The sequence below is a fragment of the Entelurus aequoreus genome, linkage group LG04 (assembly GCF_033978785.1).
Source record: "Entelurus aequoreus isolate RoL-2023_Sb linkage group LG04, RoL_Eaeq_v1.1, whole genome shotgun sequence".
NCBI classification, from domain to species: Eukaryota; Metazoa; Chordata; class Actinopteri; order Syngnathiformes; family Syngnathidae; genus Entelurus; species Entelurus aequoreus.
Genome location: NC_084734.1, coordinates 36,975,828 through 37,120,006, shown reverse-complemented (window position 1 = coordinate 37,120,006; position 144,179 = coordinate 36,975,828). Strand labels below are relative to the sequence as shown.

The 144,179-nt window shown below is 41.1% G+C and overlaps 5 protein-coding genes across 5 annotated transcripts in view; 3 read left to right on the top strand and 2 right to left on the bottom strand.

Annotated features, from left to right (window-relative positions):
* Positions 1-33,578: 33,578 nt before the first annotated feature.
* Positions 33,579-45,829, bottom strand: naga (N-acetylgalactosaminidase, alpha). The gene is made up of 9 exons (XM_062043534.1): positions 45,649-45,829; positions 44,772-44,932; positions 44,561-44,697; positions 37,855-38,066; positions 37,700-37,794; positions 37,476-37,637; positions 36,830-37,027; positions 36,612-36,752; positions 33,579-34,569 (listed from the first exon to the last, which is right to left on the bottom strand). The coding sequence occupies exons 2-9, from the start codon at positions 44,928-44,930 to the stop codon at positions 34,366-34,368; spliced, it is 1,308 nt and encodes a 435-aa protein (XP_061899518.1). The 5' UTR covers positions 44,931-44,932; positions 45,649-45,829; the 3' UTR covers positions 33,579-34,365.
* A 17,226-nt stretch (positions 45,830-63,055) lies between these two features.
* On the top strand, positions 63,056-89,789 carry LOC133649191 (adenylate cyclase type 3-like). Its single transcript, XM_062046026.1, has 20 exons — positions 63,056-63,153; positions 63,315-63,464; positions 67,327-67,472; positions 67,563-67,674; positions 67,740-67,867; positions 68,081-68,239; positions 68,306-68,465; positions 68,629-68,727; positions 69,801-69,877; positions 69,942-70,100; positions 70,186-70,273; positions 70,337-70,453; positions 76,782-77,047; positions 80,790-80,871; positions 80,945-81,103; positions 81,205-81,351; positions 86,210-86,299; positions 86,407-86,533; positions 89,413-89,537; positions 89,607-89,789. Exons 1-20 carry the CDS (start codon positions 63,139-63,141, stop codon positions 89,787-89,789), a joined length of 2,589 nt encoding a protein of 862 aa, XP_061902010.1. The 5' UTR covers positions 63,056-63,138.
* Positions 89,790-91,096: 1,307 nt separating this feature from the next.
* Positions 91,097-120,453, top strand: LOC133648548 (WD repeat-containing protein 26). The gene is made up of 14 exons (XM_062044749.1): positions 91,097-91,854; positions 94,869-94,968; positions 103,068-103,124; positions 110,489-110,625; positions 110,709-110,806; positions 110,929-111,085; positions 113,992-114,130; positions 114,252-114,392; positions 115,550-115,669; positions 115,856-116,001; positions 116,635-116,713; positions 116,791-116,920; positions 118,597-118,791; positions 118,902-120,453. Exons 1-14 carry the CDS (start codon positions 91,535-91,537, stop codon positions 118,925-118,927), a joined length of 1,845 nt encoding a protein of 614 aa, XP_061900733.1. The 5' UTR covers positions 91,097-91,534; the 3' UTR covers positions 118,928-120,453.
* Positions 107,718-111,097, bottom strand: LOC133648549 (uncharacterized). The gene is made up of 2 exons (XM_062044750.1): positions 110,891-111,097; positions 107,718-109,088 (listed from the first exon to the last, which is right to left on the bottom strand). The coding sequence occupies exon 2, from the start codon at positions 108,978-108,980 to the stop codon at positions 107,805-107,807; it is 1,176 nt and encodes a 391-aa protein (XP_061900734.1). The 5' UTR covers positions 108,981-109,088; positions 110,891-111,097; the 3' UTR covers positions 107,718-107,804.
* Positions 120,454-130,359: 9,906 nt separating the features above from the next.
* Positions 130,360-144,179, top strand: part of LOC133649190 (fasciculation and elongation protein zeta-2-like) — a 22,257-nt gene continuing 8,437 nt past the window's right edge. The window contains exons 1-4 of the mRNA XM_062046025.1: positions 130,360-130,860; positions 141,401-141,509; positions 143,526-143,642; positions 143,738-143,879. Coding sequence (XP_061902009.1) covers positions 130,544-130,860; positions 141,401-141,509; positions 143,526-143,642; positions 143,738-143,879 — 685 coding nt within the window. The 5' untranslated portion in view covers positions 130,360-130,543. The remainder of the gene's footprint in view (positions 130,861-141,400; positions 141,510-143,525; positions 143,643-143,737; positions 143,880-144,179) is intronic.

The following is a 144,179-nucleotide window of genomic DNA, read 5'->3' as shown; positions in this document are numbered from 1 at the left end:
AATACATAGGATTTCAGCAGGATCTACCCCAGACTGCTGACATGCAAGCAGAGTAGTAGATTTTTGTAAAAAGCTTTTATAATTGTAAAGGACAATGTTTTATTAACTGATTGCAATAATGTAAATTAGTTTTAACTATTAAATGAACCAAAAATATGACTTATTTTATCTTTGTGAAAATATTGGACAGAGTGTGTTGTCAAGCTTATGAGATGCGATGCAAGTGTAAGCCACTGTGACACTATTGTTCTTTTTTTTTATTTTTTATAAATGTCTAATGATAATGTCAATGAGGGATTTTTAATCACTGCTATGTTGAAATTGTTACTAATATTGATACTGTTGTTGATAATATTCATTTTTGTTTCACTACTTTTGGTTTGTTCTGTGTCGTGTTTGTGTCTCCTCTCAATTGCTCTGTTTATTGCAGTTCTTAGTGTTGCTGGGTCGGGTTTGGTTTTGGAATTGGATTGCATTGTCATGATATTGCTGTGTATCGTTTTGTTGGACTGGTTAATTAAAAAAAAGGAAATTAAAAAAAAGGAAAATAATTTTTTTTTTTTAAAAAGCGATTTTTTTAAAAATGAGAATCGATTCTGAATCGCACAACGTGAGAATCGCAATTCGAATTTCAATTGACTTTTCCCCCCACCCCTAATTCATATGTTCTTAATATTCAGTGTCTTATCGTTCATAAATCCCACGTTATATATTTTCATGTACATTATTCTATTCAGCCAAAAGGCTGTAAAATTCCATTACGTTTTTTGAGGTGATGTGTAATATTTTTAGCATTCTGTCAGTCATATTGTGAGTGTTGTATTGTTTAGCTTTCACTAATGCTGATCAACCTGCACACGTTTAAAGTGTTCCTTAAAATGGGAAACCAAGCACACATACAGCAGGATGCTACACACTTTTTACAACTAAAATATTGTGTCAAAAAACATTACACACAGACAAACTCACAGTGTCAATTTAAAACTCAGAAAAAAAAAATAAGACAGGTGAATATTGCCACACAATCATCAGTCTGTCACTCCTCCATTACACAGAAATATCCTGCTGTTACCATGTCATATATATATATACATTATGTTGCTACTCGTCCAACGTTTCTTAAAAATTATGTTAAAAAAAACATTTAAAGCCTTGTCCAGCTGTTAACTGACGTATACTGTTCATGTTTAAATAACTACAAATGAATATCAGCTCCAAATATCAGTTATCTGCCTCCTCCACTGAAAATAATCGGCAGTGGCCCTGAAAAAAACATATTGGTTGCTATCCAGTGTATATGTGTGTGTATATATATATATATATATATATATATATATATATATATATATATATATATATATATATATATATATATATAATAGCACACGCACACACATGCGTTTTTACGAACCAATGTGGCTCACGAGTCAAAATCATTGCCCATGCCTATGTGACAACCAATTTCAAAGACAATTTGACAACCAACCCCAAATTGATTTTTAGTACTAGAATCCGTAAATGTTCATGCCAATAAGTCAGCTTTCTTTGGCAACGATATAACGAGCGTGACAACCAACCTGTGTGAAAACTAACAGCCCCCCCCCCCCCCCCCCCCCCCCTCCACACACACACACACACTTTAGGGCAGTCTATGTACAGCCTGCATGGCAGTGAGGCTTTGTTATCAACACACGTTGGCCATTATTGTCCAAATAGCTGGCAACATAACCCCAAAAGGGACAAGCGGTAGAAAAATCGATGGATGGAGAACACAAGTGTTGCTTGCACTGGAGAGCTGGGGTTCGAATCCAACATGCACTATGGATGAAGGAAGGAAGAGCGCTAGGTCTCTAAGATTCACCATCTCCACCGAGGTGTGCTCACTTGTGTTACCAGCTATTTAGACAATAATGACTGTGTGTTGATTATAAATGTATATTGCTGTAGAAGCTGTACACGGACTACTCTAAAGTACTCTTTTGATATTGTCCCTTGGGAAGCTAAAACAACATTCTGAAATGTGAGGGGGAATTGACTTCTCGAAGCTACTGTACCATAATGTTAAGGGGGCACACCTGTGCTGATTGGCTAACAGCTTAGCGCCCCCCTGTGGCCAAGGGGTAAATGTAAGTGACCTTTTAGGTCCCCCAACAAGAAGAATACTTTATTGTCCTGTATGACCAGATATTACAGAGTGTCAAAAACGTTCTCGATAAGAAGCGATTGGTTATCCACAGGAAGAAGCGATTGGTTATCCACAGGAGGCAAAATGGGAGACTATGTGGCCACACACACACACACACGCACACACACACACAAACAAACACACTATGACCCGCAATGTGTCACCCGTAGGAGACATTTTCATGTCAGCACTTTCTCTGGGCCACACACAAAGTGCGCTCGGCAAGGAATGAAGGAACAGCTGATCCTGCATGCAGGTGGCACAGGTGGACTTTTATGGGGCCATGTCCACACAGGGACACATGTGCTAGTCAGGACAATCGGGGGCTCATGACAACACACACATCCAGTAAGCGACTGTCTGCCCTGCTAGGATACCGCTAAGACTTCACTCCCAGACGTCCATCTGGGCTTCACGTCCCCTCAGGTTTTATCACACAGACTTACACAATACACACACACACAATCCATTAGACTAAACTGTGCCAAGTCCCCAGAGTTAATGTTTAGACGGCGAGATATACGCAGGCTGGGCTGAAGGTCAGTCTACACGTCCTCTTTGATCGGTCTGTGTGTCCATGTGTACTGCAGTGTATCCTCAATGTTGTGTGCCCTCTTCCAACAAAAATAGTGTATTGACGTCTGCAAAAACACAAAATGATAAAAAGTTTTGGCTTAGCAAGATAGTGAACATGATGGAGACAAATTTGACATTATGTCGTGCAGATCCACTGGAGACAGCAAATGATGTCCACAAAACAAAAATCAAGTTCTACTGCAGCGGTACCTCATTTTTCGTACACCCCATTTTTCATGTGATTCGAATTTGGCCGGAAATGTTCTCCCCATGTTTGCTCCACTTCTCATTTAGTTGTTAGTCCAGTGTTTTTCAACCTTTTTTGAGCCAAGGCGCATTTTTTTCATTGAAAAAATCCAGAGGCACACCAGCAGAAATCATTAAGAAATGAAACTCAATAGACAATAAAAACTCGTTGACGCAATTATTGGATATGAATTTAAACCATAACCAACCATGCATCAATATAGCTCTTGTCTCAAAGTAGGTGTACTGTCACCACCTGTCACATCACGCCGTGACTTATTTGGAGGTCTTTGGTTGTGCTCCCATGCATAGTGTTTTAGTTCTTGTCTTGCACTCCTATTTTGGTGGCTTTTCCTGTTTTTTGGTATTTTCCTGTTGCAGTTTCATGTCTTCCTTTGAGCGCTATTCCCCACACCTGCTTTGTTTTAGCAATCAAGAATATTTAAGTTGTTGCTATCTTTTTTTGTGTGGACATTGTTGATTGTCATGTCACGTACAGATGTACTTTGTGGATGCCGTCTCTGCTCCACACGCTGTAAGTCTTTGCTGTCGTCCAGCATTCTGTTTTTGTTTACTTTGTCGCCAGTTCAGTTTTAGTTTCTTTCTGCATAGCCTTCCCTAAGCTTTAATGCCTTTTCTTATGGGCACTCACCTTTTGTTTATTTTTGGTTTAAGCATTAGATACCTTTTTACCTGCACACTGCCTCCCGCTGTCGCCTGCATATTGTAATCACGACAAACCATCATCGTCTCACACTTCGTGTTCCCGACATCTACAAAGCAATTAGCTAACAGCTTCCACCTACTGAGAATAACATGGTTACTCTGCCGAGCGCTAGACAGCACAGACACTCAACAACGGCACATTATTTGCAGATTATAATTACTGGGTGGTGGTTCCTCTCTTTAAGAAGGGGAACCGGAGGATGTGTTCTAACTATCGTGGGATCACACTCCTTAGCCTTCCCGGTAAGGTCTATTCAGGTGTGCTGGAGAGGAGGCTACGCCGGATAGTCGAACCTCTGATTCAGGAGGAACAGTGTGGTTTTCGTCCTGGTCGTGGAACTGTGGACCAGCTCTATACTCTCGGCAGGGTCCTTGAGGGTGCATGGGAGTTTGCCCAACCAGTCTACATGTGTTTTGTGGACTTGGAGAAGGCATTCGACCGTGTCCCTCGGGAAGTCCTGTGGGGAGTGCTCAGAGAGTATGGGGTATCGGACTGTCTGATTGTGGCGGTCCGCTCCCTGTATGATCAGTGCCAGAGTTTGGTCCGCATTGCCGGCAGTAAGTCGGATACGTTTTCAGTGAGGGTTGGACTCCGCCAAGGCTGCCCTTTGTCACCGATTCTGTTCATAACTTTTATGGACAGAATTTCTAGGCGCAGTCAAGGCGTTGAGGGGATCTGGTTTGGTGGCTGCAGGATTAGGTCTCTGCTTTTTGCAGATGATGTGGTCCTGATGGCTTCATCTGGCCAGGATCTTCAGCTCTCGCTGGATCGGTTTGCAGCTGAGTGTGAAGCGACTGGGATGATAATCAACACCTCCAAGTCCGAATCCATGGTTCTCGCCAGGAAAAGGGTGGAGTGCCATCTCCGGGTTGCAGAGGATATCCTGCCCCAAGTGGAGGAGTTCAAGTACCTCGGAGTCTTGTTCACGAGTGAGGGAAGAGTGGATCGTGAGATCGACAGGCGGATCGGTGCGGCGTCTTCAGTAATGCGGACGCTGTATCGATCCGTTGTGGTGAAGAAGGAGCTGAGCCGGAAGGCAAAGCTCTCAATTTACCGGTCGATCTACGTTCCCATCCTCACCTATGGTCATGAGCTTTGGGTTATGACCGAAAGGACAAGATCACGGGTACAAGCGGCCGAAATGAGTTTCCTCCGCCGGGTGGCGGGGCTCTCCCTTAGAGATAGGGTGAGAAGCTCTGCCATCCGGGGGGAGCTCAAAGTAAAGCCGCTGCTCCTCCACATCGAGAGGAGCCAGATGAGGTGGTTCGGGCATCTGGTCAGGATGCCACCCGAACGCCTCCCTAGGGAGGTGTTTAGGGCACGTCCGACCGGTAGGAGGCCACGGGGAAGACCCGGGACATGTTGGGAAGACTATGTCTCCCGGCTGGCCTGGGAACGCCTCGGGATCCTTCGGGAGGCGCTGGACGAAGTGGCTGGGGAGAGGGAAGTCTGGGCTTCCCTGCTTAAGCTGCTGCCCCCGCGACCCGACCTCGGATAAGCGGAAGAAGATGGATGGATGGATGGATGGATGGATGGATGGGTTTGCAAAAAATATTTTTAACCCAAATAGGTGAAACTACATAATCTCCCACGGCACACCAGGCTGTATCTCACGGCACACTAGTGTGCACCAGCACAGTGGTTGAAAAACACTGGGTTAGTCTGTTCGTCCACCATTACGCAAAATCAAGTATAAATAGAACAAGCAAAAACGCCAAGGTCTCGAATCGGGCCAAAACCTAGCTGTGGCTGTAGGCAACCTTCTGATATTTATTTTCTCTGCATTTGAAATGTCATCTACCTTCCAGATGGACTTAAAAATGCTTTGTGAAACTCATGCTGTTGTTTACAATGACCTCATCAAGGCTGTCGGCAGGCAACAGACACAAACACTCTAGGTGATTGTTAAGGGCCACAACCACTAATGGGGCCACATGATCATCCTGACCGGACACTTCAGTAGCTGATCATCAGCGTGATGGCAATGTTCTGCAGGTGTTTGCTTGTTTTGATGGAGTAAATTGCCTCATGGATATAATTATACTTTTTCTCTGCTTAACTTCTACTCAGCTGTGAGTCAACGTGTCCTTTGTGATAGTTTTAGTTCATCCATTCAAAAGCCCAACAAGATCATTGCTAATTCAGCATTGCTAATTCAGCATTGCTTTCGAACGCTGTCATCGTGACAGATTTACAGCCGCATTTCTAAAACAACTGTACTATTTACATTAACAAAACCCAAAACCAGTGATGTTGGCACGTTGTGTAAATCATAAATAAAAACAGAATACAATGATTTGCAAATCCTTTTCAACCTATTTTCAATTGAATACACTGCAAAGGCAAGATACTTAACGTTTGAACTGTTTAACATGAATGTGAAGGACACATAATGCCAGTCGTACACACAAAAACCTCATTTAAATAAGGCGATCTGCACCAATTTTTTATTGTACAAACAGTCTTAGTAGATTACATGCATCACGCTTACTAATAATATATGTCATTTTACAGATTGCACACGCTGTCTAGCATGTGATATTTGGATCTTAGTAGATCAAGTGTCATGATCTGCATCTGGTTGTCCTGTGTCTTGGCCTGGCCCTGGCCCTCCAATCATCTCTCTCCTTCCTCTTGTGTCTAGTCCAAGTGTATTCAGTTGTCCAAATAGTCTGCGTATTTAGTTCCCAGTTTGCTGTCTTGACTTTGTCCGATCGTCAAATGTCGTTTGTGGTTTGTTGGATAATTTGAATGAAATCTTTTGAGCAGCACTTCAGTGTTCCTCACACCTTGCTTCCCTGCATTTGGGTGCACCTCACCTTGCCACCACACCCACAACCGTGACATCAAGCCCATAGTGTCTAAAGAAGTTTTTGCCTATTGTGTTTTGTTTACTTTTTCAATTAATGCTGATGGCCGTTGTGAATTTGTTGTGAAGTAGGAGATATCAAACACTTTTCTTTCCTTTTTGATTTATATATTTTTTTTTACCTTTGGACATTATCTGGAATATAAACACATGACTATTGAACATATTGGACTGAACTTAATTGTAGTTGTCAAGGTCGTTTTCTTGTTTATTGTTCATATGTGAATCCATCCATCCATCCATTTTCTACCGCTTATTCCCTTCGGGGTCGCGGGGGGCGCTGGAGCCTATCTCAGCTACAATGTAAAAAATATGAATTATACTTTATTTATTAATACCTAATTTTAAAGGTATTTTAACTGCATTTTTGTTGGTTGTGTCTTATGCACACACTCAAGCCCCCATAGCCAAGAGTAATAGAGTAAATGCTCGTTTGTCGCTGTTATTTGGTTTTGGGCTTGGCCATGGTAAATTAATTTCTGCAATGTAGGAATTATTCATCATAAATTAAACATTTTCAAAAGTAGAGCATAAAAAATATGTTTACGACTTTCTACATATCAAGATACAGGTGATGGAATTCCTGCTGGGCATTGCTGCCTGACGCACCTCCTCCAGTGCCTTTTGACAGGTGTGCTGTGACACCTCACCGAACACCTCTGTGGGCATAAACGGGTCATCAGCTGGGGACCACCATTCATCAACGTTTCGCTCCTTTTACCCCAGAACGTCTCATGGTGGCGGAGCGATGGCAGGGATATCTCCCTGCCACCCCCTGCTGATGTCCTAGGTGTTTGCCCCCCAACTCTTATGCTTCCTCCTTAGCCACCGCCAGAAGCTGCCTTTTTCCGCCTCCTCGGCCAGCTCTTTCATAGCTTTCCGATGCCCCGCTCCTGTGCATCCGATGTCTCGGAGTAGGCGGGCAGTTGAGGAACCCACGAAGCCTCTACACCCCACTTCCACAGGGCAGATGACAGTTTCCAGCCAGCTTCCCTGCACTCTGCTGCCAGGTCAGAGTACTTGGCTCGCTTCCGCTCATAAGCAGCCTCCAACCCCCCTCCCATGGGACAGTGAGCTCAACCAGAAGAACCGTCTTGCAAGCCTCTGACCAGAAGACCAGGTCTGGCCGTAGCGATGTTTTGACGATCTCCCTGGGGAACTGGAGCTGCTTCCCCAGGTCGACCCTCATGCTCCACTCATTTCCTGGTGAGAGGAGTCTTACTGTAGCTCTCTGACGGGGGTGTTTGGCACCCTCTCCAGCCCTCGCGAATTGGAGCGGAAGGTCTGCTATTCGCCTCCTTTCTGCAGGTCTCTGACACCCCGCCAGTTTTTTCAGGACTTGGTCGTGTCGCCACCTGTAGCGGCCTTGCGACAACGCTGTCGTGCAGCCCGGCAGGATGTGCTGGAGGCTTGTGTTGATGGTGTTGCAGAATGGACAGGTCTCCTCGGCACCAAACCATTGGTGGAGGTTTCGGGGACAAGGCAAGGTGTCGTACGTTGCTCTGATCAGGAAGCTGAGCCTAGCTTTGGGGATCTTCCACAGGTCAGACTATGACATAGTCCTGTCTGTGAGACCTTCCCACAATGTCCAATGACCTTGCTGGCCCCAGGACACCGCTTTGATGTTTAGGCGTTCCTGCTCATTTCTTGCCACTTCTGCCACCACCATGGCTCTCCGGTCTTCTTTGGAAGCCTTGACCAGAACAAGGGAGCCTCGCCCCTCCCAAGGCCTGCTCGACCTTCCTGAACTCTGCCGACCACTTCACGGTGCTTCAGCCTGCAGATCGCCATGTCGACCTCTTCTTGGGCTTTCCACTTTCTTCCTGTTCTTATCTGGGTGCCCGCTGCTCTCACCAGCTGGTCAGTGGATTCCCTCAGCTCTAGCATCAGCCGAGCCTTCTCTTGCTTGTATCCCAGGCTGATGGATCGCAGTGGTAGTTGAAGAGAGTTCCTACCAAAGAGGCCTACGTCTGAGAGGCACCTTGGTTGTCCCAGCCACTTTCTAATGAACGAGTTTGCCACCCCGTCCATCTTGCTTACCACTGAGGAGGGGATTTCGCTCATCTTCAGTGGCCACGTCACCCTTTGGTACAGTATGAACTGGTAGCACCATACTTTGCACTTCCCAGGGAGTTGGCTTTGATTGATCTTGGCCAGGCCATCTGCGAGTTGCTTCCTCACCGTCTCCCCCATCTGCCTGTCAGAGAGCTCTGCTGTGTAGGTGCGACCCAGGCTACGAACAGGTTGATCTGCCAGCAATGGGATGTTCTCACCGCCTGCTACAAAGATGGTGTTGTCACTTCTGACTCCTTTCCTGATAGACAGACTGCGTGATTTGGGGGGTTTGATCTTCATCCTCACCCAGCCCACAAGCTCGTCGATCCTCTTCAGCAGTCTTGTTGTACATGCTGCTGTCTGAAGTATGGTGGTGATATCATACATGTAGCCTCTCACTGCTGGGAGCCTCTGTCCTGAAGGCAGTTTCACTCCTCCGACCATCTTCCTATCCCCTATGGGGATGATCTCGAAGGCTGCAACGAACAGGATGGGCGAGATTGAACATCCCATGGCGATGCCTACTTCCAGCTGTTGCCAGCCTGTTGTGAAGTCCTGATGAGTGCAGCACATCTGGAGGTCTCCAAAGTACTTGGCTACCAGGACCCTGATGCAGACTGGTACATGGAAGAAGTCCAGGGCGAACTCGATGAGTTGGTGGGGCACAGACCCGTATGCGTTGGCAAGGTCCAGCCACACGACATGCAGGTCACCTCTCTCTCTCTTCGCCCTTTGGATCTGCTCCCATATTACTGCAGAGTGTTCCACACAGCCTGGGAAGCCTGGCACGCCTGCCTTCTGGCAGCTGGTGTCGATGTACCCGTTGCTTGTGAGGTAACTGGTCAACCTCTTGGCCAGGATGGAGAAGAACATCTTCCCTTCGACATTTAGGAGGACGATGCTCCTGAACTGGCTGATTGTACTGGAGTTCTGCTCCTTTGGGATGAAAACTGTGACAGCTCTTTGCCACTCTAAAGGGATGACTTGTTTTTTCCAGGCCACTCTCAGCAGGTTCCAGAGATGTCTCAGGACCCCTGGGCAGTACTTACTGTATACAGCTTGTATGGTATCCCATTGGGGCCTGGGGCTGAGGTAGCTCTTGCTTTCCGGACGACCTCTGCCACCTCGCTGAGTTTGGGGAGGGCAGCATTAAAGAGGAAGGCTGGGGGAGCTGGGCGAGGAACATAACCAGGGGATCCCAGCGGAGTTGACTTTGCTGGGTCATTGTACTGTTCCTTGATGTGATTCTCCAGCTCAGATTTGGTAATATCCAGCTTTCGGCTTCTCTTGTCCTCTAGCAGCTGTCTCGCATGCTTGAAGGGATTTTTGAAGAAGTTACTCCTCTCTTTCTCCTTCTGCCTTCTGCGTTTGCAAATGCGATCAGCCCTCCGTAGGCCGGCAAGATCTTTTCTCACCTCATCCCACAGTGGCTTCAGGCCCTCCTTCTCCTCCTTGCTTGCCTTCCTCCACTGTTTCCGGAGTTGACGCCGCCTCTTCACCAACTGCTCGATTTCTCTCTCTCTTCTTCCTTTCTGCATTGGGCCAAATTTCCCGCTTTTCAGCGGCTACTCCAAATCTGCCTCTGCATTCGTCGTACAGGATGTCTCCAATGCGATTCAGCTTGGTTTCCACCTGGCCACGCAGTGAGTGCTCCAGGATAAGGCTGAGGTCCTTGTCCAGCTTCTGCCAGACCGCAACTTCGTTTGCTTTAGGCCGTTTGACCAGCTGCCTCCTTCCAGGTTCTTTCCTCTCTACTCTCTGGCTTTGCTCCTGGTTGTTGGGGTTGCTCTGTGTTGTGTGTGCGTCTTCTCAGTGACACTCTCAGAGGCATTGATGTCCACCAAGGGCCCTCCTGTGTCCTCCGCCTACCTTTCCTCAGCAACGGTGGATCCCTCAGCACTGTGGTTTGCCATCTGGCTTTGGGTTCCTCTTGTCTGACTTGCAGTTGCAGTGCAATGTTGCTGATGGCCTCCCTCTTTGCACTTTGTATTTCCCTGGTGGATACGCAAACCTCTGAAGGTGGTCACCTTCTCCCACCCACACCTGCATCTTTTTATGATCCCAGACTCTGTCGGTGTCCGTTCCAGTCGTTACCAAGAAAGCCATCTGATTTGGTCCTTCTTCCACCCCGCCTCTCGGAGGGCATAGGGTTGTTTTTCCTTATTTTTCTTCGTAGTAAGTTCTAAATATGTCTTTAACATTAATGAAGCCTTCTAGGCCAGTGTTTTTCCACCACTGTGCCACGGCACACTAGTGTACCGTGAGATATTGTCTGGTGTGCCTTGGGAAATTATGTAATTTCACCTAATTGGGTTAAAAAAAATTATGCAAACCAGTAATTATAATCCGCAAATGTGCCATTGTTGAGTGTCTGTGCTGGCTAGTGCTCGGCAGAGTAACCGTGTAATACTCTTCCATATCAGTAGGTGGCAGCAGGTAACTAATTGCTCTGTAGATGTTTGGAACATGGTTTGTCGTGATCTCAATATGCAGACGACAGCGGGAAGCAACGTGTAGGTAAAAAGGTATCTAATGCTTAAACCAAAAATAAACAAAAGGCACTGAAGCTTAGGGATGACTATGCAAAACGAAATTAAAACTGAACTGGCTGCAAAGTAAACAAAAACAGAATGCTGGATGACAGCAAAGACTTGCTGTGTGTGGAGCAGCAGACGGCATCCACAAAGTACATCCGTACATGACATGACAATCAACAACAAAATAGGAGCGCAAGACAAGAACTAAAACACTACACACAAGAAAACACCAAAAAACTCAAAATAAGTCACAGCGTGATGTGACAGGTCGTGACAGTACACCTACTTTGAGACAAGAGCTATAGTGATGCATGGTTGGTTATGGTTTGAATTCATATCCAACAATTGCGAGAACGACTTTTTATGGTCAATATTAGCTGCTGAGTTTCATTTTTTTATGTTTTCTGCTGGTGGTGTGCCTCTGGATTTTTTCAATGAAAAAAATGTGCCTTGGCTCACAAAAGGTTGAAAAACTCTGCTCTCGGCATAAAGTAACTCTCACATAGTCACCTTTACAAGCCACAAACTTTGAAGCACGATGTAGCAACTGTATTACAATCATCACTAGCTCCAGCATGTGGAATATTAAAGACTAAAATGGGGCCACAGAAAAAATCTTTCCCTAGCTATTATTGCTGACCAAGCAGTATGCTGCTTAGCGTTGTTACATCATTGGTTCTGTCGCTGCTGTGTTGTGCCTTTAACTTGTAGAGGGTAATAAGTTCATTTTAAGGGGACATGTTGCCTGCTTGTCTGATGGTTTTGGGGTTGTATGGCTTCATCTTACACAGCTGACTTTAATAAGTATCCCACTTAAGCCGGATGAATCTAAGTGATAACAGACGAGCAGAAGACAGATTGACAGACAGAAACAGAGAGACACAGGACGCAGAGACACAATAAAATCTTGCATGCAGATATTGGCAGACTTCATCAAAGGTTGCAGGAGGCATTGTTGACCGATCAAGGTTCTATTTTTATTGGCCGCCCCCGGTCACATGACGGCTTCTTGCCAACTCTGCGTGTCGGTGGAATTTCCACAGCGAGGGTCTCCAGTAGGCGTCATGTTACCACACAAAAAGTGCTGGAAACCTGTCAAAAACTTCTGCCAAAGACGTCCACCTGCTCCCGCCAAACGCTTTCAGCCACTCTCTGCGAGGCTCATTCAGGCCAAATCCCGCTGCTGTGTTGTTGGCTGTCCGTGAAATGGTTTTGTGTCCCTGCCCAGAAAGGACATGAGCAAGAATGACCACACACCCACTCCCAGAACACACATACAGTATGTTGTTAACAAAAAAGATGTAGACGATGCATGTCAGTGTTTTACGACTGGGGAGGTTTGCTTCACTTCAGTGGATGATCACACATTTCCAATGTAAAGGGTCCCACTGTTAGTTACTACATTAGTCACTTTAACACCTGTTGGAACTACTTATCCCGCAGTTTCTCTTCTTTTGTTCCACTTTCCAAATAATGGAAATTGAGCTAGTGAAATAGGTTTGCAGCTGCAAGCCAGCACTTCAAGTGTGTTTGACTAATCTGCGTTCTTCAGGAGCAAGTCAAGAATATTTCTGTACATTATTTTAAAAATGTTCTCTCAAAAGTACAATTTTTGTCTTTTTATAGGCCAGAAGTATACCTTTACACTACTAAAAATGGTACAAAGTGATACAAAGTAGAAATTGGTACCATTTCAACGGTAGCCTCAGGGTATCTGCTGCTGTAAAAATGTGTTTATATACCTAACATGAGATAGGCTCCAGCACCCCCCACGACCTCAAAAAGAGACAAGCTGTAGAAAATGGATGGATGGATATAGGGCTGGGCGATATGGCCTTTTTTTAATATTGCGATATTTTAAGGCCATATCGCGATACACGATATATATCTCGATATTTTGCCTTAGCCTTGAATGAACACTTGATGCATATAATCACAGCAGTATGATGATTTTATATTTGTCTACATTAAACATTCTTCTTCATACTGCGTTAATATATGCTCATTTTAAACTTTCATGCAGAGAAAGAAATCACAACTAAAAAAATCACTATTTTTTTCATACGGTGTTGATCTGGAAATGTTTGCCGCGCCGTTTTGATGGTGTGGGCGTGTGGCACCGAACGGAGATGTTGACATGCGGAGTAAGCACTCTTCATTCTCTAGCAGGTGACTTTTCAAATGATGCTACATATTAGCAGTTGCTTTTTATAGCAACGCTTTCGCCCTACACTTGAGAAATTACGGTTGTCTGTTCGACATATTCCCACTTGAAGCCAAACCACTGCCAGACGATGGACCCCCTGCTGTTTTTTGGGGGAATTAATTATTCCTTCATTTGTTACCAGATTCGCAACTTCTTTCTCTTGTATTACCGCTAGCATCACAGCTAATGTTAGCCATGCTGCTACCTCTTTGCTGCGCGAGGGCGTATACGTATGTGACGTATGACGTGACAGTATGTGACGTGTGTAGAAAGTGCGCTTGCTGTCTGTGAGAAGGAGACACAGGAAAGAGCGAGGAGAGCCTGTAGTGTAATGCCAGCAGCTAAAAGCAACTGCGTGAGAACACATACTCGAATATCACGATATAGTCATTTTCTATATCGCACAGAGGCAAACCCGCGATAGATGGATAGTAAGAGTGCTGAAAATCGATTCACATCCGAATCCATCCATCCATCCATCTTCTTCCACTTATCCGAGGTCGGGTCGCGGGGGCAGCAGCTTAAGCAGGGAAGCCCAGACTTCCCTCTCCCCAGCCACTTCGTCCAGCTCCTCCCGGGGGATCCCGAGCGTTCCCAGGCCAGCCGGGAGACATAGTCTTCCCAACGTGTCCTGGGTCTTCCCCGTGGCCTTCCTACCGGTCGGACGTGCCCTAAACACCTCCCTAGGGAGGCGTTCGGGTGGCATCCTGACCAGATGCCCGAACCACCTCATCTGGCTCCTCTCGATGTGGAGGAGCAGCGGCTTTACTTTGAGCTCCCCCCGGATGGCAGAGCTTCTCACCCTATCTCTAAGGGAGAGCCCCGCCACCTGGCGGAGGAAACTCATTTCGGCCGCTTGTACCCGTGATCTTGTCCTTTCGGTCATAACCCAAAGCTCATGACCATAGGTGAGGATGGGAACGTAGATCGACCGGTAAATTGAGAGCTTTGCCTTCCGGCTCAGCTCCTTCTTCACCACAACGGAACGATACAGCGTCCGCATTACTGAAGACGCCGCACCGATCCGCCTGTCGATCTCACGATCCACTCTTCCCTCACTCGTGAACAAGACTCAGAGGTACTTGAACTCCTCCACTTGGGGCAGGGTCTCCTCCGCAACCCGGAGATGGCACTCCACCCTTTTCCTGGCGAGAACCATGGATTCGGACTTGGAGGTGCTGATTCTCATCCCAGTCGCTTCACACTCAGCTGCTAACCGATCCAGCGAGAGCTGAAGATCCTGGCCAGATGAAGCCATCAGGACCACATCATCTGCAAAAAGCAGAGACCTAATCCTGCAGCCACGAAACCAGATCCCCTCAACGCCTTGACTGCACCTAGAAATTCTGTCCATAAAAGTTATGAACAGAATCGGTGACAAAGGGCAGCCTTGGCGGAGTCCAACCCTCACTGGAAACGTGTCCAACTTACTGCCGGCAATGCGGACCAAACTCTGGCACTGATCATACAGGGAGCGGACCGCCACAATCAGACAGTCCGATACCCCATACTCTCTGAGCACTCCCCACAGGACTTCCCGAGGGACACGGTCGAATGCCTTCTCCAAGTCCACAAAACACATGTAGACTGGTTGGGCAAACTCCCATGCACCCTCAAGGACCCTGCCGAGAGTATAGAGCTGGTCCACAGTTCCACAACCAGGACGAAAACCACACTGTTCCTCCTGAATCCGAGGTTTGACTATCCGGCGTAGCCTCTTCTGAATAGACCTTACCGGGAAGGCTGAGGAGTGTGATCCCACGATAGTTAGAACACACCCTCCGGTTCCCCTTCTTAAAGAGAGGAACCACCACCCCGGTCTGCCAATCCAGAGGTACCGCCCCCGATGTCCACGCGATGCTGCAGAGTCTTGTCAACCAAGACAGCCCCACAGCATCCAGAGCCTTAGGAACTCCGGGCGGGTCTCATCCACCCCCGGGGCCTTGCCACCGAGGAGCTTTTTAACTACCTCAGCAACCTCAGCCCCAGAAATAGGAGAGCCCACCCCAGATTCCCCAGGCACTGCTTCCTCATAGAAAGACGTGTTGGTGGGATTGAGGAGGTCTTCGAAGTATTCCCTCCACCGATCCACAACATCCGCAGTCGAGGTCAGCAGAACACCATCCTCACCATACACGGTGTTGATAGTGCACTGCTTCCCCTTCCTGAGGCGGCGGATGGTGGTCCAGAATCGCTTCGAAGCCATCCAAAAGTCGTTTTCCATGGCTTCCCCGAACTCCTCCCATGTCCGAGTTTTTGCCTCCGCGACCGCCGAAGCCGCACACCGCTTGGCCTGTCGGTACCTGTCCGCTGCCTCAGGAGTCCTATGAGCCAAAAGAACCCGATAGGACTCCTTCTTCAGCTTGACGGCATCCCTCACCGCCGGTGTCCACCAACGGGTTCTAGGATTACCGCCACGACAGGCACCAACTACCTTGCGGCCACAGCTCCAATCAGCCGCCTCGACAATAGAGGTGCGGAACAGGTCTGTCCGGCATCCTCCCCCACCATCGCAGCCAACTCACCACCAGGTGGTGATCGGTAGAAAGCTCCGCCCCTCTCTTCACCCGAGTGTCCAAAACATGAGGCCGCAAATCCGACGACACAACTACAAAGTCGATCATGGAACTGCGGCCTAGGGTGTCCTGGTGCCAAGTGCACATATGGACACCCTTATGTTTGAACATGGTGTTTGTTATGGACAATCTGTGACGGGCACAAAAGTCCAATAACAAAAGACCGCTCGGGTTCAGATCCGGGCAGCCATTCTTCCCTATCACGCCTCTCCAGGTTTCACTGTCGCTGCCAACATGAGCATTGAAGTCCCCCAGTAGAACGAGGGAATCACCCGGGGGAGCACTCTCAAGTACTCCCTCGAGTGAATCCAAAAAGGGTGGGTACTCTGAGCTGCGGTTTGGCGCGTAAGCGCAAACCACAGTCAGGACCCGTTCCCCCACCCGAAGGCGGAGGGAAGCTACCCTCTCGTCCACCGGGTTGAACTCCAACATGCAGGCTCTGAGCCGGGGGGCAACAAGAATTGCTACCCCAGCCCGTCGCCTCTCACTGCCGGCAACGCCAGAGTAGAAGAGAGTCCAGCCCCTCTCGAGAGAACTGGTTCCAGAGCCCTTGCTGTGCGTCGAAGTGAGTCCGACTATGTCTAGTCGGAACTTCTCCACCTCGCGCACTAGCTCAGGCTCCTTCCCCCCCAGCGAGGTGACGTTCCACGTCCCAAGAGCTAGCTTCTGTAGCCGAGGATCGGACCGCCAAGTGCCCTGCCTTCAGCTGCCGCCCAGCTCACATCGCACCCGACCTCTATGACCCCTGCTATGGGTGGTGAGCCCATTGGAGGGGGAACCCACGTTGCCTCTTCGGGCTGTGCCCGGCCGGGCCCCATGGGGACAGGCCCGGCCACCAGGCGCTCGCCATCGTGCCCCACCTCCGGGCCTGGCTCCAGAGGGGGGCCCCGGTGACCCACGTCCGGGCGAGGGAAATCTGGGAAATCTGGAAATCTGGGAACATCCGAATCGTGATTCTTATTATTTTGATTCTCAATCAATTCATAATTTTCAGGAATCGATCATAATAAATAAATCAATTAAATTAAATTCAAATATTTATTAATGTAAAAAAAATTACAATTTAATATACAAAAAAGAAAAAAATATTTGAAAAATGAAATGTATAAATACATTTAAAAAATATATGTATATACGGTATATATATATATATATATATATATATATATATATATATATATATATATATATATATATATATATATATATATATATATATATATATATATATATATATATATATACATATATATATTATATATATATTAGGGGTGTAACGGTACACAAACATTTCGGTTCGGTACGCACCTCGGTTTAGAGGTCACAGTTCGGTTCATTTTCGGTACAGTAAGAAAACAACAAAATATAAATGTTTTGGTTATTTATTTACCAAATTTGTAAACAATGGTTTTATCCTTTTAACAGTGGGAACATTATAATAATTCTGCCCACGTTAATCAACATTAAACTGCCTCAAGTTGTTGCTCAGATTAAATACAATGACAAACTTTTCTTCTACATATAAAAAGTGCAACATTAAACAGTTTCAAGTCAACTCATCATGCTTAATTAATTACAGCATTTGGGAAGCCTTAAGTTGATTTTTATTATGTAAATGTTATATTTTATCAACATGTGATAGCAGGGACCCTGCCATTCAAAACTACACGCACATACACACACACACACACCCACACCGCAATATGAGCTAACGTTACGCTAAAAGCTAATTAGCCTTCACCTCAAGCCAGGACTGCGAGCGAGCTGAACTGCCTTTTATATTTCTAGAAGGTCAACGGGCTCATAGTGATGTTACTAGTAGTTGACTGGGAGGTGTTTATTATAATTTGGGGAGACTCCGCTGCCTGATGCTTACCTGCTAAAAGCTAAGCACTGACTACATGCGCTCTGAATACGCACTGCTGATTGGCTGTTACCGCTCTGAATATGCACTGCTGATTGGCTGTTACCGCTCTGTTTGTAACCAATCGGATGGTTGTGTGGGTGGGACAATGCTGGGTGCTTGTGTAGAGAACTGACAGAGACAGAGGCAGAAGGAAGCGGAGGCGGTTACTAAATATATTCGTGTGGAAACTTGTTCGGTACACCTCCGAACCGAACCGAAAACCCCGTACCGAAACGGTTCAATACAAATACACGCACCGTTACACCCCTAATATACATATATATTTCCTATATGTATGCTTTTTTTTTTTTTACTCTCTTTAAGAATTAATTCTAAAGAAACTCATTTTTAGGCCATCTCCGCACTTACTCACTGCGCATATGCGTCAGCCAAAAAGAGGAGCTTTCGTAATCATGTAACTTGGGGACGGTGTGGCGCAGTTGGGAGAGTGGCCGTGCCAGCAACCTGAGGGTTCCTGGTTCAATCCCCACCTTCTACCAACCTCGTTACGTCCGTTGTGTCCTTGAGCAAGACACTTCACCCTTGCTCCTGATGGGTCGTGGTTAAGGCCTTGCATGGCAGCTCCCGCCATCAGTGTGTGAATGTGTGTGTGAATGGATGAATGTGGAATTAGTGTCAAAGTGCTTTGATTACCTTGAAGGTAGAAAAGCGCTATACAAGTATAACCCATTTATCATTTATCATTTAACTTGTTTTAAAAAGGTTTTATTATAATCTTTATACCAAATAATATATACCGTTCAAAAGTTTGGGGTCACCCAAACAATTTTGTGGAATAGCCTTCATTTCTAAGAACAAGAATAGACTGTCGAGTTTCAGATGAAAGTTCTCTTTTTCTGGCCATTTTGAGCGTTTAATTGACCCCACAAATGTGATGCTCCAGAAACTCAATCTGCTCAAAGGAAGGTCAGTTTTGTAGCTTCTGTAACGAGCTAAACTGTTTTCAGATGTGTGAACATGATTGCACAAGGGTTTTCTAATCATCAATTAGCCTTCTGAGCCAATGAGCAAACACATTGTACCATTAAATGGGCCTCTATACACCTATGTAGATATTGCACCAAAAACCAGACATTTGCAGCTAGAATAGTCATTTACCACATTAGCAATGTATAGAGTGTATTTCTTTAAAGTTAAGACTAGTTTAAAGTTATCTTCATTGAAAAGTACAGTGCTTTTCCTTCAAAAATAAGGACATTTCAATGTGACCCCAAACTTTTGAACGGTAGTGTATGTATATATATATATATATATATATATATATATATATATATATATATATATATATATATATATATATATATATATATATATATACAATATAAAACAATTATCGGGCTATCATAAATGGATCAAAATTAATCACACCATTTGTTATGACCGCACGTAAACCCGGAAGTCGGCGCCTAATGTTACACGGTGCAAAGATGAGTGATGAACAAACTCCGATGGAACAAATGTTCTTTTTCATTGCCGCACAACAAGTTTAAAACAGCATCTTAAAGCATGCACATACAGGGTTTTTGTGGGGCAATAAAAGCATTACATGAATTTTGGGAAAATTAACCCTTTAAATGGCAAAAAAAAGCATTGAATTCGATACCCAGACACTTTTAAATTTATACAATTGCGCTGATAGTAGCAAGCCAATCAATCGACCGGTAAATTAAAAAGAACTCAATACCAATAAATTGCTGCGTCTATTTGTTTTTCTTTTCTTCAGCTGCATTTTTCAAACTGGATAAAAAAGTGTGGTAAGTGCTGCCTCCATACCCATACAGCAAATGAAACGGTTCTGGGGACTAAATTTTGCCATTCTTTGGTGACAGTAGGTGTGTAGTCTTTAACTTTGACATCGTGATTGCCCGTATGTGGGCTCTGTACCGAGGATGTCGTTGTGGCTTGTACAGCCCTTTGAGACACTTGTGATTTAGGGCTATATAAATAAACATTGATTGATTGATTGATGTCATGTTCATGAGGAAGCTGAGCTTGTTTTTTTACACGACTCCCCTCAGCCGTCTGCAGTGGTGCAGTTCAACACACATAAGCAGCTAACTTGGCTGAATTTATTAATACGTCTGGTGATGCGCGTCACGTGACCTGCGGTGGCCTCGAATAGAGAACCTAGGTACATCTCACTATAGACACAAGTTTTTGTTTTTTGACATTCCCACAGTAAATTAATTAGAGTTCCTTCAGCTGACAGACACTTTATACATAATTTGCTATCTACTATACCCATTTAAACAACTGAGAGGGTGAATATACAATATATTCAAAATGTGATGTATATATATATATATATTTATATATATATATATATATATATATATATATAAAACATATATATATATATATATATATATATATATATATATATATATATATATATATATATATATATATATATATCTCCTCTCTGAGCTGCCACCTTACCGTGGTAGAGGAGTTTGCGTGTCCCAATGATCCTAGGAGCTATGTTGTCCGGGGGCTTTATGCCCCCTGGTAGGGTCTCCCAAGACAAACTGGTCCTAGGTGAGGGATCAGACAAAGAGCAGCTCGAAGACCTCAATGAAAAATAAAACCTATGGACCCAGATTTCCCTCGCCCGGACGCGGGTCACCGGGGCCCCCCTCTGGAGCCAGGCCCGTAGGTGGGGCACGATGGCGAGCGCCTGGTGGCCGGGCCTGTCCCCATGGGGCCCGGCCGGGCACGGCCCGAAGAGGCAACGTGGGTTCCCCCTCCAATGGGCTCACCACCCATAGCAGGGGTCATAGAGGTCGGGTGCGATGTGAGCTGGGCGGAAGCCAAAGGCAGGGCACTTGGCGGTCCGATCCTCGGCTACAGAAGCTAGCTCTTGGGACGTGGAACGTCACCTCGCTGGGGGGGAAGGAGCCTGAGCTAGTGCGCGAGGTGGAGAAGTTCCGACTAGACATAGTCGGACTCACTTCGACGCACAGCAAGGGCTCTGGAACCAGTTCTCTCGAGAGGGGCTGGACTCTCTTCTACTCTGGCGTTGCCGGCAGTGAGAGGCAACGGGCTGGGGTGGCAATTCTTGTTGCCCCCCGGCTCAGAGCCTGCATGTTGGAGTTGAACCCGGTGGACGAGAGGGTAGCTTCCCTCCGCCTTCGGGTGGGGGCACGGGTCCTGACTGTGGTTTGCGCTTACGCGCCAAACCGCAGCTCAGAGAACCCACCCTTTTTGGATTCACTCGAGGGAGTACTTGAGAGTGCTCCCCCGGGTGATTCCCTTGTTCTACTGGGGGACTTCAATGCTCATGTTGGCAGCGACAGTGAAACCTGGAGAGGCGTGATTGGGAAGAATGGCTGCCCGGATCTGAACCCGAGCGGTGTTTTGTTATTGGACTTTTGTGCCCGTCACAGATTGTCCATAACAAACACCATGTTCAAACATAAGGGTGTCCATATGTACACTTGGCACCAGGACACCCTAGGCCGCAGTTCCATGATCGACTTTGTAGTTGTGTCGTCGGATTTGCGGCCTCATGTTTTGGACACTCGGGTGAAGAGAGGGGCGGAGCTTTCTACCGATCACCACCTGGTGGTGAGTTGGCTGCGATGGTGGGGGAGGATGCCGGACAGACCTGGCAGGCCCAAACGCAGGGTTTGCTGGGAACGTCTGGCAGAGTCTCCTGTCAGAGAGAGTTTCAATTCCCACCTCCGGAAGAACTTTGAACATGTCACGAGGGAGGTGCTGGACATTGAGTCCGAATGGACCATGTTCCGCACCTCTATTGTCGAGGCGGCTGATTGGAGCTGTGGCCGCAAGGTAGTTGGTGCCTGTCGTCCTAGAACCCGTTGGTGGACACCGGCGGTGAAGGATGCCGTCAAGCTGAAGAAGGAGTCCTATCGGGTTCTTTTGGCTCATAGGACTCCTGAGGCAGCGGACAGGTACCGACAGGCCAAGCGGTGTGCGGCTTCGGCGGTCGCGGAGGCAAAAACTCGGACATGGGAGGAGTTCGGGGAAGCCATGGAAAACGACTTCCGGACGGCTTCGAAGCGATTCTGGACCACCATCCGCCGCCTCAGGAAGGGGAAGCAGTGCACTATCAACACCGTGTATGGTGAGGATGGTGTTCTGCTGACCTCGACTGCGAATGTTGTGGATCGGTGGAGGGAATACTTCGAATACCTCCTCAATCCCACCAACACGTCTTCCTATGAGGAAGCAGTGCCTGGGGAATCTGTGGTGGGCTCTCCTATTTCTGGGGCTGAGGTTGCTGAGGTAGTTAAAAAGCTCCTCGGTGGCAAGGCCCCGGGGGTGGATGAGATCCGCCTGGAGTTCCTTAAGGCTCTGGATGCTGTGGGGCTGTCTTGGTTGACAAGACTCTGCAGCATCGCGTGGACATCGGGGGCGGTACCTCTGGATTGGCAGACCGGGGTGGAGGTTCCTCTCTTTAAGAAGGGGAACCGGAGGGTGTGTTCTAACTATCGTGGGATCACACTCCTCAGCCTTCCCGGTAAGGTCTATTCAGGTGTGCTGGAGAGGAGGCTACGCCGGATAGTCGAACCTCGGATTCAGGAGGAACAGTGTGGTTTTCGTCCTGGTTGTGGAACTGTGGACCAGCTCTATACTCTCGGCAGGGTCCTTGAGGGTGCATGGGAGTTTGCCCAACCAGTCTACATGTGTTTTGTGGACTTGGAGAAGGCATTCGACCGTGTCCCTCGGGAAGTCCTGTGGGGAGTGCTCAGAGAGTATGAGGTATCGGACTGTCTGATTGTGGCGGTCTGCTCCCTGTATGATCAGTGACAGAGTTTGGTCCGCATTGCTGGCAGTAAGTCGGACACGTTTCCAGTGAGGGTTGGACTCCGCCAAGGCTGCCCTTTGTCACTGATTCTGTTCATAACTTTTATGGACAGAATTTCTAGGCGCAGTCAAGGCGTTGAGGGGATCTGGTTTGGTGGCTGCAGGATTAGGTCTCTGCTTTTTGCAGATGATGTGGTCCTGATGGCTTCATCTGGCCAGGATCTTCAGCTCTCGCTGGATCGGTTCGCAGCTGAGTGTGAAGCGACTGGGATGAGAATCAGCACCTCCAAGTCCGAATCCATGGTTCTCGCCCGGAAAAGGGTGGAATGCCATCTCCGGGTTGCGGAGGAGAACCTGCCCCAAGTGGAGGAGTTCAAGTACCTCGGAGTCTTGTTCACGAGTGAGGGAAGAGTGGATCGTGAGATTGACAGGCGGATCGGTGCGGCGTCTTCAGTAATGCGGACGCTGTATCGATCCGTTGTGGTGAAGAAGGAGCTGAGCCGGATGGCAAAGCTCTCAATTTACCGGTCGATCTTCGTTCCCATCCTCACCTATGGTCATGAGCTTTGGGTTATGACCGAAAGGACAAGATCACGGGTACAAGCGGCCGAAATGAGTTTCCTCCGCCGGATGGCGGGGCTCTCCCTTAGAGATAGGGTGAGAAGCTGGCCACACTTGGTAGTGGTTGTCAATCAGCTAGCTTCTATAAATGCCTGCCTCGCCTGTTGTTTCGGTTACTGACTTTTAGCTGCATGCTGTGTGCATGACTGCTCATCCTGCTCAATATTTTACTTATCGTTTTTCTGTCTTTTTCTCAAGCACATATTTACATCATCCTGCCACTAGCAGCTATTTAAGCAGTCATTTTGGGGCGGTTTCAAAAGCCTCCGGGAATTTGTAAAGGTTCTGCGGTGTAAAAGTCCCCATTGACCAGAGTCAAAAATGACTATGTTGGGTAACTTCCAATTCAGTTTTTCCCATAAGAACGTAAATTGGTTCAACACCGGCTTCACCATCATTGGTAGTTTAACAGTAAAGAGTGAAAAGGGAATGGGTGGAAATTTTTCTTTCCTGTTTGAGTTTCCAAGTGGCCGTGCCAATATTTTAAGTTAGCTTGGGTGAAAAGACTTACATAGAAATGTACAATAATTGATTTCCCTTGAGCTTCAGCTAGAGTTACTGTACAGTATATCATTGCTATCAAATAAAAACAAGTAACTCCATATGAACTGATGTTTTATTTTCTTTCAAAAAACTCAACATTTGATGATCCATGCTTTTTATTCTTTTTCTTACTTTGGTTAAACTGATGTTGTACAGAAGTTACAGAAATTATATTAAGTAATAGAAAATGATTAAGCAAGTGTTGCTACTGGAGCGGATTGTCCCCTGGGAGGACAGGATTGGCTAAGCCAATGAGCGCAAAAGGGCCAAATACTCCCAGTTCACCGCAGAGTGCCAGAGCAGTGGCTAGAAATCCCACTGTGGACCAATCAAAGCCGGTTGCAGAGGTTTTGCAGGTCACTCCCGAAAGCCAGTGTTCAAACTCCTTGGCATCAGAGGACTGCAGTTGAGAAAATGTGATGATCCGTACCCCGGATTAGGTTTTGTTTAAATTTAGGATCCCCTTGTTTCTGTTTCAGCAAGCCTGTTTGTGTTCCTTGTTGCCATGGGTGCTGATTATGTCTACCTGCCACTGGTTAGTGGTCGGGATGCTCACCTGCTCCCGGTCACTAATCAGAGATCTATTTAGTCCTGCCTCTCGTCACACTCTGTCTGGCTGTTTAGTTTGTTTCACGCAACACGTTACGTTACGTTGGATATCTTTGCTTCTTGTTCCCGCGCTAAGTTTATCTTTTGCTTCCCGTGCCATGGGCACATTCCTATTTTTGTATTCTTGCCCCGTTATGGTAATAAACCGTTTTCCCTACATGCACGCTGTTTCTGAACGTCCATCTGCATCTTGGGAAAACGAACAGCGCATAACCATGCGACCCCATCGTAACAGAAAAGCCACTAAGAACATCCTCGAGGCCGCAGAAAAGGCCTCCCAGTGGCCGTGGATCCAAAGGGGCGATCCAAAGGGGCGATCCAAAGGGGCGATCCAAAGGGGCGATCCAAAGGGGCGATCCGTAGGGGCGATCCGTAGGGGCGATCCGTAGGGGCGATCCGTAGGGGCGATCCGTAGGGGCGATCCGTAGGGGCGATCCTTGGTGCGCGACTTGAACACAAGCCGTGCTGATGATTAAAGACCCAAAACATCCTATGACCCCGGGTTTATCACTGACGACGTGTCCAAGTATGATTCTGATTCTGATTTGAGTTTTATCAAATGAAAAGCATGAGACTCCAAATGTTGTGTGTTTTGGTTTTTTTCTAATCCATGCACAAAAGTATAAATAAATCAACTACAAACAATAGTAGGGCACTGAAATTGAGATATAATTTGGTGTGGTGACTTTAATGCACTTTAATAGCACAGTGGGGTTGAAAGGGATGACAAGAAGATTTCTTAGAGGAAAAGGGAACTGGTGTGTGTGAATGATGGGTCGGGAAGACATTATTTTCATTCAGGCAAAACCAACATTAGTGACGATAGTATAATTTAATGTTAACGTTATGTTGACAGCATATTTTGGGTCGGATGACATTTAAAGTAAAAGTGGACTTTATTGTGTCACGTTGTTGTCTAGAGTTGTAGCGGGTTCAGCTGTGCATGACCAAAGGTCGTAAATTGAGAGAAGATGATCTACCACATTGTGATGTACAGTGCACAAGATGTCCCACACAAAGTATATTTGCGGTCAGTCATATCATCTTCTTCTTGTCACTTAAAAAATACCTCTGACATGACCTCGGTGTCTTCAATGCTTATGTTGTGGATTTACAATATAAACCCAAGTGGCAGCGTTACAGTCAGAAATGAATGAAAAACCTTTAGAAATAAGAATAACGCAATTGTCAGCATTTTATTGGGTAAACTAAAAGGATAACTGCACTTTTTTTGGAATTGGTCACAATCAGTGTGAGAGACAAGACGACGGATGTATATTTTAATGCATTCTAACTCGTCAATAAACATAAATAAAAGAGGAAAGAAAAATGTTAAATATCCTGCCCAAAAATCGCTCTAAAAAACATCCAAAAACCGCCAACAATATTCCATTTACGTTTCATAACTTGAATGCGAACAAAGTATTAGTGATATTGTTATAAGTGCTGATGCAGTCAAACTAGTTATAGCAGCACCATGATCAGAGGGAGCTAACTAGCTTGTTCACATCATCAGATGGTGAGCTGCTTTCTCCCCTCAGAGCTTGTGACAGTTTATCCTAGATCATAAATAATCCCTCTCACCTTGATAGTAGAAGGATGAGGACATAATCCGACAAGTTGATACACTTTGGCATCCAATTTAGAACTGGTAATGGCCTAGGTTGCAACCTCCCCACCCCCTTTGTTTGCGAGGATTATGAGTCATTCGTAATCTAAACGGGAATTTATCAATATATCAGTCAGCATCCTAATGACAGCAGACATTGTACAGTAAGTGATGTTTTATTATGTAGTAGTAGTAATCAGTGATGTTGTCAAAAGCGAACGTCGTAATGCGTTTTTGAAGTTAATGCTTAAAATTATTAAAATACGTAAATACTCCATGTTATTATGAATATGCCTGTTACTACATTACATATATACTTACAGCGTGTATATAAAACTTGATGGAGGTGTTTGGATGGGTTTTTTTAAGCGCTTTATAGGCGGTAAAGAGCGACTCCCTTTGGCTCCATTGATAGCTGACTTTACTATTTAGAATGCATAACAATAAGAAATACATATGTGTTCTTGTCTTAAATAAGGATTGTGAATAATAGGCAAAATTCCCCCCAAAAAGTGCAGTTCCCCTTTAACAGGGTAAGGCAGTGACAACCAACTCATCAAGTTCCACTAAATTGCCCAGAAAAAGAAAAGGAAAAGATTGAGTTTTGGATGGCTAATAGAAGATATATGTAAAACGGTTCAAAATGATAATATTATAGTTAGCCCAATAGTTCCAATTCCTGGCATAACACAGTGAATGTACGACATCCCAGACGTGGATTTGCCCTTATTAAAGAATAGAAGTTTAAATTGTCATCAGTGAGAAAAGTATTTAGAATATGTCATAATATATACAATACAGACACATTTAAAACTATAAATATTAAAGTCGAAGCTTCAGCAGTTATTCCACAAGAGAACATGGTTTTGAATAAAAGAATTAGCGACAAGTTATTGTTTTTTTTACTGGGGGTCTTAATAACAATTTACATGGCAGTAAACTGGACAAAGGAAAATAAAGCAAGTAAGGCAGTTGTCGGACTCTGTAAGTGCATGAATTAGCATAAAAATATAGCTTCATAAACAAGACAAGTTTTATTATACAAAATAGTTCAGACCATCTTTGGAATAAAATAGGCTGGAAGTGTAGTAACATTTTTCTGGATACCTGCTCATGTAGGAGTTGTGGGTAACAAAATAGCAGATAGGTGTGCAAAGCAAGCAAAAACTAAAACAGAAATAAAGATGGAGAATAATCACAGTAAAGCAGAAGTGAAAAGTATAATTCTGATACTTGAAAGAAAGAAAGAAAAGGAGGCAATATTACAAAGTCCAGAGGAGTGTATGAGTAACAAGAGGAAGTCATAGAAATAGGAAGGAAGACGATATTATTACTAGAATGAGGTTAGGATCTCGATAGTTCGCAAACATAACACATGGATGTGTGGTTATTGTAATCAAATAGAGAATGTAGAACATATAATAATGCATTTTAGGACATATAATAGAGATAGGGAAATAATGAAAATTAAGTTAGCGAAAGAGAAGGTTAGTATAGCAGTGGTGTATATGTTAAGACTGCATTGGGAACATGTAAGGTACAAAGCAATTTTTTTTTTTTTTAAAGACATGGTTGAAAAATAAATTAGTGTAGGGTATGATCTCGATTCACAGTCCATTTTAGAAGGTGGCGGTAATACTCACCACAAGGTTGCTTGCTAGGAAGTCCTCTCCTGTAGCTCCAGACGGCTGAACACTGTAGCCATATCTCACGATGTCGTCTGGGATGTGGTATAGGATAATGAAAGTAGTTTGAAGTCTCCATTCGACACATGAATCCAATTGACTGAAGTTGGGTTAGTGTGTATAAGTACTGAGACCATTCACACCATCACATTCAAACAGCAACACAAGACAGACAGGCATTTACATTTTGATTTAGCATTTAGATTTAAAGGCCTACTGAAACCCACTACTACCGACCACGCAGTCTGATAGTTTATATATCAATGATGAAATCTTAACATTGCAACACATGCCAATACGGCGGGTTAACTTTTAAAGTGCAATTTTAAATTTCCTGCAAAACTTCCAGCTGAAAAGGTCTATGTATGATGACGTATGCGCGTGACGTCACGGAGGCAACGGAAGTATTGGTACACCATTGTGTTCCAATACAAACAGCTGTTTTCATCAAAAAATTCCACAGTATTCTGGACATCTGTGTTGGTGAATCTTTTGCAATTTGTTTAATAAACAATGAAGACTGCAAAGAAGAAAGCTGTAGGTGGGATCGGTGTATTAGCGGCGGACTACAGCAACACAACCAGGAGGACTTTGAGATGGATAGCAGACGCGCTAGCCGGCGACCTCACCTTGACTTCCTCCGTCTCCGGGCCGCCGACCACATCGATGATCGGGTGAAGTCCTTCGTCGCTCCGTCGATCACTGGAACGCAGGTGAGCACGGGTGTTGATGAGCAAATGAGGGCTGGCTGGCGTAGGTGGAGAGCTAATGTTTTTATCATAGCTCTGACGAGGTCCCGTAGCTAAGTTAGCTTTAATGGCGTCGTTAGCAACAGCATTGTTAAGCGTCACCAGGCTGGAAAGCATTAACCGTGTATTAAAAGGTCCATGGTTTAATAGTATTGTTGATTTTCTGTCTATCCTTCCAGTCAGGGGTTTATTTCTTTTGTTTATATCTGCATTTGAGCCTGATGCTATCACGTTAGCTCAGTAGCTAAAGTGTTTCGCCAATGTATTGTCGTGGAGATAAAAGTCACTGTGAATGTCCATTTCGTGTTCTCGACTCTCATTTTCAAGAGGATATAGTATCCGAGGTGGTTTAAAAGACAAATCTGTGATCCACAATAGAAAAAGGAGAAAGTGTGGAATCCAATGAACCCTTGTACCTAAGTTACGGTCAGAGCGAAAAAAGATACGTCCTGCACTGCACTCTAATCCTTCACTCTCACGTTCCTCATCCACAAATCTTTCATCCTCGCTCAAATTAATGGGGTAATCGTCGCTTTCCCGGTCCGAATCTCTCTCGCTGCTGGTGTAAACAACGGAAAAATGTGAGCAGCCCTTCCTCTTGTGACGTCACGCTACTTTCGGTACAGGCAAGGCTTTTTTTTAATCAGCGACCAAAAGTTGCGAACTTTATCGTCGTTGTTCTCTACTAAATCCTTTCAGCAAAAATATGGCAATATCGCAAAATGATCAAGTATGACACATAGAATGGATCTGCTATCCCCGTTTAAATAAAAGAAATTCATTTCAGTAGGCCTTTAAGATGTAGCCTTTCAACTTAACATTAGAATTGAACATTTAGAAGACTTTGCAATTAGGTGTAGGTGTAACATTTAGATTTAGCAAAGATCTAGATTTAACATTTAGGTGTAAGATTTACATTTCAAATTTACATTTAACACAGGGGTGTCAAACTCATTTTAGATTGGGGGCCACATGGAGAAAAATCTACTCCCTAGTGGACCGGACTGGTAAAATCACGGCACGATAACTTAAAAATAAAGACAATTTCAGATTGTTTTCTTTGTTTAAAAATAGAACAAGCACATTCTGAAATTGTAGAAATCATAATGTTGTGGGGGGTTCTTTACACTTACATGTTGCGGTTAATAGTACTCTACCTTTATTTGTCGTTATTTAAACTTTCTGAATAAATTATATGATAATGTTCATCAGTCAACTCATTGGTGTTCATTTTTCAATCTATCAAGATAAAAATGTTTTTGTCAAAATCAAATTGCAGTATGTTATTTATGTAGTTTGATCATTTTCCTTGACTGATGTACTAACATCATGTGGCTTATTTTGTACATATGTAGCATCATCTACATTAAAGAATTTATATTGTGACATCTAGTGGACACATTTAGAACAGCTGTTTCTTTCATTCAAAAATTCCAGGTTAATTTTTATACTTAGCAAACTCATCCCGCGGGCCGGATAAAACCTCAGGCCTTAAGTTTGACACCCCTGATTTGACATAAAGTCACTATTTAATTTGTAAGGAACGTTAGCTAAATGTGAGAAAAGTGAGCTAAATATACAAAATATATCAACCTGAAATGTGTGATTTAATTTGTACTTTTTTTGTCGTGATGGGAGTTGAAGAGTTAAAGGGCAAAGACTGAGCTCATGACAGTGTGTGTCTGTCTGTCTGTGAGAGAGAGAGAGAGACAGAGAGAGAGAGAGAGAGAGAGAGAGAGAGAGAGAGAGAGAGAGAGAGAGAGAGAGAGAGAGAGAGGGAGAGAGAGAGAGAGAGAGAGAGAGAGAGAGAGAGAGAGAGAGAGAGAGAAGAGAGAGAGAGAGAGGAGAGAGAGTCTTTTGACTATGACCCTCCGGTGCCAGTTGGCAAGCGACACTCTGGCGGGTTGCCAGGCGAACCCAACACCTCTCAGACAACGTGCAGCTCGTCTCGTTCGCAGCCGCGTCGTGGAAACGGTCCTCTCTTCTAGGTGGCAACAGCAGCTACTAGTGGCCAACTGGAGGCATTATGTGCATGTATTCATGCTTACAACTTGACCTGTCGCTGCAGTGTCTCACACTGCTAGTTTATTTAGGTTACAACAAACTGATAAGAGTAATATCTCGATGTAAGGGCCCCATTTATCATAGACCTTTTGTGATGGACACCCATATGGAGAGTCCAAAGTCCATTTACCACACACGAAACGTATTTTATTAAACCGTAAGAAAAAATTTGAGGTTTTGAGAAATAAACTACATTGCATTAGTCTTAGGCTGTGCAGTGGGAGAACAAGTATAGCCTCCAAGTCAAAAGATGCATGTTTGAGCAATTTCTGTGTGGATTTTTCCTCCAAGAGGTTCTCAATCAGGAGTGTATTAACTTTTTCCAGCGTGGGTCGCTTAAAGAAAACATGAAGGAGGTACTTTGATACATTGTACAGTGAAACCAATACATTGCAGGACAATGTATGCTCATATCTGAACAAAACATCCACATCTTTGCTTTACATTGTACAAACCGCAAAACCAGTGAAGTTGTCACGTTGTGTAAATCGTAAATAAAAACAGAATACAATGATTTGCAAATCCTTTTCAACTTATATTTAGTTGAATGGACTGCAAAGACAAGATATTTAATGTTCGAACTGAGAAACTTAATTTTTTTTTTGCAAATAATCATTAACTTAGAATTTAATGGCAGCAACACATTGCAAAAAAGTTGACACAGGGGCATTTTTACCACTGTGTTACATGGCTGTGGAGGGGAGCGTGGCCTGCGGGCCTGCCGCTGAACGGGGTGTGTCAGGACCGGCCTCGAAGACAGCGACAGTTGCGTAGATGGCCCAGGTGGGCCTTGTTATCTAATCACCTGTCGCCTTATTAGCAGCAGCCGTGAGGAAATGGGTTGTGGTAGTTGGAGGTGCTGCTGAGAGACACTGTGCTAAAAAGCAAAAGACTTGGCACCATTGAATTAAAAAGACACTGTGCTGAAAAGCAAAAGACTTTGGACCATTGGAAAAATAAAACAGTGTTGTAACCTGAATTCCTGGCCGTCTGTGGTGGTCTGAAGAACCCACAAGAGGGCAACGTCTACAATGGTTTTTCCTTTTAACAACACTGAGTAAACGTTTGGGAACTGAGGAGACCAATTATTGAAGCTTTTCAGTTGAAATTCTTTCCCATTCTTGCTTGATGTACAGCTTAAGTTGTTCAACAGTCCGGGGGTCTCCGTTGTGGTGTTTTAAGCTTCATAATGCGCCACACATTTTCAATGGCAGACAGGTCTGGACTACAGGCAGGCCAGTCTAGTACCCGCACTCTTTTACTATGAAGCCACGCTGTTGTAACACGTGGCTTGGCATTGTCTTGCTGAAATAAGCAGGGGCGTTCATGATAACGTTGCTTGGATGGCAACATATGTTGCTCCAAAACCTGTATGTACCTTTCAGCATTAATGGTGCCTTCACAGATATGTAAGTTACCCATGTCTTGGGCACTAATACACCCCCATACCATCACAGATGCTGGCTTTTGAACTTTGCGCCTAGAACAATCCGGATGATTCTTTTCCTCTTTGGTCCGGAGGACACGACGTCCAGTTTCCAAAAACATGTGGAATCGTCAGACCACAGAACACTTTTCCACTTTGCATCAGTCCATCTTAGATGAGCTCGTTTCTGGGTGTTGTTGATAAATTTCCCATATAGGTTTGAATGTGTGAACGCTTGTCAATATGTGCTCCATGATTGGACAGTCCAGGCTGTATACCTTGCCTTCCACCCCCGAAATCAGCTGGGATAGGCTCCAGCTCACCTGTGGCGATTATGAGGACAATGTATGGCCTCAAACGTTTGGACCTCGCCTACCCAAGATGGTGCCCCCCTAAGTCTGCCAGGCACTTAATCAGGCCACTGAGTGTGTGTGTGTGTGTGTGTGTGTGTGTGTGTGTGTGTGTGTGTGTGTGTGTGTGTGTGTGTGTGTGTGTGTGTGTGTGTGTGTGTGTGTGTGTGTGTGTGTGTGCCTGCGTGCGTGCAATACTCATATGTGCAAAGTCCTCAGGGGTCCTTTCATCTAGATTTCACTTGGGGTGGGTGGGGGGATGCGCGAGGCAGACAGCGTGACCAGCAGCGTGTGGCGGATGAGGAAAGTGGGGGGGGGGGCACATAATAGAATAGGGGAGCAGGAAGACTGGCAAGTCTGATCCCTGCAGCTGTGGGCCTACGTGAGCTTTAGCAGGACCGCTCCAAAGAAGCCTCCCTCCCTCGGTGCACCTGTACTAATAGACTGTCTGTACCCCCTTTTCCTTTCCTTTGGGCGCCATCCTTTTTACACAGGGCGCTAACGCCATCAGTGTGAAACTGCATCTGCATGCGCTTTAAAATGCTACTACTTTTTTATCTAAGCACAATTACAACATTGGTTCTGATGCTGCCGTGTTATGCAATACAATGAAATTGCTGTGGCTGTAGGAACTCTCCTTATTATTTGTAATCAACACCCCAAGATGGCAGTAGCTGCAGTTGAAGAGCTAAATTTTCCTTGATGGATCTTTGTGTTTCCTTGCCGCTTTCCCCATGTCATGATAAAGCTGCCAGTGCGGAACCTTGACATTGAGACACCGCGCCTTTAATTTGCACGCAGGAGCGCTCATGTGACCCGCTCCCCCCCACAACAGTGGCCATGCACGGGACACTTAGGCCAAGGTCAGAGATGGTCACATGGTGCACAGGAGGAAGTAGAATGACAAAGTTCAACGAGTTAGACAATGTTGTGTGACAAGTCAAAAGGGGACAGCAGAGGACGTGAAAGTACAAGAAAGAGATAAAGGGTCCAAAATGGCCTTGTGCGCCTCAGCAGGTGCACTTTTTGGCAGGGGGGTGATGTCACGTCCACATTCTCGCCTAAAGAAAGAACAGCACTGACCTCTGCTGGTTAGACTTGGTATAGCAGTTCAGTCAGCAGCTAAACTATTTGCCTTTTATTTGGCTTTTGAGAAGCAAATATGTGATGATAACCATAGAAAGAGAAAAGGATGGTCAATGTCTCAGCTAAAACTAACATAGACATAAAACACTTCTTTGTTTATGATGTATCTATTTATTTATTCAACATTTATACAACGCAAAAGATAAGTATTTTTACCGTAAATACCCCAATCAACACCCCACTCAATTAACAGCCATGTCTCTTATAGGCACCGAGTGTGTGGTTTACAAACACAAATAACTCGAATTGGATCAAAAAAATATTGGCATCAGCGGCTGTGGCTGTAGGCAACCTCCCAATGTTGTTTTTAGAAACTTCACAAAATTGTTGCATTTGAATAATCATGAGTGGTCAGCATCCAGTAGCTTTTAACTATGTTAGCGCTACTTAGCCATCATCAGCGCTATTAATGCTGAGCAGTTTTCACCTTACCGCAATTACAACATTGGTTATGTTGCTGCATGACATTTGTTCATGGCCACGTGGTCAAACACAGCTGTGTTGTTTTATTTCCACTTGCTTTAATAATCTAAAGAAATCTATTTAAAAAAAAAAAAAAAAAATCATATTTAGAATACAACAGCCTCTGCACGTTACATAACTGCACACCCCGGCTAAAATTAGAGCATTTACAGTAAAAAAAAAAATATTGTATTCTTTTAAAATGCCCAAACCGACATTTTTAGATGGGCGATCAGCAGCTCAAACTAAAAAAATCAAAAGAAAACAATTGATCGTATGTCACATTAGTCCATACTAAATGTGCAGAACTCAGACTTCATGGTGTTGCATAATTATAAAGCCAGGTCAACTTCAGTCAAGTAGATGGAGGTAATTTCAAATCACATGGTCTTGACAGTCCATCTGTGATTAACATCCTGACGCCAATTTAGAGGAAGACAGGCGGGATGACATTGCTGAGGTCGTCCCGGGCAAGTCCTCGAAGTCGGGCGTTACCAAGAAACTGATGGAGGCGGTTGGCTTTGGCGGGCGCAGAGACGTACCACATGACCACACCTGTGGGGTTCACGGACACCACGAAGCTGGTGGACTCTTTCAGGGTCATGGTCGTCTCGGAGAAGACGTCATGTACCTGAGATGTGGAGAACTTTTAGCTGTTGTTTGACAACTTATTTTGTAGTCTATCTTAATTTTAACACTATTCTATTTATGACCTCCCTTAAACTGCAGTTTGACATTATTAAAAAATACCAGGAAGTTGGCTTTTAATTTTTAGATTAGTGTCAGAAAAATACAGGATTCATTTTTTAATGTTGATTTTTGCATTGATTTTTTAAATTGTTGCTCGGATTAAGTTAGTGTAAAAATGGCGAGGAAAAACAAAGAAATAAACTGCAAGTGCGGGCATATTCATTTGTTTAAATCTATTCTATTTTGAAAAGTTTAAATACACGTGACTACATTGTATCAATAATACCATACTTTTATTCTAAAAAAAAGAAAGAAAAAAAAAAGAAAGAAAAAATGACAGGTCTTCTTATACAAAATCAGTGAAGTTGGCACGTTGTGTAATTCGTAAATAAAAACAGAATACAATGATTTTCAAATCCTTTTCAACTTATATTCAATTGAATAGACTGCAAAGGCAAGATATTTAATGTTCGAACTGAGAAACCAATTTTTTTTTGGCAAATAATTATTAACTTAGAATTTAATGATAGCAACACATTGCAAAAAAGTGAGGAGACCAATTTTTGAAGCTTTTCAGGTGGAATTATTTCCCATTCTTGCTTGATGTACATCTTAAGTTGTACAAAAGTCCGGGCTTCATATTGCGCCACACATTTTCAATGGGAGACAGGTCTGGGCTACAGGCAGGCCAGTCTAGTACCCGCACTCTTTTACTATGAAACCACGCTGTTGTAACATGTGGCTTGGCATTGTCTTGCTGAAATAAGCAGGGGTGTCCATAATAACGTTGCTTGGATAGCAACATAAGTTGCTCCAAAACCTGTATGTACCTTTCAGCATTAATGGTGCCCTCACAGATGTGTAAGTTACCCATGCCTTGGGCACTAATACACCCCCATACCATCACAGATTCTGCCTTTTGAACTTTGCGCCTATAACAATCCGGATGGTTCTTTTTCTCTTTGTCCAGAGGACATGACGTCCACAGTTTCCAAAAACAATTTTAAATGTGGACTCGTCAGACCACAAAACACTTTTCCACTTTGCATCAGTCCATCTTAAATGAGTTTGGGCGCAGCGAAGCCGGCGGCGTTTCTGGGTGTTGTTGATAAATGGCTTTCGCTTTGCATAGTAGAGTTTTAACTTGCACTTACAGATGTAGCCACAAACTGTAGTTACTGACAGTGGTTTTCTGAAGTGTTCCTGAGCCCATGTGGTGATATCCTTTACACACTGATGTTGCTTTTTGATGCAGTACCGCCTGAGGGATGGAAGGTCCGTAATATTATCGCTTACGTGGAGTGATTTCTACAGATTCTCTATACCTTTTTATGATATTACGGACCGTAGATGGTGAAATCCCTAAATTCCTTGCAATAGCTCGTTGGGAAATGTTCTTAAACTGTTCGACAATTTGCTCACGCATTTGTTCACAAAGTGGTGACCCTCGCCCGAACCTTGTTTGTGACTGACTGAGCATTTCATGGAAGCTGCTTTTATATCCAATCATGGCACCCACCTGTTCCCAATTAGCCTGTTCACCTGTGGGATGTTCCAAATAAGTGTTTGATGAGCATTCCTCAACTTTCTCAGTCTTTTTTGCCACTTGTGCGAAACATGTTGCAGGCATCAAATTCCACATGAGCTAATATTTGCAAAAACTTACAAAGATTTCCAGTTTGAACATTAAATATCTTGTCTTTGCAGTCTTTTCAATTGAATATAGGTTGAAAAGGATTTCCAAATCATTTGTATTTTGTTTTTATTTAGGATTTACACAACGTGCCAACTTCACTGGTTTTGGGGTTTGTAGTTGGGGCTCAGAGAATGGCATGCAGACTATCAACCTATTATTTGTTATTTCATTCATTTAAAAATATCCTTCATTTTGTCTTTGAAAATAGTTTTCCTAAATCAGGTGTTAGAAAAAGAGTGGTCATCTTACATTCAGGTCAACATGGTAACAAATAAAGGGTTCCAGACCTTGTAGCTGCCTGTGGTGTAGTTCAGTTTGCCGAGGGCGGTCTGGTAGCGATATGGCATGTCAGTGCGGCGACTGAAGAACACCAAGGCGCTGGCGTCATTGGACAACTGCCGCCAAAACACCTCAATGCCGCTCTTCTCCTGGCGGGAAAAGAAGAAGCGCCTTGGAGTTAGAAGGCAGCGAAGTAAGGCAGCCGACCAAAAAGTGCGAGCAGCACCTTAAGTATGCGTCGCCCCTGAAGGCCCAGAGGGTCCTGGTTGATCCCGATGGCCATTTTGTTCTGCAGGATGTTGCGAGCCCCTCCGCTGATGCTGCGCAGGTCGTTGGACATAAAGAGGGGAGCGGCCATGATTGCCCAGAAAGCCATCTGTGCGCGGGACTGATCCATGCTTAAGCCAAAGTCGCCAATGATGAGCTAGAAGAACATTTGAACATTTAGAAATATTGATAAGTATAGCTAAATTACCCAAATATTAAGAACAGCCTCCTTATCCTAAAAGATTGGCAGCTGTGGCTGTGGGCAACCTCTTGATGTTTTTTTTCCTAAGTTACCTCCACAAAATGGCAGAAGCTGTATCGGAAGAGTAATGAGTGGTAAGTATCAAGGAACTTTATCTAGGTCTGTATGCACTTTAAAATGCTGAAACTGTGAAAAATAAAACTCACACGTGTTATACAGCAATAATAATGCTGACTTAACAGTTTGTGGCTTACTATTCATTTATCCCTTTCTCATGCACTCCAAATGTTTTAAAGCCTCTCTCCACATAGCGTCTGCATCCTCTTTGCGCTTTACCTAAAATAAATGCCCCGCTATATAATTGGAACATTTACATGATGATAATATTTTAAGAGTCTCAGACCATATCCGGGTCGTTCCATCTTCCCGGCCCGGCCACAGCAATCAGGACCTCTTGGTTTTCAAAAAACCAATCCACGATGTTCAAGACACTTTCCCATGAGTCCTGAATGTCGCCATAGTTGCGCCACAGGTTGCAGATCTTGGCCAACAGACTGTAATCCACCTGCAAATCCCAAATAATGCTTGAGTAAGTGCAAAAACACTGTCAGGTGATATTTGCGGTACCTTGGGTGGCAGCCCACCTTGGTAGGCGGGCCAGCTGCAGGAGTAGGCAATGGGACGACCCGTTGCGTTCAAAGCCTTGGACATTTGAGGGTAGCCTATGCAGAAGGAGGAACTAATGAAATAGGATCTATCTAGAAAGACGCCCATCTCCTTACCTTGTTCTTGCTCAGTGGCGTTGGAATAGCAGCCATCAAACTTCAACATGTCCACCTCCCAGTCGGCAAACGTCTGAGCGTCGATCTCAATCTTGTTCAGCGGCGTGCCAGGGTAGCCCCCGCAAGTGTGCGTGCCCATGTCACCGTAGATGCCCAGCTTGAGTCCACGATCATGCATGTAGCGGGACAGCCTGCTGATTCCACCAGGGAACCTGGAAGAGAAAAGCAAGCAAATCAGCAAATTATACTGTTTTATATCATATTGTAATATGTTATACTGTATATATTATACAGTTATATAGATTATACTGTTATATACTGTATATTATACTGTATACATTATACTGTTATATATATTATACTGCAGCGTAGGGGCAGCGTAGCTCGGTTGGTAGAGCGACCATGCCAGCAACCTGAGGGTTCTAGGTTCGATCCCAGCTTCTACCATCCTAGTCACAGCTGTAAAGCGCTTTGAGTCACTGGAGAAAAGCGCTATATAAATATAATTCACAATATATTGTCATATATTAATTATACTGGAATAGGAACAAGATCTGGCAGGAAGTGGGCCGCCAGCACTGCTGTTACCCAGGCAGAATCATCTCTCAGGACCAAAGATACCATCGGAAGCCCTTGCACTGGAAGACAGGGTCTAGGAACATCACATTTCCAGCAGTGGTCCAAGTCCACTCCCAGGGAAAAGAGGACCATGATCCAAGATGAAGTTCGAAACCTTGAGGAAGAAGGAAGAAGAGCTAAAGCCGTCGAGCTCGCAACCCAAGGTGCCTGGACAAGGTGGAACCTTCCCAAGAGGACCGTGACGTAGAGTGAACTGTGGAGGCTGGAGCCGTTTCGTATCTCGTTTCTGCTCCGAGCAGTATACGACACCCTGCCGACCCCAGTCAACTTGCATAGGTGGGGAATGAGGGAGGACCCGCTGTGCAGGTTGTGTGGCGGTAAAGGAACTATGGCGCACATTCTTTCTGGGTGCAAAACAGCATTGACCCAGGGAAGATACAGGTGGCGCCATGACAGGGTGTTGGCAATGCTCGCAGACATCTTAGAGCAAGAGAGGAAAAAGAAACACCCGGCCAAAATTAAGTCACTGCTGAGCACCATCACCTTCGTGAAAGAGGGTCATAGACCAGTTGTCCAAGGCCAAGCCAAGCAAAACTTCCTGCAGTTGGCCCAGGGTTGGGAGATGGAGGTCGACCTGGGGAGGAAGCTCCTCTTCCCAGAGGCGGTACTGTCCACCACTCTGAGACCAGACATAGTTATGTGGTCCCCAGAGGGAAAGAAAATCATACTGGTGGAACTTACTGTCCCATGGGAGGAGGGATGTGAGGAAGCGGCAGAGAGGAAGAAAACAAAGTACCAACAACTTGTCCAGGACTGCCGGGACAAGGGGTGGATGGCATGGCTGATGACAGTGGAAGTTGGATGTCGAGGATTCCCTGCTCAATCTGTGTGGAATCTGATGACAAAGGTCGGATTGAGAGGTCACTCGAGGAAAACAGCCGTTCGTAGGCTGGGAGAAGCGGCAGAGAGAGCCTCCTGTTGGCTCTGGCATAAAAGAGAGGACAATAGCAGGAAGCCTGGATGAGAGGGGCAGTGATCTGGCCAATCACTGCTGACCCACCAACCGGAGAGTGTTGTGGTTAAGGGTCGAAACACTCGGTGAACGTTGGGGACCACCTGATGACCTCTTGTCCAGGCCAAAGCTTTATCCATTAGAAATGGATTAAAATAGCATCTTTGATGTATTTGCAAACATACTGTTATATATTATACAGTTATGTATCACATTGTTATATATTATATTGTCATATATTATAATGTTATATGATACTGTTATATATTTGTCAAATATCATACTGTTATATATTGTACTGTCATATATTATACTGTCATATATTATACTGTTATATATTATAATATATAATATACTGTCATATTTTATACTAATATATATTATACTGTTATATATCACATTGTTATATAACATACTGTTTATACATTATACTAACATATATTATACTGTTATATATCACATTGTTATATAATAATAATTTTATATATTATATTGTCATATATTATACTGTTATATATTATATTGTCATATTATACTGTTAAATATCATTTTGTCATATATTATATATTTTCATATCAGTCAATCAACCAAAGTTTGCTTACATAGCCCTTAATCACAAAAGTCTCGAAGGGTTGCACAAGCCACAACAACATTCTCGTCTCAAATCTTACATCTTATATTATACTGTTATATATTGTACTGTCATATATTATATTGCTATATATCATAACATGATACATTTTACTTTCATATATTATACTGTTATCTATTATACTGTTATATTGTCAGGTTTGTCCCTGACAGTTTGGTTATTTTTTAGTTTTTCATCTGTTTGTTTATTTCCTGTCAGCGCTCTTATTTTGGTTGTTTCCTGCTTGTCTCCTTGAGCGCTGTTTCCCCTCAGCTGCGGCTGATTGGCACCTGGCCACACCTGGTGTCAATCAGCCGGCTGCTATTTAAACCTGCTTTGCCCTCCAGTCAGTGCTGGAGTATTGTCGTTGTAGCTACTACCTGTCATTGTCATTGTCGTCGTAGCTGTAAGTTGTATCCTGTAGCGGTTTGCAGCTTGCTGTCTTTTTGTTCCTAGTTCCGGTTTGCTGGTTCCTGTTCCCTGTTTCCAGTTTGCCTGTTCCTGGTTTGAGTTTTTTCTTGATATTTTTTGGACATTAAATCATGTTTTCCTGCACCAAGCCTGCCATCTCTGCATCTTGGGGTTCGTCACCAACACATTGTGACATATATATTGTACTGTCATATACTATGTCATATAGATACTGTTATACATCCTATTCTCATCATTTATACTGTTATATATTAAGACATATATTATACGGTTAGATATTATACTGTCACATATAATGTTGTATATCATATTGTCATATATTATACTGTCATATTATATTGTTATATAATATACTGTTGTGTGTGTGTAAAAACAGGGTGTGTGTGATGCGTCAGTGCAGTAGCACTGCGTAGAAGTGCTTGTAGTTAGCGCATGTTGCATTTTGCATGTTGCATGCTGCTTCTGCCTGCTACTTTCTGCCTGCTACTTTGTGCTTTCAGCTACTGCCACTGGCTAGCCCTCCTTACGGGGGGTGAAAAGAGGAGCCGAGCGCGTAAGCCTCCTCTTGCCGGTACGCAGCCTCTCCACCACCAAGACTCCTACAGTGCCTCCTCGCGGTATCAGGCTAAACTGTAGGGGCGCTCGGAGCAGCAGTGGGCCCCAAAGGCGAGGTGTGCAGGCCCACCGGTGTGTGGACGCCAACCACTGCCCCACCTATGGGTCAAATAGTCATCATCCTCCCTTCCCCCCCACCCGCTGCCTTGTGGTACCTTTGGGAGAAGGAAAGGCTATGAGAGTAAACCCGGACAGAAAATCAGGAGTGGAGCCCCTGAGGCGGCTGGGTGTCATTGTTGACCCCCTGCCGGCAGCTCCTGTAGCCAAGCCGATGCCAGACGTATTGCCTTGCTTTCCTCTGGGCCACATCGACACGGCCGAGAGGGGGATCTTAATGACTGGGCAACCCAGGATCTCCATATTTTCTGCCCAGGCATGCGCCACGGAGAGGTCACTCCAGCCTCCCGCCTAAAGGGAGGAAACAACACGGAAGCTGGCAGTCCTAAGCTCCACCCGATTGGCGCCAGCTACGACGGTGGGAGGAAGAACTCCCCCAGGCGCAACCCATCGTCACTACTGACGGACGGATGCCTATATATATATATATATATATATATATATATATATATATATATATATATATATATATATATATATATATATATATATATATATATATATATATATATATATATATATATATATATATAATATACTGTCATATATTATACCGTTTTATATCATATTGTCATATACGATACTGTTATATTTTATAATATCACATATTATACTGTATATTATAATGTCATGTATTATACTGTTATATATTATACTGTCATATATTATACTGTTATATATTATACTGTATATACTATACTGTTATATATTATACTGTATACATTATACCGTACATATACTGCTATATATATTATACTGTTATACATCATATTGTTATATATTAATTATACTGTTATATATTATACTGTTATATATCATATTGTCATATATTAATTATACTGTTATATATTATATTGTCATGAATTATACTGTTGTATATGATACTGTTATATATTATATTGTCAAATATCATACTGTTATATATGATACGATATTATACTGTCATATTATACTAATATATATTATACTGTCATGTATTATAGTAAAATATAATTATACTGTTTTATAATATACTGTTGTATATTATATTGTCATATATTATACTGTTAAATATCATATTGTCATATATTATACTGTCATATCAGTCAATCAATCAATCAAAGTTTACTCACATAGCCCTTAATCACAAAAGTCTCAAAGGGCTGCACAAGCCACAACAACATTCTTGGCTCAGATCTCACATCTTATATTATACTGTTATATATTATACTCTCATATATTATATTGCTATATATTGTCATGCATTTTACTGTCATATATTATACTGTCATATTATACTATTATATATTATGTCATATAATACAGTGGTCCCCAACCTTTTTGTACTTGCGGACCGGTCAATGCTTGAAAATTTGTCCCACGGATCGGGGCTGAGGGGGTAGTAAAATAAAAGTTTTTTTTGTTTGTTTTTTTGGGGGGGTTTTTTGTCATAAAGAAAAACAATCATGTGTGCTTACGGACTGTATCCCTGCAGACTGTATTGATTTATATTGATATATATAATGTATATATTGTGTTTTTTATGTTGATTTAATATTTTTTTAAAAACAAAAAATGTATTTATTTATTTTTTTTTTTTTTTTTTTTTCTTGTGCTGCCCGGTACCAATCGGTCCCCGGACCGGTACCGGGCCACGGACCGGTACCGGGCCACGGACCGGTACCGGGCCGCGGCCCGGTGGTTGGGGACCACTGATATAATATACTGTTATACATCATATTGTCATATATTATACTGTTATACAATGTACTGTCATATACTATGTCAAATAGATACTGTTATATAATGTAATGTCATATATCATACTGTCATATATTATACTGTTTAATATTATACTGTTATATATCATATTGTCATATATTATACTCCATCCGTTAGACACTAAGTCGTATATCTGTATTGGCCCTGCGATGAGGTGGCGACTTGTCCAGGGTGTACCCCACCTTCCGCCCGTGTGCAGCTGAGATAAGCTCCAGCACCCCCCCGCCACCCTAAAAGGGACAAGCGGTAGATACGGTATAAAACGAAAACTTGGCGAGTGTAGTTTTCTTCTGGCGTTTTAGCGTTGGCCGGGTCTGTAAATAAACTACATCTCCGGGAACGGAAAGATGGGGGCATTGAATGCCATACGCAGGAAGTGAAGTGTGTTCGTACTCGTTGTAGATAACATGAATTGTTTTTTGGACATTAAATCTGTCTGTGACTGGTTGAGTTTGTCTGTTTGCTCACAAACAGACAAACAAGTCCAGGCCAAAACATAACCTCTTTGGCGGGGGTAAGAAAGTCTGCGCTCTGCAAAGCAAAGCACACCACTTTCCTTTCGAGCGTTTCAAAAGGCGACACAGAGCCAGCCGGTCGCGGCGTAGTGCACGGTGTGAAATCACAAAAAATAATTTAACGCAGGAAATTAGAGTAAACTAAAAAGCTACTTGATACATCCTTAAGCCATCCATCTATTTTTCAACTGCTTGTCCGTCGATGTCGTGAGGCGCCACCTCAAACCGTCAAACAGAAAATGTATTTGAAGCCAGCAAAGCCAAACATCAGTTTGAGGTATTTACATTATTAAAAGTTATATTGTTAGTTTACTTTTCTGAGAAACAAAAATTTAAAGACAGATATAAAAAATACCACTGTAGAGGACAATGCTTCTCATAATGTAAAAGTTGAAAGGCACTAAACTGAACATTATTGTTTTACATTTGTTACACTGAATGTTTACATTATTTGTCACTTTATAAATGAATAGGTATTCTTTTAAATATTTTCTTGAAAAAGTAAATGTTCCCTCACAATTATTTGCACTTAGAAATAATTGTTTGTGGTAGAATAATATGATTAGTATATTTTAGCATTATCTTTGTGTTTAAATACAGTAATTGTGTTTATCCTAAACATTCCTGCCACCTCATTTTTACCAAGGTTTTTGAGGGGATATATACCACAATAATATCATACTGTGGTCTTAATACTCTAGTGATATCAAACCTTGATATTTTAATACCTAGTATTTATTTTTCTAATCAGCCTGACCAAAGGCAAAAGTTTGTGTTAAATTCTAATCATTTTGATTAGCACAAGGTTTCACATCCTTTGACAAGGTTGTTAAAATGTTATTAGGTTACTAGATATACATATTGAATATAATTCTAATCAAGAGTAAGATTACTAATTCACTGTGAATATCTGGTCTCAATGTTGTCTTATGTGGATGTGAGCTGAAGTCAAGCTGCTGACTCAGTGTTTTTATTGCCTGTCATGAGACTGTCACACCTGCACTAAAGGTTTTATTGACCTACAGGATTACACTGTCAGTCTACCTCTTTGGGTCAGCCTGGAGCCGCCCGTGCTCGTCCCTCTGCATGGACGCCCAGCAGTCATCGATGTTGACATAAACGTAGCCCAGCTCCCTCCAGCCATCCTCTGACAGTCTGTCGGCCATGTCGGTGAACAACTTCTCACTGGACAAGAAAAGTGCGGACATTTTAGTTGGGAGTTCACACTGAGAAAACGCTTGAGTGCGGTTCCTACTTGCCTGATGCAGTTTTTTGGGTCGTGTTCGCAGTCAATGTCGCAGCGGAACCGTTCCCACGCCAACCAGCCCATCGGGGGTCTCCTCATCAACCCGTTGTCCAGGGCAACGGTGGCCATGAGGAGCGTAGATGCGAACACGGGCACAGTCAAATGCATCCCTGTTGAAGAAAAGTTTGTTTTGACCCCTGAGTAAGGTCTAATTCTCATATTTGCAGCACACCCTCTCATGTTTAAATAAGTATGATAATATTTGCACTACTCGATATCATGTTTATATCGATAGTGGCCCCACTATGGACTGGACTCTCACTAACTAGATCCACTCGACGTCCATAGCACCTGTCGCCCACGGGGTGCGGTCCCCACATCTGGGGTCCCCTCCAAAGTTTCTCATTGTATGCAGCTGAGATAGGCTCCAGCACCCACCGCGACCCAAAAGGGACAAGCGGTAGAAATGGATGGATGGATGGATGCTGTGATTGATATAATGTATCATCATATTTTACCCATCAATATCATGTTTACGGGTCATGTATTACCATATTTGAAGTACTCCGTGTCATGTTTACACTGCATATTGGCACATGGACATAGTTGCACATTGTTTAATCTTTTTTTATTTAGATTGTTACTCTATTCACATTTTACAATAGTTGCATCTTAAATTCATTGTACGGAGTACAACAGTAAAACTATTCCAATCTGCATGAAATCACGATACAACGGATTGAGTTTTTTAAAGCCCACCGGGATCACGTTACCGCCTCTTGATTAACTTATTTGAAAAGCGGATTGGATAATTAAAACGAATTATCAAACAACTATAGCATTTTTTTATATAGAAATTGTGAATGCTCGCATGTGATAAACTTACCGGCGTTGAGGTAACCAGAAAGAGGAAGTCAAGAGGATGCGTTCAAGCCCCGGCGTCTGTTTTTTTTAGCGGTTTGCCCACCTTACTTCGTCCTGTTAAACAGATAAATTACAACAGAAAAGTGCCGGAAGAGGTTTCATAGTGTCCTTTTTTTAAACGCGGAAGTCACATGACGTAGCAACGTGTGTCAGCTGACCAGTCTTCTCCACCAGAGAGGAAGCAAGGAAGCCGCGTTCCCTTACGGTTGCATTGGGTGCTGTGTCGCAGGAAATTCGGCCGCCATCTTGAACCGGTCGTCTACTCCTCTTTGAGCAGCAGAAAGAAGAAGGAAGAACACAATGTATTCTTGCACAAATCGGCGGAAAACAAACAGAGTTACGTTTCTCAAGTAAGAGTGAATATTACTATTGGTTATATTTTGCGAATCAAATATTGTGTACCAGGCACGTGCACACATAGGGCCCTATGGGTGCCTGAGCCCCTGCCCTTTTTTGCCTCATCTTAAAAAGTGCCCTCTGCCTGTGTGTGTGTGTTTTTTTTTCTTTAAACAACATTAATAAATTCCTGTCAGGGATGTAAAAAAAAAAAAAAAACGGCGGTACAAAAACTCCACGTTTTCTTGTAATACCGGGTTGTTTGAGCCTGCCGCTTCCTTTAAAGGTTTAGCCCCTCCTCGATCTCCGGGCTGCAGCCAGGGTTACTCAGACGTGACAGTGGAGCAACTTCAACCTGTGAGTTATGGTCTAGTCGCCGTCCACTTATTCAGCATCTAATATGGGTAATATTTCAGAAAAACGCTGTATTATTCTATTAGTCAATGTGTCAGCTTCTGTTTTTGCAGGTGTTGTGCCTGAAAACGCACCCCTGCCATAGAATGCACCCCCTGACGCGGGAGCGCGCTTACGTCACTCGCTTACGTCACTCGTCTCGAAAAGTATATCTAAACTCGGCTGTAATCACAGAAGTGGCTGAAATCGCCTCTTTTAAATCGCCTCCTTCGGCATAAAAAAGTACATTAAGTGAAATAATCCAAGTTTTCTTTACTTTTGGATGGATTAAAAATTGTGAGCCTTTAATGATTTTGCCGTCATTCAAGTGGCTGAAATCGCCTCTTTCGGCATAAAAAAGTACATAAAGTGAAATAATCCACGTATTCTTTACTTGTGGATGGATTAAAAATTGTGAGCCTTTAATGAGTTCGCCGTCATTAGATCAGATAAGGCGAAAACAATCTCTTTCGTGTATCGTCTTCATATGTCCATCTTCGTGTCGTGTAGCCACTCCCTCGTCTCAGGTCCCACTTGGAAGAGGCCCTCCTCTGAAGGTGGTCTATGCCGGGGACAGGTGGTGATGATGTGGTCGGCAGTCTGCTCAGGCTCCCCGCACTCACACGCTGCACTGTCTGTTAGGCCCCACTTCTTCATGGACGCTTTGAAGCAACCAACCCCTGTGCGAAGGCGGTTCAGGAGGGTCCATTGCCGGCGAGGTAGATCTTCTCCCTCCACGCCACCTCCAGGATCCTGGATGTAATGGTGTAGGCGTGTCTGTCCTGCTGACTCCCACTCCTGCTTCCATTCCGCTGCCAGCCAGGCTTTGGTTGTCAGATCCTCCGGGATGGAAATAAGCATCTCTTGTGCGGCCTGATTGTATGGGTGGCGGGACTTGAGTCTGCTTGGAGGTGTTGCCATGGTGGTGGTTTCATGGAGGAGGTGCCAGCTGTGTTCCTGGGCGAAAACAATAACCAATTAATATTGGAATATTTGCTGTCCCGAAAATGTAGTATTAATTGTCTACCTTGACAGCTTACTGTAAAGAATATATACACCAAAGTAAACCTCTATATGTACTTTTTTAGAGACATCAAGGAGAACGAATGTTTGCTGCTTCATTCGACGTGTTGTCGTGATCCAATACTCGTATTTTAAAAAATATGACATTTTCTTTAACTTTAAGAAGCTCATGGGTGGATGGATGAATAAATAAATGAATGCATCTGATATCTACCATTGATTTGGTTTTAAGAAGTTTCAAATTGAACATTCACAAATAACGTTAAGTACCCGAAGTACCAGAGGTGGAGTTATGATGGGGATGCATTTTCCACAGCTGCCGTAGAATGCACCCCCCATCTATCTCTGGCTAGGAAGGTCATAGAGACATGACACTCACCCTGGTTACTCATCATAGCCCCCTCAGTGTACAGTGAAAACCATGTGAAAATTGGACCACCAGAGGTGGAGTTAGGGTGGGGGTGCATTTTCAGGCAGGACGTTCAGGCCTGCTGCCTGAGAATGCACCCCCTATCTATCTCTGGCTAGGAAGGTCATAAAGACATGACACTCACCCTGGTGACTCATCATAGCCCCCTCAGTGTACAGTGAAAACCATGTGAAAATTGGACCACCAGAGGTGGAGCTAGGGTGGGGGTGCATTTTCAGGCAGGACGTTCAGGCCTGCTGCCTAAGAATGCACCCCCTATCTATCTCTGGCTAGGAAGGTCATAGAGACATGACACTCACCCTGGTGACTTATCATAGCCCCCTCAGTGTACAGTGAAAACCATGTGAAAATTGGACCACCAGAGGTGGAGTTAGGGTGGGGGTGCATTTTCAGGCAGGACGTTCAGGCCTGCTGCCTAAGAATGCACCCCCTATCTATCTCTGGCTAGGAAGGTCATAGAGACATGACACTCACCCTGGTGACTCATCATAGCCCCCTCAGTGTACAGTGAAAACCATGTGAAAATTGGACCACCAGAGGTGGAGTTAGGGTGGGGGTGCATTTTCAGGCAGGACGTTCAGGCCTGCTGCCTGAGAATGCACCCCCTATCTATACCTGGCTAGGAAGGTCATAGAGACTTGGCACTCACCCTGGTGACTCATCATAGTCCCCTCGGTGTACAGTGAAAACCATGTGAAAATTGGACCACCAGAAGTGGAGTTAGGGTGGGGGTGCATTTTTTACCTGCCATAGAATGCCCCCCCATCTATCTCTGGCTAGGAAGGTCATAGAGACTTGGCACTCACCCTGGTGACTCATCATAGCCCCCTCAGTGCACAGTGAAAACCATGTGAAAATTGGACTACCAGAAGTGGAGTTAGGGTGGGGGTGCATTTTCAGGAAGGACGTTCAGGCTTGCTGCCTGAGAATGCACCCCCTATCTATCTGTGGCTAGGAATGTCATAGAGACTTGGCACTCACCCTGGTGACTCATCATAGCCCCCTCAGTGTACAGTGAAAACCATGTGAAAATTGGACCACCAGAAGTGGAGTTAGGGTGGGGGTGCATTTTTTACCTGCCATAGACATTACACTCACCCTGGTGACTCATCATAGCTCTTTGCTTGCAGTGGGGGGTGCATTATATATATTTATATATATATATATATATATATATATATATATATATATATATAAATATATATATATATATATATATATATATATATATATATATATATATATATATATATATATATATATATATATATATATATATATATATATATATATATATATATACTGTACATATATACTGTATATATATATATATATATATATATATATATATATATATATATATATATACTGTATATATATATATATATATATATATATATATAGATATGTATATATATGTATATATATATATATATGTATATATACTGTATATATATATAGTATATATATGTATATATATATGTATATATACTGTATATATATATATATATATATAGTATATATATATGTATATATACTGTGTATATATATGTATATATATATATAAATATATATATATACACAGTATATATATATATATATATATATATATATATATATATATATATATATATATATATATATATATATATATATATATATATATATATATATATATATATATATATGTATGTATATGTATATATACATATATACATTGTCTTTATAATCTGTTTTGTCATTGATGTTAACATTGATGTTCATCAACATTTAACATTGTCACGTTATTGATGGGAAAATTCATTTTTAGACAATATGATTTGCCTGAGCGGCTAGGAGACATCAAGAGTAACAAGCGGTAGGAAATGGATTAGAAAGGAAAGATTTAAAAAAAATAAAATAAAAACTAAAAACGTTTTGTTTAACTTGGGACTTCCTGTGGGCCGGATTTTGGATGCTGGGGGGCCGGATCTGGCCCGCGGGCCGTAGTTTGGGGACCCCTGTTCTAGGTAATACAAGACCGTCTTGATTTTAAGCATTTGAAAATTGGTTGACTGCTTAACATCTTGCTTTACTTTAACACATTTAAAAACAGATTCTAACATGTAAATATTTCTCGGTGAATGATGACGTATTTCAAATGAGGTTTGCCACTAACATTTTTAAACCATAAAAAATATTGATGGCACAGATTAAATCAAATAATCAGGACAGCCTAATACAATTACAAATTACTGGAGTTTATTTTAATTTCAGCAAGATATTTGAAGAAATTTGAGAGTGAATATTGATACATACTCTTTTTTGGAAAAGATGATCTCAGCAATGTCTGTCACAGCTGTGGGATGGAGGAGAGCGAGAACCCTCAATGGGTATGTTTTCACTGTGCAATACAGTCAGGCTGTGAAATAGCAGGGCGTAGATAACATAATTATTGTAGTATATAGAGCTGTAACAGTGATAATGATGAATTATTTAAATCCGGAATTTATATACAGTACATTTAATTGCCCAACGTATCTGCCTCCTCACCTCCATCCTCTCTCACCTTAGATCTGCTGTGACATCTGTGACAGGTGGTTTCACCACGAGTGTGTCCTGAGGCCAGATGTGGATGGGGATTACCTGTGCCCTGCATGTTCATGATGAGGGATGGGGGGGTTGGAAGTATTAAACTATATTTATGTTATGACCTTCTGCCCAATATCTAATAATATTTCTGTTTATAGATGTATAGTTGCTTCTGAGAAGTTAAATTTTATTACAAAAAAGTGTTCTATTTTGATTGTCTTTGGGTTTACTTTATTTGACGTTTGACTTTGAATATTGTATATATAAATTATTTAACTATGTGTGGATTTTGTTATTTGTTTGCATTAAAAGAAATTGCATTATACCTTGTTTGATAAGAAATTATATTTCTTCTCCTCTGACCTGAAGACTGGGGACACTGTACATACCAAGAAAAACATAGGGGGTGCATTCTCAGGCAACTGGCCTGAACGTCCTGCCTGAAAATGCACCTCCACCCTAACTCCACTTCTGGTGTTCCGATCATCACATGGTTTTTACTGTACACAGAGGGGGCTATGATGAGTCACCAGGGTGAGTGTCATGTCTTTATGACCTTCCTAGCCAGAGATAGATGGGGGGTGCATTCTACGGCAGCTGTGGAAAATGCACCCCCATCATAACTCCACCTCTGGTACTTCGGGTACTTAACGTTATTTGTGAATGTTCAATTTGAAACTTCTTAAAACCAAATCAATGGTAGATATCAGATGCATTCATTTATTTATTCATCCATCCACCCATGAGCTTCTTAAAGTTAAAGAAAATGTCATATTTTTTAAAATACGAGTATTGGATCACGACAACACGTCGAATGAAGCAGCAAACATTCGTTCTCCTTGATGTCTCTAAAAAAGTACATATAGAGGTTTACTTTGGTGTATATATTCTTTACAGTAAGCTGTCAAGGTAGACAATTAATACTACATTTTCGGGACAGCAAATAGTCCAATATTAATTGGTTATTGTTTTCGCCTTATCTGATCTAATGACGGCGAAATCATTAAAGGCTCACAATTTTTAATCCATCCACAAGTAAAGAATACGTGGATTATTTCACTTTAAGTACTTTTTTATGCCGAAAGAGGCGATTTCAGCCACTTGAATGACGGTGAAATCATTAAAGGCTCACAATTTTTAATCCATCCAAAAGTAAAGAAAACTTGGATTATTTCACTTTATGTACTTTTTTATGCCGAAAGAGGCGATTTCGGCCACTTCTGTGATTACAGCCGAGTTTAGATATACTTTTCGAGACGAGTGACGTAAGCGAGTGACGTAAGCGCGCTCCCGCATCAGGGGGTGCATTCTATGGCAGGGGTGCGTTTTCAGGCACAACACCGGACGTCGGAGCACGGCGCATCAATTGAGCACGGCACATCAAGTCCGCACAGAGCAGAGCGGATCGTGCGGGACAGGAAGTAATGTACAAAATAAAACACCGGGTTAATTTTCAAAATAAAATGCACGTTTACGGCGGATCACATTTCTCTCACAGTAGAGTTTTAGATATAAGGTTATTGTGACTTTGCTATTACTGTGTGGGTTAACAAAATAATAATAATGATAATAATAACAATAATAATAAGAAGAACAATGATAATGAAAATAATAATAATTATTATTATTATTATTAATAATAATAATAATAATAATTTCAGCATTCTGGGGATATAAGATGTAGGTTATCTGTTAGGAATATTGCCATCTGTATTTAAACTTGATTCATGTTGATTATGCCTGCAGCCCAATGCCAAAAAAAGAAAGGATACAGCCCTCTACTGGCCCCTGGTCCATATTTTTGGCCCTGTATTGGGTTTCAGTTGTTTAGTCTGAGCATTAAGTGAGATAGACCATAAGTTACAACTTGATGGTGTTTTCATCAAGTTAAGGGAAGAAGGACAGATTTTCACATTGAAGTTTTTTCCATTTGGGTATTTATTTTTGTATTTTTTTTCAAAGTTCATGTTGCACTGTTCAATGTTCAATATTAATGTGCTTATCTTTAACAAAACATAGCCTAATAATACACCAGTGTTTTGTTGCTTTTCATGTCTTCCAAGCCTATGATAATGTGAATTAACTCATTATGACCATAATTAGTTGACACAAAAGAAATGGCAATCACTTTTACCTACAAAGGACACACAGCTAAGTAGTTAGCTTCCTATTAGCAAATTTAATTTTACATTAATTTCCATATTGTGTAAAGGACCAAAAAAAAAATTCCTGCCCTTTTCTGACTTTGAGCCCCTGCCCCTCTATAATCATGTGCACGTCCCTGTTGTGTACTGTATATTAGACTTAGACCAGTGGTTCTTAACCTGGGTTTGATCGAACCCTAGGGGTTCGGTGAGTCGGCCTCAGGGGTTCGGCGGAGCCTCCTCCATGGAGTTAAAGACACATCCGACTTATCGTGTAAATAAAAACTTCTCCCTATCGGCGTATAATGGATACCCTCAGACAATGTTCCCTCTAATTTTCCATCTGATTTGCAGGTTGTTTGATTGATCGATTGAAACTTTTACTAGTAGATTGCAAAGGAAGAGAATACATTATATGAAACAGTACAGTTTACACAGTACAGTACATATTCCGTACAATTGACCACTAAATGGTAACACCCGAATAAGTTTTTCAACTTGTTTAAGTCGAGGTCCATGTTAATCAATTCATGGTAATGTGTGTAAGGTGTGTAATTTGTTGTGAGTTCATGCACTGTGTTGGTTTTGTTCTTTGAACAAGGTGATGTTCATGCACGGTTCATTTTGTGCACCAGTAAAAAAACATAACTTTTTCTTGAATTGAAAAAACATTTTATTTTTCACTAAAAAAGGGTTCGGTGAATGCGCATATGAAACTGGTGGGGTTCAGTACCTCCAACAAGGTTAAGAACCACTGACTTAGACTTAGACTACCTTTTTATTGTCATTCAAATTTGAACTTTACAGTACAGATAAGAACGAAATTCCGTTGCATTAGCTCGTTGTAGTGCAGGATAAAGGAGCAATAAGGTGCAGATATAAATAAATAGATTACTGTACAGATAAATATATTGCACTTTTGCATATGCATCCACGTTTATGGATGTATGTTATATTGTCTTTATATTCCAGCGAGTTAATCCATTTTGGGGGGGAATTGAGGGGATTATTATGATGCGTTCAAGAGTCTTACGGCCTGAGGGAAGAAGCTGTTACAGAACCTGGATATAGATAGATATATGGATAGTATATAACTGTATGTACTGATATTGTACTGTATTTATCAGTGGCGGGCCATGCGTTTCCCACCTAGGCCTTCAGTGATGTCCGACTTCAATAATTACCTCTCAAAATACCATCATTTATGTCACCACATGACCATTGCTGGGGAAATACTGTACGGGAACACATTTACGCACTACTGGCCATTGAATCACCACCAACAGTGTACAAAACGGGTTATTTTCTGTCGCATTTAAAAATCAATAAACCCGCAACAGCAATTAAAACATATCTTATGTGGTAATGTCAAAATTAAAATTGCAAAAAACATATTAAACGTGAAAAAATAAAAATATCTGTACTCACAATCTGTAGAACCCATTCGAGCTTCCAGGGTTGGCCGACATAGTCTCAAAAGATGTAGTTTCTCTTTAGATATCCTTTTTGAAAATGACCTTGAAAATATATGTGTAGTCTTGTCTAATCATAAAAGATGCAGACGAGGCGTGTTGGCTGAGTTCTTAAAGTTTACTCCACAGCGTGCTCATCAAAAACATCCTGCTGCCGGCATGGCTAAATGCGGCAACTGCGCATGCTCTTCACTACTGTGGCATGCTGGGTAATGGAGTTCTTATGTTACCTAGTTCATAACATCACAACATATATCTGCCTTAGGCCATCTAGAAGGCCTTACTGACAACAACTTGTGATCTGATTGGCTAACGGAACTGTCTGTCAACTGTATGTCCCCGTTCACTTACAGTGCACGGACGCCATCATTGTTGATTCTGAAGGCTTAGGGCAGATTTGGTACAGCATGGCAACATCAACTAGCTGAATTCTGATTGGATGAAAACTCTATAACCGAAAACAGCGCTGGACGTAGCATAATATGACATTAAGAGAAAATTAATACTTTTAGATATTTAGGGAAAGTAAATTAAAAAAATGCTTTTATCTTTAATTATGATCATGATTTCTGGTTATGTTAGGCCAGCAGAGAAGGCCGTGCTGGCCCTGACGGCACACCACTGATGTTTATGCTCACCCGCAAAATTGTTGCCAGCTACTGCAGCTATCTTAGTTAGATGTCAACTGAGACTCTATTAGTCATTTTCATCAACACTGACTTAGATTACAACAGAAACAATAATGCTATAAACAAATATTATTAATATAACATTGACCAGCGATTTGTTTTTTCAAAATGTACATGCAGTTCACCAATAGCAAACAAGCTGTCATGTCTTAATATACATTTACTTGAAAATATAAACAAATGAGCATCTGACTCTACATTAGTTTGTCTTCAAGAAAGTTTTGCTGTTGATGTATGTAAAAAATGTTTTTCATTATTAACAAATATGTATCAAAATTGGAGTTTTGTTAAATAAATGTTTAACAGACCTGTTTTAAGTCTCACATGACACAGGTGTAATTACAACATGTTTGCGGAAATTATGCTCATGATATGACTTGTCATTATGGACACACTAATGCTGATGATTCCAGCACTGAACTGCTCCAAGTTCATCACTAAGTGCTAACCAACAGGTTTTTCCAGGATCCTTTGGAGCGCCTATTTAATTTAATCAGAGTGTCAGGTAGGGTTGATGATGTTTTAACTATTATACGTTCTGAAAACAGTTGATGTCTTTATATGTAATGCCTTGGGTGTAATTCTGTATTGTCTCTGTTTTCCATGTAAGACGGCTGGAACAACATTCCAGCTGTTCCAGTTCCAGGGCATCTTCCGCCGTCTGATGGTTTGTTGTGGTGTCTCACTGTGAGACCAGTAGTGTGGCGGACTAAGATAACATGGTGTCCTTCTGAGCAGTAGAGATGTCCTCTGCTGAAACTGCAGAAAAAACACCCGTTTCCATTTGCCAAACTTTCAGCCATTGTGTGTGACCACAGTTATCTTCTCACTCGGGTTGCGGGTCTACTAAAAAAGGCTTTGGTGTACATAACAGCGTCTGTAGTCTGGCAGATACTAGGGAAGCTGTCCTGTGATGTGTGATGTGTGCTGTGTGACGACAGCTACCACCTTGTAACTGTTGTGTATAGATAAGGGGAAGGAGACGGCACAACAACAGAGGATCAAGCTCAATGGGTTTTATTGAGTGCTTGATGATTACGTGGGGTGTGTATGCTACTGTGTGTTCGAATGGATGACTATGTGTAGAAATTAACCGTATGTAAATACCGTAGGGTTTGTTGGAGTGCGTGTTCTTCTAGAGGGAAGAAGCAAAGAAGTCCGAGGTCTGAGCGGGGTCGTGGGACAAGAGAGAGGCGTCTAAAAGTCCAGGCGGGATGTCGGGGATCAGGGAAGGCAATAAAGGTCCAGGGGAAAAGGTAGCAGCTGAGGTGTACCGCAAAAGCTGAGACACGGGGGCTGTGGGGAAAATGAGAGACAACAAGGAATCAGGACAAGGCACGAGGGAGACAAGCAAGCAAGGGAGAGCAGGAGGGAAGTCAGAGACGCGAAGCTTACTGTACACAGGGCTACGTTCCGACGAGGAGAAGTCAGCGGCGAGGCTCTTTATCCCGTTGTCCTTCATTAATCCCAGGTGCGTTGATTGCAGATTGCCCCTGGCTGCGGGGGCGTGTTTGGTGGCGCTCACAGTGGAGCTTCTAGGTGCTCACGCAGTAGAGGGAAAATCGGACTGCGCGTGCGCTGTAACAGTAACAGTGAAAAACATGAATTATAATTACAATTAAATACATACAGTAAATGTGTAGTTAAATGTGTCACTCCTTTATTTAATGTAAAATAACATGTATTTATTTGTTTAATTATTGATTTCATGATTAAATACATAATTTCACCATTTACTAATACTTAATTACATTTGTTCATGATCTAATGATTTGATTAATGAATGAAACAATTTTGTAATTACTTAAATATTTATTTATTTACTTAATGTTGTCCCATTTGGCCCCATGTCAGCACATTATTGACTTTATTTTACCTGTCAAACCCAGCCGTCAAAGCTGGAGCTGAACCCACTCGAAACTGTGTGGAGATGACAGTGGAGTTTTGGAGAAGCCCCCCGATTTCTGACCAGCACAGCGTCTGCTATGCACTCTTTCAGGTTCCTCGGATCAGCAATCTCACAGGACTTTAATTGGACCTCCAACATAGACACAATCAGGAAAAAGGCACAGCAGAGGATGTACTTCCTGCATCAGCTCAAAAAGGTCAACCTGCCCCAGGACCTGTTGATCATGTATTACACATCCACCATTCAGTCTGTCCTGTGCACCTCCATCACTGTCTGGTGTGGATCTGCAACCAAATTGGAAGGATTGTTTTATAAACATCTGTGCCATGCATCCATGGTTTGATTCAAATGTCCATGTCACAAACTTGCATGGCTTGTGACCTCAGGATGCAGCAGACAGGAAGACGTGCAGGTAAGACAAGCATTTTAATTATGAACACATGGGATGTATAGATCAGCAACGCGTACCGCTAACAAAGTATGTAACATAAATCAATCCTCAGCCCTGACTGCGCAGGCATTTTTATTTATTTATTTTTTTTAATTTTTTTTTGTCCTGTCCAGCTATTCAGGCAAATCATATTGTTGATGTAGATGCCCATATTGGCTGTACAAATTTACTTTACAAAAGGGGGGGGATACTTCTCTTGTTGTCTTATTTGTATTTGACTTTTTTAAATTGATTTGTAGGCAGCACGGTGGTACCGGGGTTAATGCATGTGCCTCGCAATACGAAGGTTCTGAGTTCAATCCTGGGCTCAGGATCTTTCTGTGTGGAGTTTGCATGTTCTCATGGGGGACGGCGTGGCGAAGTTGGTAGAGTGGCCGTGCCAGCAATCGGAGGGTTGCTGGTTACTGGGGTTCAATCCCCACCTTCTACCATCCTAGTCACGTCCGTTGTGTCCTTGGGCAAGACACTTCACCCTTGCTCCTGATGGGTGCTGGTAGCGCCTTGCATGGCAGCTCCCTCCATCAGTGTGTGAATGTGTGTGTGAATGGGTAAATATGGAAATACTGTCAAAGCGCTTTGAGTACCTTGAAGGTAGAAAAGCGCTATACAAGTATAACCCATTTATCATTTATATTCTCCCTGTGACTGCGTGGGTTCCCTCCGGGTACTCCAGCTTCCTCCCACCTCCAAAAACATGCACCTGGGGATAGGTTGATTGGCAACACTAAAATTGGCCCTAGTGTGTGAATGTTGTCTGTCTATGTGTGTTGGCCCTGCGATGAGTTGGCGACTTGTCAAGGGTCCGCCTTTCGCCCGAATGCAGCTGAGATAGGCTCCAGCACCCAAGCGACCCCGAACAGGACAAGCGGTAGAAAATGGATGGATGGCTGGATAGAAACCATCATTTACATTCTGTGTAATTTACAGCACCTGTAACGAGACGTCACTCTAATACGGCTTTGAGTACGTCACTCTGACTATAGCATATAGGGGCACACAGGTGAAATTGATTGGACAAATGTCGGGTTGAGAGACTGGCGGTGAATACAGTTCTAACGTAACACTTGAGCCTTAGTTTTTTGTTTATAGCTTTGTATGCAGTTAAACTCGTTTTTCGTTCACCTTGGATGTACTGTTGGACGTATATGGAATGAAGACCTTTTTGCAAATACATCTATTTTTGAGAAACTTAAGTTGGAGTCGGAAGTGCGTTTGAAAGTGCACCACCTGTCTTGGCCCAGCCCACAGCCTTTGGTTTAGAACCTGGGAAATCTTGGAAAGGCTGATACAACGGCTTATTTTCAAAACCACACATACTGGAGGAGAAACTTTGTTAGCGGGACTAAAAAAAAAAAAAAAAAATTTCTTTATTGTTCTATTTTTTTCAAAAACTGGCAGCATGTTACAACAAACGCTAGCTATTTTAGTTAGCATACTATGTAAAATGTTCGTTTTTAAATGATGTGAGTTATTTTATTTTGAAATGTAATATACAACACAGAAAAATAATGTTTACATACAGACCACTAAACACATGGTCCAACCAGTGCTTTAATGCCATGCTTCTTTCAGCGGGTAGAGGGTGGTATGCCAGAGGTGTGGACTCGAGTCACATGACTTGGACTCGAGTCAGACTCGAGTCATGAATTTGATGACTTTAGACTCGACTTGACAAAATGTAAAGAGACTTGCAACTCGACTTAGACTTTAACATCAATGACTTGTGACTTCACTTGGACTTGAGCCTTTTGACTTGACATGACTTGCTACTTTCTCCAAAACCCAAAGATTAAAAAGTTATTTGGGAGCGGCCGCTCCGTATTTTTCATTTTCTTCGTCTGTGTCTATCAGCGTGTTGTTCCTGTCAGCCGGTGTGCTCTCAGTACAACAGCCAATCAAATTAGATCTACGCTGTTTTCATCCCACAGCTCTCATCCAATCAAATTGCAGGACAACCAATGAAGAAGAATTGTCAAACAATGCGCCAGTGAGAAACTATTATGCCGAAGTTAATTTCGTTCGGGTATTAAAACTACGACTTGGTGAACAAAAAACGAATTGCCCTATGCAAATCATGCAGTTCGAATATTTTAGACGGAGACGTAACAACTTCCAACTTCGTTCGACATTTGAAGATGCACAAAGAAGGGTAAGTTTTGAATGTAAGATAACGTTTATTGACTAAGTAACGTGACTTTTATTTGCTGTGTAGTTAAATCAGTGAGGCTGTAAACTCACTGCTAACGTTATAACCATAGACATCTTATAAGGGTACGCAGCATCACGCGCTACTGCCTACAGGCGCAGACGAGACGTGGGGCCGCCATCTTGGAGTGGTGATCCGCTCCACTAGTGCAATTCATTTGGCAGGAGCAATGAACTGTCAGCACATTTAATTCATCTTACCTCACTGAATACCACTGATTTTCACGCGCTTTTTTGTTATATGTGTAGCTATGATAAAGGACACATGTTTTGGCGTGTTTTATTATTCATAGTTTTCTTAACAGTAATATAATATTCTTATACGCTATAAGTGACCAGACGTCCAAGATCAAAACTGGGAATATAATCCCAGAGAAGGGGGAAAAAACGGTCAGCTATTTTTAAATTGAAGAAACAATATGATTAGGTTATATATACATGCGTATATCCTACATAAACAATGTATGAATACTTTAGATATCTATATATCTTATAGACTGTATCTCTGTTGCTGCAGCAGCAGAGAGTTTATTCTGTCTTGACACTTTGTATTGATATTTTGTATTACATTCTTCCCTTAAATGATCATGTTTACAGTCATTGTTTTATATGTATTTTTTATGTATGTCGCTTTGGATAAAAGCGTCTGCCAAATACTTCAACATAAACATATATAAACACCTGTAAGTCTTTATATCAGCTAAAACCACCAATCTGTTTCACTGGATTCAGAATAAAACCAAATTCTGTCTTACCCAACAATGTTAGTATTTGAATATTGTTACTTGAAGACTTATTCCTGGTTACAATTATACTGTTAAGAAAGTATTGTCTTATATTTTGCCTAAAATGAGAATGCATCATAATCTGTGGCGGCTGGTGAATTTTGTTTTAGGTGGGGCTGAAAGTTTGTAAACCAAACCCATGTAGGAGGGTCATCCTCCCCCAGAAGATTTCTTTGTGATTTTCACATACAAATATTAAAGATCTTTGCTCCTTCTCAACTCTGTGGTAATATTATTTTCATAAAATACAACCAATAGTACATTAATGTTAAATCTTACTTGTGAAAAGTAATCACCCGATTCCTATTTTCAACAGTCCGCTCATTTGAGTAGGAAAACGCTGAACACCATCTTTGTTTTCTACCTGTCAACTGTCAGTTTAGGCTGCTCGCCGGCTCCTCATCACCACTTCAAGATGGCGGCCAAATTGCTCGTGTCACAGCAGCCAATGCTGCGTCTACTTATAAGATGTCTATGGTTATAACATCATTTCAAACACGGCAATATGTTGCGTCCACTGCAGTTCGCTACCTTATTCATACTTTTTGTCAAGTGTTTTTTTTTAAGCAGGGTTGCATGAGGTACCTACAGATAACGTTACGTTAGTCAATGTATCACACACAGGAACGTAACGTTAGACGGCGATCAGCATTACCGCGTATTTTAGCCACCTACAAAAACACAAACATTGTCAAATAAAGGTCAGTTAAAATGTATACTATATTAAGAATATGTGAACATATTGCATAGGGCCCTGACATCTAAAAAGTACAACTCTGTTCATTGTTTTGTTCATGTTTTTGTTATGTTTTTCATATGTACGCACACATCAACACACATTCAGTATGAGATGAGATCAATGAGATAAGGTAAGAACAGGATAGAAACTGCTGTGGAACTAGTTACAATGCAATATGCCATGGAAATACAATGTTAACACTTTTGTGCAAATAAGTACAGTTGCACTTGTTTTTTCAAATGTGTTTATTCTGTAAAGGAATGAGTTAAATGTTTAAAATGACTGGATAATAGTGCTCTTATGAAGTGCAATGTCAGCACTATTTTTTTTCCTGCAATTTCAAATGCACTTGTTTCAATAAATAAATACAGCATTTTAAAAGCATACACAATCTGTGTAAATATATTAGTCTGTGGTTAAAAAGACTTGAAAGGACTCGAAATTCAAAATGCAGGACTTGGGACTTGACTTGAGACTTTCCAGTCTTGACTTTGGACTTGACTCGAGACTTGCCTGTCTTGACTGGGGACTTGACTCGAGACTTGAGGGCAAAGACTTGAGACTTACTTGTGACTTGCAAAGCAATGACTTGGTCCCACCTCTGTGGTATGCACATTGAATCTAAAGATGCTGTGATATACAATATATCTTTATCATCCATAATTAATGTCTAATTCTTGCCCTCGAGGATAATCCAGCCTTACAGTTTACAAAGTGTTGCATCTAATTAAAGGACTTGCCATGGAAACAGCCACTGCTGCAGCAGAAGGTGTAAAACCTGTTGGGACAGGTGCACTGGGAGGTGGGTTCGGGTGAACTGTGGCTCAGGGGAGCAATAGGGACAGGCAACCGTGTGGTATTACTCAAATAAAACATTCATATCTATCTGTGAAAAAATTTTAAACCCTGTCTTGTGAGATTTGATTTCTCCTCTTGAACGACCGAGGGGATCGGTTGTTTAATATCTTTAAAAGTGTCTGACGCCTGGATTCTTTTGCGCGCTTCTTCGCACCATTGCATGTGTCACATCTCCCAAGGCATGGCAGTTACTTTGGTTTCATCTTAGCAACAGTAATACAGCATGCTGCCAACAAAGAGGGAGGAGGAGATGTGGTCGAGAGAAAGACTGAATAACATCAGAAGAACAACAAGTGTTTTTAGGGATGGCACCTCGTTTTTGAAAGATGGAAGTTGAGCCTGCTCATAATTTGCAAATGGAAAGACGATATCCTGTGGTTTACTATGGCACAACTTTCCGGATTACAACTACAGGAGGCACTAGTATTTTCTGGGGATCTGCTGAGAGTGTTCCATGCTGATGGGTTTGTTCTCCAAAGGTAAGGGCTGGTGAAACTTGGATGGATCCAAGACTGAACAGATGGTGACTTCCTAAACAGTTTTGGACTTAAGGGCCATCCATCCATTACAGGGTGGCTGGAATCTATTCTGTCTGATTTAGAGGGTGGAGGGGCTTGACTGATCATGACGAATACATGGAGTCCTACACCTACGATCAATCTAAAGTCTTCAGTAAACTGTACAGGCAGGATCGTTGAATGTGAGAAGAACTTGAGATGCCTTGAGATGTGAATCCAGATCCAAAGGCACCAGTTCATCAACTATGCTGCTCCCCTAGTGCTTATCAGTATTGAGTAAACCAAAAGAAAAACTTATAATCTCAGTCAAAATGTCAAACCGTGTTAGCCACATAAACACAGAGCAGACTGTGCCCCCGGGTGGTGCGACTAGTACCCATGACGCTGTGGTGCTCCAGCAAAGACGTGGCCTTCTACGCACCATCTGTCCAACCTTCACCCCCGACTCCTTGGAGAGACTTTACCAGAGTTACTTCAGACGGCAAAGACAGGAGAACATGCTGACACTGATGACGTTTGCCGCTTTGTTCAACAGCTTTGTCATCATCATGTGTGCAGTGGTTTACACCAAGGACAAACAAGCCATGGTGGTACTGGCCGCCGTGGGCTTGGCTGCCGACCTAGTCTTTTACGAGTTGTACAAGCGGCAGAAGCTGCCCAAGTCAGTGGTCTCGCGGGGCGCCATTCCCTATGTTCTGTGGTTAATGGTTACAGTCCACGTCCTGTGCTACTCAGGACTTAACTACAAGCGCTTTCCCCAAGCCAGTGACTCGGTGGGCTGGCAGGCTTTTTTTAGCTTCTCCACCTTCCTGATGCTACCTCTCAACCTGGCAGCCCTTCTTCTGCTGTCAGCCCTCTCCTGTGGGGTCCACATCCTGGTGCTGGGGTTGACTGTGGCTCAGAAGTTTGAGGACAACCTGCGAGGGCCGATGCTGGTCAGGCAGGTAAATGTCTGTCAACCATCAATCATGTCCATCCTTTAAAGTACCTAGCATAGGTACAGTTAATCAAATAAGTAACACAATGGTAGTTTAGGTCCTAGTAACTTTTAATGGACAGAAACAGATTGATTTAGTGACAATATCATCCACTTATACCTTCCCAGCTCCTGGCCAACACCATGCTGTACCTGTGTGCAGCTGCAGTAGGGGTCATGTCATATTACATGGCAGACAGGAAGTACAGGACGGCTTTTTTGGAAGCACGTCAGTCTCTGGAGGTCAAACTCACAATGGAAGAACAGAGCACCCAGCAGGTACATACGTTGAACATACACACACCCGGTAAGTATTGAACACTTTGGTCAGATGTTTGGCTCAGACAAGGTTGTTCTTATTGGCCCAACACCCATCAGGGAGTTGGTCCACAACACATCAACCTCTGTGAAAACAAAAGCCACTTGGTACAGTTCTTTGAAGTTAGCTAATACAAATACAAAAAATACATTGTCAGTTGGTAAGCATCAGGACTCTTATCGTAAATATGTTTCCAAATAGAGATACTCAAAAATTCAATGAACTTTATTGTCATACCAGCACGCATGAGACACATGAGATGTCACAAAATGTAGTAATCGAGGTCCCAGATTTAGCCCAGTGAGTACCACAAGAACAATAGTATGTACATAATAATTTAAATATAATATGATATAAATATACCTGCAACCCCTAGAGGGATAAGCAGTAGAAATGGATGGATGGATGGATATAAATATAATAGGTTATAGATTGGTTTGGTATCTATTGCCACAAGGCACCATCAGAGTTCAGCAGACCAACAGCTTCCGGAAAGAAGTGGTTCCTCAGTCTGGTGGTCCTACTCTAGATGCTTTGATGCCTCCTGCCTGAGTGAAGGCGGTCAAAGAGAGGGTGTGCAGGGTGGGTAGGATCCTTGGGTATGCCGAGAGCCCTCTTCCTGCATCTGCTGATGAAGATGTCTTTGGTGTTGGAAAAGCTGCTCCCCGCGATCTTCTGAGCAGCTTTCAACACCTTCTGCAGCAGGCACGTGCACACATAGGGCCCTATGGGTGCCTGAGCCCCTGCCCTTTTTTGCCTCGTCTTAAAAAGTGCCCTCTGGCTGTGTGTGTGTTTTTGTTTTTTTTTTCCTTTAAACAACATTAATAAATTCCTGTAAGGGATGTAAAAAAAACAAAAAACAAAAAAACAGCGGTACAAAAACTCCACGTTTTCTTGTAATACCGGGTTGTTTGAGCCTGCCGCTTCCGCCAGAGAGAGCAAGTGCCCCTGGCTGCAGCCCGCAGATCAAGGAGGGGCTAAACGTTTAGCCCCTCCTCGATCTGCGGGCTAAACGTTTAGCCCCTCCTCGATCTGCGGGCTCTGTCACGCCAAATTTCTTCCCTCTACAAAAACCTTCCCTCCCCCATTTCCTTCCGTGGTCATGTTTCCTCTTACGTCATTGACAGCGATCGATAGCACTTCGGCTTTGACTGCCCGTCGCTGGAAGGATACTTCGTCTTTAACAGCTGCTGGAATCTGAAGAAATCGGTTATTGTTTTTTTTTGTACAGGCGCGAAACAGGACAGTCGCGTGCAGGTTAAGGACCCCTGGCAACTTTGTGATTTTATTGGACGCAGCCCCGGAAGTAAATGGGGGAGGGAAGGTTTTTGTGGAGGGAAGAAATTTGGCGTGACAGCTGCAGCCAGGGGTTACTCAGAGAGAGAGAGAGAGGGCGAGTGAGTGAGTACGTGAGAGGAGAGAGAGCCAAGTTACTGCGCCCCTGAGACGTGACAGTGGAGCAACTTGAACCTGTGAGTTATGGTCTAGTCGCCGTCCACTTATTCAGCATCTAATATGGGTAATATTTCAGAAAAACGCTGTATTATTCTATTATTCAATGTGTCAGCTTCTGTTTTTGCCGGACGTCGGAGCACGGCGCATCAATTGAGCACGGCACATCAAGTCCGCACAAAGCAGAGTGGATCGTGCGGGACAGGAAGTAATGTACAAAATACAAAATAAAACACTGGGTTAATTTTCAAAATAAAATGCACTGTGTTTACGGCGGATCACATTTCTCTCACAGTAGAGTTTTAGATATAAGGTTATTGTGACTTTGCTATTACTGTGTGGGTTAACAAAATAATAATAATAATAATAATGATAATAATAACAATAATAATAAGAAGAACAATGATAATAATAATAATAATTATTATTATTATTATTAATAATAATAATAATAATAATTTCAGCATTCTGGGGATATAAGATGTAGGTTATCTGTTAGGAATATTGCCATCTGTATTTAAACTTGATTCATGTTGATTATGCCTGCAGCACAATGCCAAAAAAAGAAAGGATACAGCCCTCTACTGGCCCCTGGTCCATATTTTTGGCCCTGTATTGCGTTTCAGTTGTTTAGTCTGAGCATTAAGTGAAATAGACCATAAGTTACAACTTGATGGTGTTTTCATCAAGTTAAGGGAAGAAGGACAGATTTTCACATTGAAGTTTTTTCCATTTAGGTATTTATTTATTTTTTTTTTTTCAAAGTTCATGTTGCACTGTTCAATGTTCAATATTAAAGTGCTTATCTTTAACCAAAAATAGCCTAATAATAAACCAGTGTTTTGTTGCTTTTCATGTCTTCCAAGCCTATGATAATGTGAATTAACTCATTATGACCATAATTTGTTGACACAAAAGAAATGGCAACCACTTTTACCTACAAAGGACACACAGCTAAGTAGTTAGCTTCCTATTAGCAAATTTAATTTTACATTAATTTTCATATTGTGTAAAGGACCAAAAAAAAAATTCCTGCCCTTTTCTGACTTTGAGCCACTGCCCCTCTATAATCATGTGCACGTCCCTGTTCTGCAGTGTCTTCCTCTTGTCAGCCGCGCTGCTGCTGTGCCACCATGTTATGCTGGTGCAAAGCGTACTCTCGTAGTACATATCTGTAGAAACTCATAAGGATAGAGCTTACAGATGTCAGATAAATGCTTTAAAATGTAATATCGTAAATTATCGGTATCGTTTTTTTTATTATCGGTATCGTTTTTTTTTGTTTTTTTGTTTTTTGTTTTTTTTATTAAATCAACATAAAGAACACAAGATACACTTACAATTAGTGCCCCAACCCAAAAAAAACCCTCCCCCATTTACACTCATTCACACAAAAGGGTTGTTTCTTTCTGTTATTAATATTTTGGTTCCTACATTATATATCAATATATATCAATACAGTCTGCAAGGGATACAGTCCGTAAGCACACATGATTGTGCGTGCTGCTGGTCCACTAATAGTACTAACCTTTAACAGTTAATTTTACTCATTTTCATTAATTACTAGTTTCTATGTAACTGTTTTTATATTGTTTTACTTTCTTTTTTATTCAAGAAAATGTTTTTAATTTATTTATCTTATTTTATTTTATTTTTAAAAAAGGACCTTATCATCACCATACCTGGTTGTCCAAATTAGTCATAATAATGTGTTAATTCCACGACTGTATATATCGGTATCGGTTGATATCGGTATCGGTAATTAAGAGTTGGACAATATCGAAATATCGGATATCGGCAAAAAGCCATTATCGGACATCCCTAATAGAGCTCCATAGTCCAACAAGCTGCAGCTTCCTGAGGAAGTAGAGATGCTGGTGTGCTTTCTTGAGCACGCAGGAAGTGTTGTGGCTCCAGGCCAGGTCTCTGGATAGATGAATCTCAAGATACCTGAAGCTGGAGATAATTTTTACATCTGCTGCTCGATGTGCCGGGGGGGCCTCCCTGAAGTTCACCCCCATTTCCTTAGTTGGTTTTACATTGATGCAAAGGTTGTTGCATTTGCACCAATCGACAAGGTACCAGATTCTATCTCCTTTTTGTACTCGGACTCATTGCTGTCTGTGATGCATCCCACTATTGCTGTGTCATCTGCAAACTTCACAATATGACCGGTTGGGCCTTTGGGGTGTTTACCAGTGCAGTCACAGTGTTTAAATGGATTTTGCCTACTTTACAGAGCTTTGGTGAAAGCCATTATGTAGTCTTCGCATTTTCCTACGGACTAAAGCCACGTTTCCACGTTTTCTTTTGAGTCCACACTGACTCTTCTTTCACTCCTTGGCTCTTCTGACACTGTGACCCTCACAGGAGGAATTACTGTTGTCCATACTGCCCAAACACATCGCCGATGAGATGCTGCAGGGCTTGAAGAATCGTGCCGATCAAAACCAGGTCCAGCAACAGCAGCAGCAGCAGTTCAACACCATGTACATGTACCGCCATGAGCACGTTAGGTTAGCCTCTGAAGTGTTGATTCTAAAGTTTGATATAGAGACGGGCCAAGATAGGCCTGAAATTAACTGCGCTCTCTGCTCCACATCCAGCATCCTGTTTGCCGACATTGTGGGCTTCACCCAGCTGTCTTCTACCTGCAGCGCACAGGAGCTGGTGAAGCTGCTCAATGAGCTCTTTGCCCGTTTCGATAAACTGGCCGAAGTAAGTAAAAACATGATGATGTTCCCTCCACTAAAGTTTGATTTTGATATGGCTTCACTTTACAGCGACACCATCAACTGCGAATAAAGATCCTGGGCGACTGCTACTACTGCATCTGTGGTCTTCCCAACTTCAGAGAGGACCACGCCGCCTGCTCCATCATGATGGGCCTCTCCATGGTAGAAGCCATCTCGTAAGTGGTCGCCAGCCTACAGATACAAAATGACGTGTTCCCAGTAGAGATTACTGCAATCACTTTTAAGATGTATACATTCTAGCATCAAGGCTAGATTTTGGACATCAAACTTCCAATACCAATATAGCAGGACTACAAGCATGGGACTCTTAACTGGAGCAATATCTAGAGAGATAAGGATGACGTTGTCTGCTTTCTTTCCTGTGTCAGTTACGTGCGAGAGAAGACCAAAACAGAGGTGGACATGCGAGTGGGTGTCCACACCGGCACTGTTCTGGGAGGAGTTCTGGGCCAGAAGCGCTGGCAGTTTGACGTTTGGTCCACGGATGTCACCGTAGCTAATAAGATGGAATCTGGAGGGATTCCTGGGTAGGAGAGCCACTTGTTTGCTTTCTGCGATGAGGATTATTTGAGAATTTTGCGTCTGCATGGCAGGCGAGTGCATATTTCCCAGAGCACCAAGGAGAGTCTTCACGGAGAGTTTGAACTGGAGCCTGGCAATGGCAGCGAAAGATGCGAGTATCTGCTGGAGAAAGGCATTGACACTTATTTGGTTGTGGTGCCTAAAAAGAAATGTCATAAGCTGAATGGGAAAGTGAGTCTGCACTTTTTAATGCCGTCTATCTATTAATCTTTATTTATAGAACTGTGGATTCCTTGAGTTAAGCAAGAGAAAGTATCAACTAGAGTTAAGACACACTTTCCCATGCTATTGACTGGTAAAGTGTCTCCAAATCTTTCCTGCATTCCTCTTCCAGACAGCCAGCGTTTTGTACGGGGGAAGGTCTCACCAGTTGATTAACACCACATCAAACCATGCAGCCTCGTCATCTCCAGTGTCGGAGTCACAACAGGAGGTGAAGTAAAATTCATGACCTGATCGACATTCTCAGACCTCCACCAAGGCCAAACAACGACTCCTTTCTGTCTTAAAAATCAAGCCGGGTCCTGTAGGCGGTGATAAAGTGTGCCGGACTTAGCACACAAGCGTTCTTTAACCACAGCTTCATCTGCTTGATCTGCTAGGTCACTGCATCACCTGATGACCAGTTTAAAAATACCATAAGAATGTTCCAATCAGCTGTCGATTCCGGTATTGATCTATCGATCGATTATCCATTAGTGAGATCGGCCAATACGATGTATTACCTGCAAATGTTTGGAATTATTTATGGTGAATGCTATTGACAGTTTAACATTATTAACACAATATTTAAGCTAGTTTCTTATTCTATTTTTTTACATCCAAATGTTTAAGCAAAACAAAGTTGATAGTACCCAATAACTAAACAAAAGCAAAAAATTACAATCTACTACTTTTTAAAAAATCCTTTAGGTTTTGCCCTTAACGTCTTCCTATGTCCAGGGAATTATTCCCTAAGTTTGTAAACATTAAAAAAAACAAAACAAATATTTTGAGAAAATAAGAATATCAACCTAATCACTCAAGTATAGATCATATACTGATACCACCCTAAGTAATACCACCACCAATTTATAGATCAATCCGCCCTCCTCTTAAGTGTGTACTGGCTGCAACAATGCTGACACGTCAACATTTGCTGTTATATTATAATCTTTGTAGATTCTTATTATTCTAATTGTTAATTTTCTTTTGAAGGCTTCACTAAACATGTATTTCTTGGTGTTGTTTCAAGCTAGCTTAGCGGTTAGTTTATCTTATAGGAGGCCTGTTCCTGACTTGCTCTCGGTGTGTAACATGTTTAGTCTCGTCCTCCAGTGATAATGGTAGGTGATAATGATGACTTAAGATACTAAGACGTGCGGTTTATTTGCTGTAATTGAGGTGATTATTATTATTAGTTTAGGGGAGTGGCTATACACTGTACATCTAGGTACATCCCTAATATTTTAATAATATAATAAATAATAATTGATAATCTTACCGCGTTTTTGTGTGTGTCCCAAGAGGAACAGACTGGTTGAAGAGCAATTCATCAATGTGCGGTTACAGCAGGAGCTCCTGGAAAGAGAAAGGCGGCAAATGTAAGAAGATCATAACATCAAAATGCATCAAATGTTGGTCTGTACTCATTCATTTCCGTTCCAGAATGAAGAACCTGATCCATCCCGTCTCGCTCTGGTTTGTTGATGGCAAGCTGGAGACACATTACTCCTCAGAGAAGGAGAAGCGCAGCGGGCCGGCGTTCTGCTGCTGCGCTATTGTGCTTCTCTTCATCACGGCAATGGAGGTGTTCATAGATCCTCTGTAAGTCCTCTGTTTAGGAGATGCTTGTGTGGTTTTTAGTCGAAGCAAACTGAAGCTACAGTGTGTGTTGTTGTTGTTGTTGCAGACTGGTTGTGAACTATGTGACTCTTGCAATAGGAGAGTTTCTATTTTTCATCCTCACCGTGTGCTCCCTGGCCGGCGTCTTCCCCAAGGTGAACTCCGCTCATACAAATGCCTCGTATTTATGTTTTGACATCATTATGCTCCATGTGTAGATGTTTTCCAAGAAGCTGGTGTCCTTCTCCACTTGGATCGATCGCACACGCTGGGCAAGAAACACGTGGGCAATAGCGGCCATATTTGTCCTCACAATGGCCGTCATTGCTGACATGGTAAGATGGTCCTTGCGACCCAGGATCATCTACTTTAGCAGCAGTCTTGTATGTTTATCTATTTATTAATGTACAAAACCCAAAACCAGTGAAGTTGGCATGTTGTGAAAATCGTAAATAAAAACAGAATACAATGATTTGAAAATCCTTTTCAACCTATACTCCATTGAATAGACTGCAAAGACAAGCTACTTAACATTCGAACTGAAAAACTTTGTTATTTTATCAGCTCATTTGGAATTTGATGCCTGCAACATGTTTCAAAAAAGCTGGCACGTGTGGCAAAAAAGACTGAGAAAGTTGATGAATGCTCATCAAACACTTATTTGGAACATCCCACAGGTGAACAGGCAAATTGGGAACAGGTGGGTGCCATGATTGGGTATAAAAGTAGATTCCATGAAATGCTCAGTCATTCACAAACAAGGATGGGGCGAGGGTCACCACTTTGTGAACAAATGCATGAGCAAATTGTTTAAGAACAACATTTCTCAACCAGCTATTGCAAGGAATTTAGAGATTTCACCATCTACGGTACGTAATATCATCAAAAGGTTCAGAGAATCTGGAGAAATCACTGCACGTAAGCCTAAAACCAAAATCGAATGCCCGTGACATTCGATCCCTCAGGCGGTACTCCATCAAAAACCGTCATCAGTGTGTAAATAATATCCCCACATGGGCTCAGGAAGGGCTCACTTTTTGGATTCACTCGAGGGAGTACTTGAGAGTGCTCCCCCGGGTGATTCCCTCGTTCTACTGGGGGACTTCAACGCTCATGTTGGCAGCGACAGTGAAACCTGGAGAGGCATGATTGGGAAGAATGGCTGCCCGGATCTGAACCCGAGCGGTGTTTTGTTATTGGACTTTTGTGCCCGTCACAGATTGTCCATAACGAACACCATGTTCAAACATAAGGGTGTCCATATGTGCACTTGGCACCAGGACACCCTAGGCCGCAGTTCCATGATCGACTTTGTAGTTGTGTCGTCGGATTTGCGGCCTCATGTTTTGGACACTCGGGTGAAGAGAGGGGCGGAGCTTTCTACCGATCACCACCTGGTGGTGAGTTGGCTGCGATGGTGGGGGAGGATGCCGGACAGACCTGGCAGGCCCAAACGCATTGTGAGGGTTTGCTGGGAACGTCTGGCAGAGTCTCCTGTCAGAGAGAGTTTCAATTCCCACCTCCGGAAGAACTTTGAACATGTCACGAGGGAGGTGCTGGACATTGAGTCCGAATGGACCATGTTCCGCGCCTCTATTGTCGAGGCGACTGATTGGAGCTGTGGCCGCAAGGTAGTTGGTGCCTGTCGTGGCGGTAATCCTAGAAACTGTTGGTGGACACCGGCGGTGAGGGATGCCGTCAAGCTGAAGAAGGAGTCCTATCGGGTTCTTTTGGCTAATAGGACTCCTGAGGCAGCGGACAGGTACCGACAGGCCAAGCGGTGTGCGGCTTCGACGATCGCAGAGGCAAAAAGTCGGACATGGGAGGAGTTCGGGGAAGCCATGGAAAACGACTTCCGGACGGCTTCGAAGCGATTCTGGACCACCATCCGCCGCCTCAGGAAGGGGAAGCAGTGCACTATCAACACCGTGTATGGTGAGGATGGTGTTCTGCTGACCTCGACTGCGGATGTTGTGGATCGGTGGAGGGAATACTTGGAAGACCTCCTCAATCCCACCAACACGTCTTCCTATGAGGAAGCAGTGCCTGGGGAGTCTGTGGTGGGCTCTCCTATTTCTGGGGCTGAGGTTGCTGAGGTAGTTAAAAATCTCCTCGGTGGCAAGATGAGATGAGATCCGCCTGGAGTTCCTTAGGGCTCTGGATGCTGTGGGGCTGTCTTGGTTGACCAGACTCTGCAGCATCGCGTGGACATCGGGGGCGGTACCTCTGGATTGGCAGACCGGGGTGGTGGTTCCTCTCTTTAAGAAGGGGAACCGGAGGGCGTGTTCTAACTATCGTGGGATCACACTCCTCAGCCTTCCCGGTAAGGTCTATTCAGGTGTGCTGGAGAGGAGGCTACGCCGGATAGTCGAACCTCGGGTTCAGAAGGAACAGTGTGGTTTTCGTCCTGGTCGTGGAACTGTGGACCAGCTCTATACTCTCGGCAGGGTCCTTGAGGGTGCATGGGAGTTTGCCCAACCAGTCTACATGTGTTTTGTGGACTTGGAGAAGGCATTCGACTGTGTCCCTCTGGAAGTCCTGTGGGGAGTGCTCAGAGAGTATGGGGTATCGGACTGTCTGATTGTGGCGGTCCGCTCCCTGTATGATCAGTGCCAGAGTTTGGTCCGCATTGCTGGCAGTAAGTCGGACACGTTTCCAGTGAGGGTTGGACTCCGCCAAGGCTGCCCTTTGTCACCAATTCTGTTCATAACTTTTATGGACAGAATTTCTAGGTGCAGTCAAGGCGTTGAGGGGATCTGGTTTGGTGGCTGCAGGATTAGGTCTCTGCTTTTTGCAGATGATGTGGTCCTGATGGCTTCATCTGGCCAGGATCTTCAGCTCTCACTGGATCGGTTCGCAGCTGAGTGTGAAGCGACTGGGATGAGAATCAGCACCTCCAAGTCCGAGTCCATGGTTCTCGCCCCTAAAAGGGCGGAGAGCCATCTCTGGGTTGCGGAGGAGACCCTGCCCCAAGTGGAGGAGTTCAAGTACCTCAAAGTCTTGTTCACGAGTGAGGGAAGAGTGGATCGTGAGATCGACAGGCGGATCGGTGCGGCGTCTTCAGTAATGCGGACGCTGTATCGATCCGTTGTGGTGAAGAAGGAGCTGAGCCGGAAGGCAAAGCTCTCAATTTACCGGTCGATCTACGTTCCCATCCTCACCTATGGTCATGAGCTTTGGGTTATGACCGAAAGGACAAGATCACGGGTACAAGCGGCCGAAATGAGTTTCCTCCGCCGGGTGGCGGGGCTCTCCCTTAGAGATAGGGTGAGAAGCTCTGCCATCCGGGGGGAGCTCAAAGTAAAGCCGCTGCTCCTCCACATCGAGAGGAGCCAGATGAGGTGGTTCGGGCATCTGGTCAGGATGCCACCCGAACGCCTCCCTAGGGAGGTGTTTAGGGCACGTCCGACCGGTAGGAGGCCACGGGGAAGACCCAGGACACGTTGGGAAGACTATGTCTCCCGGCTGGCCTGGGAACGCCTCGGGATCCCCCGGGAAGAGCTGGACGAAGTGGCTGGGGAGAGGGAAGTCTGGGTTTCCCTGCTTAGGCTGCTGCCCCCGCGACCCAACCTCGGATAAGTGGAAGAAGATGGATGGATGGATGGATGGATGGATGGGCTCAGGAACACTTCAGAAAACCACTGTCAGTAACTACAGTTTGTCGCTACATCTGTAAGTGCAAGTTAAAACTCTACTATGCAAAGCGAAAGCCATTTATCAACAACACTCAGAAACGCCGCCGGCTCCTCTGGGCCCGAGCTCATCTAAGATGGACTGATGCAAAGTGGAAAAGTGTCCTGTGGTCTGACAAGTCCACATTTCAAATTGTTTTTGGAAACTGTGGAGGTTGTGTCCTCCGGAACAAAGAGGAAAAGAACCATCCGGATTGTTGTAGGCGCAAAGTTCAAAAGCCAGCATCTGTGATGGTATGGGGGTGTATTAGTGCCCAAGACATGGGTAACTTACACATCTGTGAAGGCACCATTAATGCTGAAAGGTACATACAGGTTTTGGAGCAACATATGTTGCCATCCAAGCAACGTTATCATGGACACCCCTGCTTATTTCAGCATGACAATGCCAAGCCACGTGTTACAACAGCGTGGCTTCATAGTAAAAATGTGCCGGTACGAGACTGGCTTGCCTGTAGTCCAGACCTGTCTCCCATTGAAAATGTGTGGCGCAATATGAAGCCTAAAATACCACAAGACCCCGGACTCTTGAATAACATAAGCTTCACTTAAGCAAGCAAGAAAGGGAAAGAATTCCACCTGAAAAGCCTCAAAAATTGGTCTCCTCAGTTCCCAAACATTTACTGAGTGTTTTTAAAAGGAAAGGCCATGTAACACAGTAGTAAAAATGCCCCTGTGCCAACTTGTTTGCAATGTGTTGCTGCCATTAAATTCTAATGATTATTTGCAAAAAAAAATATGTTTCTCTGATCAATTATTAAATATCTTGTCTTTGCAGTCTATTCAATTGAATATAAGTTGAAAGGGATTTGCAAATCATTGTATTCTGTTTTTATTTACGAATTACACAACGTGCCAACTTCACTGGTTTTGGATTTTGTAATTTTTCAATTGTGCGACTGCTGTATTGATGCCACGCATCAATTAATTGCCAAGTAGGTTGACAACAAATAAATACCTCGCCTCAAATAAACAGATTTAGGTGATACAGGTCAATTATGACAATATTCTGCCTTTTTCGACGACACCCCGGCCGCCATCAGAGTCGGCAAGAAACATATATTTCCCCAAAGTTACGTATGTGACATGCACATAGCGACACGCACGTACGGGCAAGCGATCAAATGTTTGGAAGCCAAAGCTGTACTCACGGTAGTGCGTCTGCTATCCAGCTCAAACACAACACAACCTCATGGTGTTGGTGTTGCTGTAGCCCGCCGCTAATACACCGATCGCACCTACAACTTTCTTATTTGCAGTCTCCATTGTCCATTAAACAAATTGCAAAAGATTCACCAACACAGATGTCCAGAATACTGTGGAATTGTTCGAAGAAAACAGAGCAGTTTGTATGGTGACACATTGGGTCCGAATACTTCCGTTGCCGTCGTGACATCACGCGCATACGTCATCAGACATAGACGTTTTCAGCCGGATATTTCCCGGGAAATTTAAAATTGCACTTTATAAGTTAACCCGGCCGTATTGGCATGTGTTGCAATGTTAAGATTTCATCATTGATATATAAACTATCAGATTGCGTAGTCGGTAGTAGTGGGTTTCAGTATATCAAACACTATCAAACAAATGCCTTGGTAGAACTAGTAATGACCTTCTCTCAAATGAACCCCTTACCTCAAATAAATGCCCAGTTGTAAAAGAACACCCCCTTATCAATTTTGTCCGTGGTAATATGTGTAACATTTTATCATGTGTTAAAATTTAAATTTAAATAAATAAAACACTGTATTTTACCGACTATAAGCCGTGCCCAATACATTTTCGAAGATTTTTTTTTTTTTCATCTCTTAGCCGCACCAGACTATAAGTGGCAGATATATCCCGTTACGTTTTGAAATGAGATATCTACATAGAAATATTTTGTAAATATTTATTTACATACCTTAATTGTTTCCAATTGGTGTCTGTAACAGGGAAGTAAAACGGCTGATCAAACAAAACAGAAAATTCATTGATGTCTTTATTCATCCTTAAAAAGATGAATAAGATGTTCTCCTTTTTTTAATAAAGTTCAAGATGCTTATCTGGATTCTTTTTCCTTGTACTTTGTAAACACTTTAAGTTTGAACAGTTTCTTAAAGTGGATCATTTAAGTACATCGTTTGATTGCTTTGCTCAATCTATTCCATAAATTAGCAGTTAGCGAAGAAAACCCCATAGATTAGCCGCAGATTTCTATAAATTGCAGAGTTCAAAGATAGGCAACAAGTAGCAGTTTATAGTCTGGAAAACATGTAAATATTGAGTTTTTATGTTTAATAATGCAAATTTATCATATGTAGAAATAAGAATAAGCCTCCTCCCAAATAAACGCCTTATTTCTAATAAACACCTGGTAGCAAATTAACGCCCGTTGCCCCATCTTTTTGTGTGGTTTTGTCATCTTTCTGTCACGATACAGGTAAATTATAACATTATGCTGTACTGGTGTTTTGTTCTATTAATATAACATTGTATTATATGTATTATTAAATCATTCATTATTAAAATACTATATATACCTGTTTTAAAAAAAGGGTATTAAAATTGCTTTACAAATGCATTTGAAGAAATAAAAAAGGCCTCCTCTCCAATAAACGCCTTACCTTGAATAAACGCTTAGTAGTAAATCACTAGTTGATTTTTTTTTTTTAAAAACGTTTTTATTTTCTTGTTTTGTTTTTAAATAATGTCTTGCATTTATTCTCATTATAGACTGTAATGTCTTCATGTGTCTGCCTTGTCTCTCTCCCTGTGGGCTCTACATGTGTTGCTGCTTGCAGCCTCATTTGTCGCGGCCCCCAAATGACTCTGTTATCACACAGATGCCTTTTAGCTCCCGACAGGTGTCGAGTACGCTTTGGTGCACGTTCTAAACTGTCACATGGAGATGACACAAAATTAAATGCTTGTCATCACTTATTTTAAATTAGCTGTCGCACGCTTACACTAATCTCTCTCGTTTTTGCAGCTCAGCTGTGTACCGCCACATTTCCAGGTGGTCAACAGCACCTCCGACCTCACACTGGACACGCAGGGCGAATGCGCGGAGAACCCCAAGCACTACAGTTTCATGACTGTGATGGCGCTAATCGCCACAGCCATGCTGGTGCAGGTCAGCCACCTAATCAAGCTGGGCCTGATGGCGCTGGTCGTCACGGCGACGGGAGCTGTTAACATCTACAGCTGGCGGAACATTTACGACCTTTATGACTTTTTACACTTTGCCTCCCACAGGTAGAATCTCTTATTTAATTTAGATGATAATTAATATTATTGTTTATAATTCATAAATGTATTGTAAGAACACGGTTATTTTTAAATGATGTTATTTAACATAATAGATTAAATTTGCTTTTAATATATAACAAGACAAAAAATACAATTACAATAGTGCAATATGGTGGTGTAATATAAATATATATATATATATATATATATATATATATATATATATATATATATATATATATATATATATATATATATATATATATATATACACACACACACACACACACACACACACACATACTGTATATATATATATATATATATATATATATATATATATATATATATATATATATATATATATATATATATACTGCATATATATATATATATATATATATATATATATATATATATATATATATATATATATATATATATATATATATATATATATATATATATATACATAGGCCAACAATTTGGACACACCTTCTCATTCAATGTGTTTTCTTTATTTTCATGACTATTTACATTGTAGATTGTCACTGAAGGCATCAAAACTATGAATGAACATGAAAACATGTTTTATATTGTAGTTTCTTCAAAATAGCCACTTTGCACACTCTTGGCATTCTCCCGATGAGCTTCAAGCACACCTGTGAAGTGAAAACCATTTCAGGTGACTACCTCTTGAAGCTCATGGAGAGAATGCCAAAAGTGAGCAAAGCAGTAATCAGAGCAAAGGGTGGCTATTTTGAAGAAACTAGATAATAAAACATGTTTTCAGTTATTTTTTTGCCACATTTGTTCATTCATAGTTTTGATGCCTTCAGTGACACATATATATATATATATATATATATATATATATATATATATATATATATATATATATATATATATATATATATATATATATATATATATATATATATATATATATATACCGGGTTAGAGCGAAATATACGTTAGGTCAGGAAAAAACACAGAGGCTATATCATCCCTACAAGCCTGTTTCGCAGGTTTCCCTGCTCATCAGGGGATGACGAGCAGGGAAACCTGCGAAACAGGCTTGTAGGGATGATATAGCCTCTGTGTTTTTTCCTGACCTAAAGTACAGTATATATATATATTTATATATATATATATATATATATATATGTATATATATATATATATATATATATATATATATATATATATATATATATATATATATATATATATATATATATATATATTCCCTCCGGCTTCCTCCCACCTCCAAAGACATGCACCTGGAGATAGGTTGATTGGCAACACTAAATTGGCCCTAGTGTGTATATGTGAGTGTGGTCTGTCTCTGTGTTGGCCTTGTGATGAGGTGAAATATACGTTAGGTCAGGAAAAAACACAGAGGCTATATCATCCCTACAAGCCTGTTTCGCAGGTTTCCCTGCTCATCAGGGGATGACGAGCAGGGAAACCTGCGAAACAGGCTTGTAGGGATGATATAGCCTCTGTGTTTTTTCCTGACCTAAAGTACAGTATATATATATATTTATATATATATATATATATATATGTATATATATATATATATATATATATATATATATATATATATATATATATATATATATATATATATATATATATATATATATATATATATATATATATTCCCTCCGGCTTCCTCCCACCTCCAAAGACATGCACCTGGAGATAGGTTGATTGGCAACACTAAATTGGCCCTAGTGTGTATATGTGAGTGTGGTCTGTCTCTGTGTTGGCCTTGTGATGAGGTGGTGACTTGTCCAGTGTGTACCCCGCTTTCCGCCCGAATGCAGCTGAGATAGGCTCCAGCGACCCCCCGTGACCCCGAAAGGGACAAGCGGTAGAAAATGGATGGATGGATATATATATATATACATATATATATATATATATATATATATATATATATATATATATATATACATATATATATATATATATATATATATATATATATGTATATATATATACAAACCCCGTTTCCATATGAGTTGGGGAATTGTGTTAGATGTAAATATAAACGGAATACAATGATTTGCAAATCTTTTTCAACCCATATTCAATTGAATGCACTACAAAGACAAGATATTTGTTGTTCAAACTCATAAACTTTATTTTTTTTGGGCAAATAATAATTAACTTAGAATTTCATGGCTGCAACACGTGCCAAAATAGTTGGGAAAGGGCATGTTCACCACTGTGTTACATGGCCTTTCCTTTTAACAACACTCAGTAAACGTTTGGGAACTGAGGAGACACATTTTTAAGCTTCTCAGGTGGAATTCTTTCCCATTCTTGCTTGATGTACAGCTTAAGTTGTTCAACAGTCCGGGGGTCTCCGTTGTGGTATTTTAGGCTTCATAATGCGCCTCACATTTTCAATGGGAGACAGGTCTGGACTACAGGCAGGCCAGTCTAGTACCCGCACTCTTTTACTATGAAGCCACGTTGATGTAACACGTGGCTTGGCGTTGTCTTGCTGAAATAAGCAGGGGCGTCCATGGTAACGTTGCTTGGATGGCAACATATGTTGCTCCAAAACCTGTATGAACCTTTCAGCATTCATGGCGCCTTCACAGATGTGTAAGTTACCCATGTCTTGGCCACTAATACACCCCCATACCATCACAGATGCTGGCTTTTCAACTTTGCGCCTATAACAATCCGGATGGTTTCTCTTCCTCTTTGGTCCGGAGGACACGACGTCTACAGTTTCCAAAAACAATTTGAAATGTGGACTCGTCAGACCACAGAACACTTTTCCACTTTGTATCAGTCCATCTTAGATGAGCTCAGGCCCAGCGAAGCCGACGGCATTTCTGGGTGTTGTTGATAAACGGTTTTCGCCTTGCATAGGAGAGTTTTAACTTGCACTTACAGATGTAGCGACCAACTGTAGTTACTGACAGTGGGTTTCTGAAGTGTTCCTGAGCCCATGTGGTGATATCCTTTACACACTGATGTCACTTGTTGATGCAGTACAGCCCGAGAGATCAAAGGTCACAGGCTTAGCTGCTTACGTGTAGTGATTTCTCCAGATTTTCTGAACCTTTGATGATATTACGGACCGTAGATGGTGAAATCCCTAAATTCCTTGCAATAGTTGGTTGAGAAAGGTTTTTCTTAAACTGTTCAACACGTTGCTCACGCATTTGTTGACAAAGTGGTGACCCTCGCCCCATCCTTGTTTGTGAATGACTGAGCATTTCATGGAATCTACTTTTATACCCAATCATGGCACCCACCTGTTCCCAATTTGCCTGCACACCTGTGGGATGTTCCAAATAAGTGTTTGATGAGCATTTCTCAACTTTATCAGTATTTATTGCCACCTTTCCCAACTTCTTTGTCACGTGTTGCTGGCATCAAATTCTAAAGTTAATGATTATTTGCAACAAAAAAAATGTTTATCAGTTTGAACATCAAATATGTTGTCTTTGTAGTGCATTCAACTGAATATGGGTTGAAAATGATTTGCAAATTATTGTATTCCGTTTATATTTACATCTAACACAATTTCCCAACTCATATTGAAACGGGGTTTGTATATATATACGTATATATATATATATATATATATATATATATATATATATATATATATATATATACAAAAATATGAAAATGTGTTCCATATTTAATTAGGAATTGCAATTGATGTTTGCATCTTATAATATTGTTATTGGAATGGAATATCATCTTCCAGTGCATCCATGGTACCATCCAAGTACCTCATGACCATGATGACAATCGTCATGATGCTCAGCTTCTACCTCTTCTCCCGCCATGTGAGTGGGTCCCCTTCTGCGGCCCCAGTCACGTGACCTTTTGTTGACGGCCGCTTATTCTGTGTTTGTAAAGTCGGAGCGTCAGTCCAGAAAGTTGTTCCTGTGGAAGATTGGCGTGCACGATCAGAAGGAGCGAGTGCTGGAGATGAGGCGCTGGAATGAAGCGCTGGTCACTAACATGCTGCCGGAGCATGTCGCCAAACACTTCCTAGGCACTAAAAAGAGAGATGAGGTGTGTCCCGCATTTATCACAAATACATGAAGACTAATCAACTGTTACAAATACAAACGTGTCCAATTATCCTATTAATTCGTAATATTTTTTCATTTCAGGAGTTGTACAGTCAGTCGTACGATGAAGTAGGTGTGATGTTCGCATCCATCCCTAACTTTTCAGACTTCTACACCGAGGAGAGCATCAACAACGGCGGCATTGAGTGCCTCCGCATTCTCAACGAAATCATTTCAGACTTTGACGGTGTGAGTCTTATTATCAAAGAGCCTCCATGGACCTAGGACCTTTTTAGGACCTTTAACCCATCAATAGTAATTCGTTTTAAAAGGTCTGACAAAAACTGACACAATTTTTCCCATTGGAAATAATAATTAAATCATTAAAATCCAATTAATTGGACCCAAAATATTAACATAAAACACATTTTAATGGAAAATAATGATAGTTTAGCATGCAAACAACAATGAGAAATTAACATAAACAATCAATGAAATGAATAATGATGACGCATCTTTTATTGACTGTTTGGTGACGAAGGCACTGGAGAGCCACTCAGATGCCACTTTTGTATGTAAATTATTTTTGCAAGTTCTTTCATTGCAAGTTGTTTTTTTAATTCAGTAGTGTTCCTCACCATCTTTGTCAAAGTGCTGGTACTCGCAACAAAAAGCAGAGACTGAATCCCCATTCTTTGTTTGGGCACTTGTTACCGTGGAATTATACGCTGGCAAATGGACAAATTTGTTAAACCAGGGGTCCCTAAACTATGGCCCGAGGGCCGGATACGGCCCACAAGCATCCAAAATCTGGACCGCGGGAAGTCCCAAGTTAAAATGTATTTATTTTTATTTTTTTATTTTTTTAAATCTGTCCTTTCAAAAACATTTTCTACCGCTTGTTACTCTTGGTGTCTCCTAGCTACTCAGGCAAATCATATTGTTCTAAAAATGCATTTTCGCATCGATAACGTGACATCATCGCGCTAGCGCCGCAGTGTCGGGCGAGCGCGTGGCAAGTGCATGCTCTTTCAGTCAATTAGTGCACAAGGAATATATATATATATATATATATATATATATATATATATATATATATATATATATATATATATATATATATATATATATATATATATATATATATATATATATACATATATATATATATATATACATATATATATATATATGTATATATATATATATACATATATATATATGTATATATATATACATATATATATATATATGTATATATATATATATATATATATATATATATATATATATATATATATATATATATATATATATGTATATATATATATATATATATATATATATATATATATATATATATATATATATATATATATATATATATATACATATATATGCCGTGCCAGAAACCTGAGGGTTGCAGGTTCGCTCCCCGCCTCCTGACATCCAAATCGCTGCCGTTGTGTCCTTGGGCAGGACACTTCACCCCTGCCCCCAGTGCCGCTCACACTGGTGAATGAATGATGAATGAATGATAGGTGGTGGTCGGAGGGGCCGTAGACGCAAACTGGCAGCCTCGCTTCCGTCAGTCTACCCCAGGGCAGCTGTGGCTACAAATGTAACTTACCACCACCAGGTGTGAATGAATGATGGGTTCCCACTTCTCTGTGAGCGCTTTGAGTATCTAATAATAGAAAAGCGCGATATAAAATCTAATCCATTATTATTATTATTATTACATATATATATATGCCCCCGGCCAAATTGTTTTAACCCAATGCGGCCCCTGAGTCAAAAAGTTTGGGGACACCTGACTTAGACTGAAAAGACTACAGTCAAAGATCCTTGATGGCAAAGGAGCGCACTGCTGTTTTTAGGGACATACTACAAAAGAAAATAAGTCAAAGATCCTCTATAGTGCATGACAGCAGTAGGCTGTTTTTATAGGATCTACTTCAAAAATGCTCACCATGCAGAGATCATCTATAAAACAGAAGCGTTCTGCTGTTTTTAAAAATCTGCTGCAAAAGTAATAGTCAAAGTTTCTCCTACTGACAGGAAAGTTCTGCTGATTTTAAGGACCAGCTGAAATAAAAACATTAGTCAAAGATCCTTTGTACGACTGGAGCACTCGGTTGTTTTTAAGGACTTACTGGAAAAATAAACGTTAGCCAACGATCCTTTATGCAACAGTAGCACATTGCTGATTTTCATCCCGTACTGCAAAAACATGAGTTTAAGATTCTCTATATTATAACTGCAAAAATGCTATGCAGTCAAATATCCTTTAAATGGAACTCTACAGCTTTTTAGCACTAACTGACAAATGTATATGACAGGAGTGTTTTTCTGTTGTTTTTAGGACCTACTGGAAAAATAAATGTGAGTCAAAGATTCTTTTTGCGACAGGAGCCCATTGCTGACTTTTAGGGCCTACTACAAAAATGCTGGTCAAAGATTCTCTCAATCAGTGTTTCCTAAGGGCTTTGTTGGGACCCGAGTGCCACCTAGAGGGCTGCCAAAAAAAATCTATTTCTCAGTTGTGGTCTGTATGGGCCGCAGCTGTACTCATAAGAAGTCTGGAGCTAAAATCATAGAGAAGTGTCTTAAGCGCACAATTATGACTAAAGTGGTTTAAGCTGCATTTTCATTTGCACTTTAATTTTATTGACAGTTTAGTTCAGAAACATATTCATTCGTAATGTATTTTACTTTTTTTAGCACAACATAAACTTATGTAAAATAATTTGGCATCAGTTATTTAGTTACTTCTTATGCAGGATATTTGATAGTACGTATTTCACTAATCAGCCTGACTTTAGCAGCTTAAGGCAGTGGTTCTTAACCTTGTTGGAGGTACCGAACCCCACCAGTTTCATATGCGCATTCACCAAACCCTTCTTTAAGGATATACTGCAAAAATTAAGTTAAGTTAAAGTTAAAGTACCAATGATTGTCACACACACACTAGGTGTGGTGAAATTTGTCCTCTGCATTTGACCCATCACCTTGTTCACCCCCTGGGAGGTGAGGGGAGAAGTGGGCAGCAGCATGCTCAAAGATCTTCTACAGGAGAGCTCTACTGTTTTTAGGACCTACTGAATAATTTATATGACAGGAGCCCTTTTCTATTTTTAAAGACCTACTAGAAAAATAACCTTTGGTCAGATACAGGGGCGCCGCTAGGGATTTTGGGCCCCATGAAAAGAATCTTTACAGGGCCCCCAACACAGCGGCAACATTATAATTTCATCATCATTAGGGGCCTCTCTGGGCCCCCCTCCATCATGGGCCCCTAGAATACGTCTCCTTTACCCCCCCCCCCCCCCCCCCTTTTCGGCGCCCCTGGTCAAATATGACAGGATCAGCGCTCTGTTGTTTTGGGGGATTTAAAGTCCTAGACCAAAAAGACTAGTCAAGATAGGAGCGCGCTGATGTTTTTAGGGACATACCACAAAATAAAACTGGTCATAGATCCTCTACAGTACATGACACCAGCCCTTTGCTGTTTTTCAAGGACCTACTGCAAAAATGCTCGCCATTTAGAGATCCTCTGTATAACTAAAGCATTCTGCTGTTTTTAAGGATCTACTGTAAAAGTGCTAGTCAAAGATCCTCCTAATGACATGAATGCCCTGCTAATTTTAAAGTCCAGCTGAAATAAAAATGTTAGTCAAAAATCCCATATGTCAAGAACCTTCTGTTGTTTCTGAAAAGCTACTGCAAAAAAAGTGAAGCTTTACAGATGCCATGTCAGCAGTTCAAGATGTCTACCGGGCTGCATAGTGGTATCTAGTTTAGTTTATTAAGGATCCACATTAGTCTACACCGCAGTGGAGACTATTCTTCCTGGGGTTCAGGCAAAAAACATCACACAATCACAAAACCAAAGATAACAATGCAATACAACATGATAAATAATACAATTTTGTAAAACAAAAATAGCAACAACAAAAAACAAAAAAACAATAACTTGGAGTTTACATAATAATGTTCATACCAAAGATAAAAAAAGAGCAATATAAAAATAGGGTAACACTTAGTATGGGGAACATATTCTGTTAATAAGCAACTAATTAATGGTGAATATGTTCCCCATACTAATGTGTTACCATAACATATTCTAAGTAAAAAATACTTAATTTAGAGTTATTTGGACACTAGGGGAACATATAAGGGTTAGGGTTAGGGTTACTAATAAGCAATAATTCCGAGGTTATTGAGGGAAGACTCTTAGTAATGGCTTACTGGTTGTATAATAAGGCCATGCAGAATAAGTACTTAATAATGACTAATTAAGAGCCAATATGTTACTAATTTGCATGTTAATAAGCAACTAATTAATGGTGAATATGTTCCCCATACTAAAGTGTTACCAAAAATAAATGTATATTTTCTGCAAAATTAAAACAAAGAACCAATGGCCTCCAATATACACATTAGTGTACCAAAGACAAACAATATTCTAAGTGACGAAAATGTAGCATAATGAATAAAATATGACATAAATTACATACAAAATCAAGATAATATCAATATAAAAACGATAACCAGAAACAAGAATGAATTTAAGCAAATAATAAGTCAAAAGAAGATAAATGAACCAGTCGTGACATTAGGTACAATCTAGAATAATCTCTTTCCGCAATACTTCTCCTCTCAGTCTATTCTTAAAACCCACTCTGCTGGTGATTGATACCAGATATTGTGGAAGTCGATTCCAGTAAGTGATTGCCCTATACATAACAGACTTTTTCAAAACATCAGTTTTGGGTTTAAGTTGGGTGAGAGCACCTCTCGGGGCTAGCCTGGTACCATAGTTGTGACTGTCACGAGCAAGCAACAGCTGAGAATACAGATAAGCAGGTTTATGGTATGTATAGGTGTTTTTAAAAAAATAGAATCAAACTACAAGCTAGTCTTTCACCAACTTTTGTCCATGACAATTCATTATGCATTATATATAGTATTAGTCCTTGTAAACAGAATTACAGCCATGTTGTAGCGTTTAATTAGGCCTATTAGAGAGGAAGCCACCTTTTGATTTATTTTTAGGTCTCAGGAGTCCTCTTTTTGACAAATTCTTGTCCACATTATCTCGCAGTTACTAGACAGGGACGAATTTCGCAACATCACCAAGATCAAGACGATCGGCAGCACCTACATGGCGGCGTCGGGACTCACCCCGAAAAGGGTGAGTTTTTGAGGGTTTGAAGCTCCATGACTCGCTGTTTGGATCTTTTGCATTGGATTTTTTCTTGGTCTCCATGGTAACGGTAATGTCATTGTGGTGTCCCCCAGCCAGAGGACCAGACACTCGTCGAGCACTGGCAGCACCTTGCCGATCTGGCAGACTTTGCATTGGCTATGAAAGTCACCCTCGACAACCTCAACAGACAGTCCTTCAATAACTTCATGCTACGAATCGGTCAGTGTGTGGCTCTGTTGGACATTTAAGACAGCTCTGATTATAGCCGAGGCTTTACCCAAACCACGGTGTTATTAGCAATACTGTTATTTCTGAAATGTGACCACACCTTCATTTTGTCACTTTAATCATGATTCAGAGTGCATGAGAAAGTCTTGAGGAAACCGTAGCTCTCATTGACCACCACAAGCACATTGCAACAACACAGATCCTCTACGGCAGTGTTTTTCAACCTTTTTTGAGCCAAGGCACATTTTTTGCGTTGAAAAAATCCGGAGGCACACCACCAACAGAAATCATTAAAAAACTAAACTCAGTTGACAGTAAAAAGTTGTTGTCGCAATTGTTGAATATGACTTTAAACCATAACCAACCATGCATCAATTTACCTCTTGTCTCAAAGTAGGTGAACGGTCACCACCTGTCACATCACGCCGTGACTTATTTTGAGTCTTTTGCTGTTTTCCTGTGTTTAGTGTTTTAGTTCTTGTCTTACGCTCTTATTTTGGTGGCTTTTTCTCTTTTTTGGTATTTTCCTGTAGCAGTTTCATGTCTTCCTTTGAGCGATATTTCCCGCATCTACTTTGTTTTAGCAATCAAGAATATTTTAGTTGTTTTTATCCTTCTTTGTGGAGACATTGTTGACTGTCGTGTCATGTTCGGATGTGCTTTGTACTTCGTCTTTGCTCCACAGTAAGTCTTTGCTGTCGTCCAGCATTCTGTTTTTGTTTATTTTGTAGACAGTTCAGTTTTAGTTTCGTTCTGCATAGTCTTCCCTAAGCTTCAATGCCTTTTCTTAGGGGCACTCACCTTTTTTTTATTTTTGGTTTAAGCATAAGACACCTTTTTACTTGCACGCCGCCTCCCGCTGTTTCCGACATCTACAAAGCAATTAGCTACCGGCTGCCACCTACTGATATGGAAGAGTATAACACGGTTACTCTGCCGAGCTCTAGACAGCACAGACACTTAACAACAACATATAATTTGCAGACTATAATTACTGGTTTGCAAAAAATATTTTTAACCCAAATAGGTGAAATTACATCATCTCCCACAGCACACCAGACTGTATCTCGCGGCACACTAGTGGTTGAAAAACACTGCTCTACAGTACATGACAGCAGTAGGCTGTTTTATAGGATCTACTTCAAAAATGCTCCCCATGCAGAGATCCTCTATAAAACGGAAGCGTTATGCCGTTTTTAAAGATCTGCTGCAAAAGTATAGTCAAAGTTCCTCCTACTGACAGGAAAGTTCTGCTGATTTTAAGAACCAGCTGAAATAAAAACATTAGTCAAAGATCCTTTGTACGACTGGAGCACAAGGCTGTTTTTAAGGACTTACTGAAAAAATAAACGTTAGTCAAAGATCCTTTATGCAACAGGAGCACATTGCTGATTTTTAGCCCGTACTGCAAAAACGCTAGTGTAAGATTCTCTATATTATGTGAGTATTTGGCTATTTTTAAGGTTATACTGCAAAAATGCTGTATAGTCAAATATCCTATAAATGAAACTCTACAGCTTTTTAGCACCTACCGACAAATGTATATGACAGGAGCGCTTTTCTGTTGTTTTTTTAGGACCTACTGAAAAAATAAATGTCAGTCAAAGATCCTTTTTGCGACAGGAGCCCATTGCTGACTTTTAGGGCATACTGCAAAAACGCTGGTCAAAGATTCTCTCAATCAGTGTTGATGACTCGCCGTTTTGATTTTTTGCATTGGATTTATTCATGGTCTCCATGGTAACAGTGCGGAATGTCTTTGCAGTGTCCCCCAGCCAGAGGACCAGACACTCGTCGATACAGAGTGCATGAGAAAAGTGTTGAGGAAGCCGCAGCTCTCATTGACCACCGCAAGCACATTGTGACAACACAGCAGCACTAGAACCAATGTTGTAATGACAGTAAGGGGCCAAAACTGCTCAGTCAGCATTGATAGCGCTGATGAGTTCATTGTAAACACATAACAGTATGGCATGAGTGTCACACCGCAGCAGCTGAGCAGTAACATTTTAAAGCGCATGCAGAGGTAGACAAAACTGCTAGATCAGCCCCGCAAACAGGTTTTATCCGGCCCGCGGGATGAGTTTACTAAGTATAAAAATGAGCCAACATTTTTGAATGAAAGAAACTGCTGTTCTAAATGTGTCCACTAGATGTCGCAATAGCAATTATTTGTATCTTTGTAGATGATGCTACATAAGTTTAAAAAAATAAACCACATGATGTTAGTGCAAACTCCAAAAATAACCACCTGTAATTTGATTTTGATATAATTTTTTTTATCTTGATAGATTGAAAATTAACACTAATGAGTTGACTAATGAACATTATCACATAATTTACTCAGAAAGTATAAATAACGACAAGTCAAGATAGAATACTATTGACCGCAACATGTAAGTGTAAAAAAAAAAAAAAAAAACATTATGATTTGTACATTTTCAGAATGAGCATGTTCTATTTTTAAACAAAGAAAACAATCTGAAGTTGTCTTTATTTTTAAGTTATCGTGCCGTGATTTTACCACTTGGGAGTCGATTTTTCTCCATGTGGCCCCCGATCTAAAATTAGTTTGACAACCCTGTGCTAGATGCTAACAACTCTTGTTTCTTCAAATGCAGCCATTGCTATCTTGTGGTGTTATTTATTTAACAACATCAGGGGGTTGTCTACAGCCGCAAATGTTAAAACCTTTTTTGACCTAAGGCTAAATTAGACCCAAGCGGTTATTTTCTTTAGCAGACCCCTCACCTGGATACTCAGCAGTTAATTCAACAGAGGTGTTTATTGGAGCATTTACAGAATTGTGTCAAGGTAACAAGTTAGGTCATCACAAAAGACCAACAAGATCCCGTCGTGTTACCCCTTAGGTCTCAATAAAGGCGGGGTTCTGGCAGGTGTGATCGGTGCTCGTAAACCTCACTATGACATCTGGGGAAACACGGTCAACGTGGCCAGTAGAATGGAGTCGACCGGAGTCATGGGGAACATTCAGGTAAATAAACTCACACACATACACAAAATGCTCTTTAACGGTCCCCTGTTGTCCTTTCGCTGTTGCCAGGTGGTGGAGGACTGCTACGACATTTTAAAGGATTACAGCTTCCGCTTTGTGCGACGGGGGCCCATATTTGTAAAAGGGAAAGGGGAGCTGCTGACCTTCTTCATGAAAGGGAAAGAACTAAACACGAACAACGGACGCCTTCCACGGACAACTCTTCCTCACGAGGTTGTGCACGTTTTTTGACTCGTGGTTAAAGGACATGAAAAGAAGGATGAACAATCTAATGGGAACACCATTCTAAGTTTATTTTTGTCGGGGTTGTTCATATTTTTCACATCAGTTACACACCATCTATTGACAAATACTGTAAATGCAAATGCACTTAATTGTTAAAGTGCAATATTATTTTCTATTTGTTATATTTTTTTACCTTACCTTGAGTTTTGGAAAAGCATGTAGTTGGTTCAATATTTATACTAATCATGATTTTCAATAAACAAGTTTGCACTATATGTTGTTGATCTAAGTACTTTTTATTGCAATCAAAAATGATTGAAGCACACAAAACTTAGACTTAGACTGAGACTTCCTTTCATTGTCATTCAAATTTGTACTTTACAGTACAGATAAGAACGAAATTTCGTTGCATCAACTCATTGTAGTGCAGGCTAAAAAAAACAAAAAGGTGCAGATATAAATAAATAGATTACTGTACAGATAAAAATATTGCACTTTAGCAAATTAATCCACGTTTATGGATGTATGTTATATTGTCTTTATATTCCAGCGAGTCAATCTGTTTTTGGGGGGAATTGAGGGGATGCAACAAAAATAATATAAATATACCTCTGAACAATATGTATGTGTATGTATGCATATGTATGTAAATACACACGCAGTTATATAGTATATAAATCCAAATTATTGTTATATCGTAACAGTATCCTTGGATATTGAGCTATGTGATAAATATGGCGTGGCTCGGTTGGGAGAGTGGCCGTGCCAGCAACCTGAGGGTTCCTGGTTCGAACCCCAGCTTCTACTAACCTAGTCACGTCCGTTGTGTCCTTGAGCAAGACACTTTACCCTTGCTCCTGATGGGTCCTGGTGAGCGCCTTGCATGGCAGCTCCCACCATCAGTGTGTGAATGTCTGTGTGAATGGGTGAATGTGGAAATAGTGTCAAAGCGCTTTGAGTACATTGAAGGTAGAAAAGTGCTATACAAGTACCATTTACCATACTGTAATAATACAATGTGCTTTAATTCAGCACAGAAATTATGAACAATGATTATAATCTAAATTGAAAATACAATTGCAAAGACAATACAATCGGCCTAATTCAAATGTTTAATTATTGGTGCCGCCTAACACTTTAACAACCCATGCCTAACAATAATATAGATTTTTTGAAATATTTAATATAATTTACATTACTTCGTAGTTTTTGTTCAAAACATTAAAATGAACTGGTAAAGTAGTGGTGGTAATAATTTGTTTAGGCTAAATAAATAGTTTGCGGTAATGATTATACCCGGAAGCTTAGTAGTGTAGGAATTTCCGGTGACGTCAGAGCGTCAGGCCTCCATTAGAGCTGCAGCTGTTTAGAGAGAAACAACAACAAAAACGGGCCAAGTGACAGACCGTCCGCCTCGGTTGACAGTCTGCTCTGAGCCCGTCAGACGAGGCCTCAAACCTGGAAGTTGAACCTTGTTTTCCCACCCGGAGCACCGCCGGCTTCTAACCACGGCCGCTCTCGGTGAGGAAACTCTGGCCTCCGCTTCCTCCTCCTCCGACTCGGACACCGGCGGAGCGTCGCCGCCCCCGCGGAAGAAGCACCGAGCCTCGGCGGCGGAGGGAGCAGGAGAGCCCGGGGCTTCAGCGGTTGTACCAGGCCTCCCCGGAGTTTTCTTGGGACTCGGAGCGCACTCTCAAGCCACATCGACCATCCATTTTACCCGAAGTGCCGTCGGCAACCTGAGCAGCAGCATGCAGGCAAATGGAGCAGGACAGGGGCAGGAATCCTCCGATCTTTCTTGCCTGAGCGGAACACACAACGGCGAATCGTCGTCGTCAACGGCGGCGGCAGCCGGGGGAGGGCACTCCAACGGACTCCTGCTGTCGGACAACGGGAACGGTGTGGGCACCAGCAATGGGTCATCGGCCGGGCCCGTTTGTGGGACTTCTGCCGCCACCCCTGCGGCCTCGGGCTCGGAGGTGGGATCGCTGAAGAAGAAGAAGCGGTTGTCGCAGGCGGAGGAAGATGTCATCCGGCTCATAGGACAACATCTCCACGGACTGGGGCTCAAGTAAGTTGGTGTCATGTCGGCTGGAAGCGTTGAATATTCACTTATAACATACACGGTGTCGTGTTCGCTGGTGGTTGCTGTTTAATAAAGTGCGACATGGCCGCCTGTAGAAGCTATTAGTGAGCATGACAGACACAAACATGGGGGGATGGGTCCGAATGTTAGTCGGTTAGCTTGCAGCTAAGAAGGGGCTCCATCTTGCACAATAACAGCTAGCCTTTTAGCATTAGCTGGCTAGTTAGCTTGCATGCTAACAGCACCAATGTCCAAACATTAAACACCCAGGCCATGGTATATTAATCAAATATAATACGTTTTATTGTTTTGCTGTGGTTGTACATGGATGTGGTTCCCATTTGGTGTGCATTACATCATATCACGTTTATGCGTTGGTTGTTTATAAAAATAAATAAGCTCATTTGTTGATTTACGCTGCTAATTAAAACAATGAGAGTTGGAAGCTGGCGGATAATTGATTGCGGTTTTTCTTCATTTGGGCTGTCTGTAAGGACAATTTGCAAGGCTATGTGGGAGGGTTTTTACAAGTCGACTGTAATTGTGTGTGTGTGTGTACGATTATACAAGCCAGATCGCAACGAGTTGTCGTTTGGAGCAGCCCCTTTTTAAGGAGCCGTCGTAATTTGGCACCATTTTATGCAACATGACTTATCTGCGAGCTTTTTTACCAGTTCAAGGCAGAACATTGACCCTTTGCCACATGCATATGCTGCAAACATTATTGTACTTTATTTATACCAGTAGGTGAGACACTAAAAGATTATATTTGTTCGGTTGTAATTCAATCACCAGATAACAGGACTAATTGTGAGGTAATCGCTTTTATAGGAATTAGAGATGGGAGAGTATATTACAGCCTCCTGCAATAAATATCACAAAATATTGTTTGCTATTTAAATGACAATAGAATCATTTCAAAAAGTGTTGCAAAGGCTCCTAATTTGGCTGATGACGAATGTGGCACATATTTCGTCATTTACACTTTTATTGTTTTCTTAAACTTATTATTAATATACTTGTTAGTTTACTGTTAGTATCTGGCTACTTTTTGTTGTAACTAGATTATATCTGCACTTCTGTTAAAATGTAATAAGCACTTATTCTTCTGTTTGGATATTAAAAAAAAAAAAAATTTGGATCATACTACAAATTTGGGTAGTTATCCTATACCAAATAGTTACAGGGGCAGTATTGGTAATACCAATGCTGATCTGATACTTAAATGTTTCAAGATCATTGAATGATTGCCATTTTCCCTAATAATAATGAGAGAAAAACACTGGATGACGGTGTATCAGTATCAATTTATATTTAAAATGTTACTTACTATTGGCTCTCATTTGTATCCTTTGATACTCAGTGGCCTAGTGGTTAGAGTGTCCGCCCTGAGATCAGTATGTTGTGAGTTCAAACCCCGGCCGAGTCATACCAAAGACTATTAAAATGGGACCCATTACCTCCCTGCTTGGCACTCAGCATCAAGGGTTGGAATTGGGGGTTAAATCACCAAAAATGATTCCCGGGCGCGGCACCGCTGCTGCCCACTGCTCACCTCCCAGGGGTGAACAAGGGGATGGGTCAAATGCAGAGGACACATTTTACCACACCTAGTGTGTGTGTGACAATCATTGGTACTTTAAGTTTAGTTTTGCCCTTAAATTACGTCTCTGTCCAGGGACTTATTTCCTGAGTTTGTAAACAATAACAAAAATGACAACAGATTTTTTAATAATAACAAATATCAATCTCACCACTGTAGTAGCAACCTAGACTGATACTATACCTGGTATTAACATGTACTAGTCTGATAATATACTTGGCATCGTTACTGTCGATATTTGTATCAATCGCTGTCCTTTGTTTACAGTCAAGAAATCTACCTTGCGGTTAGCATATCCTCTTACGATGTATATAGTAGCATGTTTAGATATTCCTCGTCCTTTAGGGATGTACTTGTAAGAAACATTGTTTATTTGCTGCCATGTAGGCGAGTGATTGTTGACTTACAAGTGGCTGTCTTTAGGGGAACATTAGCCGCTAGCGAGACTGCTATTGTGTTAAGGATGTGTTCCTTCGCTTGTCGCTATGAAATTTGCGGGACACAGCTAGAATATGTCATCAACATACATTATTACCATATAATGATAGTATAAAAAGCTCTAACTTCGGCCAATGTATATCGTCCATATCGTGTAACCGTACTTAGAATACATGGGAAACAGATGCGGACTGTGTCTTGTGGGGATACATTATGGTCCTCTACGATGGCTCTGTTGTGAATTTCCTTACTCCATGATCAGGAAACAATACCTTTTCTTGCAATCTAGGGATCTCAAACCTGAGACCCTGGGGTCCATGTATTTGTTTAACATAACTGGATGGATAGATACTTTATAATCCTTTGCAGGAGGAAATTCAAGGATTCAACTTTGTCATTCAAGCATACATAAGATGACAGGTAATGACAGTAATACAGCAGGCACATTTGCAGATAGTATAATACAAACAAAAGTGAAATACATTTTAAGTAAAAAAAACAACAACAACACAAGATCTTATGACCTATGCACATTATAAATGGACAAGACTCACTTTTGTAAAACACTGTTAACATTGCGCACAAGTATACATGTGTATAACGGGACCTTTGACACAGGAGACCAACCATTGGTGTTTGTTAGTATATCTTGTTCTGCTTACAGTGGTAAATATACTATTTATGTATGTGGCTTTGGTTTTAGGAAAGGCTTCCATGTTATTACTGTCTGCTAGAACGAAGAAGCAGAGCTTCCGCTTTTCAGAAGGATATTATGGTTGTTGAGAGACGCAGCATGCTACTGCTGCGTTGATACTTGAGGATGATGTCATAATGCTGAAGACTTTCCTTAACCTTCTTTGCACCGCCAGCCTCCTACAAAATTGTTACCAATAGCTCAAACATCGCCAGTCTCTCATGTTTGTTTGTCTTTTGTGCGCGTGTGTCTGTCTCGCTGCAGTCAGACGGTGGACCTGCTGATGCAGGAGTCGGGCTGCAGACTGGAGCATTCTTCAGCGACCAAGTTCCGCAACCATGTCATGGAAGGGGAGTGGGACAAGGTCAGTCTGTGACTGTAGTATTTACGTATTATAAGAAATGAAGGGGAGTTTCTTTATGAGAATGCTCAGTTGAGAGCTGGAGGAAAATAGCAAAAATAATAATCACGATTATTTTGATTGTAATTGAAATTACAATTAATAACACGATTGTTCATTAATTTAAAAACATGAGTATTGTAACACCAAAACTTAACTTTAAATATAATTTAACAGGACACCCAGATATAAATTAGTAACAAATAAGCAACAAGTAAAATAATAATAGAAACAAAAATCAATTAAAATAACAATAGCATAATGGAAAAAAACAGTCAGGTTTTTTGTTTTAATTTAACTTTAATAAATTCTGTTTATTTCCTTTAACATTTATTTTGCCACCATACAGTGTGTGCGTTTTGTGTCCTAAATACAATTTAATAAAATGTTGTTAATTGAATGCAAAAATCCTCAAATATTTTGGTGCAATATACCTTTGGACATTTTTGAACATTATTTTAGGTCTAAGCATAATAATTTTGTAAATGTATCAACAAGTGCATTAAGTTCATTATGTTTGTGTTAGGTGCTTTTTGGAAACCTTTATTTTGTCAGTGCAGTCAGACCGAATATTGCGCACAGTCTGTTATTGTGAAGGGTGAAAGGGTTCTGGTGTGCTGAGCTTGACGAGTGTAGATACGACTTGAAAAAAGAGAGGCTCTCAAGTTGTGACTGAAGTCCTGTTTGTACATTGATCTTCGTCGATGATGTTGTTCACAACAACAACACAAGCAGATGAGATGTGTTTTGGGTAGGGATGGGAATTTATAAGATTTTTCGGTTCCGATTCCTCTTTCAATACTGCATAACGATTCGATTCTTTAATGGTTCTCTTATTGATTCTTATTTGGGGGAAAAGGAGAACAAAAAGGTGTATTAACATCAATTGTGTTTAGTTCAGAGCTAACATCATGGTACAAAGCCAACAGTGAAGTGTTAAAGGGGGAACTGCACTTTTTTTGGAGTTTTGCCTATCGTTCACAATCATTATGAGAGACAAGATGACAAAAGTTTTTTTTCTTTTCTATTTTCTAACATAAAAATTGTCCCGTTCTGGGTAGCTAGCAATGCAGCTAATGGTAGCAATCATTTCTACCTTTAAATCACTTAAAAATGCATTCAAAAACAGTACTTCATTTATATATTTATGTATAATAACCAAGATGTAGCGACATTGTTATTGTAAGAGCGAACACTGAGGAACTCTTTTTCTAGCATACTAACACTTTGGCATGCTACGGTATTAGCCGTAAAAGCTAACCATGGCAAGAGATAAGCTTGCTTCTACGTCCGCAGGAAACGTGTTTGAGTTTGTAATGCACAACACAATGCGATAAAACACCAATCTGTACTGACTGAAAAACATGAACAATCATACTACAGTATCTGTAAAGTACGTTTCCAGTTAATTTGGGCACTCCATCAATTTGGCATAGCTTGGCTCAAAAGTTCCAGATTTGCAGCGTGACCATGTCGCACTCTCTCGTCTTCCGTCTGCTCCAACATTTCAGCCTCTTCTTCTTGCTTGCCTCCATAAACAGTTCATAATTCGTCTATTTAGTTTAAAAAAGATAACGCTGTAAATCCTCATTTGTCCAAAAATAGTCGTCTTTGTTGTCTACTACCAAGTCTGCCATGTTTAGAAAACACACTCGTGTTTGATTCAGGGAGTAGAAACAAATGTGTTGCTGGAAGTCGGAAGTGCGCTGCTATGGAAACTGAAATAAATGCACAGAATAATTAGTTACGGCTGTGCATAAAATGAACAAAATACAGTAAATATTGTACATGCTATTATTATTATTAATATTGTTATGATCGTGTCTGTTACTACATTATATATAGATTTGCGGTGTGTATATAAAATGTTGATGGAGGGTTTTGTACTTGTTTTAGAGGGCTTTGAAGGCTACATTGGTGACTCCCATTTGCCGCATATTGCAAGCGATTTTTTATCATCTTTAAAATCCTAAAAAAAAGACGTGTGTTCTTGTCTCTCATAATGATTGTGAACAATAAGCAAAATTCTGGGAAAAAAAGTGCAGTTTCCCTTTAAGAGGCACATAGTGTAAAACAAAATTAAATAAATATAAGCAATAATTATTCTTCTGTAGAATTTAACAAGATAAAATGTGGAAATTATTCAAGAATGTAACAATATATTATTATTTTTAAAACGTTTAAGAATCTTTTGTCATCTCCCTGGAAAATATATTGGTGACAGACAGAATATTAGAATGGTTTGTTTAGATTTACAAGATGAAACTATCATATACATAACATTTAACACAAGATATTTTAAGCCTTCTTGTGATTTATTTTTGTTGATCATGGTTTACGGCTTATGAAACCTTGAATTGAAATTCTCAGAATTGTTGTGTGGGGTCTTCAAAAACTCATGAAAAATTATAATAAATACAAACTTGACATATCTCACTTTGGAAATGACTGAGTGAAAATGTGGTTTTAGGAAAACCTGCAACTTTTCTCCGACAACAATTGAATATTCACTTCTTGAAAATCAGTAGCACTATGGCAAATGGGTGCAAGCTTAAACCACAAACTTATTATACACTTACCTGCTGCAATGAAAGGAGATGCTATAGCACGGGGCGGCAGACCTGAAATGAAGCTTGTACGTATTGCCAGCCTTGGAGCCATTGAGAATCTGTCTCTCGTCCAGCTCATCTAAATGAGAAGCAATGCATTTCAATTTAACAAGTAATGGCACTAACATGATAGGCGGTGTGTTAGTACCTGTTGTATTTACGGCAGATGACGTGTTAGCGTTACTGCTGCTGGGATGAGATCGACGCGGTCCAAAACCACAACATTTATTTATAGTTCTTGCATGCTGTGTGTTCAGATGTTTCAGCGTATGTCCTCCTCTTGATAAAGTAGCAACCTTGCAGTTATTACAAGTAGCGCTGTTGCAATAATTTCTTATAAAATATAGTCAATTCTAGAGCATTTGTTACGCACGTTCCGTAATGATATCATTCCTGAACACTGGCATCGATAAGCGAATCTTTTAAAAAGTTGGCAAGTGATTCCAAGGAATTTATATACTGGAAATCGGTTCTGAACCAGAACCGGCTTTCGATTTCCATCCCTTGTTTTGGGTGTATGACGAGGGTCCTGAGTTCAATCCTGGGCTCGGGATCTTTCTTTGTGGAGTTTGCATGTTCTCCCTGTGACTGCTTGGGTTCCTCCAGGTACTCCGGCTTCCTCCCACCTCCAAAGACATGCACCTGGGGATAGGTTGATTGGCAACACTAAATTGGCCCTTGTGTGTGAATGTGAGTGTGAATGTTGTCTGTCTATCTGTGTTGGCCCTGCGATGAGCTGGCGACTTGTCCAGGGTGTATCCCGCCTTCCGCCCGAATGCAGCTGAGATAGGCTCCAGCACCCCCCGACACCCCAAAAGGGACAAGCGGTAGAAAATGGATGGATGGATGGATGGATTTGTTCTGTCTAGCTTTAGCGTTGTAGTTTAGTCGCTGTTTCAAGTGGCTGTCTCAACATTGTTTAGTTCAGGATAGGGCTGGACAATTAATTCGAACTAGGATCCTAAACTTCTAGGAGAGACTCATACGCTCACTCATCCGTTTTACCGAATTTCAGAAATTTGCAAGCACGTTGCGCGGCCCACTAATTATTTAAAAAAAAAAAAGTATTATAATATTTTTATGATCGTGAGTAGCCAAAATTTAAATCAAAATGTTATTAATTATCCAGGCCTACTTCAGTTTGAAGTGTTAATTATCCTATTTAGCAAAATGACAAAAATAAACCACACTGCCAGCTATTACCACAAGTGGCCCACTTTCCGGTTGTACCCCTCCGCTGTAGTAAAATACAGTATAATGAATTGTGTTCATTAGGACACCAAAGTCTTAGCTCAGTTTCATTTAGGACTCCTGTTATGGCTACATTGGTTTTAAAAATCTGTATGTAAAAAGGATGCTTCACATTTGGGGGCACCACGGTGGTAAAAAGGGGTTTGTGCGTGTTCCTCACAATAAGAAGGTCCTTTGTTCGATCCCGGGCTCGGGGTCTTTCTGTGTGGAGTTTGCATGTTCTCCCTGTGACTGCGTGGGTTCCCTCTGGGGCACTCCGGCTTCCTCCCACCTCCAAAGACATGCACCTGGGGATAGGTTGATTGGCAACATTAAATTGACCTTCGTTTGTGAATGTGGGTGTGAATGTTGTCTGTATATCTGTGTTGGCCCTGTGATAAGATGGCGACTTGTCCAAGGTGTACGCTACCTTCCGCCCGAGTGCAGCTGGGATAGGCACCAGCAACCCCTACGACTCCGAAAGGGACAAGCGGTAGAAAATGGGTGGAGGGATTTGGACATTCCAAGTAGTTTTTACGTAACTTATGTTTAAATCACACTTGTGTTCCTGTGCACTAATGTAGTATTCTAGCGCTAATATGCAGCTTCTGATGTGGTAATGGATGGAAAATGAACTCTGAGATCAGTTATAGGGAGATGCACTTTTTTTGGAATTTTGCCTATAGTTCACAATCCTTATAAGAGACAAGAAGACAAGTTTTATTTTTCGCTTTCTGACATAAAAATTGACTCATTCTTGGTGACTAGCAATGCAATCAATCAATTCTACCTCTAAATAACTTTAAAAAGGCATTCAAAAACCATCAACAATACTTAATTTAATTTCCACAACCTTTATTATAACCACGCTATAGCGACATTGTTATTGTAGGAGCATAAACCAGGTGTGCTAGTACGACTTTTCAGAAACAGAACATGATCAGATAAGATGTTTCCATGGGTTGTAGGAGGCCTATTGAAAAAGACTGAGAAAGTTGAGGAATGCTCATCAAACACTTATTTGGAACATCCCACAGATGAACAGGCTAATTGGTAACAGGTGGGTGCCATGATTGGTACAAAATGCTCAGTCATTCACAAACAAGGATGGGGCTATGGTCACCACTTTGTGAACAAATGCGTGAGCAAATTGTCGAACAGTTTAAGAACAACATTTGTCAACGAGCTATTGCAAGGAATTTAGGGATTTCACTATCTACGGTCCGTAATTCATCAAAAGGTTCAGAGAATCTGAACAAATCACTGCACGTAAGGGGCATGGCCGCAAACCAACTTTGGATGCCTGTGACCTTCGATTCCTCAAGCGGTACTGCATCAAAAAGCGACATCGGTGTGTAAAGGATATCACCACATGGGCTCAGGAACACTTCAGAAAACCACTGTCAGTAACTACAGTTCATCGCTACAACTCTTAAGTGCAAGTTAAAACTCTACTATGCAAAGCGAAAGCCATTAATCAACAACATCCAGAAAAGCCGCGGGCTTGTCTGGGCCCGAGCTCATCTAAGATGGACTGATGCAAAGTGGAAAAGTGTTCTGTGGCCTGACGAGTCCACATTTCAAATTGTTTTTGGAAACAGTGGACGTTGTGTCCTCCAGACCAAAGAGGAAAAGAACCATCCGGATTGTTATAGGCGCAAAGTTCAAAAGCCAGCATCTGTGATGGTATGGGGGTGTATTAGTGCCCAAGACATGGGTAGTTTACACATCTGGGAAGGCACCATTAATTCTGAAAGGTACATACAGGTTTTGGAACAACATATTTTGCCATCCAAGCGACGTCTTTTTAATGGACGCCCCTGCATATTTCAGCAAGACAATGTCAAGCCACATTCTGCACATTTTACAACAGTGTGGCTTCGTAGTAAAAGAGTGCGTGTACTAGACTGGCCTGCCGGTAGTCCAGACCTGTCTCCCATTGAAAATGTGTGGCGCATTATGAAGCCTAAAATACGGCAACGGAGACCCCGGACTGTTGAACAACTTAAGCTGTACGTCAAGCAAGAATGGGAAAGAATTCCACCTGAAAAGCTTCAAAAATTGGTCTCCTCAGTTCCCAAACGTTAACTCAGTGTTGTTAAAAGGAAAGGCCATGTAACACCGTGGTAAAAATGCCGCTGTGCCAACTTTTTTGCGATGTGTTGCTTAAATTCTAAGTTAATGATTATTTGCCAAAAATAATTACGTTTCTCAGTTCAAACATTAAATATCTTGTCTTTGCAGTCTATTCAATTGAATATAAGTTGAAAATGATTTGCAAATCATTGTATTCTGTTTTTATTTACGATTTACCCAACATCCCAACTTCACTCGTTTTGGGTCTTGTAATAACACGCATGATGTGCTGCGTGTATCATGATCAATGTTAAAATGTGACTCACTCGATGGACAGTTGTGCGTTTGGTCCAGCTGGCTGGGGAAGTTTTTTCCGGTTCATTTGGGTAAGCACTTGTCTGTTACTACGTTATATATAGACTTGCAATGTGTATATAAAACGTTGATGGTGTCTTTTTTTATTATCTTTAAAATCCTAAAAAAACAAAGAGATGTTCTTGTCTCATAATAATTGCGAACAACAGGCAAAATAAAATAAAAAAATTGCAGTTCCCCTTTAAGAAGTTGTGAACTTGGAGACATATCAGGTTTTATCTCCCAGCAGCCAATTGTAAACTTTTAACATAGCGCTCCTTTTTGAAGTAGACTTATGTACATCCTAGGGGTGTAACGATTGATCGATTTATCTTCCTAAATTTCAAGTATATCAAGGTGTTGGCCTTCCGGAAGATAGTAATGGATTTTATCGATACTAGAAAAAAGAAAACATTGGATTTAAGAAAGGCAGACTTTATATTAAATTTAGCACTTTTAATGATGAAGACGTTAAATGTTAGGTCTGTCTGCCCATCTGTGGTGTCATCAAAACAAAAATGTCGGATACCTAAAGTGGTCGAGAAAGGTCATACCAAATGCAAACGCTACAAGACAAAACATTAATTACAACACAAAAACCTTCAGCTACAGTATGATTGCAAAAGCCATAACAAATAAGGACAACACAATAATATAAAGCCACAACTTAACTTACAAGCCACAAAGGATGCAACGGACAAAACGGAAGTGACAGTGGAGCAAGTTTGCCGATGCACAAGGGTCGTACGGAAGGTTAAAAAGATTGTAATTAACATATTTGCAACACTAAATTGGCCCTAGTGTGTGAATGTGAGTGTGAATGTTGTCTGTCTATCTGTGATGGCCCTGCGAAGAGGTGGCGACTTGTCCAGGATGTACCCCGCCTTCCGCCCGAATGCAGCTGATATAGGCTGCAGCGACCCCGAAAGGGACAAGCGGTAGAAAATGGATGGATGGATTATTGAAAAAGTGAAAAGTTATTTATGACTGAAAAAGTGATCACACTTTACTTACTTTTCCAATTTAGTTCATTACAACCTCAGCCATTTAATCCGTGTGTCACCGAAACGTGTCCGCTGTTACTTCCATTATGTCTTTATGATGTTCCATGTTTATTAAAATAAGAGTAGTCAAACCACTGCTCATTTATTCTTAAAATAATTGGTTGCACTTAATTTCTGAAGTATATCTCCTTGCTAATCCTACCTGATTTACGAGATGAGATATTGGTTGCACTTTGATATTAATATTGTACTATTTTATGTTAAAAAAACAAAAGCAAAAGTAGCAGGTAAATCTACTGTTAAAATGTTGGTTACTGTACTTTTATTGCAAATATCTTGAATGTTGAAAAGAGCAAAAAGGTTTCCTCTGGTTAATTCAACCTGAAGTATTGGTTGCACTTCATTCAAATAAGAAGTGAATGCATTGGCCATTAATTATTGTTTAATTGCTGGTTTGTATCCATAATTCCTTTATATCTAATTCCCTTACAAGAAATAACAGGAATATAGGAAACTTCACCTGCAGTGTCCAGTATTCAGAATTTATTTTAGTCACACTGCTTGAATTTGTTTTGCTCACTTAAATGGTTTCAGATCGTATCTGACTTGCAGTGTATCGGCAACTACAAATTTGGAATCTAATCATTGTTAAAACAAATCGTTACACCCCTAGTACATCCCATGTATGCTAGAATTCTTTTTCCAGTGCAAGCGTGAAAACTGCTGTGCTCACCATTTTTTTCTCTCCCTCTCTTTCTCTTTACCCTTCCATCTTTTGTTTTTGGTCCAGGCTGAGAATGATCTCAATGAGCTGAGAGCACTGATGCATTCGCCCAACGCCATTGTGGTAAGCTGCCTTTACCCAAAAGCCTCCACTGGGCTTCATGAAAGGCCCGCTTGCAGTGTTCTAGAATGGTTCGGTCAAAAAACCCAGAAGGTTTACTGTATATGTGTTGCCAGAATACATTTTCTATTATATGGCTATTGTATGGGTTTAATGGGTTTATGTTGCAGTCGGAACATTTGTAACTAAAAATTGTAATTGTGTTGTGATTTTACTTAGGGCGTCACGTGTAAAAAAAAAAAAAATGTAGATGCCCATATATCTGCGTTACAGATTTACTTTACAAAACAAAAGTGTGGAATACTTCTCTTGTTGCCTTGTTTGTATTAGACTTTACTAAATATTTGGATATATTTAGTGTGTACATAATATATTTAGTGTGTACATATGTGAATGTGTACCAGTGTTTCTCTGAGATTGCCACTATACGTGTGGTGGTAGGGGCGTGGCTAGGGGTGTGGTCAATATGACATCAATATATATATATACTGTATATATATATATATATATATATATATATATATATATATATATATATATATATATATATATATATATATATGACATGATCATTTTGATTGGCAATGTTGCATATATTTTATTTCAAAAGGCTAAACAAATGTTTTATATATATATAAAAACAATTATTAGTGTTACTAATACTACCATTAATAACATTAATATTAATATTAACATTGTTTTCTTATGTCATCAGAATCCGCTCTAACACAAGGAATTTGACTTGGTACACTGTGCTTCAACCAGTTTCAATTGTTGCTTATTGTTAAAGGTAACACAGACTTAACTGTGCCCTGCCTGAATGTTGCAAGTTAGTTTACCAATTATGTAAACAGTCCTTCGAATTAGATTTGGAAAAAAAATAACTGAAGATGTTTTGCTGATATTCTTACTTGTCCCCGCACTAAAAGTATACAGCGAAGGAGAAAAACTATTTGATGTTGCTTTTATTTTCTCAATACAACCTTCAACTGCTGTGACTGAGAGTTAATGACGTGAGGAAACATGCAGCAGGCGCTGTGTCGTGAACGTTTTCACAACTTGTTTATAAAGTCTTTAGTTTGTTGACTGGGATGTTCACTCGTCCTTTATTTAACTGCAAACTGTATAAGTGTTCAAATAACATAAATAAAAGGTCAAATGTTTTCTCATCTCAATCGAACTGAACGCAGGCTGTGAAGATTGTGTATTCGATGTGAGAGTTGTTATTCCTGTTTTTTTTTTGTTTGCCAACTGTTGTACTAAACCACAAGGAGGCGTTGGACAGGAAGAAAGATTAGACTTAGACTTCGTCTTCAAGCCAAACTACTTAATGTTTTATCTTCACATCAAAAAGTAATCGCCATGTTTTTTTCATGTCACAAAAGTATTACTTCAAAAACCATACATGTGACTCAGCCTTTTGTTAATGTTTTATTGTGTTTAGTTTATTCCTATACGACATATTTCTGCTCAAACTCTTAGTGGATCTGTCCCGATACAGCATGTACATGTACCAGTACATATAAATGTACATCACTTTAAAAAAAATTTTTTTAAATAAATAAAAAATTACCTCCCTCTATCAAAATGTAAAAATAGAGATAAATGCATCATGTAATGGCAAAAAGCTGACAAGTTGATATTATTAAAGAATAATATCCATATATCTTTAGATATATGGATAACGTTTATAGCCTTGACCATTATATATATATATATATATATATATATATATATATATATATATATATATATATATATATATATATATATATATATATATATATATATATATATATATATATATATATATATATATATATATATATATATATATGCCTTCACTCACATATGAACTTGAAGTGCCATCCCATGGAATTGTCCAAAATGTTTTGGTATTCTGGAGCATTCAAAGTTCCTTTCACTGGAACTAAGGGGCCAAGCCCAACTCCTGAAAAACAACCCCACACCATAATTCCTCCTCCACCAAATTTCACAGTCGGCACAATGCAGTCCGAAATGTAGCGTTCTCCTGGCAACCTCCAAACCCAGACTCGTTCATCAGATTGCCAGATGGAAAAGTGTGACTCATCAGTCCAGAGAATGCATCTCCACTGCTCTAGAGTCCAGTGGCAACGTGCTTTACACCACTGCATCTCACGCTTTGCATTGGGCTTGGTGGTGTATGGCTTAGATACAGCTGCTCGGCCATGGAAACCCATTCCATGAAGCTCTCTGCGTACTGTACGTGGGCTAATTGGAAGGTCACATGAAGTTTGGAGCTCTGTAGCAACTGACTGTGCAGAAAGTCTTTGCACTTTGCGCTTCAGCATCCGCTGACACCTCTGTCAGTTTACGTGGCCTACCACTTGGTGGCTGACTTGCTGTTGTTCCAAATTCTTCACTTTTCTTATAATAAAGTTGACTTTGAAATATTTAGGAGCGAGGAAATTTCACCACTGGATTTGTTGCACAGGTGGCATCCTATTACCGTTCCACGCTGGAAATTACTGAGCGCGGCTCATTATTTCACAAATCTTTGTAGAAACAGTCTCCATGCCTAAGTGCTTTATTTCATACACCGGGCCAAGTGATTAGGACACCTGATTCTCATCATTTGGATGGGTGGCCAAATACTTTTGGCAATATAGTGTGTGTGTGTGTGTGTGTGTGTGTGTGTGTGTGTGTGTGTGTGTGTGTGTGTGTGTGTGTGTGTGTGTGTGTGTGTGTGTGTGTGTGTGTGTGTGTGTGTGTGTGTGTGTGTGTGTGTGTGTGTGTGTGTGTGTGTGTGTGTATACACACATATACTGTACATATACTATACATACATACAGTGGGGCAAAAAAGTATTTAGTGAGCAACCAATTGTGCAAGTTCTCCCACTTAAAAAGATGAGAGAGGATTGTAAATTTCATCATTGGTATACCTCAACTATAAGAGAGACAAAATGAGAAAAAAAATCCAGAAAATCAAATTGTCTGATTTTTAAGTAATTTATTTGCAAATTATGGTGGGAAATTAGTACCGGTATTTGGTCAATAACAAAAGTTAATCTCAAAACTTTGTTTTATACCCTTTGTCTGCAATGGCAAAGGTAAAATGTTTTCTGTAAGTCTTCACAAGGTTTTCACACATTGTTGCTGGTATTTTGGCCCATTCCTCCATGCAGATCTCCTCTAGAGCAGTGATGTTTTGGGGCTGTCGCTGGGCAACACAGACTTTCAACTCCCTCCAAAGATTTTCTATTGGGTTGAGATCTGGAGACTGGCTAGCCCACTCTAGGTCCTTGAAATACTTCTTACGAAGCCACTCCTTCGTTGCCCGGGCGGTGTGTTTGGGATTATTGTCATGCCGAAAGACCCAGCCATGTTTCATATTCAATGCCCTTGCTGATGGAAGGAGGTTTTCACTCAAAATCTCACAATAGATGGCCCAATTCATTCTTTCCTTTACACAAATCAGTCGTCCTGGTCCCTTTGCAGAAAAATAGCCCTAAAACATGATGTTTCCAGCCCATGCTTCACAGTAGGTATGGTGTTCTTTGGATGCAACTCAGCATTCCTTGTCCTCCAAATACGATAAGTTGAGTTTTTACCAAAAAGTTATATTTTGGTTTCATCTGACCATATGACATTCTCCCAATACTCTTCTGGATCATCCAAATGCTCTCTAGAAAATTTCAGACGGGCCTGGGCATGTACTGGCTTAGGCAAGGGGACACGTCTGGCACTGCAGGCTTTGAGGCCCTGGCGGCGTACTATGTTACTGATGGTACCCTTTGTTACTTTGGTCCCAGCTCTCTGCAGGTCATTCACTGATTTTGGCCCACCATTCTTGTGATCATTTTGACCCCACCGGGTGAGATCTTGCATGGAGCCCTGGATCGAAGGAGATTATCTGTGGTCTTCCATGTCTTCCATTCTCTAATAGTTGCTCCCACAGTTGATTTCTTTACACCAAGCTGCTTACGTATTGCAGATTCAATCTTCCCAGCCTGGTGCAGGTCTACGATTTTGTTTCTGGTGTCCTTTGGCAGCTCTTTGGTCTTGGCCTTAATGGAGTTTGGAGTGTGACTGTTTGAGGTTGTGGACAGGTGTTTTTTATACTGATAACAAGGCCAAACAGGTGCCATTAATACAGGTAGCGAGTGGAGAACAGAGGAGCCTCTTAAAGAAAAAGTTACAGGTCTGTGAAAGCCAGAAATCTTGCTTGTTCGTAGGTGACCAAATACTTATTTTACAGAGGTATGTACCAATTAATTGATAAAAAAAAATCCTACAATGTAATTTCCTGGATTCTTTTCCCGATTCTGTCTCTCATAGTTAAAGTGTACCTATGATGAAAATTACAGGCCTTCTTTTTAAGTGGGAGAACTTGCACAACTGGTGGCTGACTAAATACTTTCTTGCCCCATGTATGTATATATATGTGTATACAGTATATATATATATATATATATATATATATATATATATATATATATATATATATATATATATATATATATATATATGTATGTATGTGTGGGAAAAAAATCACAAGACTATTTCATCTCTACAGGCCTGTTTCATGAGGGGTTTACCTCAATCCTCAGGAGATTTTAATTGAAGCGTTCACATACCATGGTTTATATAGGGCACAGAGCGGGTGGGTACAGGCAGGCGTGGGAGCGTGGTGATTGACTCATGTGTTACCTAGGAGGTGTTTCCTTCTGTGACGGCATGCTGATACAGTTTCGCTGCGCTTGTTGAGGGATGACAAGTCTGGACGGTATATGATAAACAGTTTCTCTTTTAAGCATAGGTTGCATCTTTTGTTACCACTGTTGTAAGGAGTGCTGGATGCAAGAATTTGCCATGTTATTGAGTATTCAACATTATTGTCTTTGAGATTCCAAATGTGTTTACTGAGTTCTGTAGTGTTCCGGAGTCTTTTGCATCTGAAAGAAGCCTTGTGGTTGTTCCATCTGGTTTTGAATTCTCCCTCAGTTAATCCTACGTATGTGTCGGATGTGTTAATGTCCTTGCGTATTACCTTTGCTTGGTAAACGACTGATGATTGTAAGCACCCCCCGTTGAGAGGGCAATCAGGTTTCTTGCGGCAGTTACAGCCTTTGTCGGTTTTGGAGTCGTTCTGCCTGGTGGCGGGCGGCTCCTTTTCAATTGCTTTATTGTGGTTTGAAATGATTTGTCGCATGTTGTTCATGCAGCTGTAGCTCAATTTAATGTTGTTCTTGTTAAATACTTTTCTTAGGGTGTTGCCTTTGGGGAAGTGTTTGTCGATCAGGGTGAGGAATTTGTGGCCAATATTAGTTGAGACGTTTTTGCTGTATGGGGGGTTGTACCAGATAATGTTGTTTCGTTTTCTGCTTTTTGGTTGGTTTCTTGGCGTGGGTTCGTAGGTGAGGGTGAAGTTGTATCCGCATTCATCAAGTGCTTTTTGGTACGGGGGGGTTGCTTTGTCAAATTCAGCTTTGCTAGATGACAGCATCGATAGTCTTTTATTAATTCCGGTAGGTATTCTTTTCGTGGTGGTGGGTGGGTGGTTGCTGTCATGGTGCACGTATTGGAGTGTTGTGTTGGGTTTCGTGAATGGTTGGTAGCTGTTGTTCCTCAGGTTGAAAGTGACGTCGAGGAAGTTGACGGTTTGCTTGTTGGCTTCAATCGTGATCCGTAGACCGTTCTCTTTGAAGATTTGGCATATACGCTTCTTGGTATTCTCGCTGCTCCTTGGCGAGGCGCGACACACTGCCAGTCCGTCATCACGGTAAATACCAAGGTTCAGGTTGAGGCTAGCGAGCTGGGAGAGGAGGAAACTCCCAACAAGTTCGCACGTTTCTGCTCCGTCCAAACTCCCCATAGTGACGCCGAATGTTGAAATGTTCTTTTTTTGCCATGGTGTACCGTTGCGGAAGAGTATGGAGTTCTTTGCATGGATGATGATGTTTCTTTTGTTGCCTTTTTATGTCTGTTAAATAGAGGAGGCACAGACATCAGCGTGAATCTACGGGAGCTTTATTTTTCAACTCACATGTAAGCAAATGCGCCACAGCGTCAAATCCGGTCTTTTAACAATCGCTATTACTTTGGAATCAATATATATATTCATCTTTTAGATATAGCCTATCATTTGCGTACCATTGACAAGTGATGCACCAAAAATGTGGTCGTCTTAAATAAAAACCAAAACCGGATGTTATGAAATATCTACTTTTGCTGGCAACTGCGTCTTTCCGGCGCACACAAATGACGTAGCTCGCCCAAAGCTGCCGAAAAAATCACATTCAGGTCACATTTGAAAAGATCAGATTCAGGACTACCTCCTGACGTGGCCTGAATTTGATGCCAAAAGATCAGATTTGAAGCACTTTGGAGTGTTTAGACTGGCAAAAAAAATCAAATCTGTGTCACTTGAGGGCAAAAATATCTGATTTGGTGTGCAGTGTAAACAGGGCCTGTGAGCTATAATGTCTTATATAGACAGGTGTGTGTGCCTTTCCTAATCAAGTCCAATCAGATTATTTAAACACAGCTGGACTCCAATGAAGGAGCAGAACCATCTCAAGGAGTTTCAGAAGAAATTAACAGCATGTGAGTTAAATATGACAGTCAAAGCAAAGAGTCTAAATACTTATGACCATGTGATATTTCAGTTTTGTTGTTTTACTTAATTTGCAAAAAGTTATATGTTTCGGTTTGTTTTCTGTCAAGATGAAGTGCTGAGTGTACATTATTGAGAAATAAAATCAACCAACTTGATTTTAGCAAATGGCTATAATTAAACAAAGACTGAAACATGTAAAGGGGTCTGAATACTTTCCGTACCCACTGTACATTCTTTTAGCCCAATGTGGGTCCCGGGTTCTACCAGAGAAGAAAAACACACATGAGGAAATATAAATTATGGAAGAAAAGGTGGTGGCACAGTAGAGTTTATATAGAGACACTTGTAGCTTTTTGAACAAGTTACTACATTTTGAGACCTTAATTCAGTCCTGAGGGAAACACAGCACTGTATTAGCATGTTGCATACAGTTGGCCATGGAAAGTGTTTTTTAAGTACACGTTTGGTAGATGTTTAGCCTATGAAAGGGCGAAACTGATGCCAATGAAATAAATAAGTATTCATGATACCAAAGCAACTAAACAATCTGTTAGTTTACATTATTAATACATTTTTACATTATTTTTAGATGGCAGAAAACATGTTTCACCCATAGATACAGTATATTCATTTCAATAATAATATTAACAGCCTCCTCTGTTCTAAACTCCAGTTTCCATGCCAGTTGTGCAAACGGCTTTCCGCTTTACTAAAATTATTAATGCAGTGAACATTTTTAACATCTGTGTATGTATCCTGTGTAGCGTATGAAGTTCCTGTTGCTGCAGCAGAAGTATTTAGAGTACCTGGAAGACGGTAAAGTCCTTGAGGCCCTGCAGGTGCTGCGGGGGGAGCTAACGCCGCTCAAGTACAACACAGACCGCATCCACGTCTTAAGCGGGTACCTCCCAGCGATACATATAATGTTGTCTATCAGTCAATTCAATTACTGAACCTTTTTTTCTTGCTTTTATATTCCAATAGGTATTTAATGTGTAGCCATGCTGAGGATTTAAGGGCTAAGGCGGAGTGGGAAGGCAAAGGCACAGCCTCCCGCTGCCGACTGTTGGACAAATTACAAAGTGAGGACACAAAAATTAAAAGCACGCCATTTGTTTTGCCGCAAGATTTCTATGTGGAGCTAGTAGGAATCTACTCTAACCCGCCTCAATGCTAACTAGTTCCCTTTTGGCTCTTGCTTCAGCGTACCTGCCGCCCTCTGTCATGCTGCCTCCTCGGCGGCTGCAGAACCTGCTGCGACAGGCGGTGGAGCTGCAGAGGGACCGCTGTCTGTATCACAACACCAAGCTGGACAGCAGCCTGGATTCTGTGTCGCTGCTCATGGATCACGTCTGCAGCAGGTCTGTCTCACATCCAGCATAGGAGGGGTAAAGGGGGGAGAGGACTATTTGGACTCCTTTGTGCAAAGTCATCATCTGACATGGAGCTGTCAGTTGACCCTCTTGCTGTGTGTGACTGATAACATTTTGTTTTGTTTTTGAATGGATAGCACAGCGAAACCTCTAAAGTTGGCCTCCTAATTGTTCAATTTTCTCCCTCAAATAATCTAAATATAATTAATCAGTTCCAGGGTTAAATTGTCATTATCCTGATACTTTTATTAAAGGAGAACTGCACTTTTTAAAAATGTTTACCTATTGTTCACAATCATTATGAAAGAAATGGCGACACATGTGTTTTTTAATGCAATCTAAATATAAAATAAATGCGATCAAAAGTCCGCTTACAATGAAGCCTATGGGAGTTGCTCTATTCTGCCTGTAAAAGCCCTTAAAAAAACATCCAAAAACCTCCATTAAGGTTTTATATACATGCTGTAAGTAAATGTACAATGTAATAACGGGCACATTAATAAAAACATTTAATATTTACGTTTTTTAATCATTTTAAGCACACGCAGAGCATTAATTTCAGAAATTTATCACGTTTGCTTTTCTTTCCAACTACTTCCCTGATTTTTACTCACTGCAGACTTCATGAGAGCCAACAAACTTAATAAAATGTCTGCTGTCACTAGGATGCCGACTGGTAGAAATCTTGTTATATTCCTGTTTTATATGAAAAATGACTCATAATCCTCACGTAGAATAGGGGGGTGGAACCAAGCGTCTTTTCGTGTTGTTCTCGCCATTTTCTAAATTGGCTGTCAAAGTGTACCAACTACCAATTCGTCCTCATTCTTCTACTATCCAGGTGAAAGGCATTATTCATGATCTACAATAAATTTTCACAAGCAAAGGAAGCACCTTACCAATTGATGATGTAAACATTGGCACACATGCTAGTGATCATGTCGCCACTACAAATAGTTTGTGGGCGTTAGCGCTTATAATACCAATATCACTATTACTTGGTTAATATTCAAGTCATGAAATGTAAATAGAGTTTTGTTGGCGCCTTTTGGATGATGTTTTTATTGGGTTTTATGGGCAGAATGTAGGACTTCCTATTGGCTCCGCTGTTAGCAGATTTGTATTTATGTTTATTTAAGAGTTAGAATGCTTCTTTTTTTTTGTAAGTACATTCGTCGTCATGGGTTTCATTATGATTGTGAACAATAAGCACAATTCCAAAAATAAAGTGCAGTTCCCCTTTAACTGTACAAGCAATGTTTGTATGTAACATGGGTCCAACCATTCATCTAAGTGTAAAAATTAAGTTAACTACAGTATTGCCAGTGCAATAAAACTGGGTAGTCTGGGGAAAAAATGTACATTAACTGTCAGACACATGTAAAAAGTGAACAACTAATGTAAACGCACTCTGGACTTGATATAGATATATTTTATTTTAACAAATTATACGGTAGGGCTGGGCAACTATATGATCGTGATTGTTGATTGCAATTAATTAGAGTTGGATGACGGTGATCAGCTGTCAACCTATTTCCTCGATCTAACATGGCAGAAAAGTCGGTTAGAAGTTACCGCAGTAGTAAACAGTAGGGAAGCAACGATGCTTGGTATTATCCTGCACGGAACAATCCACCATTATTGACCGTGATCCTGTGTGTGTTTGCGTACGTTTGCGTGTGTATGTGTATGTTTGCATGTGTTTGTGTGAAAGTGTGTCCATGTGCGTGACCTCCCGTTCCATGGTCGCGAAAATGAGGCTCGTCACAACGTAATTAATGTTCAATCAGTGTTGTGTCTCTTCCCCCTTACACAGCTGGAAGTTCAGCCCAGAAGAACAAAATAAAGAAATATGACTATAACACTAGCATAGGGGCGTCTTTGGCGACCCATCAGCGTTCCTGTTCTGTAACCCTGTACACTGTTTGTTTGTCTAATCTTGAACGGGTTTGTGCTGAAAACATAGTTTCGTTGTACTTGTGCAATGACAATAAAGTCCTATCCTATTGAAGTTGAAACACAACATTTAAAAGGAGCAGCGGCTTTAGTGACAGTCTTTTCTTTCACTATCTGCTGCAGCTCACCAGTAATGCGGACTTGCAGGCACTCAGAACGTCTATGTAACTGTATTGCTTCCGACTGGGAGAATCTACACACACACTAATTTAATCAGAAAAGGCATTTTTATATGTAAATATTTTAAATTAGACTTTTTGTTTGTGTCTTCAAACATTCCACTCCTCTGATATAACATGTACTAAAAAAACCTCTGCAGAAACTTTGTGTTCTTTTTGTATGGGATTAAAAAACTAAACATTTTGTTCCTGAAGTAATCATTAAACTTGCTTAATGCGTTGGTATACATTATTTTACAGTACCTCAAATTCAAACTACACTTTAATGTATTTCCATTCAAAATAAGATACAGAATTTGAGTTTTAAAAAAACACCACAATGTGGGTCACCGCTTATTGTTTGCCGAAGCACTGATGTATACAAGTAATTAAAGAATACAAATAATAATTTTCCGTTTGAAAGTGTTGTTTAGTAAATGGTAACTTGAAATAAAAGTCTTATAGTAATAACAGTTGTCAGCTGTTAGCATATATTATCCCAACCAAACATGTTTGAAATGTCTGTTACAACATACTGCAGTAGTAAACAGTAGGGATGTGGTACTCGCTATAATCCTGGACGAGACGATCCGCTTTAATAAAAATAAAAAATTGTGATATTAATCGAGATTGGATGATATTAAAAAATTATTTGTGATCTTATTTTTTTTCCATGGTCTAATGTTTCGTCCCTTTTTCGATTTATTCAATGACTTGAATTAATGACAATATTCATAGGCACAATTTTTTTAACGCTTTGTTCTCTCCATGGGCTGACAGGAAGCAGTTCCCCTGTTATACCCAGCAGATCCTGACCGAGCACTGCAACGAGGTTTGGTTCTGTAAGTTCTCCAATGACGGCACCAAGCTAGCCACCGGCTCCAAAGACACCACTGTCATTGTTTGGCAGGTGGACCCCGTAAGTGCACAAACAACCCAGGCTACACATTTTGTATGATTTTTATTAAACACTTCTCTAAAAGAATTAAGTGGGGTTTTTTTGTTTTGTTTTTTTTAAAAAGCTTGTGATGTTTCTGCAGGAGAGCCACCAGCTTAAGCTGCTGCGCACTTTGGAGGGCCACGCTTATGGGGTCTCTTACCTCGCCTGGAGTCCTGACGACACTTACCTGATCGCCTGCGGACCCGACGACTGCTCTGAGTTGTGGCTCTGGAACATTCAGGTAAGCAACTGTGTGTTTGTAATTGAGTTCTTACAAATTAACAGAATCCAGGGTTTCCCCGTGGTTGTCAACATACATGTGGCGGTGGGGGGCATGGCTATGGGCGTGGTGGGGGCGTGGTCAAGATGACGCCATCATTTTATACATACATTGCAAACAAATCTTTTATTAATTAATATTACCTTTTTTTTTTTAAATTTCATTTTGCTCTATTTTTCAATGATTGCTAGTTATTGTACAATGTAGTTTGTTGAGAAATTTTCAAGTTCCTTCTTTCTCCAATCCTTAGTCACTTTTTCTTTAATAAAAATGACTGGCAACAAATCTAGCATCTTTTTCTGGTGTTATTGTAGACTGTACTCATGTTTAGAGGTTCTTCCGTCACTCCATGGACAGGACGAACAGGGAGAGCTGCAGCAAGCCTCTACGGTCCCAAAACACTCAGTGACTTACTTGACACTTGCTTCGTGCTGCTTCTCCGGTTTCTCTCCTTAAAAGTCACTGTCCTCTTAATATTTGCACATTATGTAGATCGCTGCCCACAGGTATATCTCGATATAATAAAGTATGTCCGCATCGTAGACATGCTGCCCGGGCTGCAGACAACCTTGTGCGTATTGCCTATATCATCACAACACCCAGTTTCAGCAGTGCTGTTTCGGTGCTCAAAGTCTTTTTTCAGTGGCCACATTTTTGCTGCATCACTAATCAATAGTGCGTAAATAATAGGCTATATATACATTCATACTGTAACAACCTGCTTGTGTTTGTGTATTATGGCAACACACCCTGCTGTCGGAGAATGAGGAAGTAGTGTTGTGTGCCTAGACGAGCGTGTATGCAAGGAGGACATACGTGTTGGAATTGGGCCGGCCGTTAGCATAAGATTGGCAATAAAAGTTCAAAAGAGCATCGGACACATTAAGGGGAAACCCTGCCATCTTAATGCCTCCATTACAGCAGACATCTTACAGGCAAAACAGGACAAAAATAACTTTGCTATATAGATGTTCTATAGGCTGTGTACTCAATGACCTCTCTTCTTGTCTTCACCTCCCCCACTCTTACTTATTGTTTTTCTTGCTATCTCCCTCCCCCCACCTTGTATTCTTTCTTTCTTTCCTCTCCACTGTGTCAACAATTCTTTCTCTGGCCAGACGGGAGAGCTGCGGACCAAGATGTCGCAGTCCCACGAGGACAGTCTGACCAGCGTGGCCTGGAACCCAGACGGCAAACGCTTTGTCACAGGAGGTCAAAGGGGGCAATTCTATCAATGCGTATGTGTCGCCCTTTCAAACTACTGTTGATTAAGTTATGTCAGGTACTGCTGTGTTTGCAATTGAGGGCTTAGTAAAGGGATAATTTGGCCCGATTAGGCCCGAAAGCTGCTTTCAAAAGGATGGATTGGGGGGGGGGGTCATCCACTGATAAACGTGCCTCATCTTATGTGTGTTTGTTGTCAGGATCTGGACGGTAACCTGTTGGATTCGTGGGAGGGTGTGAGAGTGCAGTGCCTGTGGTGCCTTAGCGACGGCAGGACGGTGCTGGCCTCAGACACCCACCAACGTATTCGAGGATACAACTTCGAGGACCTTACAGACAGAAACATGTAGGTTGAGGTTTCGGGTAGAAAAAAATCTACTTCCTCATGGACATTATGCCGCCTCTAGATAAATGAGCTCACAACCTGTTTACGTAAAGCACTTTGCATAAAAAAAACAAATGAAAAGTAGGCTTTGCGATACACATCTTGAAATAAAGCCTCTCAACTATCCATCAGTCAGGTATTGGAGCCGTATTGTTTGATCATCATTTCAAATAGGCTTACCTTAATAGGATGTTGCTGGTAAAATGTATGTAATGTTAGCTCTGTAGCTCACATAGCTTTGCTAGTGTTGCAAAAGTTTGGGCCCTACTGTCCCATTCTTTAATGTTGTATGTGATATAAGGCGACTATTACATTGTGCAAAGTTACAACGTATATTTAGAAAATGGTTAAATTACACAGATGGAGACAAATACTGTCTGGCTCATAGCTTACTAGCATTAAAGTTACAGACACACAAAATGGCGTCTTCCCAGTAGGGCGTATTAAAATCCCTTTTCAACTCTTAACATCCAGCATCAGTGCTAGATTTTGGACAACAAAGTTCCAATACAGGTCCCTTTAGACTTATTAAATGTTTTTAGAAAACAGTATATTATGTTACAGGAACTGATGTGTGGTTTCTTTCCCCTGCAGAGTCCAGGAGGACCACCCTATCATGTCTTTTACTGTTTCCAAGAATGGAAGATTAGCTGTGTTAAATGTAGCAACTCAGGTCAGTCAGCGGTCGCCGCTCTCTTATGAATTAATCGGCACTTAGTAATAAATTTAATTACAACTTTTCTCCGCTAGGGAGTGCACTTGTGGGACCTGCAGGACCGAGTGCTGGTCAGGAAGTACCAAGGTGTGACCCAGGGCTTCTACACAATCCACTCCTGCTTTGGAGGACACAATGAAGACTTTATTGCCAGCGGCAGCGAAGGTACAATGCACACAAGCAGATACTGAATTGGCCTTTTGGTATTCACTAATTGGGTCTCTGGATGTCTGAGCAGGATTCCCAAAGGTGCTTAAAATCCCTGAAAACACTTTTGAATGTTGCATTTTATGTTGGTTTTGCAAAGAGTGCTTTTAAAAACGGTCATTATGATTGTTTCTACATTTAAAACACTTCCTTGTGGTCTACATAATATTTAGTATGGTGGTTGTTTGGTCAAAATGTTGCATAGGTTCTTTCACAAAACATCTTTAAGCCGCTTTCTAACCGTCTCTTCTGGAGGCGCCGTTTGGTGGGTGGTCTTCTTTACGTGACTCCACTTCGACTGTGGCTTCTCCTTGTCAGCCATTTTGTAGTTTTAGCACTTCCATATCAAGTCTACTGACCAATATAAGTTAAAGCTATATTCTACTTTTTATTAAAATTGGCAACAGCGGATGATGCATGTCAATGTATGAGCCAGTCTGCCCCACAACAATAGGCTAGAACAGGGGTGTCAAACTAATTTTAGATCAGGGGCCACATGGATAAAAATCTACTCCCAAGTGGGCCTAACTGGTAAAATCATGGCATGATAACTTAAAAATAAAGACAACTTCAGATTGTTTTCTTTGTTTAAAAATAGAACAAGCACATTCTGAAAATGTACAAATCATGATGTTGCGGGTTTTTTTACACTTACATGTTGCGGTTAATAGTATTCTATCTTTATTTGTTATTTATTTATACTTTATGAATAAATTATGTGTTAATGTTTATCAGTCAACTCCTTGGTGTTCATTTTCAATCTATATAAAAAAATAATATCAAAATCAAATTACAGGATGTTATTAATGTAGTTTTCTAATTTTCCTCGACTGGTGCACTAACATGTGTTTTTTTGTTTTTTTTACATATGTAGCATCATCTACAAAGATACAAAGAATTGCTATTGCAACATCTAGTGGACACATGTAGAACAGCTGTTTCTTTCACTCAAAAATTTCGGCTCAATTTTATACTTAAACTCATCCCACGGGCCGTTTGTTTGACACCCTTGGGCTAGAAGAACAAGAAGGAACTTATTCAATGGCAGACTCGCGCAAAGTTGTTGGGGTAAAACTTTACCATATATGGAGATGGACAACTTGTTTGGAGGAAATATGAAGGAATGCAACATTGTTTTATAAATATCTCTGTATTGCCTCTCATGGTTTGATTTAAAGTTTTCCGGACTTATGCAGGTCCCGCATACACAAAAACAGGTACCAATAAGTATGAAAAGTTGGTTTTGCCTAATAGGTCCCATGACAGATGCACTAATCAAACAAAACATACATTGGCTACGTAGACCGCAACATAATACTGAAATGTAGATTTGTATTTTAATTCCTCTGTTACTACAATATATTGTTTGGTATGATTGTCTTTCTTAATGTCATAAGTGAAAAGCAGAAAGGGTTCAGATTGACAATGAAAGTGTTTGAAATTGCATATATTTGACATTGGAGCAGTGGGCACGCTGTAGTACCTTCTCCCTCCTCAGGTAGTGCTCCTTTTCATTGTATTAGATCATATGGTACCGTTTAGTTATAAAATATATATTTAGCAAATTTGATCTTTGCACTCATGTTCTTCCTTCCTTTTCTCTTCTGGCTCCTCTTCCGTACCTCCCTCCTAAGACCACAAAGTGTACATTTGGCACCGACGAGGGGAACTTCCCATCGCAGAGCTGACGGGCCACACGCGCACCGTCAACTGCGTGACCTGGAACCCGACCATCCCGGGACTCATGGCGTCTGCCTCAGACGATGGCACAGTGCGCGTCTGGGGTCCAGCGCCCTTTCTCGACTCGCAGGAGGCAGACGGTCTCAACGGTATTGCCAACTGTCAATGGAAATACTTTTTTTTTTTTTAAACATACGATTTTGTCATTCACGGTTTCAATAATCTAAACACAAGCATTGTGCTCCTGTTATGTCCTCAGAGAACTGCAGTAAGATGGACAGTTGATGGATAATTCTCTGGGAACGACAATCCGAGAATCTTCATCAGTACTTCGAAAAATAAAAAATCCGAACGGGGCAAATTTTAACACCGACATACAAACAAGCCACCACAACAAGAAGACAACAATGACACCAAGTGTCTCGCCGACTGATGGTGAAGGCGATGATGGACCATTTGAGGTCCATCCCATCCCACCCATCGACCCACTGGCCCGGAGAAGCAGTCCAGCAAGGATGTCCCCACCACCACCACCCCCTATCATGGGTGAGCAGCAGTTATCCCCCTCCCACAGAACCCCTTCTACCGCAGAACGTCCGTTGTCATTGAACTACACCTGTCTGTACCTGTGTAACATTAGAAAAAGATGTGGGCTTTTTGGGGTATAGCAACTTTTCTAACTGACACCACGCACAATAAAAGGCTATGGTAAATGTTATTTATTTACTGATAGTCTTAAATATTATTATCATTAATTCATTAGATAAATCTAATGTGCAGATTCCTCTTCGTTTCACAAAATTAGGAAATTAAACATCTGCCACCCTCCCGCCACCTCTTAGATTGAACTAAAATGTATCCTCGCAACGACTGCTACTTGTACACAACCCCACTATAGCATAAAATGAGGAGGGGCATCACAGGTTGCATATCGGTGTGTGTGCGCGCGTGCATTGGGGAAAGCTGGTGGTGGCTTTGCTTTAGGGGCATAATACTGTGATCTCCTGCCAATAACAAAAAAAAACGCTTCCCATTGCACTCTTGTGTGCAAGTGTGCATGCACGTGTGTGTATGTGTGGGTTCGAGTGTTAAATTCGCACCAGCAAAAGATTCCATTTCCCTATTCTTATCACATAGTAAATTGTAAATCCGAATTTTTAAAAACCCAATTCTAAGTTATCCAAAGCCCTTAGGACCTCAATCTGTGTAATAAAGAATACTTGAGAGCCATTTTGTAAAAAAGTTTTTTTTGTTTTTTTTTAATTTAAATTTATTTTAAATCTGGGGCTTTAATTTTTACACTTCATGTGGCATTTTTCAACTGCACTGTGTTCAAAACAGTTTAAAGATAGGTTTCTTTCTAAAGAGAAGTAAATAATTTGACTAATTGCAAGATGGAAGACACCAATGACTCTTCTTTGTTAAGGGAGTGTTATTTCAGTACATACGATATTTAAAATGCACAAACGCATGAACTGGGTTCCTGTTGGTATAGTCGCACAAACACGACAACAAGCGTCTCCCCATTTATCGTTATCTTCCTTTATTCATTTAATTAGACTCCCCTATGCAACCAAAACAGCAATGACTGATTCTGTCATTGGTGAGCTTTTAGAGAATTCACCCCCTTTTTTGCGCAGTGTCCATTCAAAAGCTTTTTTCAGGGTATGTAATGACTATTTGCCACAGACTGAGATACAGTAAAACATGTTTAAAAAAAAAACAGTGCTTTTCTGTTTGTTTTTATTGAAAATTTGTTACTTTATTATTATTATTTTTTTGTTCACATTATGTCTTTTTCTTTTTTGGTTGACTTCTATCCCTGTATGATTATATTAAAGTATAACCAGACATTTCGCGTCTTCTTTTTTTTTTTTTTTCAAAATTTTTATTTTTGTTTGTATTGTGTTGCATTTTATCTACTATGACTAATAATACTTATGCACAGTAACATCTTTAGGAAGTGTGTTACCTAAAACAAATCTTATCAGGTTGAACTATCCACCCCTCGCCTTTAAAGATGAGACAAATATTAATATCTGCATGTCTGTGTAATTTACTTGACATCTTTCTCTTGGTGTGCCATTGTTGACGGGGCTCTTGAGGCTTCTCCATGTTTCCCAAAGCCAAATCACTTGAAAAAGGGGGATGTGTTTTCCGACACGGCAACTTGGAAACTTCCATCTCAACTCCTGGACAGCAGAATGGATTTCATAGTTGGCGCCCGAAACGTGTTTTTCATCAAAAACGCTATGTCTGTATGCAAATGTATGAAGTTTACCGAAATAATTCATGTCTTCATTTCTCTTAGGCGGGGAGTACTAAGGGCTCACTGACTGTAGCATCTCTACTATAAGTTCCTTGAGCGGGATTGTGGGAGGGGGGGTTTGCGTTCATGTGATATTTACAGATGTGATTGTACTGTTTTGTATTGTGTAGGAAAAAGTGTCATGTATGCATATTTTCAATAAAGTACTTCAGGGTTTTGAAAAAAAAAGAGGTTTGATGGGTGCTGAACACCCTAAAACTACTTTTTTTCGGATTACCATGCCACAAAAATACTAAAATATTGCGCTTTGAAATGTGTGGTTTTACTATTTTGCAGATTTTGTACCATATTTCACATAACTAAATTGGCATTATCAATCATATAAATGGCAAAATAAAGAAATATCAATACTGTACTGTAGTAGTATTGGACACGAGATGATATCCAACCAATCAGAGGTCGCTGTTCAATATCATGACCACTGATTGGCTCAGCCTCACAGCATCCAGTTCCACCTTTACGAGTGTTTCAGTTGACATATGCGTGTTATTTCATGTCGAGAGGCCTCTTGTACTGTTTATGTTTGTTTATGCTCGAGCTATGAAAATATCTTATTTTAAATTATTATTTCATACTTCGGGGAAATTGATTTACTACGGTCAGGCCCAGAACCAATTTACAGTAATGAGGGTTTTGCTGTACTGAAGTAAAAATACAGTTCTGAATAAGTGATAAGTAGTAGTACTATAAGTCAGGGGTCCCCAAACTTTTTGACTTGGGGGCCGCATTGGGTTAAAAAAATTTGGCCGGGTGACGGGCTGTATATGTATGTGTATATATATATATATATATATATATATATATATATATATATATATATATATATATATAGATATATTGTAGTTATATAATGACTACAATCATTTTTGTAGGAAAATATAGTACAGTACTTTAAAAGTTCAGGTACAGCTTTTTTAAATACGGTACATGTAATTCATTGTTTTTCACTTTTAATTAAAATATATTAACACAGTACAATGGACTGTTGAATGGATGTTTTTTGTACTTAAGCTAACCTATGCTATATAGTAAAATATTTTCAGTGATGGGCAGTACTAAGTGTAGCAAAGCTATGTAACTTAGCTACGATTGGCAGTAGCTTAGCTACATTTTTATCAAGTAGCTTTTCCTGTAAAAAAATACAGTTGATAGACAATTGCGATAGCCAATCAGATCACGAGTTGTCAGTAAGGCCTTCTAGAAAGCCTCGTGTTGAACGTGACATATACGCATCCTGTGATTGGATAGTCACCGGGACCGTTAGCGGATGAATTTGAGAACACAGAGTTGATAGACAGTTGCCATAGCCAATCAGATCACAAATTGTTGACAGTAGCCTATCGAGGTAGCCTGATGTTAACAAGACTGTGATTGGATACTCACTTGTCATTCCTGCTAAGTTGCAACTTAGCACGAATCAGGAAGTGTTGACCCACAAAGAAGAAGAACAAAACGTTAATTAGGTGGCAGATAAATATTTTCAAGAAGGATATTTTAAAAAACTACATCTTGTGAGATGATGTCGGCGATGAAATGGGGAAATGCCCGCCATTTCCACTCAATTTAACGAGCGGTACCACTGGCTTATACGGCGTCAAATGGGTGCCACAAATTGTGAGTTCAAATATTTGATTTCTTTATTTTTTCACGTTTAATATGTTTTTTGCCATTTTAAATTTGACAGTACTACATAAGATATGTTTTAATTGCCTATGCGGGTTTATTGATTTTTAAATGCGCCAGAAAATAACCAATTTTGTACAATGCCCAGTAGTGCGTAAATGTGTTTCTGTATAGTATTTCTCCAGCAATGGTCATGTGGGGACATAAATGATGGTATTATGAGAGGTAATCATTGAAGTCGAACATCACTGAAGGCCTAGGTGGGAAACGTACGGCCCGCCACTGCTTTTAGACCCATGTAGCTAGGTAGCTTACATCAAAGCTACAACCTACAAGGAGAGAAAATGGACTCTGTAGCTAGGCCAAAAAATTATGTGGAGAAAATACAAATTGGTTGAATGAGAACATCCTTATATTTGAGAAAATCCATGATGATTGGTTGGTTTTGTATGATGAGTCACAATTGGCTAAAGTTACGGTGAAACATTAAGCACTGGCCAATCAGCGGCAAGTTAAGGCGGGTCATCGAAACTAGTAAATAAAATTGTATTAGACACGCACTTAGGTCACATGACGATGAAGGAGTCGGAGACAGAGGGGCTTCCAGTTGACCACTCAAAAAAAAAAAAAACACAGTTGGAAATGGCAGGAAACCCACAATAATGCATGTCCTCGGCCGTATTTAGACAAATGTATGCTTTTAGAGTAAACAATGCCCAAAACTTTACTTATTCGTTTACTCTGTAAACAAAAATCATAACTGCTGTCTTTATCTAAGTTTAGGAAATTTAGGAACACACATTAACGTGAGTTGAGTTCATGAAAAGTTTTACTGCACATAACCATTACCAACTGTTGTAAGGTTTGCAAACACAAAAATTAGTTTTTTTTTCCTCAATATGACAGTAATGTACGTGCTTAGAATCCTGAGATAATGCAAATTAAGCAATACAAAAATGTCTTCAAGCATACCGTCTAAACCAAACATGCGATATGTCTAATAATGCCTGTATTAATGTATATTTGTGTGTTTTACTAGAAACATGAGTTTTTGTAATGTTTGCAAACACAAAAAATAGTTTTTTACTCAATATGACAGTAATGTTCTTAGAATGCTGAGATTATGCAAATGAAGCAATAATCAATCAATCAATCAATCAATGTTTATTTATACAGCCCTAAATCACAAGTGTCTCAAAGGGCTGTACAAGCCACAACGACATCCTCGGTACAGAGCCCACATACGGGCAAGGAAAACTCACCCCAGTGGGACGTCAATGTGAATGACTATGAGAAACCTTGGAGAGGACCGCATATGTGGGTAACCCCCCCCCCCCCCCCTCTAGGGGAGACCGAAAGCAATGGATGTTGAGTGGGTCTGACATAATATTGTGAAAGTCCAACACATCAGCGAAAGTCCAGTCCATAGTGGGGCCAGCAGGAACCATCCCGAGTGGAGACGGGTCAGCAGCGTAGAGATGTCCCCATCTGATGGACAGGCTAGCGGTCCACCCCGGGTTGGGAGCAGAGTAGAAAAGAAAAGAAAAGAAACGGCAGATCAACTGGTCTAAAAAGGAGTCTATTTAAAGGCTAGAGTATACAAATGAGTTTTAAGATGAGACTTAAATGCTTCTACTGAGGTAGCATCTCTAACTTTTACCGGGAGGGCATTCCATAGTATTGGAGCCCGAATAGAAAACGCTCTATAGCCCGCAGACTTTTTTTGGGCACTGGGAATCACTAATAAGCCGGAGTTCTTTGAACGCAGATTTCTTGCCGGGACATATGGTACAATACAATCGTCAAGATAGGCAGGAGCTTGACCGTGTAGTATTTTATACGTAAGTAGTAAAACCTTAAAGTCGCATCTTAGGTGCACAGGAAGCCAGTGCAGGTGAGCCAGTATAGGCGTAATATGATCAAACGTTCTTGTTTTTGTCAAAAGTCTAGCAGCCGCATTTTGTACCATCTGTAATCTTTTAATGCTAGACATAGGGAGGCCCGAAAACAAAACGTTACAGTAATCGAGACAAGATGTAACGAACGCATGGATAATGATCTCAGCATCGCTTGTGGACAAAATGGAACGAATTTTAGCGATATTACGGAGATGAAAGAAGGCCGTTTTAGTAACACTCTTAATGTGTGACTCAAACGAGAGAGTTGGGTCGAAGATAATACCCAGATTCTTTACCGAGTCGCCTTGTTTAATTGTTTGGTTGTCAAATGTTAAGGTGGTATTATTAAATAGATGTCGGTGTTGAGCAGGACCGATAATCAGCATTTCCGTTTTCTTAGCGTTGAGTTGCAAAAAGTTAGCGGACATCCATTGTTTAATTTCATTAAGACACGCCTCCAGCTGACTACAATCCGGCGTGTTGGTCAGCTTTAGGGGCATGTAGAGTTGGGTGTCATCAGCATAACAGTGAAAGCTAACACCGTATTTTCGTATGATGTCACCTAGCGGCAGCATGTAAATACTAAAGAGTGCAGGGCCAAGAACCGAACCCTGGGGAACTCCGCACGTTACCTTAACATAGTCCGAGGTCACATTGTTATGGGAGACACACTGCATTCTGTCAGTAAGATAAGAGTTAAACCAAGACAAGGCTAAGTCTGTCATCCCAATACGCGTTTTGATACGCTTTAATAAAATATTATGATCAACAGTATCGAAAGCGGCGCTAAGATCAAGAAGCAGCAACATAGATGAAGCATCAGAATCCATCGTTAGCAATAGATCATTAGTCATTTTTGCGAGGGCTTTCTCCGTAGAGTGATTTGCCCTGAAACCGGATTGAAAAGGTTCACAGAGATTGTTAGACGCTAAGTGTTCATTTAGCTGCTGTGCTACAATTTTTTCGAGGATTTTCGAGATAAACGGAGGAGGGACGATAGTTTACCAGGAGATCAGGATCGAGGTTAGGTCTTTTGAGTAGAGGATGAATAACCGCTTTTTTGAATGCTAGGGGAACAGTGCCAGAGGAAAGTGATAAGTTTATAATATTTAACACTGATGGACCTAATAATACAAAAAGCTCCTTGATAAGTTTCCCAGGAATTGGGTCAAGTAAACATGTTGTTTGTTTTGTCCCATTTACACATTTTGACAATTCCTCCAATGTTATTTCATCAAAGAGAGAGAAACTATTTTGGAGGGCGGTATCCGTCGTATATACAGTCGTATTTGTGTTAATAGAACCCAGTTGTAGCTGAGATGCATTGTCTTTAATCTCTTTTCTAATGACTTCAATTTTCTTATTAAAGAAATTCATAAAGTCATCTGCTGAGTGGGTGGAGCTACTGGGAGAAGTCCCTTGTTGGGTTAGCGATGCTACTGTACTAAACAGAAATTTAGGATCATTTTTGTTGAGGTGGATGAGATTTGAGTAATATTTTGCTTTAGCTGAGGTAAGCATGCGTTTATAAGTTATTAAACTATCACTCCATGCTTGATGGAAAACCTCAAGTTTAGTCGCACGCCATTTGCGTTCCAGCTTTCTACATGATAATTTCTGGGCTTTAGTTTCTTCTGTAAACCATGGGGTACGCCTTTTAGGGGCCCTTTTTAGCTTTAGCGGTGCTACACTATCAATGGTGTCGCGCAGGGCGTCATTAAAGTTGTTAGTGAGGTTATCAATAGAGCCCACATAATTTGGGAATGGTGCCATTACCGAAGGCAGTAGGTCAGTAAGAGTCGTCGTTGTGGTACCATTAATGTTGCGGCTGCTATAGTAGTTATTATTATTATTATTAGTTTGTTGACAATGAGTCAGAACTTCGAATTTTATAAGGTAATGATCGGACATTACTTTAGTGTACGGGAGTATCGTAACTTTAGAGGTGGTGACACCCCTGACAAGCACTAGATCTATCGTATTACCGTTGCGATGCGTGGGTTCATTTATTATTTGTGTAAGACCACAGCTATCAATTATAGTCTGGAGCGCCACGCATGGAGGGTCCGATGGGGTATTCATATGGATATTAAAGTCCCCCATTATGATTATATTGTCGGCGTGCATACCTCCTAAACCCAACATGCAATTTGTCTAATAATGCCTGTATTAATGTATCTTTGTGAGTTTTACTATAAACATGTGCTTTTGTAATGTTTGCAAACACAAACGTGTGTTTTTTACTCAATATGACAGTAATGTTCTTAGAATCCTGAGAGAATACAAATGAAGCAAAAAACAAAAACAAATATTCAAGCATAACTACTAAACCAAACATGCAATTTGTGTAATAATGTATCTTTGTGAGTTTTACTAGAAACATGTGCTTTTGTAATGTTTGCAAACACAAAAATTAGTTTTTTTACTCAATATGACAGTAATGTTCTTAGAATGCTGAGATAATGCAAATGAAGCAATAAAAAAAGTATTCAGGCATAACTCCTAAACCCAACATGCAATATGTCTAATAATTCCTGTATTAATGTATGTATGTTAGTTTAACTAGAGACAAGTGCATTTGTAAGGTTTACAAACAAGAAAATTGTTTTTTTTACTCAATAAGACAGTAATGTTCTTAGAATCCTGAGATAATGTAAATTAAGCAATAAAAAAAGTATTCAAGCATAACTCCTAAGCCAAACATGCAATATTACTAATAATGCCTGGATTAATGTATCTCTTTGTTTTTTTGTCTAGATATAGATAGATGTCGTTTTTATAGGTAAACAAAATGAATAATAGGAGTGGCAAACAAAGGGTGCAAGGAGCCCTAGAGGTAGTTGTAGGGTGTCCACAGCTAAATGACAGATAGTTTATACAAATGGACCCCTATTGGGTCCATTTGTGCACTCTGTTACATTAACATTGATATTATACATGTGGGCCCATAGCTACAAATGCCATTAAATGTAGCTACTTTTGCCTTGTAGCTAGTAGTGTAGCTTGCTACAATTCACTGAATATAGCTTACCCTGTAGCTTAGCTACATTTAATCGAGAGTAACTTATAGCTTAGTTAAAGATGCTACCTCAGTAAAAAGCATTTAAGTCCCATCTTAAAACTAATTTGTATACGCTAGCCTTTAAATAGACCCCCCTTTTAGACCAGTTGATCTGCCGTCTCTTTTCTGCTCTGCCCCCCTCTCCTGCTTATAGAAGTTATTAGGTGACAACAGATGAAGCGCTAGCTGTTCAAAGTCGGGACCCGGGGGTGGACCACTCATCTGTGCATCAGTTGGGGACGTCTCTGCGCTGCTGACCTGTCTCCACTCAAGATGATCCCCTGCTGGCCCCACTATGGACTGGACGCTCACACTATTAACTAGATCCCCTGCGGTCCCCTCCAAGGTTTCTCATTGTATCCCATTGGGTTGAGTTTTTTCTTGATGTCGTTGTGGCTTGTGCAGCCCTTTGAGACACTTGTTATTTAGGGCTATATAAAAATTAATAAATATTTATTATCCGTCCATCCATCTTCTTCCGCTTATCCGAGGTCGGGTCGCGGGGGCAGCAGCCTAAGCAGGGAAGCCCAGACTTCCCTCTCCCCAGCCACTTCGTCCAGCTCTTCCCGGGGGATCCCAAGGCGTTCCCAGGCCAGCCGGGAGACATAGTCTTCCCAACGTGTCCTGGGTCTTCCCCGTGGCCTCCTACCGGTCGGACGTGCCCTAAACACCTCTCTAGGGAGGCGTTCGGGTGGCATCCTGACCAGATGCCCGAACCACCTCATCTGGCTCCTCTCGATGTGGAGGAGCAGCGGCTTTACTTTGAGCTCCTCCCGGATGGCAGAGCTTCTCACCCTATCTCTAAGGGAGAGCCCCGCCAACCGGCGGAGGAAACTCATTTCGGCCGCTCGTACCCGTGATCTTGTCCTTTCGATCATAACCCAAAGCTCATGACCATAGGTGAGGATGGGAACGTAGATCGACTGGTAAATTGAGAGCTTTGCCTTCCGGCTCAGCTCCTTCTTCACCACCACGGATCGATACAGCGTCCGCATTACTGAAGACGCCGCACCGATCCGCCTGTCGATCTCACAATCCACTCTTCCCTCACTCGTGAACAAGACTCCGAGGTACTTGAACTCCTCCACTTGGGGCAGGGTCTCCTCCCCAACCCGGAGATGGCACTCCACCCTTTTCCGGGCGAGAACCATGAACTCGGACTTGGAGGTGCTGATTCTCACCCCAGCCGCTTCACACTTCTCATCCCAGTCGCTTCACACATATTTATTATCAATTTATGAAATCATACATTGATTGATTGATTACTATATTTTCCAATTAGCTTGCCCATCAGTGATTATTTTGGGGTGTTAAAGGCCTACTGAAACCCACTACTACCGACCACGCAGTCTGATAGTTTATATATCAATGATGAAATCTTAACATTGTAACACATGCCAATACAGCCGGGTTAACTTATAAAGTGCAATTTTAAATTTCCCGCTAAACTTCCGGTCAAAACGTCTATGTATGATGACGTATGCGCGTGACGTCAATCGTTGAAACGGAAGTATGCGGACACATTGAATCCTATACAAAAAACTCTGTTTTCATCTCAAAATTCCACAGTATTCTGGACATCTGTGTTGGTGAATCTTTTGCAATTTGTTTAATGAACAATGGAGACTGCAAAGAAGAAAGTTGTAGGTGGGATCGGTGTATTAGCGGCAGACTACAGCAACACAACCAGGAGGACTTTGACTTGGATAGCAGACGCGCTAGCCGCCGAACTCACCTTAACGTCCTCCGTCTCCGGGCCGCCGACCGCATCTGTGATCGGGTGAAGTCCTTCGTCGCACCGTCGATCGCTGGAACGCAGGTGAGCACGGGTGTTGATGAGCAGATGAGGGCTGGCTGGCGTAGGTGGATAGCCAATTTTTTTAGCATAGCTCTGTGAGGTCTGGTTGCTAAGTTAGCTTCAATGGCGTCGTTAGCAACAGAATTGTTAAGCTTCGCCAGGCTGGAAAGTATTAACCGTGTATTTACATGTCACTGGTTTAATAGTATTGTTGATTTTCTATCTATCCTTCCAGTCAGGAGTTTATTTTGTCTGTTTCTATATGCAGTTAAGCACGATGCTATCACGTTAGCTCCGTAGCTAAAGTGTTTCGCCAATGTATTGTCGTGGATTTAAAAGTCACTGTGAATGTCCATTTCGCGTTCTCGACTCATTTTCAAGAGGATATAGTATCCGAGGTGGTTTAAAATACAAATCCGTGATCCACAATAGAAAAAGGAGAGAGTGTGGAGCCAGCTTGTACCTAAGTTACGGTCAGAGCGAAAAAAGGTATGTCTTGAACTGCATTCTAGTCCTTCACTCTAACGTTCCTCATCCACGAATCTTTCATCCTCGCTCAAATTAATGGGGTAATCGTCGCTTTCTTGGTCCGAATCGCTCTAGCTGCATTGAAAACAATGGGGAAATGTGAGGAGCCTTTCAACCGTTGACGTCACGCTACTTCCGGTACAGGCAAGGCTTTTTTTATCAGCGACCAAAAGTTGCAACTTTATCGTCGATGTTCTCTACTAAATCCTTTCAGCAAAAATATGGCAATATCGCGAAATGATCAAGTATGACACATAGAATGGATCTGCTATCCCCGTTTAAATAAAAAAATGTCATTTCAGTAGGCCTTCAAGAGCCATGTTTCGTGAGAAAATGCAGATTGTCGCTTTGCCAATTGTGATTTGGCCACAAATTACATGAATAATATATTTAAAATCAAAATACATCCAAACGTAGCGTTCAGTTGAAATCGGTTGGGTATTTTATTTTTGTCTTACATCATGCAAACACGGGTTTGTTTTGCGCCATCTGGAAGAAGGCGGGGCTTCTGCTGATGACGTCATTTGGGATTTGCTACCCTTCCCTCTCAGTTCGCCTGCCCAGCGCCGCGGTGGCACACGGAGTCTCCCAGCCGAGCTAAGCGCACCTTTCCCGGGTAAAAGCTCTCGCTGGCTGCCTGCTTCGCGAGACCTACGCGGCAGTCATGGCGGCAGCGCCGCTAGCCAATTTCGACGAGGACTGGCAGGACTTTAACGAATTCAAGCCGTCGCCGGAGTCGTCCGCCGCCGAGCTGGACCAGCTCAACTCCAATGTGGCCGAGTATGCGTCGACGGGCCTGGACGACTTCTCCGACCTGGACAACAGTTTCTCGGGGGAGATTTGCAGCTTCAAGTCGATGGAGGACCTCGTCCACGACTTTGACGAAAAGCTGACCGTGTGCTTCCGAAACTACAACACCGCGACGGAGCACATAGCGCCAATTAAACCCATCACGGAGGATAATTACTTGAAAGACGACGAGTGAGTTTGAATTTGTTGTTTTTTTTGTCTCAAAGTTTGGCATTTTTTAGCTAGCTCCTTTAGCTTCACACGGCAAGTTGAAGGCTAATATTAGCTTGGCTTCAATCAGTGTAATGCAAACAGAGCATTCCTTTACCAGCTGCAGGTTATTTCTACTTAAGTCAGCTTGATTTTTTTTTTACGAGAAAATGACCAAAATACGATGTTGACTATAAAGAACAAATTAAACCGAATGCCGAGAGCTTATGTTCTGGCTTAAAAAACTACATCAATATGCAAACGCATGATTTTGCCTGCACAGTGGCCTTGTGGTTATAATAGAAAAGAATACAATAGAAAGTACTTTATTGATCCCTGGGGGAAATTCAGCACCACAGTTCGCTCACAAACAGTAAACACTTAGGTATTTTTGACATGTGAATAATACAAATACAGTCTATTATACAACACTATTCACATACGAATAGTATAAATACAGTCTATTATACAGCATTATTCACATGCGAATAGTATAAATACAGTCTATTATACAGCATTATTCTCATGTTTTTTTTTCAATTGTATTTTTTTTCATTTTCTCCCGCTTGTCCCTTTTGGGGTCGCGGGGGGTGCTGGAGCCTATCTCAGCTGCATTCGGGCGGAAGACTGGGTACACCCTGGACAAGTCGCCACTTCATCACATGTGAATAGTATAAATACAGTCTGTTATACAGCATTTTTCACATGTGAAAATTATAAATACAGTCTATTATACAGAATTATTCACATGCGAATAGTATAAATACAGTCTATTATACAGCATTATTCACATGCGAATAGTATAAATACAGTCTATTATACAGCATTATTCACATGCGAATAGTATAAATACAGTCTATTATACAGCATTATTCACATGTGAATAGTATAAATACAGTCTATTATACAGCATTATTCACATGCGAATAGTATAGATACAGTCTATTATACAGCATTATTCACATGCGAATAGTATAAATACAGTCTATTATACAGCATTATTCACATGTGAATAGTATAAATACAGTCTGTTATACAGCATTATTCACATGTGAAAAATATAAATACAGTCTATTATACAGAATTGTTCACATGTGAATAGTATAAATACAGTCTATTATACAGCATTAATCACATGTGAATACCATATTTTTCGGATTATAAATCGCAGTTTTTTTAATAGTTTGGCCGGGGGTGCGACTTATACTCTGGAGCGATTTATGTGTGAAATTATTTACACATTACCGTAAAATATCAAATAATATTATGTATCTCATACACGTAAGAGACTGGGCGTATATCAGCAATCGTCACACACACACGTCAACCAATAAAAATTTGGCGGGGGCGGGTCATGGCAGAAGTGCATTGTGAAAAAAAAGATGCTACCTGCTACTACTTCCGACGAAGCGACGCAGAGGAAGAAGATTTCATCGGATTTAGCGATTAGGAGTGACAGATTGTTTGGTAAACGTATAGCATGTTCTGTATGTTATAGTTATTTGAATGACTCTTACCATAATATGTTACGTTAACACACCAGGCACGTTCTCATTCGTTATTTACGCGTCATATAACGTACACTTATTCAGCCTGTTGTTCAATATTATTTATTTATTTTAAATTGCCTTTCAAATGTCTATTCTTGGTGTTGGATTTTATCAAATAAATTTCCCCAAAAAATGCGACTTATACTCTAGTGCGACTTATATATGTCTTTTTCCTTCTTTATTATGCATTTTCGACCGGTGCGCCTTATACTTCGGAGCGACTTATAATCCGAAAAATACGGTAATATAAATGCAGTCTGTTATACATTCAAGTACAGTCATAAAGGAACATATGCATTATACAGTCTGATGGCTGTCGGTATGCAGGACTTCCTGCGTCGTTCTGTGTTGCATTTTGGGAGTCGGCGCCTTCCACTGAACATGCTCATTCTCTCCGCCAGGTCCGAGTGTAGTGGGTGGGAGATGTTGTCCATAATGGGTAGGAGCTTTGCTAGACTTCTGCTCTGACACCACCGCCAGAGAGTGTAGCTCCACTCCCACCACGTTACTGGCCTTCCTTAACTTAGAGTGTCTGCCCTGAGATCGGAAGGTTGTGAGTTCAAACCCTGGGCGAGTCGTACCAAAGACTATAAAAATGGGACCCATTACCTCAGTATCAAGGGTTGGAATTGGGGGTTAAATCAGCAAAATTATTCCCGAGCGTGGCCACCGCTGCTGCTCACCTCCCAGGGGGTGGAACAAGGGGATGGGTCAAATGCAAAGGGTAATTTTACCACATATACAGTGTGTGTGCGACTATCAGTGGTATTTTAACTTTTTTAACTTTAAATGAAGCAATAAAAAATATATTCAGGCATAACTCCTAAACCCAATATGCAATATGTCTAATAATGCCTGTGTTAATGTAACGTTGTGCGTTTTACTAGAGGCAAGTGTATGTGTAAGGTTTGCAAACACAAAGTCGTTTTTTACTCATTATGACAGTAATGTTCTTAGAATCCTGAGATAATGCAAATGAAGCAATAACACATTTCTTCAAGCATAACTCCTAAACCTAACATGCAATATGTCTAATAATGCCTGTATTAATGTATCTTTGTGAGTTTTACTAGGAACATGTGCTTTTGTAAGGTTAGCAAACAAAAAAAAATGTTTTTTACTCAATATGACAGTAATGTTCTTAGAATCCTGAGATAATGCAAGTTAAGCAATAAAAAAAGTATTCAAGCATAACTCTTAAACCAAACATGCAATATTACTAATAATGCCTGAATTAATGTATCTCTTTGTTTTTTTGTCAAGCTATAGATAGATGTCGTTTTTATAGGTAGAGAAAATTAATAACTTTATAGGGGTGGGCCAAAGAAAAGGCAAACAAAGGGTGCAGGCAGCCCTAGAGGTTGTTGTAGGGTGTCCCCAGCTAAATGACAGATAGTTAATACAAATGGACCCCTAAGTCCATTTGTCCATCTCGGTCACATTAGCATTGATTTTATACATGTGGGCCCGTAGCTACAAATGCCATTAAATGGGGATGGGTCAAATGCAGAGAGTAATTTCACGACACCTAGAGTGCGTGTGACTATCAGTGGTACTTTAACTTTAATGTACTGTATTCAAGTTGATATTAATGTGTTCAAAAACTTACACAGTAAACTTTTACTACACATTCTTGCTTTTGTAACAACCACGCAGCCTTTAAAAATCCCCATTGTTAGTTAAAGGTCACATTTTCCATATGAAATAATCACTACTGCGTTTCTCAAGTTCTTGGAAAAGCTCATTCCGTTGCTACAATGGAGCGTTCATGTGCCAATGTGCATATATTAGCTGAGAAAAAGGTCAGCAACGTCCCACGTCTGCTGTGTGTACTGTGACAATGCAAGATTTAATCACATTGAATTTTGCAAGATTCCCCACACTTTGACCATAATAGGGAAGTTACAGTATTTCTACTTAAATGCAGTTTCCCAAGTCAATCCACTGGAATGATTGTAATTGACCAATTTTTTAAGTTTTTCAGGTGGAGTTCTTTCCCATTCTTGCTTGATGTACAGCTTAAGTTGTTCAACAGTCCGTGGTCTCAGTTTTCGTATTTTACGCTTCATAATGCGCCACACATTTTCAATAGGAGACAAGTCTGGACTACAGGCAGGCCAATCTAGTATCCGCACTCTTTTACTACGAAGCCACGCTGCTGTAACACATGCAGAATTTGGCTTAGCATTGTCTTGCTGAAATAAGCAGGGGCGTCCATTAAAAAGACGTTGCTTGGATGGAAACATATGTTGCTCCAAAACCTGTGTGTACCTTTCAGCATTAATGGTGCCTTCACAGATGTGTAAGTTACCCATGCCTTTGGCACTAATACACCCCCATACCATCAGACGCTGGCTTTTGAACTTTGCGCCTATAACAATCCAAATGGTAGTTTTCGTCTTTGGTCCAAAGGACACAACGTCCACAGTTTCCAAAAACAATATGAAATGTGGACTCGTCAGACCACAGAACACTTTTCCACTTTGCATCAGTCCATCTTAGATAAGCTCGGGCCCAGCGAAGCTGGCGGCGTTTCTGGGTGTTGTAGATAAATCACTTTCGCTTTGATGTAGCGACAAACTGTACTGTTACTGACAGTGGTTTTCTGAAGTGTTTGTGAGCCCATGTGGTGATATCCTTTACACACTGATGTCTTTGCATCTTTTTTAGTGAGCTGTTACATAATGTTCAGCATTTTATTACTTATGTTTGGAAAAAATAATAATATATTCTGGCATCTGCTGATTGGTAACATTAAATTGGCCCTGGTGTGTGAATGCTTGACTTGTCCATGGTGTACCCTGCCTCCCCCCGCAAACTCGAGAGAGAGACAAGTGGATGTAAGTTAGGCATGTAACGATAAGCAATATTACTCCTGATGGTTAATATTACCGTTTTAAATAAGAAAACGTGATTTGATAACTGCACTTTGAAAAACTCATGGACTGACTGTCGCCAGCACGCTATATTAAATGCTAACATGAAAACAAGAGTTTACCGTCTTTTCCCATTTAAAAACGGCATATACCAATCTAAACATATATAAACACATTGCTCTCTGAGCAACTAAGCAATTCAGTTGTGTACATTGAACCTACAGACTGTGCTCTTAGAACAGAGTGATGGTTCAAAACTGAGAAATAGTTGTTTTTACAGCGCTTTCAAGGACCGCTGAACAGAGTAGGACACCACAAAGCCCGCCAGAAATAATAACTAATATAATAGATTTTGTTCGTTATGCACTTTTCAGTTAAAACATTTTTAAGTGCTACAAAACATTAGCCATTAAAACAGAAAAAATACTAAGACTAAAACACTATCAGTAAAGCATAAGAAACACAAAACATGACAAATAGTGTGTTTTTTAACACTGTTTCTATTTATTTTAGTTAAAAAAATACTTTGTCAAAAGATTTCAGTGTGTGTATGGATACTTTTCAAGCACATTCAACAATACTACGACAATATGATAACCATGATCATTTTGGTCACAATAACCGTGATATGTAATTATCATATCGGTAGATCCTTAGTGTAATTATAAAACCTTACATCTAAAAGATGCCTGTTCCAGACGGTTTTGTCTCATTTTTGCAGCTAAACTGTGCAGTGTTGGATATTTTCATAGGTTAAATATAAAGAGAAGTCGACAAGCAATTAGTAAGGGGATAGAATTTAGTAGAATAGAATAATTGTATAGCAGCCCCTGAAGAAGAGAGGCGGGCGTAGTGGGTAGAGCGGCCTTGCCAGAAACCTGAGGGTTGCAGGTTCGCTCCCCGCCTCTTACCATCCAAAAATCGCTGCCGTTGTGTCCTTGGGCAGGACACTTCACCCTTGCCCCCGGTGCCGCTCACACCGGAGAATGAATGATGAATGAATGAGTTGTAAAAATGAATGATGGGTTCTCACTTCTCTGTGAAGCGCTTTGAGTGTCTAGAAAAGCGCTATATAAATCTAATCCATTATTATTATTATTAAGTCTTTTCTGCATGACTGGACTCTTGCAGGACGTGCACGGCCGCCTAACGAGTTCTCTTTACAAGCTGAGAAGAATGACGAGGAAGACGTGTGCGTCCTTCACTTAAGAAGTTGAAGAATATATGTACTATGTATGTGTGTTTGCAGGTTAAAACAAGGGCTGTAATCAATGTATAATCATTGAGCACAAACCTTGGTTTGTCTTTTGCTTAAGGCATCACAAAATTCCTGCCAGTCTTTTTTGCCCTACACAGAACAAACCTTTCTTCCCTCTCGATCCCCAGGCTGTGTCCAACACTTCAGGGAGAAACATTACGTAAACATGTAGTGTTTATTTGTCTGAGCAGGAAAGCCACACTGACACATGGACTCACAGCATCCATCCTCAGTGTTAACGGATGGAAACACACTGACTTGCATGCATGTTTGAATTTCATGTTGTCAACACTGGATTTTACTGTGACTAATGCAGCGCATTTTGTTTTTAGGTTTCTTGGAGGGGGTGGGGATTGTAGACTGAAGAGACGCACAGCATGTAATTAAACCTGAAGAAGTCATTTAAATATCCCAATGTCAAAAGGTTTGGCAGCAATATTGATTTGCATGCATTGTTCTATCTGTGTTGGCCCTGCGATGAGCTGGCGACTTGTCCAGGATGTACCCCGCCTACCGCCCAAATGCAGCTGAGATAGACTCCAATGAATTGGCTCTTAAAGCTATGACTCTTGAATTAGTATTTATAAAAATAACTACTATATTTTGAGATGTTCAAATCCAATATTGATATGGGGTATCTGTCCGATATCAGCAAAAAAACAAGTGTCTGATGATATCAGCATCTAAAATTTCTGATACAAGCTCTGATACAAGCAGTCCTGTATAGCAGTGGTCCCCAACCACCGGGCCGCGGCCCGGTACCGTAAGGCTGAAACGACGCATCGACATAGTCGCCGTCATCGGTTACGTAAATACGTCGACGCCGTTTTTGTGCGTCGACGCGTCGCATATTTACGTCACACTACCGTCATGGCGGAGCGCAAAGCAGACTGTGCGAGCGAGGGGGAAAAAAGCACGCCAAAAGTGGTCAAAAGTGTGGGAGTGTTTCAATACACGGCCTAATAATGTTGTTGTATGCACACTGTGTCGAGCGGAAATGGCCTATCATAGCAGCACAACGGCTATGAACGAACATTTGAAAAGAAAACCATCAACTAGTCAATCGTCCGCGTGAGCATACGTTGTTATCATTACACAAAAACATGAATGTGTCATTTGTATCTGCTAGGGGTGTAACGGTACGTGTTTTGTATTGAACCGTTTCGGTACGGGGCTTTCGGTTCGGTACGAGGGTGTACCGAACGAGTTTGTAAGCTAAAGCTAAAGTCTTAACAAGCTGCTTTGCTCCTTCTGCTTCTGTCTCAGCATGCAGCATTGTCCCGCCCACACAACCATCTGATTGGTACACAGAAAGCGCTATCAGCCAATCAGCAGTGCGTATTCAAAACGTTACCAGCCAATCAGCAGTGCGTATTCAGAGCGCATGTAGTCAGCGCTTCAGTGTGGAGCAGATAGGTGTTTAGCAGGTGAGCATCAGGCTGCGGACTCTCCCCAAATGATAATAAACACCTCCCAGTCAACTACTAGTAACATCAGCTGCAGCTCAGCAAATAAAAATAATAATCGGTAAAAGGAAAAATAATCTATAGATTAATCGAAAAAAATAATCTATAGATTAATCGAAAAAAATAATCTATAGATTAATCGATAGAAAAATAATCGTTAGCTGCAGCCTTACGGTACCGGTCCGTGGGCCGATTGGTACCGGGCCGCGGCCGCACAAGAAGTAAAAAATAAATAAATATATATATATATATATTTTTTAAAAATTAAATCAACATAAAAAACACAATATATACATTATATATCAATATAAATCAATACAGTCTGCAGGGATACAGTCCGTAAGCACACATGATTGTATTTCTTTATGACAAAAAAAATTATTATTATTATTATTTTTTTTACTACCCCTCCCCCCCGGTCCGTGGGACAAATTTTCAAGCATTGACCGGTCCGCAAGTACAAAAAGGTTGGGGACCACTGCTGTATAGAGCAAAAACACTGCCAGTAAGATTTGGTATCGGGGGAAAAATTTACACTGTAAAAAAAAAAAAGTCTTTGCACCGAAACAAGTTTTGGTAACAAATAAATACAAACATTGAAAAAATACAATATTTTAGGTGGACATTTTTATGTATCGATGCCAATATTCATATTTTTGTAAACTCTTATATTGGTTTTTATTATAAACTTTTTTTTCTCACATTCGCTTCCCTTTTTTATGTTTTCGGGGGTTTTTCCCCCGGGGTCTCGTCTTTTTTTTTTACGGTTTCAAATTTACAGCAGTGCCGTCCACACTGCTCCCAGTGCCACACACACACACTGGTTTAAAAGTAGCTTAAAGATGTAGGTAATGGCTTCCACTATGTAAAGCGCTTTGGGTCTCTCTAGAAATAGCGCTATATAAAATGCTCCCGCCATCAGTGTGTGAATGTATGGGTGAATGTGGAAATAGTGTCAAAGCGCTTTGACTACCTTGAAGGTAGAAAAGCGCTATACAATACAAGTATAACCCATTTACCATTTATCTACCACTTACTGTATACTACGTCCTCAAAGTATGGCTAGGTTAACACAAAGGTGTTTTACCTGCAAGCCCAAGTCTAGTGAAACGGCTTCCGGGTAAACTAGTTGTAAGCCCCGCCCACAGGCACTTGCCCTCCAAGTCAAATCATTTAATTATCGAACTGAACTGAATGCAGGCTGTAAAGTGACATTAAGCAGAGTTGTCAATGAGGCACAAAGCTTGTGTATTAGATGTGAGAGCCATACTGTTGCACTGACCGACATGGTGTAGATGGAGAAGAACAAAGCTTGTTTATTATAAGTTTTATCTTTATTGGTCAAACTGCTTGGTGTTTTAAATTGATATCAAAAAGTAAACCATGTTTTTTTTTTACATTGTGTTTTGAAGTTATTACTTTAAAAAATGGTTCATGTAACATAGTGTTTTGTGAATGTTATGCAGTGTTTAGCTACCGGTAATTGCTTTATGGCATTTCTTCTCAAACTCTTTATGGATCTGCCCAGTTACCAATACAGTACGTGTTCTCCTGTCTGGAGACACTTTTTCAGCGAGTTCCAACATTTCTGGCTGATGTTTCAAAGACGAGAAAAGACGCTCGTTTGTGTTTGCCATTTTACCTACGTGAGGATTATGAATAATTTTTCATCGAAACGGGACGACACTTGGCAATAGTGCTATTGATCTGCTTATTACTCAGCTTCTAAAACTTATCGCTCGTCTTTCATATAATCAGGCTAAAAAATATAAGGTTCTGGATCATCATTTGTCCCAAAGTAGTCGTCATTGGCTCTCATGAAGTCTGCCATGATTAGTAGTAGCAGTAGTAGTTGTTGTTGAACGTTGTGATGCGTCTGTGAAATTAACTCCACCGTATGCTTAAAATCACCAAAATGTGTACGGTAGATATTACATGTTATCATGAATGTGCCTCTTACTACATGTTGATGGAGGTTTTTTTTTAGAGGGCTTTATAGGCGGAGTTGAGCAAATGTCCTTACCTCCAGTGTTAGCTACTCTTTCTATCGTTTATTTACAAGTCAGAATGCTTTAAAAAGGAAAAACATATGTGTGCCTTTCTTATATAAGTATTGTGTATGATGGATAAAATCCCCCAAAAGGGCAGTTCCCCTCTAACGAGAGCTTATAGTGACTATTTGGGACAAATAATGATCCAGATTCTTATATTTTGGAGCCTGAACATACGAAGGATGAACTACACGTTTTGAAATATGAGTGATAAGCACATCCAGTTGTAGTAAAACACTTAAGCATCATGTAGTTGTATTGCTAAGGGCTAAACTAAAAATACAAACCATGCACATAATATAATAATGTCCGCTCTCACTAGGATGACAGCTGATGGCATGTTTATATTTTTCAGCTCAAGACTTGCGTTCTCCGTTTAGATGATGAATTTAGCATAATCTTCACTTCTCAGGCAAAAAATTCTGAGTGCAAACAATCGTCTTGCCGTGTCTTCCCAGCGTTGTGTTTGGGTCTAAATTTAATTTCCAAGTTGACCAACTTGGTCACAACCTTCTACTATACAAGTGTGACGCATGATTTATAATCTAGCACAAACCTTTACCAACTCAGAGGCGATGCAGCAACTCAGTAGGTAAAGAGCTGCAGTAGCCACGTTATCTCTCGGTGATTAAGTGGCGCCATGTTACTAAAAGTACCGTAATTGGAGTATTGTTGGCGATTTTTGATAGATAGCTACAGTACATACTTTATTCATCTTCAAAGAGAAATGTAAATTTTTGGATGTTTTTTTATAGGGCTTCATAAGCGCAATTGATGATTCCTGTTAGCTAAGTATGTAGCCAACTATTACAATTGGCTGTAATTTACAATTTAGAATACACAAAAAAAGAAAGACGTGTGTTCTTGTCTCACATAGGGATTGTAAATGATAGGTAAAATTTCAGAAAAAGTGCAATTCATCTCTAAAAGAACACATTTAAAAAATCTAAAATGAATATCATCTGGCAAGATCTACCTATATTCATTCAACAAAGCCAATACAACTCAACAATAAGAAATTTTAAAGGAGTGAAACATGCTAATGATTCGTGCAATTTCTGCACTCTTTTTCTTCCTTTGCCATAAACTCCTTTGCTCCAGATTATTTAGAATAAGGCCGAGTTTTTCTTTTGCTATGCCAGATGGCTTATCCCTTTCTTATAGACGTTTTATCATCAGCCTTTTAATAAAAAATGATTGTTGATGCTCAGCTGTGCTTTTGTGTGTTCACGTTTGCATGACAGAGTAATCATGCACATCCACTGATGCTGTTCGGTATAATGTGAAGTGACTTATCATCATTCCTCTGGCTGTCTTTCAGTGTATGGAACACTCTGACTGACAACTATGGCAACGTGATGCCCGTCGACTGGAGGACGTCACATACCCGCTCCCTCCACCTGCCCACACTTAACCTCAACGAGCACAAGGTAGAGCTTAAATGTTTTAAACATATTGCGACAATTTATGTAAGTTAGCTTTTGGTACATTATAGGGTGCAGGAGTCACTTCTGCATGAATAGTACAGACAGATCCTCACCTGAGCAGGCACTTTGGTGAAAGAGACAAGAAAAAAACTCCCCTCGAAAAAAATTAGAGTGCAGTGTACTTTGTATTTGAAACTATCATTTAAACCCCATCACTACTACTTTTGATGTTTTGATATATAGACATAAAAGGTAAATAATAAATACAAGAGTTAAAAAAAAGTCCAATATATGATCAACAATATTATAATTATAATATTCGAAATAACTCAACAGTAATATATATTATTTTTCTCTGACTTATAGTTTAAAAATAAATAGTATAAAATCCCAGCCAACCATCCATTTTCTACCACTTGTCGCTTTCGGGGTCGCAGGGGGTGCTGGAGCCTATCCCACCTGCATTTGGGCCTCCCGCTCGAAATAAGGTCAAAAACCAAAACACCGAAATAAACTTTTATTTACTAATATTCGATATGTATAATAGTTATTATTATGATTGCATTTAGGATTATGACATTGTACTGACCCCACCAAAATCAATGCATTCCGTGGCAAAATCTTACGATATTATTACAGTATTAAGGCCACAGTACGATAATATTGTGGTATATGTCCCACAAAAAAAACTTTAAAATGTCTTAGTGTGTAAAATGAAGTGGCAGGAATGTTTAGGATAAGCACACTTACTGTAATTGAACACAATCCTAATGCTAAAATGTTTTAATCATATTTATTACTACAAACATGTATTTTTAAGTGCGAAGAATTTTCCACTGTTCCAAACCAATATTAAATAAACGTATAGTTGAATGTCTTTAAAGTGACAATGTAAACATTCAGTGTAAAACTATAATGTTCACTTTAGTGTCTTTCATCTTTTACTGGATGGATGGATTGAAGAATTAACATGCAGCTTTTAATTTTACTCCCATTTACCACGGTGTAGTTTTTTGGGTTATTTGCCTTTGTGCGCTGCGACGTGACCGGCTGGCTATGTGTGTTGCCTTGGAAACGCTTAAGATGAAAGTGGCACCCTTTGCTTTGCAGAACGCAGACTTTCTTACCTCCGCCAAAAAGGTTATGTTTTTACCAGGGTTCGTTTGTCTCTGTGTTAGCAACGTAACTCAAATAATTATGGATTGATTTTGATGAGTTTTTCAGGAAATGTCCAAAAACAATTCCTCTCCTTGACTACGAACACATTTCTCTTCCTGAGATGGGGGGTGTGGAACACCGTAAGGAGGATTCTGGGAGATGTAGTTTATTTTCAGACCCAGCCAACGCTAAAACGACACACGCAAGTTTTTGTTTTATACTGTCACGCGTCACTGCATTATTATGAAGACTTTGAACCGCAATACCGGCGTATCTACAAAACCGTTACACCCCAAATATTTTTTCTTCGGTGAATAAAGCAATCATAAAATATGAAAATATTTATTTACCACGCTGGTATTAGCAGAATATAAAATAAAAATAATAGTGTACAGGCCAAATACTATTTGGCGAAACGGAAGGAGTCAACCCGCTCAGAGGTACTTTCCTTTTCTGTGTGATTTGTTTTTAATGGACAGCAAAATCCAGCAGAATAGAGCGACTCCCATAAGCTTCATAGTAAGCTGACTTTTGATTGCATTTATTTTCGAGTTAAAATGCATAAAAAAAGAAAAACGTGTGTTGTCTTACATAAGGATTTTGAATGATAGGCAAAATTACCAAAAAAAGTGCAGTTCCCCTTTAAGTAATAATTTTATTTGACATATTTTCTGTCCTTACTTTATCTCTGCATCTAGCTTGACTTTTGTTGTGGAAAGTACTTGTCTGCTGTCATGTTGTATGAAAAATGTTCTGTAAATAGCTTGTTTGATGGCAGAGGTAACCCTGATGATAACATTTATGCAAGTATTTACTTTTAAATGGAAAATAACTTCATATGCTTTCTGTTTCTCTGGACAGAAGTTAGATAACCAGTCTTTGGATATGTCAGATGACGAGGAGCTGAGGGAGCAGATGGACATGCATTCCATCATTGTCTCCTGCATCAATGATGAGCCACTCTTCACAGCCGAGCAGGTAACATACTTAACATACATACTATTACTTGCATTCCAACCAAACCCGCAAAGGAAAACGTTCCAAGTGTTTCTATGTCTCGTTTGGCCGTCAAGGTGATCGAGGAAATAGAGGAGATGATGCAAGAGTCTCCCGACCCTGACGACGACGAAAGCCCCTCCCAGTCAGACCTGTCCATGCTATCTACTGACGTCCACGGCCTGAAGCACTCCGGTTCCGACACCAGCTATGAGGATCGTGAGTCTTAGTTGTTACCAAAAAATATTTTCCTAAAAGTCTGTGGGAACGCACACGTGCCTGCATGCTTGCCTGTACTCCCTCGGACGTCTTTTGGCAGTTCTCCAAACAGCCTAATGAGGTGTGATAGGTCGCACAGCGCGGCTTCACGCATACACGCGTGAAGCCGTGTTGTGCCTCTTCCCCCTTATGCAGCTGGAACAAAATAAAGAAATATGACTATAACACTAGCATAAAGGTTGAAACAAAACATTTAAAAGGCGCAGTGACTTAAGTTTTACTATCTGCTGCAGCTCACCA

Coding starts and splice junctions, on each gene's coding strand:
- naga (XM_062043534.1), bottom strand. CDS start 44,930: ATGCATTTGACTGTGCCCGTGTTCGCATCTACGCTCCTCATGGCCACC. Junction 44,698..44,771: donor CAAAAAACTGCATCAGGCAA/GTAGGAACCGCA, acceptor TTGTCCAGTGAG/AAGTTGTTCACCGACATGGC. Junction 37,795..37,854: donor CGCCACTGAGCAAGAACAAG/GTAAGGAGATGG, acceptor CCTTCTGCATAG/GCTACCCTCAAATGTCCAAG.
- LOC133649191 (XM_062046026.1), top strand. Junction 67,868..68,080: donor TCCATGGTAGAAGCCATCTC/GTAAGTGGTCGC, acceptor TTCCTGTGTCAG/TTACGTGCGAGAGAAGACCA. Junction 80,872..80,944: donor TCTACCTCTTCTCCCGCCAT/GTGAGTGGGTCC, acceptor GTGTTTGTAAAG/TCGGAGCGTCAGTCCAGAAA.
- LOC133648548 (XM_062044749.1), top strand. CDS start 91,535: ATGCAGGCAAATGGAGCAGGACAGGGGCAGGAATCCTCCGATCTTTCT. Junction 91,855..94,868: donor CTCCACGGACTGGGGCTCAA/GTAAGTTGGTGT, acceptor GTCTCGCTGCAG/TCAGACGGTGGACCTGCTGA. Junction 115,670..115,855: donor GGGGGCAATTCTATCAATGC/GTATGTGTCGCC, acceptor GTTTGTTGTCAG/GATCTGGACGGTAACCTGTT.
- LOC133648549 (XM_062044750.1), bottom strand. CDS start 108,980: ATGGGGAGTTTGGACGGAGCAGAAACGTGCGAACTTGTTGGGAGTTTC.